The sequence below is a fragment of the Pezoporus wallicus genome, unplaced genomic scaffold (genome assembly GCF_028554395.1).
Source record: "Pezoporus wallicus isolate ANWC-B61680 ecotype Strahan unplaced genomic scaffold, APGP_CSIRO_Pwel_v1 contig_2871, whole genome shotgun sequence".
Taxonomy (NCBI): Eukaryota; Metazoa; Chordata; class Aves; order Psittaciformes; family Psittacidae; genus Pezoporus; species Pezoporus wallicus.
The window spans coordinates 359,053-474,218 of record NW_026640775.1 but is presented as its reverse complement, the minus strand read 5'-3'; the positions used below and the strand labels follow the sequence as shown (position 1 = coordinate 474,218).

At 53.3% G+C, this 115,166-nt stretch overlaps 7 protein-coding genes across 11 annotated transcripts; 4 read left to right on the top strand and 3 right to left on the bottom strand.

The window, feature by feature from the left end:
* Nucleotides 1-16,539: 16,539 nt before the first annotated feature.
* Nucleotides 16,540-31,102, bottom strand: MFNG (MFNG O-fucosylpeptide 3-beta-N-acetylglucosaminyltransferase). Of its 2 annotated transcripts, none has more exons than XM_057420597.1 (8): nucleotides 30,439-31,102; nucleotides 25,375-25,423; nucleotides 24,779-24,881; nucleotides 24,542-24,695; nucleotides 23,989-24,074; nucleotides 22,518-22,683; nucleotides 21,907-21,992; nucleotides 16,540-21,069 (listed from the first exon to the last, which is right to left on the bottom strand). In XM_057420597.1, exons 1-8 carry the CDS (start codon nucleotides 30,775-30,777, stop codon nucleotides 21,000-21,002), a joined length of 1,053 nt encoding a protein of 350 aa, XP_057276580.1. In that variant the 5' UTR covers nucleotides 30,778-31,102; the 3' UTR covers nucleotides 16,540-20,999. The 2 variants fall into 2 exon arrangements, with proteins under 2 accessions (XP_057276580.1, XP_057276581.1); XM_057420598.1 differs by having other exon boundaries at nucleotides 16,540-21,066.
* Nucleotides 31,103-35,396: 4,294 nt separating this feature from the next.
* Nucleotides 35,397-51,665, bottom strand: CARD10 (caspase recruitment domain family member 10). Its single transcript, XM_057420599.1, has 21 exons — nucleotides 51,570-51,665; nucleotides 49,457-49,675; nucleotides 48,947-49,084; nucleotides 47,948-48,273; nucleotides 46,341-46,523; nucleotides 45,819-45,974; nucleotides 45,567-45,692; nucleotides 45,200-45,394; nucleotides 44,965-45,102; nucleotides 44,096-44,211; nucleotides 43,846-43,886; nucleotides 43,040-43,160; nucleotides 42,426-42,606; nucleotides 41,457-41,580; nucleotides 40,862-41,102; nucleotides 40,506-40,575; nucleotides 40,063-40,162; nucleotides 39,453-39,611; nucleotides 37,224-37,339; nucleotides 36,481-36,596; nucleotides 35,397-36,232 (listed from the first exon to the last, which is right to left on the bottom strand). The coding sequence occupies exons 1-21, from the start codon at nucleotides 51,574-51,576 to the stop codon at nucleotides 36,025-36,027; spliced, it is 3,081 nt and encodes a 1,026-aa protein (XP_057276582.1). The 5' UTR covers nucleotides 51,577-51,665; the 3' UTR covers nucleotides 35,397-36,024.
* A 13,769-nt stretch (nucleotides 51,666-65,434) lies between these two features.
* Nucleotides 65,435-72,828, top strand: CDC42EP1 (CDC42 effector protein 1). The gene is made up of 3 exons (XM_057420709.1): nucleotides 65,435-65,738; nucleotides 68,624-69,483; nucleotides 70,481-72,828. The coding sequence occupies exons 2-3, from the start codon at nucleotides 69,045-69,047 to the stop codon at nucleotides 71,266-71,268; spliced, it is 1,227 nt and encodes a 408-aa protein (XP_057276692.1). The 5' UTR covers nucleotides 65,435-65,738; nucleotides 68,624-69,044; the 3' UTR covers nucleotides 71,269-72,828.
* Nucleotides 72,829-74,103: 1,275 nt separating this feature from the next.
* Nucleotides 74,104-84,504, bottom strand: LGALS2 (galectin 2). 3 transcript variants are annotated; one of them, XM_057420717.1, is made up of 6 exons: nucleotides 84,357-84,504; nucleotides 83,402-83,542; nucleotides 79,510-79,743; nucleotides 76,604-76,686; nucleotides 76,164-76,323; nucleotides 74,104-74,310 (listed from the first exon to the last, which is right to left on the bottom strand). In XM_057420717.1, exons 3-6 carry the CDS (start codon nucleotides 79,564-79,566, stop codon nucleotides 74,164-74,166), a joined length of 447 nt encoding a protein of 148 aa, XP_057276700.1. In that variant the 5' UTR covers nucleotides 79,567-79,743; nucleotides 83,402-83,542; nucleotides 84,357-84,504; the 3' UTR covers nucleotides 74,104-74,163. The 3 variants fall into 3 exon arrangements, with proteins under 3 accessions (XP_057276700.1, XP_057276701.1, XP_057276703.1); XM_057420718.1 differs by lacking the exons at nucleotides 83,402-83,542; nucleotides 84,357-84,504 and adding an exon at nucleotides 81,154-81,449; XM_057420720.1 differs by lacking the exons at nucleotides 79,510-79,743; nucleotides 83,402-83,542; nucleotides 84,357-84,504 and adding an exon at nucleotides 77,153-77,260.
* Nucleotides 84,505-90,818: 6,314 nt separating this feature from the next.
* On the top strand, nucleotides 90,819-101,224 carry GGA1 (golgi associated, gamma adaptin ear containing, ARF binding protein 1). Its single transcript, XM_057420700.1, has 17 exons — nucleotides 90,819-91,002; nucleotides 91,307-91,391; nucleotides 91,677-91,752; nucleotides 92,335-92,433; nucleotides 93,684-93,807; nucleotides 94,283-94,383; nucleotides 95,288-95,368; nucleotides 95,818-95,955; nucleotides 96,089-96,170; nucleotides 96,528-96,635; nucleotides 96,913-97,068; nucleotides 97,823-97,887; nucleotides 98,036-98,214; nucleotides 98,316-98,599; nucleotides 98,816-98,985; nucleotides 99,226-99,336; nucleotides 99,507-101,224. The coding sequence occupies exons 1-17, from the start codon at nucleotides 90,972-90,974 to the stop codon at nucleotides 99,615-99,617; spliced, it is 2,001 nt and encodes a 666-aa protein (XP_057276683.1). The 5' UTR covers nucleotides 90,819-90,971; the 3' UTR covers nucleotides 99,618-101,224.
* An 802-nt stretch (nucleotides 101,225-102,026) lies between these two features.
* On the top strand, nucleotides 102,027-111,757 carry SH3BP1 (SH3 domain binding protein 1). Of its 2 annotated transcripts, XM_057420697.1 has the most exons (19): nucleotides 102,027-102,085; nucleotides 103,117-103,186; nucleotides 104,850-104,892; nucleotides 105,265-105,369; nucleotides 105,842-105,918; nucleotides 106,177-106,288; nucleotides 106,386-106,462; nucleotides 106,891-107,026; nucleotides 107,662-107,730; nucleotides 108,123-108,213; nucleotides 108,471-108,613; nucleotides 108,702-108,813; nucleotides 108,908-108,989; nucleotides 109,668-109,748; nucleotides 109,847-109,963; nucleotides 110,354-110,451; nucleotides 110,642-110,771; nucleotides 110,888-110,994; nucleotides 111,423-111,757. In XM_057420697.1, the coding sequence occupies exons 1-19, from the start codon at nucleotides 102,040-102,042 to the stop codon at nucleotides 111,755-111,757; spliced, it is 2,031 nt and encodes a 676-aa protein (XP_057276680.1). In that variant the 5' UTR covers nucleotides 102,027-102,039. The 2 variants fall into 2 exon arrangements, with proteins under 2 accessions (XP_057276680.1, XP_057276682.1); XM_057420699.1 differs by lacking the exon at nucleotides 102,027-102,085 and having other exon boundaries at nucleotides 102,579-103,186.
* A 240-nt stretch (nucleotides 111,758-111,997) lies between these two features.
* Nucleotides 111,998-114,538, top strand: PDXP (pyridoxal phosphatase). The gene is made up of 3 exons (XM_057420479.1): nucleotides 111,998-112,033; nucleotides 112,230-112,794; nucleotides 113,020-114,538. Exons 1-3 carry the CDS (start codon nucleotides 111,998-112,000, stop codon nucleotides 113,343-113,345), a joined length of 927 nt encoding a protein of 308 aa, XP_057276462.1. The 3' UTR covers nucleotides 113,346-114,538.
* The last annotated feature ends 628 nt before the right edge of the window (nucleotides 114,539-115,166 follow it).

Genomic DNA, 115,166 nt, shown 5'->3' with positions numbered 1-115,166 from the left:
TATCTTGGCAACTCCAGACTCCGTTTTCTTGCCTTTATCACTTTGGGGGTTATGACTGTAGGGTTTTTCCTCCAAGCTCTTTTGAAGCTAAAAGCTAAAGGAACAGAGACTTGTTTCCATCTTTCTCTACCTCCTCCAAGGACAAACATGATCTAATCTTGGAGGGTGTTGAAGTAGGAGAAAAGGTTTCCAACTCCAAATGAATGCAGGATTTTCTCCTGCTTGAGTTCCTCCAGGATCATCTTGCAGTCTGTTCAGGATGAGTCTCCTAGAGGCTCTCCTGCTGGCATAGATCGATTCTGGACTGAGAATTGATGGGGCAGGATCTTTGTGCTGCCAGTCCCCATGGGGGTCAGGCAGTACTTGCTCATACTCCCACTAATGTAGGAACAACACTTAGATCCAGCAGAACAGAACTGCTCCAAGAGACAAGCAGAAGCAAGCACCACATCCCCGGCGGTGTGGGACATTTGGGTCCTCAATCTCATTCAAAGACAGAACCCCTGCTGCTTACTTATCCCCTTGCAAATGATCATTCAGAGGATACTGATGCTCACCCTCATGTTTACGTTGCAGATGCTCTGACCTTGTCAAAAGCGCTGGAAAGACTCTGTTGTTTGTTACTTCAGAAGTGAAAAAAAAACCTTAACCAAGAAAAAAAAAAGCTTCCTAAGGACGTCACAGATACTTTAAGTCAGCTGCAGAGGTACCTCATTCCCGATGTCCAAGCCTACAGAAGAATAAGCACCTCCTAATTCTTTTGTGCCAGCATCTTGGAGACCACCACCCTCCAGCCAGGCCTGACCTCTCTGCCCCCTTAATGGGGATGGGAACAGCCCCAAGAACTGCTTTGGTTTACACCTTTGTTCTCAGCTGCTGCTCTGTTAGGCTGCTACATCCTCTTAAGACTGGAGATGCTGTTAGGGGTGAACAAGGGAACTGAATTTATTAGACTGATTACCTAGTGTTATTGCAATATACGCCAGGGAGCTGTTAAGCCCTGGAATAGCCCAGAATCTGGGAGTCACAAAGGTGATGATAAACACGATTTTTAAACCTCTGTGCACAGGCTGAGGAATACTGAAGGTAATGTTCAATGTGGATGGCACCTCTAGGAGAAAGAGTAGTGCAGACAGCCATTCCCCCTCTCCCCTCCATGACTTGGCCCTTGTGCCATTTGCCTGCACGAGGAGGGGAGAGTCAGGCAAGGAAGGCAGTCACGCAGTCTGCCTGCGCTGCCTTCGGTGTGTGCTGCCAGAGAAGGGAGTCTCGCTGGGAGCGTTTCCAGCTCATGGAGCCGGCAGATCAGCCCTTCTCCCTCTCTTCCCTTGCCCATCTGCCACCTCCCCCAGGGGTACCACCGGGACCCTCGGCTGGGGCCCCGGGAGAAGGCTGGGCTCTGCCCTCGCTGCAGTCAGAATCTCTCCACTGATCTATACTGCGGTGAGCAGTGACAGATTGATTTTACAGCTCTGCTTGGAGCCGGCCGCTGGCCCTGGGCTGTGGATGAATCAGCTTTCTCTGGGCCTTGGCTTTTATTTCATTATTTTACTGCAGCCTCCCTCACAGGCAGCTAAAGAGAGAGCGAGAGGAGGAAAGGCGAAGTTGGCAGATTTTCTTCCTTGCTCGTGTGCTCCCAGCCTCACAGCTTGGCTTTGAGACTCCAGGAGGAGGGAGGGAAGAGACTGTTTTCCAGGGACTGACAGCTGTCAAGAATAAAGACGAGGCACCTTCTACATCAGTAGCTGCACATTGCAATGGCTGTGTGCACTACAACGGCAAGTAGTGCGTAAGCGCTACGTGGCATGAACGGTAATGTTATGCCGATGCCTCGTTCTTTGCCAAATGGAGGAAAGCCCATTTTTCATTACACGGGGCAGTGCATTTGGAAATCACATCCCATAAGCGCATTGGGCATTAACCTGCCTACAGAATCCAGGTTGGGAGTGCTTCCAGGTCCTCCCCTAACAGCTGTGGACCTAGGGAAGGGGCAAGAGCTGTATGCTGCTGTCTCCATCAGGCTGAGAGGTCTCTGAGCATACCGCAGCTAGGAGATTCTCCTGGGGTGAAGAAACACCTCCAGGTATGGAATCAGCCTTCTTCCCTCTCCTGGCTGTTATGGATATTGTAGACGTTACCTGAGGGGAGACAGGCTCGGTCCTAACTCTGTTGTTTATTGTGCCGTTGAGAAGAGCAATTGTGAAATCAAACAAGGAAGGAATGGCAAAATCAAAGGGCAGAAAAGTGTTGGGTTTTCCAGCCCTGTTCTGGAACTACAGTGAGACAGTTCAAGCCCCATTAGCAGAAGGCAGTCTGGAGCAATTGTTTTTCTGTGGAAGGGCAGAGAACAGAGGGACCAGCCCAAAGTGCAACAAACATTCCTCTCCACACCCCCAATAACTCAGGGGTAAACAGAGCAAATCTCTGCTCTGTCAGACTTGCTGCTGAAAAATCCCTTTGTCAGCTCTAAGATCTACTGTGGGGTCCCTCACCTGCCCTACAAGAGGAGTAATAACCAAAGGAACCCACAACCAGTTGGATCTGCTCCAGCCTTCTTCCTACACACTCATCCCCCAAGAGGCGCTTCACATCACCATGGGTGTTACCTTCATTGCAATGGGTTCAAGATGCCTTGAAGCATTTCTTTGCCTTGTCACAGAACTCTCTACCAATATAGGCTGCCTGGGGAAGCAGGGTCCCTCAGAGGAGAAATGCTACAGTTACTGAAGATGGACAGCTAGGACATTATGTCAGTGGCTCCCCCAAGCTCACACCTATCCTTTCACTCTCCACCTGCCCGTGAGCAAGGATCAGAGAGCAGCCTTGAAGATGGACAGAATGGCTCAAACCATCAGAAGGCAAGGGCTGTTTGATCTGCAGAGATCAAGGAGTGGAAGAGGAGAGAAGATGGGAAAAGCAGGAGAGAGAAAGGCTTCTCAGAGGTCTGTCCCTGCAAGAGGGAGGGACGGAGACAGCAAAGTTCATCTCATCCACTTCATATAATCTTTTAATCTCTTGGGTTTTAATCTTTCTCATCATGAATGAGACACATCATTAAGAGTGGAAGAAATCCCAGCTGAAATGGAGATGGTGGTAGTGACAGAGATAAAAAGGTCTCTTATTTCTAGGCCTTCTGCCTTGCTCCCTTTTTCTGTGTCTCTCTCCCACTCTTCCTTTTTTCCTCTCTGCTTATAAGCAATAACACGGGTAGCGACCTGACAGACACAGAAACACATTGTGAGCCTCAGCATCTGGAGAAAGGGCAGTGCCATAGCCTCTGCATGATGCAGGTTGAGCCCTCCCATGGTGACAGTTTATGGTGGCACAGAGGCACAAGGGTCAGTGCCTCAACTAGTCTTGAAAAGGCTTTTCCAGAGCCAAACAGCAACCATTGGCAGCAAGGTCTCTTCTTGTCAGAAACAGGGTGGCCCAAAGAAGCCATGTCACCCCTCACTGGGAGAGGAGACACGAGTGTATGGAGGGCAGGGGATTGCCTCTTCCTACAGCCTCAGGCTGGGCGTTCTACATCCCAGCTTCCCCCATCTGTCCAATTCTGTGGATAACAGTTCCAGCCTCAGAGGGTGATTGCAAGAGGTTAATGAATTAACATTCGTAAAAGCTTTAGATAAAGGGCTAAGGATTATGACTGTTGTTATACATGGAAACAGCTCCAAACAGAGTATTTCCCACCTCCTTTCTCATTTGAGCCTGGGGGATCATCTGACACAGATCCTGCCGCACAGAAGCTCCCCCAGAGATGGTATTACAGGAGAGTAACAGAGAGGGCTGCGGGCTGCCAGCGACACTAATCAGGGGACGATAAACTGGGGACAGTCCATCAACCAGCAACCCATGCTGGGCTGTGGGGCCAAGAGCCCTGCACTCACTCGCTAAGCACAGGTGAGAGGTTCATCACACTCCCATTAAAGTTCAGCAGAAAACAGTGGCTGATTTCTGACCATGGCAAACCTGCCCCTCCTCTCACCGTTTCAAGGCTGTTGACTTACCTGAGACGGTTGCTCAGGACATATTTGCTTTAAAGAGAGCTTAATCCCCAAAGGAAACATCTGTGCTGCTGGTCTGGGGCAAGATTCAGAAGAATAAAATCACACAGGCTCTCCCTTCTTAGCCCTAGGAAGAGGCTGGATGGGATCTGATTTTGGTGTCTTAAATCTTGTGCAAAATGTTTTCCAGGCTGGGGATGGGAACTAATTCAAAGCAGGAGTCTTAACATCATACACCTCTTCCACATACACAAGCATAACCTTTAGAGAGAAAAGCCCTCCCTAGCTCGCCTACTATAAATACACCAAACCACTTAAATAGCTACGTTAAAAGAGAGCTGGTAATTTGATAGTGGTCTCCACTTAATTAGATTAGGCCCTTCTTGAACTCAAGGGCTGCAAGCAGCTGATTCTCCTTTCTTCTTCAGTATTATCCTGTCAGCTGCCAAGCTGCCATGACCATCCGTGCTCGGTCCTCATGGGATGCTGACAGCAAAACCCTGGGGGACCAAGAGCTGTTGTCAGGCAGTGACCCAGCAGAGCATTTAAGTATGTGCCCCTAACCTACACAGAAGTGTGCCCGTTTGATGGAGCAGAGATAAACTGGTCTCTCAGTGAGGGTGAAGCTTTGGTGCCGACTCTGCAGCCAGAGTCCCGGGGATGCAGCTGGGACAAGCTTTCTGCTCTTATTCCCTGGTCAAGCAATGCTCTTCCTGACATTCCTTGCCATGTTCACATGCCTTTTGACTTCACTTTCCATGTGTATCCAAGGCAAGAAAAAATATGAACTGGAGTACAGCTATGAGTATGAAAGTAACAAGGAGGCAGAGCCAAATGTTGACCAAGGTAACTGGCTGAGGACCTTTAAATAACCACACGTGAATGCACGTTTCCACAACATCCCATATTAATGAAGAAGGAATGGATGGATTAACGACAATCATGTCATTCACGGAGATGAAATCATGGTGCTCACCCATGTTCTGGGCAGCTGGATCACCAATCCCGTCATGGACAATGTCTGTGCCTTACAGTGCAGAGCCGCAAATCCCAGAGCAGAGTGGCTGCTCTCATACAGTGACCTGCCTGGGCTGCTTAGCACTGCTGAAAATAAACCGTGCTGTGCACAGTTGGTGACAGAGCGTTTGAGGCACATCTGGGGTAAAAATCAGCCTCTACACTGCAATGTGTGGGAATTGGCCCTTGAGCTAAAGACACGGGAAGCAGCACCGCCAGTCTCCCTTGCAGAGAGAGACCAGGGGACAGCACCACCTTGGTCTTCTCCTCAGGAGACCAGACCAGATGTTAATAAACCATAACATAACCAGAAGCTTTTTCTAAATGTCTTGTTTTTCTGATTTCTCACTTGGAAGGAAGTAAGTGGCCTGTTTGTAGGGCTTACTGGGGCTGGCTGGCAGAGCCTGTAGCCTGAACATCACTCATAATAATTCAGCAAGTCACCTGGAAGGGAGAGATGAAGTTCTGCTCTTAGAGCAGGGAATGGACTTGATCAATGCTTGAGGGCCTTGTCAAGCTTCCCTAGCAATGCAGCCATTCAGTCAGTACCTTTTCCATGAGTCCAGGTGCTAGTCTCCCTGGAGTCTGATTCAGCTCTCACCCACACCCAGGCTAATTGCAGTGCTGCTCTGAAACGTCTGGATTGGACTGGTACCTGTCCTACCCAGATCCTTCAACCTCTGCTCAGTGAACTTCATTCCGTCCCTAGCAGGGCTGTGCTCTGCACAAGTTCTCTGCTCCACGAAACAGCCCCAGCTTTGGAGAATCAAAATACTTAGACCTCTTGCCCTCCATCAACAACGGAGGAAGTTGGCTGTAACGACAGACAATTTGATATTCAATGTGTTCTTAATTAATACTGAAATCTCTGTCAGGTTGTTTTGTTGTGGCTTTGTGGGTTTTTTTCAAATCCTCTACCTCTTCGTTATTTATTCAGTTTGATTTTTTATTTTACCTTGTTAATGTAGCGGTGATTTAGATGCAGTTTCCTCTCCCTGCTGCACTTAATGAGTCGTCAGCTTTATTCACTCTCGCCCGCATCCTCATGGGAGCATGCTTTGATTTTCTAGTGGGTGCATGAAAACACAGATTAAAGCAATTAGACAGAAATAATCTTAGGGAAAGGGGAGAGAGATCCAGAGCGCCTAATTATACCATTTTAATCAAGATACAATTATGCAGAGACTTTTATAGATTATAAATTAACCAAACTCCAAAGGCAGAAAAAAAAAATATCATTTTAAATATGGTTCATTATGCTTGTTGTTTCTGCCTTGTGATGTCTCCCAGACTGGACCTCAGCGTTCATTTAGAAAAAGTTCTGGATGGGGCTTTGCAGAAATGGAGGAGAAATAGACTCAGGAGACCCTGCTTGCTAGGAGCAGGGTTTGGAAATGGCCCCTGGGAGAAGGTAGGGAACTACAGCTGTATTTCTTGCTGATCTCACCAGTCTTTTCCCAATGAACTAAGTGCAGCTCATGACAGGCCAGGTTTGCCCTAAGACCTCCAGCTGCCTGCATGGTTCAGGCAAGGAAAGACCCATTCAGAGATCTGGGTTTTACTCTGCCTTAACAGGCTATGCTGAGCTGCCAGCGAAGGACTGTGGGTACTGTAGTCTAAGAAGCAATTTCCTAAGCTACAAACATTCCAATTAGAAGCACAGTGAGTGGGCAAACAAAACACATCAGGCTGGATGTGTTTTCTTCTGAACCCTGGAGGAACTTAAGCCAGCTGTTCCAGATTTATAGCTGCTCCAGATTTATTGCAGCAAAACCACAAGGCTCTCAGGCTCTCAGAGCACGTAGGAAGGTGCTCTGCTCCTGCTGTCTCTGCAGAGAAGCCAGGGAGACCCCCCTCTTCCCCAAGAACTCCAGGAAATCCTGGTTTCCCATGTAGCTGTCATACTGCTTTATGATGTGGAAGGAGCCCTGACCTCAGGTTGAGAACAGGGAGGCCAGTTTAGGCACCTCTGATTTTGTGGCTGTGGCCCTGCGATGTCTGTGCTCTTTTGCTGTGAGCGCAGCACTAGCGATCCCTCCTGCACTGGGTGTGCAGCACTCCTTGAGCTGTTTGCAAGGAGCTTCAGGTGTTAGGGAGACAAGAGAGTGATCCTTAGCTTCCTGCAAGGTTTGCCAGCGAGCATCCTGAAAGGTTTTGCTGTGCAAAACTCTTCTCCAAAAGAGGCTGCTGTCAGGCACCTCTCACAAGGATGTCTCAACCCATCAGGGCTGCACCAGGCCCTTCCCCATTGCCATGGCCACCCTGTGTCATGAGCACCAGTGCTGAAATGGCTGCTGTCCTCTTGATTAAGAGTAATCCTCTCACCTACCAAAGGACCAGCCTCAACCATCTTCCCTCTGTAAGCCCCGGTGACACTCATGCAGGCTGTCTGCAAGGTGGGGATGGCTGGTATATGCCCAGAGCTTGTATATCCAAGTGACAGGTGCACCATCAGGGTAGGCAGCTGGGGAAGGGAACTGATGGGTCCTGCTATTGAGTCCACCCAAGGTGTGAAAAGCAATACCTTCCCTCAGGTGCCCTGTGCCAGAGTCATGCTGCACCCATTGCCTCAGAGTGGAAAACCTTTGGCACTATGCATTCTATCCACCATCTGTGTCCAAGCGGTGGGACTGCTGTAAGATGATGGAGGCAGACGTGGCTGGCAGGGAGATTCCTGGGACATCTCTCCCTTGCAGCCTCCTCACTCATTTTCCCCTTCCCACAGGGAAAAAAAAAGCACTGCTGCAGGCTGCTGCCCTTGATCCCTGCTTTCCCCTACAGCCAGGGCAAAGCCGAGGAGGGCTGAAGGACTTTGGGGGTTGCCCTGCTCCCCATCTGAGGGCTCAGTACGGTGGGTGAGCGGTGGTATCGGAGTGCCCTCTGCTGGCCCCGGTTCTGGACTCTTTGGACCATCCAAACCTTGCACACCCCCAGTACCCCTGGAAAGTTGGGTCTCGTCTTGCCCCCTGACACCCCTGCTACGGTGGGCACTGCTCCAGCAGCAATACAAGCCAGCACACAAGCCCCCTGGAGTCCTGTCAGTGCTGGCTCACGCCCCAGAGGAGCCAGCGTGATGGGGAAGCCAGGACAGAAATGACTGAAAGTCAGCTTTTGGCTCTGCATATGTGGGTGAGGGTGCGTGAGGCATCACTCTCATGCTTACCGACTGCTATTTCAGAGATGTGGTGGGGACTCCCAGGGGCTTGCTGCATATGTTCCCAATTCTATGGCAGGAAAAGTCCATCCCCTGCTCCTTCGCTCCAAGAGGCAAGAAAATCAGAGGTGTGGTGAAGGAGGCTGAGAAGAAGCAGACTCTCCCTTTAGGCTTGGTGCTGGTTGACTAGGCTTGGTTGACCCTCTGATGGGAGAGGGCCACTTTGAATGAGTCTTCAGAGAGCTGGGGCAAAACAGCTCTGCAGCATCCTGGCCATTCATCTGCTCTGGGTCACTGGAAGCCTCCATCCCACTGGGATGTGCATTCCTTTATTCTTCACCTTAATTTCTCTCCAGAACCACCCTAGATATCTCCCTAGTGTTTTGACTATCTCAGTATGGTGAAACTGTCAAGGAAGGTTGGAATCATTGTGCCTGGATCCAGGACAGCTGTGTTCAGACCTACCAGTGGGTTCCCAGGTTGTGCTAAGCAATGCACAGTGTGGACACTGAGGGGGGGGGGGGGGGGGGGGGGGGCTGCAGTCCCTGTGGATCCATGCTCATTTACACCAGCAGAAAACCTGACACACTGTCTCCAGGCTCCAGAATTACAGAGGTGACCTTCTATTGCTATCAGCAGAGGAGAGAAGGAAAGAGCAAGATTACAGTCTGAGGAGTTCAGGTCCTTCTGCGGAGCTGGTCATTTTGTGCTTTATTATCTATGTCATTCAAGCAGGCATAACACTGATCTGACAGATAAGATTTGAACTAATTAGCAGTGCTCTCTTCGAGCTCCTTCCAAGCTCAAGTGATGCAGAAATGAGTATAGCAGGTCCTGTTACTGTTCAGGCCAATTGTTAGCTGGAAAGAGGCAATGGAAACTGGATTAGCCAGGGAGATGGCTTGGATTTAAGACTGGGGTGCTATTTTGAGGTATTTGAGGGAGAGATGCAGTGAGGTGCTGGACATGCCAATACCAGGGGGCCTGATGGAGCAGAGGAGAATCCCAGATGAGCCCTGAAGGAGAATCCCTGAGGAGAAACTTCCTCCCACATGTCATAGGTAGGCAGCTGAGCTCTGTGAGCACTTCCCTCAGGAACTGCCTTTTATAAATATTACAAAACAGTAACAGCAAAAAAGAACCCAAAACAAACAAACAAACAAACAGAATTCCCCAAACATAACCAGGTGGAGTTTTTTGTTTTGTCTTTCTTTTAAAGAAGCAAACAAAGGTGTCCTGAAACCTCAGCAAGTGGAACAGTGCTGCATCCTGCACTGGCAGAAGACATTGAAATTGCTTAGACATGCAGGCCATCAAAAGACTTCAGCATGGGACTAACACATAGAACACACAGTGTAGTCACCCTCCCTGGCACTGTGTATAGTATCACAGTATCACAGTATGTTAGAGATTGGAAGGGACCTCGAAAGGTCATCTAGTCCAATCCCCCTGCCGGAGCAGGAACACCTAGATAATGTTACACAGGAATGCGTCCAGGCGGGTTTTGAATGTCTCCAGGGAAGGAGACTCCACAACCTCCCTGGGCAGCCTGTTCCAGTGTTCCGTCACCCTCACTGAGAAGAAGTTTCTTCTCAAGTTTAAGTGGAACCTCTTGTGTTCCAGTTTGTACCCATTACCCCTTGTCCTATCATTGTTTGCCACTGAGTAGAGCCTGGCTCCGTCCTCGTGACACTCCCCCTTTATATATTTATAGACACTTATAAGGTCACCCCTCAGTCTCCTCTTCTCCAAACTATAGAGACCCAGCTCCCTCAGTCTTTCCTCATAAGGGAGATGTTCCACTCCCCTAATCATCTTCGTTGCCCTGCGCTGGACTCTCTCCAGCAGGTCCCTGTCCTTCTTGAACTGAGGGGCCCAGAACTGGACACAATACTCCAGATGCGGTCTCACCAGGGCAGAGTAGAGGGGAAGGAGGACCTCTCTCGACCTACTAACCACCGCCCTTCTAATACACCCTAGGATGCCATTGGCCTTCTTAGCCACAAGGGCACAGTGTTGGCTCATGGTCATCCTGTTGTCCACTAGGACCCCCAGGTCCCTCTCCCCTACACGGCTCTCTAACAGGTCGTTCCCCAACCTATACTGGAACCTGGGGTTGTTCCTGCCCAGATGCAGGACTCTACACTTTCCCTTGTTATATTTCATCAAGTTACTCCCTGCCCAACTCTCCAGCCTGTCCAGGTCTCGCTGGATGGCAGCACAGCCTTCTGGGGTGTCAGCCACTCCTCCCAGCTTAGTGTCATCAGCAAACTTGCTGATAGTACACTCAATTCCCTCATCTAAATCATTGATGAATATATTAAATAATACCGGTCCCAGTACTGACCCTTGAGGCACTCCACTGGTTACAGGCCTCCAACTAGACTCAGCCCCATAGACTACAACTCTCTGGCTTCTCTCCTTCAGCCAGTTCGCAGTCCACCTCACTACCTGATCATCCAGTCCACACTTCCTCATTTTAGCCGTGAGGATGCTATGGGAGACTGTGTCAAATGCTTTGCTGAAGTCAAGGTAGACCACATCCACCGCTCTGCCATCATCCATCCACCGTGTTATTTCCTCATAAAAGGCTAAGAGATTGGTCAAACATGATTTCCCCCTGGTGAAGCCATGTTGACTGCCCCTCATAACCTTCTTATCCTTGATATGCCTTAAGATGGTACCAAGGATAAGGTGTTCCATCACTTTCCCAGGGATGGAGGTGAGGCTGACCGGTCTATAGTTACCCAGGTCCTCCTTCTTGCCCTTTTTGAAGACTGGAGTGACATTTGCTTTCCTCCAGTCCTCAGGCACCTCTCCCGTTTCCCAAGACTTGGTAAAGATGATGGAGAGTGGTCTAGCAATGACTTCCGCCAGTCTTGAAATGCTGTGGCATGGCAGCTCTCTGCCAAGAGGAAGCTATGAGTGGATATCACTCTTCCTTGGCCTTCATTAGAGTCATGTAAAAGGTAGGCTGATTGCATCCAAGGTGGAGTAAAAACTTCCCTTTTTTTCCTCTCAGCTTTTCATTGCGCACTGCTGAAGCCACCGCTCTCTCTCCCCCTCTGACACATGTCTAAATGTCGAGCCACAGACAATGCGGAGCCAGCCTCTGCTCCTATTAACCTGAAGTGCTGGAAAAAATGCAGGCCAGAAAAACTTCAGTAAAAATGTGAACGTCACTTAACAGGGGACAGCTCCAGCTTGACAGAAAATCCATTGCCTTTTCCAAACAGTTTTCAGGCTCTTTGGGATTCCATGCTGTGACTTGTTGAGCAGGCAAGGTGGGGTACAACCACTATTTTTCCATACCCATCTACTCAATCTCTGGTTGCTGCAGTCTGTTTACCTGTGAATGGGCCTCTGGGTCACTGCCACAACGGCTCCCATTTTAGAAGGCACCAAAAAATATGAAAAGGAACCAAGGCCTCCTTCATTTCTCCTCATTACTCAAATCCAGATGCCTACGGTGTCAGCATGGATCCCATTCTCCATGGTCCCATAACTAAATCCCAGCCACAGTGGCATCAGGTTTGGAGTTCCCCAGTCTCCTGTAAATGAAAATTATTTTATGAAACTGAAACCCCGTTATCCCAAACTGGATCACTTCCAAGGAGCAATGAAGCCCTCAGCCTATTCTCTTGCCCGCTAGATTCCAGCTCCTACCAAGTAAGACAATGCACATTACTAGTGTCCTGCAGCAGTATTGAAAACCTGTTTCAGGGACATTGCAGGGGTTGTAGAGCTCCCAGGGGAAAGCCAGGGATGATTCCTGTGCCACCCAGACTGGACTCTGAGAAGAAGAGCAGAGAGACAGAAATTCACACTGGATTCAACAAGGCTTGACTACAACTCTCTGTAAACTTCTTTCACTTCAGGTTTCTATAGCTTTCTGTCCCATTCCTAGGCTGGTGGTTCTGTGTGGGCACAAACCGTGAAGGAAACAAATACCAGAGCTCTTCTGAGAAATGGGAAATATTTTTTATCTGAGCCATACACAACCCTCCCATCCATCAGCCAGTGACTCCAACTGTCTCTCAGACTGCCTGTAGCTTTAATTCTTTCTCTGTGATTGCTTTCTGTCTCCACCACCCTGTAAGTTCCTTATCAGAGCAGTTGGAAGGTAAGGGGCAGTATATAAAAAAGTTAAGTCCCCTGCAGAGGATATCAAGCTCCGTCAGTTGTAGTAGCATCCCAAAAACCAAAGCACGTGCTAGGTATTTCCACCTGATCTCAACATGCAGAACTCCAGGGCAGAGAAGGCTCTCTGGTAAGATGACATTGCTGTGGAAATGACCACAGAGAAACAACCAGGAAAGGGAGTGAGAAAAAGCGATACAAAAAGAAAAGCAGTAAAATACATAAATTTGAGGGCAGCAGAAGAGTACTGTGGAGATGCAAAGCAGCAGAAAGTGAGCAGATGAAATGACATTCGGGGGCTGGCTATAGGGAAAGAAAAGGGGAGGGAGGCATATAGAGGGAATAGCACAGATACAAGAAAAGAGAACACAGGGCAGGAAAGAGAAGAGAGAAATCAGAAAGGGAGAAAGAGAGGGATCTGGAGGGATTGCCTGATGTCAAATCTGATAGAAAAGAGGATTTATCTGTAAAAAATAACCCAGATCTAAGCTACAGCTTCAGAGCAGCTGCGTACAGAACCACAGTGCTGTGTATTTGCTCTTAAGCAAGAGCAAAAGAGCGGCTGGTGCAGGCTGCAAGCCAAAACGGGGTCGTGCCATACCAGGAGGCTGCCCGCCAGCCTGGAACAAGATGAAGGCAAGGAAAGGCAAGAGAAGGAAAGAGAAGGAGAGGAAAGATAAGGCAAGGAAAGGGAAGGAAAGACAAGGCAAGTCAGGGAAGGCAAAACAAGGCCAGGCCCTGTCCATGGTGCTGACCAGAGCCAGCCGCAAGCCAGCCCCAGGCCCCGCAGCCTCTCTCTGCTGGCCCCTGCACATAGAGCAGAGGCCATTCCTGGGACTTCAGACAGTTCTTCAGAAGCAGCGTGCTTCCTGGAGTGGGCTGAGCAAGGGAACAAGAAAGCACACAGTCAAATAGATGTAAAAGATATTTTTTCCCTTCCTCTTTCCTGCCATTAATTTCAGCAGGACGCTCTAAGGGCAGGGCTGGATGGTAGTGAAGTGTGTGCCCATGGCTGGGGAGCTGAATGAACATGAGGCAACTCTGGAGCTGCATTTCTAACCTGTTAGGATAGATCACTGTAAGGACCAGCCATCCTCTTCGCCTCTCTGTAAAGGACAGACCTCACTCCTCCTCAGGCTGACCTCCTCTCCCCTCAGCTCCAGTACGTGTTTCTGCCGCTTTCTAAGCATGTCCTGGCCTTATCATGTCATTTTTGTTCCAGAGAATGCCACATTAGCTGCCCCACAGAGGAGAAAGCCATGCGCAAGAGCCTGAGAGAGTTGCTTTATGGACATCTACAAATCACTGTTGGTGCAGAGTTGTAGAATAAACCTGTCTTTCTGAGATCAACCTAGTAACCAATGCTTTGTTACTAGCAAACTGGTTTTCCAATCTGACATCAATAGTCTGACCAGAACAACATGTTTTAAGGGTCAGTTGGAAAAACATCTGACAGCAGGGCTGTAAGGTGGCTGGACCTGCTGTAGGACTAGATAACCTCCCAATAACACCACCTACTTAACTCCCTATGATACTAATATGTGACCAAGCCCAAGTGCAAACTCTCCAATCACACAGACTCTTGTGTAACCAGACTAACAACAATACAAACATTTCTTTCCTACACTGAACTCTTGCTCACGCTTAACATGCAACAAGAACCTATAGTGATTCCTGCCACAACCATATAACAGCAAGCACAACTTCATAATCACCGTTCTCCAGGTCACCATGGAAGGCAAAATGCCCTTCAGGGATGCAGATGTGGGGCATCAGCTGGGTCCCAACATTCCTGTCAGCAGAGCAAATCAGGGAGCCCTTAATCAAGTGGGTCCACATTCCATGGGGATGTGTTGCCTGCCAGCAAGCTGTTCCCATTTTTTGGAATGATTGAAGCAAGTGAAATATACCAGGAAGAATCAGAGCAGCACAGTCCTAGGCATGAACTACCTGCCTTGGGGCATCTCCCCAGTTCTGCTCTCCTTGTGCTGTTCCCAGCAGCTGGCTAGCTGCATAGCCGTCCCCCTCCTCCGGGCCAGTGCCACGTGTCTAAGTTGGAACATTATTCTCCAGTTCTAGGAAATTGGATTAAGGGTCAGAGAATACCGACTGTTATTTACCTTTGATTAAAACCAGCCCTCCTCCCTCCCAGACCGGAGAGGCCAATGTTGCTGTTATTTACTCTGCTGCCAAACCTAGAGTTCAATCCTGCCCTGCAGCACTCAATAAAAGCCAACACTGGGTGGGGGGGTTGTACAGGAGGCAAGCAGGCAGGGCTGTGAGTGGAAGGGGAGGGATTATCCATGCCACTAAGCCCAGTTTTTGCTTTTGCAGCCAGGCTCTGGCTCAGCAAGGACAAGGCTGCTGGAAGTGCCTGCCCCTGCAGCTCACAGCCAGGGACCCAGCCAGGGTGATCCCAAGCAAGCCCTGTTTAGTCCCGTGCCGGTCTCTGGTCCTCTTCCCTCACCACATCCCTGCTTTCACTCAGCTCCCCTTTTACTTTATGTTCTTCCCTCCCTCCCTCAGCCTCCACCTTCATCCTCCTCTCCCCTCCATGACCTTCCTGTCTCCCTTTTTTGCATCTTCCTCTCTTCTGCTCCCTCTCCTTCCATCCTCTCCCCCCACCTCCGTTTCTCATTCCCTTCATTCTCCTCCTTCCCTCTCCCCCCACCCTTCAAGCAGCTATTCCAGGACAATAGAGCAGATGGCAGGCTGTTTGTTTTATATGTCCCTTTGGAAAATCAGCTCAGCTGTTGAATCTGCGACTTTTGCTAAAAACAGACACCGTCCAACACTAGCTGAATGCTGGGGGAAAAGGAGGGGGGTATGGAGGACTCTGCTCTTCCTACCAGCTGCACCAAGCCCTTGTCTGTCTGCACCCCATACCATGCCTTTGGGAAACAGGACCGTTCAAGAGCCCAGACAGAAGTATTCCCCCTTGCACAGCAGAAGAAACACCATCACAAATGGAGAGAGCTTGACCAGCCTCTGCATTCAGCCTTGATCCAGCCAAAGCTGATGGTGAAGATAGCTCAGTGAGGAAGGGGCAGAGACTTCTCAGCATATGCATCCTGCTCACTGCCCCAGTCTGCTGCTTCTCTGAGTGCTCATTAAAGCCAAATTACATGCAGCCCCCACACACAGAAGACACACAGGACAGAGTAAAGTTTGATGCTCTTTCCAAGCCCCACATCTCCTCCATGGCTGCTGGGGTAGCATTGAGTGTGTGGGTAGGGGAAGATAATCCTTGCCTTTTTCTTTCCAGCTTTCCCCTCTTTCTGTTAAACCCCTAAACCCCAAGGTACCAGTCAGGGACAGCATTCATCAGCTGCCAACACAGCCATGAAGAGGATGTAGATTTTGAACTGGTTCTTTCTCTTATCCAAACCACATTCTTCTTCCCTCACCTTTCCCTTCTCATGTGCTTGTATCAGCCATCTTTCAGCTAAATTGCTTCGTGATATTTCTGGATGAAGAAGGATCTTTTCTCCTGAACCCTATCCCTTCCTGTCCCAAAGACCATCTTGTTCCCCCTGCTTAGATGTGACAATACTGCCTCATTGTTCCTGTAAGCCCTCCCTCCCTTCCCCAGCCTGTCTCTGCTTGTAAGTGCACAGGAGTAGGCACCGTTTTCCTCTATCCAGCACCAAACACAAGCTGGCCTTGGCTCACAACTGGGGCTGCTGGATTCTCTGCTGGTGCAAATGCTGGGTGTTTCATGGCATATCCTCCACCTGATACACTGTGCCTAAAGGCATGAGCTGCAGATCTCCCCATGGACTACTTGTTGGGGGGAGCAGGGCTTTTGGAATAGCAGCATCTCCCTCATCCATTGCCCTCGATAGTTGCACTTCTTTTTCCTATGTGGCTAAGACCAACGCTGCCTTCTTCTCAAGCAGCAACAGAAGGGTTAGGACCAGAAAATCCATATATAAAGCACTCAGTTTAATGTGTTCCCAAAGTTCACTGTGAATCAGATGCAGCTCCCAGCAAAACCAAGGGAGGCTTGACCAAGGCACAGTCAGATGTAACATCTAAAGAGGCTCCTTAGCCTTGCAAAATTGCTTGGAAAGCAATTTAAACATGAAAGATAGGCAAGCAGCCCATTCTTGGGATCTGTAATTAATCACATACAGTTCAAACTGGGAGAGGGATGAGTTCCCAGCTTTCTTGGAGTCCAAACTGGATCAAAGAGGGAGCAACAAAAATCTCAGGCGATAAAGAAGCAACACCAGCTGAGAAACAGTAGCTCAGTCTTGCACTCATTTAACCTCCCAGGTAATTGGGCAGAAAGTTTAGAGGAAAGATTCCTGCATCAGCTGGTGAGAACTGAGAGAGTTATTTATACATTTGTGATGCTGCTCTTTTTTTCTGGTCTTCCTTATGGTCCATGGTAACACTCACATCCTTTTCAGTGGAGCCATAAACTGAGCAGTATTTGGGACAGAAGAAAGTCCCAGTTAGTATAAGACCCCACCCCTTCCACCAGCTGCTAGCAGGTGCCTCGAGGAAGAACATAAGGATGGTCTGCTCCTCTCTGTGCCCTCGCTGTTACAGAATGGAGCAGCCACCCACCCTCCTTCACTTTCACATTTGCCCCACAAGCACACTCAGCTGTGTAGAGCCCTGGTTACCTGCAGTGCAAAAGGGCAAGCCAGATGTCTTGTAGGGTTCTTCAGGAGTTAAAGACAAGAGAAATTAAATGAATGAAAAGAGCTGCTGATCCCATCCCTGGACTGTCTGAAGAGCCTGCCTTGTAAGCAAGGGCAGAGACAGTATCAAGAGGCCAAATCTGCTGTCAGGAATTGTGTAGAACTGTCAGAGGAAAAGACATCAACTTATCTAGAGCGTTATTTAGAAATATTAAAAAAGAAAAGAAGTTTGGAGCCAACCAACCCGATCCCACTTCTTCCAAGATGAACTCTGACTCACAGGCTGGCATCCTCTGTGGCACTGGTGAGCTGCAATTGTCCTGATCACAAAAACATCCAGAGCTGGAGGTCCAGGAAACACCCATTTCCCATAAAAGCTCCCAAACAGCACTTTCAATGCACAGCTGATAGTCCCATGCTCTTCTCCAAGGCCCCACATGGTGGTTTCCTTCCTGTTCCTATTTCTCACCTTTTGGCTTCTGTCTAATAAACTGCTCATCTTTTAAAGGCTGTATCTTCAGGAAGAGGCCTGGGGAGAGAGCTGGAGCCTGCAATCCAGGTATGAGTAGGGTAAATCCCACAGTGGCTTAGAAATCTGTTTTTCTTCAGCAGCAGTGCTTTTAAAAGGAGTTGGCACCAGAAACAGAAGCATTGTCTAGCACTATTCTTCTATTCTTCTCTCTCCCCTTCAAACCTTTAGCACCAACTGCAGTTTCCCACCTATTTTAACTAATTTCTCTTTTCCCCTAAAGAAAGGATAGTCATTAGCATTTTTTTTTTTGCACTGTCAAATAGGGGTTTCCTTATAAAAATTCTTCACAGCTAAGGGGGAAATGAAGAAAGGGTATTGTTAACATGAAAGCCTCACTTAATACTTTACATTTCAAATACTGTAACTGCTTTTTTTCCCCTCCTCTTTTTTCTAAGTCTTCACTATACAGCTTAAACATCATTAATAGTGCTGGTTGCTATGGTGCCATGGGCAGGCAGAGGTCTCTGTACTTGAAACCTTGTACTACACTTAATGCTGTAAAACAGCAGGGTCATGCCAACACCTTTGACTTTGACCCTCTTTTCCCAGTAAAATATAAAGATCACGTCTCCATCACTTTTTCATTCTTGGGAGAGGGTGGGTTTTTTCCCTGCAATAAGAAAAGGGAGCATGAGATAGAGAGAGATAAAAAAAAGAAGAAGAGAAAGACCCAGTGGAACCTTTCCAAAACCTCCATTGTTACAACAGAAAATCATGAAGGAGAATTAAAACAGACAGACCCCTGAAAAGTTTCATGTGAGATTGTTTCTCATTCTCCCTAAACAGCTAAACATTTTAATAAACTAGGGAAATGAGGCTGTAAAACCACAACATCTGACAGCAAGCCCCAGGGGCAGGAATAGTTCCTGAGACTAATTTTAACACAGGTTTTAACATTGATCAGATTTCATGTGGTGAATGTCCCCTTAAGCTATCTCTCTCTTCTTAGAGAAAATCTGGTTTCTTTTGTCGACTCCAAGAAGCTATTTTCTTTCCAGTGCATTGTCGTCACAGGCGTAACGGGACTTTTCTGTCATTCATTGCTCTACAGCCCAGGAGATGCCCTGTCCCAGACATCTTCTTGTCTGTTCTCAGTTTCCTTATGAGACAAGAAATTTGTCGCAGAAGTGGCACTTAACTGCTCCAGCAATGAAGCCCAGTCTTAAAAAAGTTCCTATGCAGCCACTCAAGGGCTCAACCCATGTAATATCTGATCTTCAGCTGGGCAAAAGGCACCAGGTCAATTCAGACCACCTGCATCAGCCAGAATCCAAAGCAGGCTTCCAGTTTCTCTGCTTTGCTTTTCCCCAGGGAAGTGAAGCTGCTGTACCAGTTTCCTCTCCTTCCCTGGGCACAGGAACCACATTTTGTTTTGACTGTCACCAGGACATCTCCAGATAGGGCTGGCTTTTTAACTCAAAGTGTCCATTAACAACAGCTGAAAGTTTGAATGGTGGAAAAACAAGATATCAGAGTAGTGTAGATTTCTCTTGAAGGATCTTATTTCTTCTCACAGAAGTATCTCTCATCTTCATGTTGAGTTCAAACCAAACCATTTGCCCAGTGGGGAGGACTTCTTCATGCTGCACTTGCTTTCTAATAGTTGGGTGTCTTTGTTTAGAGCCACATGGTTCCTAGGTTCATGTAGCTGTATGAGCCAAGAGCTTCACACGACCCAAGTTATAGGCACTGGCAACAGCTAGCTCCTGTCACCCTTAGGATGAACTTCCAGGTCAAAGGCATTTTGTGCAGGAGAAGAAAGCAGGGTGTTCTGCTGCTTCACAGAGTGGTTAAATGATGGTAAGAAGGACCAGGCTGGAAAACAGCTGTACGGGCTCCTGCTGTCTGCTTCTCCAGAAATTAAAGTGCTCATTCATTCTAGATGCTCCTTTGCAGAGGTGAAAGGTCTTTCTGACGCCTTCCCTTTAAACTCGTGTGTGCTGTGTAGGAGATGCTTTGGGACAGGGTGGCCAGTTTTCAGAATGGTAGCGGCACAGTGATAGTCAGCCTTGGCTCTTCCAGCCCACCAGCCACAGGCTTAGTCACAACAGCAGCGTCAAAGCTGAGCAGCTCTTTGGAGAAAGGGCATCTGTCCTTTCATCTGGAGATTACAGGAATCTTTCACAGATCCCAGCAGCGTGTTTGGAAATGTTCCTGAAAGGGAAATACCTGTTTGTGCTACCACCTGCCATTTAAAACAGCCCTTTTGCTTCCCAGCTTTCCCTGCTATGCTGTACCCCAGCCATTTAACCATGTGTACAAGGACAAAACGGTGCCGAAGTTCATTCCCCAGCAAGCAGAATTGCCCAGCTTTCATGCCAGGCTCTGAGAAAAGGACTCTCCACAAACATGCCAGAAAGCCTGTAACCTATTTGGGCCTGCTCCTTTCCTCTGTTGCACTCAGCAGGGACAACAGGAAGGCAGAAAGCCGATCTAAGCACCTGGAGGAAAGAAATGCAGAGATAAAAACCGCTTTGCCTTGCTGTTTCCATTCCTTCATGACTTTTTTTTTTGTCAGGGCACAGAGAAGATTATAAAGCTGTAACCTCTAATCAGCTCCTGAGCGCTCCTTCTCCATCTCTTCCTTTCTCCTCTCTTTCAGCCAGTTCTAATCCTTTATGTCTCCTCTCTCACAGATAGGAGTTGGAGCCTAATCTCAGACGACAGGTTGGTAATTAGAGCAAGAGATTATCCTGACCCCAAATCAAGAAGGTAAAAAGAGAAGGATAATGCAGGGGCATACAAGATCAAGGCTCCAATGTTCAGTGCAAGAAGCATCCTCATTGCGGTCAGTCTCCTCCTGGCGCCCCGCCCCTCTGTGCCAGCAGAGCGGGGAATTCCTGATTCTTTGTACTTCCTGCCCATCTTCCTCTGCTGAGCAAGGACTACACTTTTCCAGCACTCATTCAGCACAGAAACGGTCACATTTTCCATTTCTATAGACCTTGACTAAGCAGACACTCAAGAAAAAGTCTGTGGCAGAGAAGTGTGGGAGGTGGGGAAAGCACGAGCAGATACGGAGGAATAAGGCTTGTTCACAGAAGCTGGAGCCATGACACACTACCAGCCATCCTCAGCTGGGCACTGGTTACCCATACCCAGGGCCTTTGCAGTGCAGCAAGATGAATCCACAGCAACGAGCAGCAGCAGGTCCCCACCTCTACCCAAATGCCCAGCAGTCACTACCCGGTCCCTGATCTGCTCAGGAAGGCATATTGCTCCCATCCCTTTCATGTATCCCTGCACAGATGGGAAGCTCATCTATGTGTCCAGCCCATGTTATCCATCACTGAGACAGATCTTGTCTCTTGTCCTGTGTCACTGGTATACAGGAAGGATCAAAAAAAAACCATCACACAGCCCCAAAACCACCATAGAAAAGGGGAAATTGGGAGCACCGAGCATATTCAGTGTCCCAGCCCCTGCATGCATGGGGTGAATGGATGTGTCACCAGGACCCACGGATGCCACCAGGACCCACTGTAGCTGAGGCTCATGCATCACCAGCCAGCAGCCTGCAGGCACCAAGAGGTATCAGGATAGAGATGGCAGTGGAGTGATCGAAACCTGCTGGGGAGAGAGCAAAGGAAGGTCAGGTAACAGTTTTTACACCAGCACACAGAGAATAGAAGACCTCTCCCTCATGACCCATCCTACATCAGGTGCCCACCCTGCGCTACAGGGTGCCCACAGAACTCCAGGACTGGTTGTTCACCTTAAGATGTCTTTTCTCAGCAAAGGTAGGCAACCAAGCCTCCCTCCGACACCTGAATCCAGCTCTGGCCCATGTAGCCCAAGCCCGTGGCTCACCCTGATCACAAACAGTGGGATGGACACTGCAGCAGCCCGTCGCTACATAATTCTGTTGATCTTTCCATCGCCTACTTGCTTCCCACCCCTGCTATCTCCAGCCAGGAGCTTCCTACCCATGCTCTGCAAATAACAACTTTAGGTTTGTTCACTCAAAGCAGAGCAGGCAAATCAAAGAACACTTTGTTTGCAGTCAAAGTGAACCTTTTTCTTTCTTCCTTTCAGGTTTCTCAGCAAAACAAAAAATGAAAAAGCGGGCAGAATTTCCTTTCCTGAGTTTAAAAGAACGTATCTGTTCCTACCCTGGAGGTAAAAGGTTAGCTTGATCAGTCTCAAAATGTGAAATAAATGGCAATGCTTTTGGCTCAGAAATTGTCTGAACTGAATGTTTTGATACTCCTTTTCCACCCACTCATCCAAAAAGATTTGCAAAGTTTGTAAATGTTCCCAAACACCTTAATGCTGCTGTGCCCCTCATCCAACAGGCCAAGTGATTGCAAGGTTTCCATCCCTCACCTTCTGCACCCCATTTGGCTGCCTCCCCCTCCCAGCCTGTTGTCACACCACAGCAACACCCGGAGCACTCATGCCCTGTACCTTGAGGGGTCCTTTTGGGGTGAGAAAGGGCCACTGAGTTCAATAACATTGAGCTTGTTCTCAAAGACACCGTAGCTGAGGGTGACCTGCAAAGGGGGGTGGTGAGAAGGAGCAGAGAGGATAAGGTGAGTTCAGGAGCAAGGAACTTGCTTTGAGCAACAGAAACTCTCATTCTGGTTCCTTCTCTACTGGCTTGGCTTCTGCCTTCCATGTTTTCTTTCCCATGATGGCCCACTGTGCTAGTCTTTTGCCTCTCCAAGCCCCCTACACCCCTTGTTATTTCCCCACACAGGGCAGACATGGTGCCATGTCAGAGCCCCTTCCCCAGTCAATCATTTCTGCTTGTCTTTGTGCCCCATTCCCCCAGGGATGCCCTCAATCCTCCCATCACTCCGCATCCATGTGCTCCCTACCACTGACCCCAGGGGTACTGTGACTGGCATCTGTGCTGCAGGCAACATCTGCTCCTTGTTTCAAAGAAGCATTTGTCAGGAAAGCCTCCCCAAAAGAGCAGGCGATTGATTCAACCCATGCTGAGCAATGTGCCTATGCACTCCCCTCCACTTCTCCTTCCTCACATGCTTCCCTCTGGGTCCATTTCCCCTCCTCACCTGCTGCGTGAGCTGAGAAGAGGGGATGAGCTGCAGGTTCTCCAGGTGGGAATGGAAGAGTACATTGGGCATCAGATGCCCACCAACTTTGCACTCAACGATGTAACCCACAGTGCAGTCATCCGGCAGGCGGATCAGCTCAGAAGTGCGCAGGAAGTTCCTGCCACTGGAAGAAAGGAGGGCTGCGTGCGTTAGGAAAGGAGTCGGGGGGGGAAACAGGCATCCATTTGGGTGGGAGATAAGTGAAGGATTTAACTGAAAACCAGAGTAAATCTTGGATCTAGGCAAGAAATCCCTGAGTTCCACCTGCAAAGGTTTGGGAATGTGTTTGATCCTTCACTGCTCCCAGCCATCCTGTCCCATCAATTGCTCGGTGCTGCCCCTGATACATATCCAACTGATAAAGAGCTGGCAGACCTTGCCAAGTCACTTTTCCAACTGTTTAGTGAGCTGCACTGAGTCCCTGAGGGACCAGCTAGCAGCGGGACCACATGGCCAGGACCAGGAGGAAGAAGAAACAGGACATTTTCATGCAGCTTGAATAAGCCATCCATGGTTCGGCTGTAACTACATATTCCTACATGCTTGGCCATCCTCTGATGACAGGCTAAACTAAGTTTTACAGCTCCTGTAAGTGAAAGCAGCCACACAACGTGAAGCAGCATTTAGGCATTTTAACACAGTATTGGCAGACTTTATGCCAGGTTAGGCTTTAACCATCCGTTCCACTTCCATTTTACACTAGATCACAGATTATCCTCCTGTCTGGGTTTGCCATAAAATACATCTCATGGGCTTCAGCTACACCAGCCACCTGGCATGGACTGGATCTGTCTTTCTGGGTATGCACAGATCTGGTTAAGGCTGGCACAGCCATTGCCTATCACTGTGTGTATATAGCCTGTGATATAACCTACTGCATCATGGAAAACATCATCTTGTTGTAGACTGGGCTAACAACACAAGATCCCAGGACCTACCTCTGTTCTCTGAGGAAATGAGAAAGGCCACTGTAAGGAGCTGAAGAGGGTTTGGTGTGGGGGAATGGGAAATTAACTCAGGAGGGAGGGTCAGGAGGTTGGAAAGAGGCAGATTAAGGAGAGAGGAGATAGGCAGACAGGGAAAACACTCAGGAGAAGAGTCAGAGGAAGCTGAAAAGGGTGGGAAGGAATGTGAGGGAATAATCAAGAGCTGAAAGGAGCTGGCAAGAGGTGGTATATCTTCCCATGATCATGTCTGCCAACGTGCCTGCTCTCGTTTCTTTTTAATCAGGTGGCAGAGCCATCCACTGCATCCTTCCTCCAGCCCCATGTGCTTGCAGATGTGTAGCCTGTGGCACTGTGCACCCTTGCAAACATCCTTACAAACACCACATACACACATCCAGATCTGCCACTGCAAGGAATTACTGCGTGGCCGTGCTCCTCATCCATCCCCAGTGGCTCCCATACTCACCAGCAGCACAGCTCACCTGGCCCACGGCACCATCTTGCTCGCCAGCTTACGGCTGATGCAGAACCCAGCTCCTCCCGTGGCAAACCAGAAGCGTACAGGTTTCTGGAGAGAAACAGCAGAGAAAATCCATGGCAGAGGCTCAGACGATGCCATACTCCCTGAGATGGGAATGCTGGAAACCCAGCTTTGGTGCCAGAACAAAAGCAGCCCTATTGTCACCGTAAACCCTTGACTGCTGCCCAGAAGAGGGACTTGCCAACAGTACAGCATGGATTTTGACCTTATATTTGGAGCAGCCAAGTTCCTGCTGGCAGCAGCAAGCAAGCTGCCCAAGGCAGCCTTATCTCCTGGCAGGCAGGTACCCAAAGGCTCAGCAGCAAGGTGGGACTCTTCCCCAACATAGAACAGATCGAGTCAACACTTACAACCATGTTCAGACAAGACTGATGAGTTTTCAGCTCTTGCCTGCTCCTCCTAGGACCTGTCTCTTGTTGGGGCAAGTCTACAGCAAATAAACCAGAGCACTAAAAACACCCCATTTGCCCCTGCATCACCACCATGGGTTGTACCGTCTGGTTGTTTGGCAGCATTTCGGAGGCCCGGATGGGTCGGTTCAGGCTGGGTTTCCCCAAGTAAATGTCCCGATTAGAAGAGTAGGAGGACAAGAGCTTCAGGAGGGCCTGAGGGTTCAGGTAGTTGTCATCATCCAAATGGCAAAACCAGCTGCAGAAACAAAGGCACAAGAGGTTTGGGGTAAGGAGGGTGCCCCTTTCTCCCAGGGGACCCCTGCGTCAGCCCTGCCTCACCTCTGAGTGCTGGCCAGGAAGGCATCAAACTCAGCAGCCATCTTGCAGGAGAGGGCCGGGTGGCTGTGCTCAGCAGAGCAGTTGGTGAAGATCGCGTGGTCACCTGCCAGGACAGAGAAAGCTGTGGCCAACCCCCTTCACGTGGGCACAGGGAGGACCTCTGGGCAGAAGGGAAGGGGCTTTGTTCACAGACAACCTCCTCATCACCCCCCAAACAGGCAATCAAGCCTGCGATGACATGGGCTCCATCCTGCCCTCCACCAGGAGATGGAATCTGGGGAAAGCCAAGCATCTTGGCCAAGACTAGGACACCCATCAACTACACTCCCACCCTGCCCACTGATAGCCAGGGTGGGGGCTGAAGGGCTCTCTTATGGGCTGTTTCCACCCATGGATGCTTTAAGGCAGCTGGCTGCATGCCCTGGGGTACACCAACTAAACCAAACCATCACTGCTGGAGCTTGGGGTGCTGTCACATGCCATGGAAAGGGGTGTGCTTCAGAAGGCAACACTAGCACAAGACAGCCAGTTTTCATGCTGGGCCCATCCCAGAGGCTGAAAGTGAAGGGATGCGGTGTTACAGGACAGGACATTACCCATTCTCCTTTTCAGGGCATCATCTTCTTCGTCGGTGAAGACGTAGGTCTGGGGAAACAAGAACAGGAGGTTATTCTCAGGGTTGGAGCTGGTGCTGCTCCTGGCCACCCATCCCCTTTTTCACACAGGTGGACATGGTCAGCATGGTCACCCCACTCCATCCTCTGCTGCCCCTCTTCCAGGCAGCAGCTGAGCCAGAGACGGATGGCTAAGCTCCCCCTTCCCACATGGCACAAGAGTCAGTACTTGTGTGGCTTCATTTCCTTCCACCCCACACTCCCCAGCCACCTTGGGGACAGAGAGAAGAGGACCCGTGACACCAAGTGAGGAGGGGAGGTATTAGGTGTTGGTGGTAGAAAAGCAAAAGCACTGTGGCTGAATGATGTTCAGGTTAAAAGGAGAACATCTGCTTGTGTGTTAAATGTGCACAGCCCCCTGCTGCTTCTCACCTCCTCCTTCTCTTTCTCCACCCCCAGACCTCTCTAATCCCCCTCGATGCCATTATGTGGCACATCTCCCCCTCTTCAGGGCCTGGCAGGGATCAGGGCTGGTGAAGAAAAGCTTTCCTCAGGCAGAAAATGAGCTTTCACTAAACCAAAAAGGAGTCGCGAGCCATAAACAGTCGCTCCACCAGCTGCCCACAGCCTGGTTAAACACAGCACCTGGGCAAGGACAAAAGGGACAAGGCAGCCTGACAACTGCTCCAGGAGCATCTCTATGCCTCCCCACACTCAGCCAGCGTTTGGGACATATGTCCCCATCAGAGCCACATGGCAAGGGAAATGTGCCACACATGACAAGAAGGCAATGACCTGTCTCAAGCAGGGACAGCAGGATGGTTTCATGTATGTGCTACAGTGACTTGGCAAATAACCCTCTAACAGTTAAGCTGCAGCAACAGGTCACACACACATTCCTACCTCACTCCACTGGTAAAACCTTTTAGTTAAAACCACTTTCAATGTGATCACGGGACAAGAAACTATTAGCTAAGTCTCAGGTAAAGGAGTCACTCTGGGTCAGGGGACCATATCACAACCCTCAGGCAAGGCAGGGGTTGCCAGTGGCACGGGATTTCCCTTGCCAGCGCATCAGAGCCAGAAATTTCCACTATGACAAATATTTAATCAAGAAAAAAACAACATCTGAAACTGTTGAAATTTTCTGACATTTTCAAAGAAAAAAAACCAGAAATGTTGTTGCTGGAAGTGACTTGTTTACAGATACAACTCTGACTAGAAATCGTGTGTCTAATAAACATCATATCTGATTGACTTAAAATAGGGATCTGCATCTTTTACCAGATTTCCTACTTGTGAAAATATTCTGAGGTTCCCACTTTTCCTCTTGATGCAGGGTGGCAAATAGACTTTTGGAGACACCCAATGTGTTTCTGTGGGAACCCAAGGATGAATGAACATTGCCACCACGGGGAACACCAGACTGTGCAAAATAACTGGAAAAGAAAGGTTACGAATGTGGGGACTAGGCAAATCTGATTCCTCTGGCTCTCCCAAACTCTGATGTCCATGGCATATGTGGCTACAGCACTCCGGAGATGCTGGAGTGTGTTCCCTGGCTCTGTCCCGAAGGAAACCACAACAGCACAAGCAGCTGCCTGCATCCTCATCTCTCCATCCCTCACATCCCTGAGAATGGGCAACCAGCAGCTGCTGCCAGCATCCCAGTGACCACTGCCATGTGTCCCTCAACAAAGCTACACATGACGGATGGGATGGAGGAGACAGGTCTTTCTCAAGGAGACACCAGCCACTGTTATCCATACTAAGGGAGTCTGGAAGAGATTCAGAAAGTCTCTCTGGCCATGCCAGACCTATTCTACCTGCTGGAGAATACCTGCTGTCCCTTGTGGCTCTGCAGGCAAATGGGGTAGACAGAAGCAGCTTCCCCACCATATTCCCCCTCCTGTTCTCCACCAGACCATCTGTGGGGTCATGCAGGATCTCCCATTGTGGTGCCTCAGCACACTGAGACTGGGCCAGGATGCTAATGTGGAGCAGTTGATCTGGGCCTGAGGACAGATGCAGTATGGAAAGCATCCCTCCATTCTGGAGTGGAGAAGATGGCTGGGTGGGAAAGGATGTCTGCTGGATGGCAGTGCAAGCAGTGACATGGAGCCACTAGTGTCGAACAGCTTTGTGTGGCAGCTCTCCATGAACATAAAAGCCCATGAAATGGATAAATACGAGACTTTGAGACCTCCCCACCCCAAACTGGGAAAGTAGCCTAGCAAGGAGAAACTAGGAAAAGGGAATAAAGATGTGGAACCTGACAATCCAGAGCCACGCTCTTCTCCCAGACTCCCAGGGCATTCCTCCTCCAAGAAGAAACCCCCTCCAAAATGGGAACACCTCAACAGGATCATGGTTGCGTCCTGCCTGGAGAGCAGATTCAAAAGCTGCAGCGCGTTCACAACACTGAAATGTGAAAGCCTGTTCAGGGTGGGCCATTCAAAGGTTTAATTCCAATTGTTTGGATGTCTGGGTTTCTGAAAGGAGGGGAGGTTCTAAAATTAGTTTACGTTAGCCAACAAATTGCCATTTCAGACCTGAAAATTAGACTTCTCCCTGCTGGGGCCAAGAATGTAAGCCACTCCAAGATGCCTAAACAAGCTTAAACAACTATCAAAACCAACAACTCTGTTTAGATGAAACCTTTGCTGAGGACCTTTTGCTGAAATGACCTCCACATCAAGCCCAGTGGGAAGTTTGTTGTGGATCCATTCTCAAGAGGCAGAGCATGATCCAGAGAAGAGAGTCCACCTTGCACTTCCCCTTCCCCATCTCCCACCAGCTGCATATCTGCTATTTAAAGAGTGCAATTTCAGGGGAAACATCTAATTTATTGTCTACCCTGACAGAGTCCAACATAGAGGACTTTTAATTTGGCTCCCATACAGTTTATCCTGGTCATAAAAACCCCATCTGTTCCTGCCTCCTGTTACAGCCACCTAAGCCTGACCTGTGAAGTCTGGGTTGCCTCCTCTGGGAGGACACCATGCAAGTAATCAGCTCTGAAACCAGGCTTAGCATCAGCAACATCACCATCTGCAGAGAAGGATCTACTGGACCAGTCTCCAGCAATGAGTAAGAGCAAGTGAGACAGCAAGATGCTGGCTCTGCCCTAGGAGGAGGCAGCCTCTGCATATCAGGGCTTCTGAGACCTAGGTCTCTCCAATACTGGCACTTAAAGCCTGCACTTCTCCATAAGGACTCAATAACAGGAAATCTGGTGATCTATCCCTGGTCCCACAATGAAATGTCCTTTGCCATGGAAAGCACTCTTTCTTTTTTTGCTAAGTAAGGTTTCTATATCATCGGTTTTTCAAAACTAAAACCCCTCCAGAAGCAGTATAATTAATAAAACAAAAAGGCTCTTAACATTCCTGTACTTCTCCTTACCCCCCTTCCTGCCTCCACTCCCCCGCCCTCAATGTCATTTAGCAAAAAAAGCAGAAGAAAAACATGGAAAATCGAGGAGGGGTGATGAAAACACTGAGCTTGCAACAGAAATGGATAACAACGTAAAAACACTTTTAACATGACTGATGCTCCCACTCTACCCTTCCTTCCTATTCTCCTGCTCAGTCTGTGAAGCTTTCCTAGAGGCTGGCAACAGCATGGAAAATTCAACACCTCTTCCCAGGTTTGGACATCATTTGCCAAACAGAGAGGGTCAGATGACTCTGGGGAGCTAGTGTTTGACTCCTGTCATATGCAGAATGACCAGATGCCTGTTCGTCAAACACGCAAGCTGAGCTTCTCCGTAAAACCCACTCCAAACTCCTCAGTTACGGTATCTTCATGCCAGTGTGGCCGTGTGGATGGGTTTGGTGTCTCTAAAGAGCTGCTGGGCTGAGGTGAGGCAGAGAGGAGAAGTACATCTGGAGGAGGAAGCAGGGCATCACGATGGAGAGAGGGACATGCGACAGGATAGGAAGCGTGCTCAAAATAGGACATGGCTTCCTGTGACGCCCGCCGCAGACCAGACAGTTGCAGCACCACGAAGTGGAAAACCTCCCTTACCCAGCAAACCCTGCACTGCTTCAAGCCCTCTCCTACACTGTACCTCCACCCCCATCCCCCTTCCTCGCTGAGGCCTGAATTTGCCTTCTAGGTGCCCATTACACACAGGCAGAGGCAAGAAAACACAGCCCTTGGGGGCAGCCACGGGATTTCTTCTTTCTTGAGGAGCAGCTCTGCGAGGGAGGGAGAGAAGTGCCTGGGCTCTGGGGAGTACTTCTGCCCACCACTGAGCCAGTGTGCACAGAGCCGCCAATGTGATGCCCCACGTCAGTTCCTCTAACAGGAAGGAAACCCTCTGAACTCTGCTTTAGCAAAGGGTGGAAACATCAGACACCAGTTAAAAATAAATAAATATGTTTAAAAGATCAAACACGCACCCACGTCACTTCAAGATGATGCATGTGAGGGGATCTGCCCAAGAAAGAAAGGCATGGACTGCACTGATGTGCTGGCATTGAACAGGGCTGCAAGCACCCCTCCTGCACTCTATGAAGCCCTTCAGGTCCTCCTGCCTCACCCTCCTGCCCGCTGCACCACACCGTCTTGGGGTAAAGGGTGCCCAGGCAGCCTGATGGAGAGCCAAGGAGCCACTCAGCTTGAAACCTCGCTAACTCATGGCACTTGGAGATAGAAAACCACCGTTTCACACATGCCCAGTACAGTCTGTGCTCATGGTCTCTTGTGGCACAGGAAGTCTGCAGCCCTTGGTGTTACTAGTTAGTAAAAGGGAATTAAGTCCTTTCCGCCTCAAGCTGAAAGTCGGACCTAGGTTAGGTGTGATGCCTGCTAAGAGCATTTGTCCTCCCAGACTTCATAGGAAGAGTCCACACAAGCTCTTCATTCTCTCTTCCTCAAAGTAGCTACCAAAGCAGAGACATAGATGGTAGCATGCCCCTTCAAGTGAACAGAAGTAAGAATTGGGGAAAACTAGGCAAATTACTGGGTGGGACTGCAGTGCCCTTTATCCCCCCTACCCCATTATCAAACACCCCCTCTGCAGTCTGAATCCACACTCACCTGCTCTCTGGCTCGGGATATCCATGTGTCGAGGAGCAGCTCCATCCTGCTTTGGTGAAATCTCTTGGTTGTCTTCACAGCTATAAAAATGTCCTCAAGAGTCAGGCTTCCCTCAGTCCTGTATTCCTCTGGCCGATGGACTCGCAGGTCCTTCTGCCTCCTGCCACCTCCTCCCTCTGGGCTCGCTTTGCTCCATTGCTCTGTCTTCAGCGACATGCCCTCCCTGAGCCCTGGGTACCGAGCTGCTTCCCGAGCCCCACGGTGCCGCACAGAGAGGAGAGCCACGCTGACGAGGAAGACTGCGGCTCCAGAGAGACCATGGATGAGCCTACGGCCCATAGCTCCCAGTTTATTCCTGTCACAGCCAGTATCTTATTGAACTAAGACAACCACTGCGGGTACCTCCATGTGAAGCCATCCACTCTTCTTGAAGCCTCCAAATGGGCAGAATCAGCCATGAGCAAGGTCTGAACAGGATGTGGCCAAGGAATAGGGTGGGTGAAGACCAGAAAGGAGGGCACCAGTAAAGCAGGGGGAATTGTTCACAGACTCAGATGGCTCAATGACCCGGCGAGGCAGGGACCCGCGATGGGAAAGCACTCCGAGGCGGCCGGCAGGTGGCTGGCACAGCCTTCCCGAGGGAAAGCGAGCATCCCGAGGGTCCCCGGGGGGCATGCATGTGGCAGCGCTGCCTCTCCACCTGCTCCCTCCCTACTGCTCGCTTTGGCTCCAAGCCGGCACCGGCCCCGGTCCCGCCTCCGGGTATGGGGCGGAGCGCCAGCCCCGGGGGAGGAAGAGGGTGGAGGGGGGAGGATGGGGACGGGGGAGCCCCTGGTCTGACAGTGGCATTAACACGCTGGGAACTTCGGAGCTGATTTGGGTGGCCAAACCTGTTGCTTGACTGTTGCCCCCTCTCCGCTATGACAGCGCTGTGCTCCTGCGGGAGGAGGAGAGGGTGGCAGGGATGTGCGCTCTGGTGGAATTAAAGTGCAGGGTACTCCATTGTCCTTGCGAAGAGCTATGCCTCACCAGGAACTGCCCCAGATGGTTCCTGAATTTATCTTTAACATCACCCTGCCTCTCCAAAGCAGGACTGTGTGTCCACTGCTGCCCCCCCCCCCCCCCCCCCATTTCCCCACATGCCCCACGGTCTCTAAGGAGGGTTTGACCCCCACTTCTGGCAACCATCTCCCCAGACTACATCCCAGACCCTCCCTACTCGTGAAGGTCCCTTTCTCTCTGCAACCATCTCACATCCTCACCAGGGATGCCCCACCATCTGCTGCCCAAGTGACTGCAGAGCAGGTGACACTCACACCAGCACCAGAGAGTGCAGGGGAGGGCCTGGCACCTTCCTTTCAATGTCTGTGGTCACCACTGAGTCTGTATCTGGCCTTTGCCCCCTGCAGCAGGGCTGAGCTCAGCAATTTGTTCCTTGCAGCTCTTGTGCTGTCCAAGATGATGCTTCCTTTTCCCCTTCCCCAGGGAAGGAAGGGGGTGAGCTCTTCCTCTGTGGAGTACACCAGAGAGTCCTGCAGGCACAGCAGAAAAATAGCATCTCCAGCTCCTTCCTCCCAACACTGTTGGGCATGGCTGTGTTTCTCCCCTGTGCCACCTTCACCACCAAGGCCAATGAGACCAAGGAGGGCATTCTGGGGCCACAGCACAGAATATGCTGAGCATAGCTGAGCAAATCCTTCACGGAGGAAGCTTTCCCTAGGGACAGGGATATCAGAATCCTCAAAAGGTGTCAGAGCCCCTCCTGAGCTGAAGAACACCACGGACAGGAAATTTTGGGTCAGCACCATGGATTGCTGCACAATATTCCTGGTTCAGTTGGATATGGGATAGATGACCATGAAGATCCCCTTTATGCTATCTGTAGGCCACTTCACAGAGCAGTCAGGACGGTACAGGGAGGCAACCAGCTATCCGGTATCACCCAGGAGGGAGATGACAGTGCACCCCCAGCTTCCCTGTGCACCAAGTATGGGTATAGCAGGATGGCATTGCTCCACATAAGCTGCTGAAATCAGAGCACCTCCTCAGGGAGCTGCAAACTGTGGGCATTCAATCAGCATCCCACAAAATAAAAATAAGAAGTAATAAGATGGGGACCCAGGGGAAATGTGTGGGGACACAGCTCCATGTGGCAAAGGACCCCCCCATGCACGTCAGAACATAGGACTTTAGAAAAGGGGTCAAGGAAGGGGTCAAGGTCTCTCTGTTCCACACTCCCACCATGTGTCCGGACACAGACACGTTCCAGGCACACACTCCCTGCAGGGCTAAAGCCATGTACTCAGTTCCCCCAAGCTTCACATGTACATTTTCACCCCAGCCCTGTCCACAACTTCTTTCTTTCGTAAGAAAGAAACCACCAAATCCACTTCTCTGCCCTCCTCCCATGTAGCTCTCCAAGTCTCCACGAGTCCTAGCCCTCTCCTGAAGCATGGACATCTCCAGAGCATCTCCTATATCCCTTTGGAGAGTCCCTGCAGGTTTCATTTTTAGATCCCTTTGAATAGCAATGCTTTCTTACACTGATTTGGGGCAAGGGGGGGAGTCATTCACCTTCAGGCCTTACATTACTGCAGGGATGTGAAGCTGGCATGACTGATCCACTGCCTCATGCTCAATACTGGGATCACTCCCGTGGCTACCCGCTGCTCCCAAACCAGAAATGAACCTCTCCAAGTGCTCCAGCCACATGCCAGGCAGCTGTAAATGCAGCTTCCATGGCTCCCAGACATCCTGCAGCACCTCCCAGCCCTGGGAGGGAAAGGGGGACAGGGGCAGAGGATCCTTAATGATGTCCCCAAAATACATACAAACATGACACAAAGCTACCTTGTACAGAGCATGGTGCTGGGATGCAGAAGAGGTCACATCCAACCATGGACAAACCAGAACATGCCTGATGCTAGAGGTGAGCACAGCCTGCTTCTTGCACTGAGACACTTTCTTCTTGGGTGCCAATGATGGGGGGATAGCATCAGGTGCCCAATTCTGCCCCGGGGTTGGGGGGTACATGGGACATACGCCCCATAATGCTGCAGCTCTTCTGGGTCATGGGGGACAGCATAGAAAAGGCTGATGCCTTCCCAGAACAACATACACACTGCCTTGCTGTTCCTTGCTCTGGAGGGAGAAACCTTGCTCTGGGTGACTGTTACAGGGCTTGCATAAGGTTGCTACAGCTGGTAATTAGTGCCCAGGGCTGCTAATTGCATTCTGTTACCTAACCCGTGACTCATTCCTGGGAGCAGGCAGCACCCCCCCCAGAGGCACAAAGAAGGTGGGATGAGGTGTGTGGGACAGCAGGAGGTCATTTAGGTTTGCCCTGGAGCCCTCTGCTTCTCACCCGTGTCCAGAACGGGTTGAGGCTGGATTTTGAAAGCCTCAGGGCAGACAAGAAGGAGTAAGAGGGGGGCCTGGAGGAAGCCTAGGAGCGGGCAAGGCAATGGTGCCTGCTGCCAGCTTGCCTCCCAGAAACACTCTGTTGCTTTCCTTTCCCTCAGGCTGACAATACTGATGGCCCAGGGAGGGTAGTAAGCACCAAGCTGGGAGTCTGGACTACCCAAAAGGGGGGTTTGCTCTTAACCATCCTCAGCCTAGGCTATAAGATATAGGGGATGGTTCCCAGTGCCAGCAGGGACACTGAGGTGTCGAGCCCTTCATCAAGCGCCTCACACAGTGCTCTCCCTGGGTACTCAAGCACTACTTTTTTCCCCTGCAAAGATGCAAACTCTAATGTTCAAATCCATGCCAGGGTGGATGGGAGCTTGCTTTGGGACCCGTCTTCTCATCAGCTCGACAAGAGTCCCAGTTTGTCTGCCTGCAGGGCAAGCACCCTCGAAGGAACCTGTGCTGGGATGTTCAAGCTGCATCCCCTGGACTGGGTACCATTTGGGAGCTTTCATCCGGAGCCATGTGTTAGAGCATTTCCCCCTTCCCTGGGAGGAGAGCTGCATTGCTCCAGGGCAGAGCTAGGACTCTGCTCTACATTTTAGGGACTGCAGGTTAAAATCTCTTCATTTTCTTCCCTCCTCCCTTCACTCTTGTCCTCATAAAAGACACAGACAACTGGTTTAGAGCCTGAAATAACACCACACAGGGGACCCATGAAGATCAGCAAGTTAATCTTTGCTCAGAGATTCAAAACACATGGCACTAGCGGTACCCTCATCGCAGGGGAAAGGAGGACACAGAGAGGACTTTGGTGCTGACTGCCCATCTTCTCCCATTGACCACAGGACCAGTGGGCTCAGCCCTCTGCCTAGTCTTGTGCCCCACAGAGCCTCCCAGAATCATACACTTTATTTTCCTCTTGTATGCCCCGGGAAAGACCATCTACTACCACAAACACTAAGTATCCTAGCATCCCTTTCCCATATCAAACCTGATAATGGCAATTGGTTACGAGCCAGGACCATGTTTGAGTGGGTGAGCATGGCTGCTTGCTACCCCAACCCTTCCTCTTCCCTCTGCCAGAGCCTGAACCCACACTCGCCCCATCTCAGGGTGAGAACAGCCCCCATGAGAGGGGCACTGTGCCCACTCTCCTGGCAGCGTGGCTGGGCTAAAGTCTCACTGTTGTCACCCAGGAGGGCGAGGTAGCTGGCTCCTCATGTCATGATAACCAGGGCACGGAGGCATGCAAAGCTCTAGGGATCTCAGCCAGACACATCAAATTAGCTTTTTCCCTGGCTTTCCTAAAGCCCCGTAACCACTAGGGAATGAGGCAAGGGACTGAAAAACAAAGGGCAAGTAGAAATTGGAGCAGGCTTGGTCTGTGGCACACTCAGCATGCTCTCTCCCCACAACAGCAAAAACAGCACTCCCTCCTTCTCCTGGAGGGCTGGGCAGTTGGGTCTCAGCTGAAGGAGGAGGAAAATACCCTGTCATGCAGCAGGCAAACCTTCCCAGTAACACACATGCTCACAGCCTGCCACCCATTCCCATTATGAATGGTATTTAATTCTCCTTTACATGCGCTCTGCCAATAAAAGGCTCCGTTAATAATTTACAAGCAATAAAGAGTACAGCTCCTATAAAACGAGTGTTTGTTGCAAGCTTAGTGTCACTCCAGCCATGACAGGGCACTGGCACACAAGCCATGCTCCCTGCACCACGGGGCCGGGGGCGAGGTAGACAGGGGAAGAGGGGACCCAGAGCACACAGTGCCACAGGGCAGAGTAGACAGAGATGATGGAAAAAGGGCTTCAAACATGTGTGAGATATGCTTCTACACAGCCTGATCCCACACAGTACCCCTGCATTCCCCATCTGGCAATCTGACCATGTACCAGAGACAAGAGCAGCCCAAGGTGACGGGGAACAGCCCACGGGGGTGGTTTCCCACCATGATGGTGGAAGACGTCTCTCCACTAAGCCACAGAAAGCTCAGACAGGGGAGGAAGCACATGTTACTCCCCGACTCTTGAGGGCCTCAAGGGGACCAGAAAGGCTACTCCTGATGGCCTTTGCTGCCAGCATCCCCTCGGTGAGGAAGGACACGCTGCCTGTTCTCCTGCCCAAGAACAGCTCCCGGGGACAGAAGCTGGTAGCTCTGCTACCCCCAGCTCAGTCGTCGCCCTCCTCAATCCATATGGGCCGGGTTTGCTCCTGGAAGATGCAGCCACGAACCACCTTGGGCAGCTCCTCAGCATGGCTCCAGGCATGGGGCTCCACACGGGCCCAGGAGCAGGGCAGAGTGTGAAGACCCTGCTCCGCAGCGCGGCACATCTTCAGCACCTCTGAGTCCCGCTGGCCCACCTTCCCCAGCAAGCTCCTGTGGAAAACACAGAGAAAAGCATTACCCTTGGTGTAAAGGGATGGGGTGGCAAAACTACCCAGGAACAACCTCACACGTACATAAAAACACTTTTCCTGCCCTTTTTCCCCTCTCATTGACCAACCACAACACACAGAGCAAGTGCTCTCACCCCAATCCCTGTCCCTCTGAATAGACACAAGGGTTTCTCTCTCTTGCATCCCTCCTGCAACACCCTTCATCCATGCCACTCCGTCTTGTCTTACCTGAGTCCTCTTATGTTCTTCTCCGTGACCTCGACATGGATAACTATGGGGTATATCTCACTTTTAATTAGATCCCTCACACTCTGAACTCCCAGCTCTAGCAGGCAGTGTTTATTCTGGAAGGGAAATTGAATAGATTTACTGATATAAATGGAGAAAAAAATAACCCCAGCCCCTGACAGTCACATTAAATCAAACCCCATACTGTGCAATATCATTGCTTTTCCAATAGTAATTCCATTAAATGTGGGATTTATGGACAGTGCCAAGAAAGAAGGGAAGAATTACAAAGCAGAGTCACCCACTCAATCAGTGTCAACCCAAGCAAAGAGCCCACTGGACTCCTTGCTCAGCCACAGACCATCTTCACATCCCCTTTGTCATCATTGTCACCCACAGCCCCACATTTCTGCATCTGCCCCGAGCAGAGCTGCTGCTGCTTTGGCAAAGATGAGGAATGTGAGAGCAGGGAGGTTACTCCTGCATATGGCATTTCCCACTGCCTCCCCATGAACCCTCAGCTGCCATTTATTTCACCCTAGTTCAATAGACTCAGGGAAAAGTCCATATCTGCTGAACCACAACCCCTGGACCTAAAACACACTCCAAACTACACAGCCCTCAAGCAAGCAGCTTCTTCTCTATCGGCTGCACCACCCTCCTTCCTACCCCTCTCAGCTGTCCCGTCCTCTCCTCCAGTACGAACACGGTGACATCTCCCCCAACACTAAAGAGCTCAGCACCTTGTCCATTGCCTCCTGGATCATGCGGATTCGCCCACTCTCCCTCCGGTCCTGGGGGCCAGTTCTAGACACGGGGTGAGTGTGAGTTGTGCTGGGATCCCCTTCTGCCAGCTTCTCTGCAAGCCAAGAGGAGATATGGAAAGGGAGAAGTCAGGCCTTTCTCCCTCTTGCACATACTTTCTACCCCAGATCCCATACATTTGCTGCTGCGCTGATGCTTATCAAGCTCAGTGTTTACAGATTCTGGAGAGCAAGCCTAATTATACAACATTATACTTTGGCATGGATCTCCTGCAGCTTCCTGCATACAGAACAAGCACGATATCATAGCCGAAGACACCTTGCAGTGCAAAAGCAGCACTTGTGTTACTGTACTACAGCAGCCTAAGACAGCTCACAGCCATTCCCCACTGCCCAACCCACTCCGTGATAGAGTATGGCAGAAAAATAATTGCTTTATTTTGCCAGGTTGGTTTCCTGCAGGGTTTGTGAGCTACATGGGCTCACAGATGGCTCCAGTGAGCAGCAGGGCTGGGAAAGCAAGAGGAGCGAGCACCTTGGCATGGGAGAGTGGGAGAAAGACGGGGGCAAGCTGAGCCTCCTTGTGTTGGTGGCAGCCTGCTCAGAAGCAGAAGGACAGCACGCAGCAGCCAAGCCAGCACCAGGCAGGACAGCAGCAGAGAGGTGATGCTGAGATAGTAAACTGGGGGCTGAGCCAGCAGGACAGTGAGGTCTGGCATGGTCACAGCAATGATTGCCAGCTGCCCCTCATAGCTCCCAGCAGAAGATGATACAACACACACAGAAACCTCACTTGGGAGCCGCAGGCTTCACAACCCAGTGTGGCTGAAGTAGGCACCAGGCTTTACCTGCTGACCATACTGCTCACACAGCCACCAAAACGTGAGCAGGGAACCTAATAAGGCTTTTAGGAGCTGCCCACCCTGAAGGTAGAAATAACGGAATGCGTTTAGGTGAAGGCATGTCTGGGACTGGGTCCAGAGCACGTTCCAGCTCTCCCAAGCCCCAGGCTGGCTGGGCATCCTCTGCTGCCTCTGCCTGGTGGCACAGGTACTTTCTTAGTAGAGCTGGATCTGCAAAGCCATCTATTTGGCATTTCCTTCAGCAGGAAGCAGGCTCCTGTGGAAGATCATCTGGCTTATACCAACTCTACACCAGCTGAAGAGTTCTCCAAAGGAGAACTGGGGTGTCTTGAACACCACCGGATCAGCTTCCTTCCCTCACAACAGGCAAAACTGACCGGGGAGAAGGGAGTGGGATTTTTCCCCTCAGTGTAAATTCCCAGACGTGGTAATAGCTTCGAAGCATGTTCCCATGCAATGCGAGCGGGACCCTGCAGAGGGCTCAGTAGGACAGGATATACGGCCAAGTCGCTCAGTTACAAGGCCCGAACAGCCAAAATCTGCAGAGCCATCCTTCCTCAGCACCCAGAGAGTTTTCACTACCTCCATCTCCTACCTCCCCCTCAAAAAAAAATATACAGACTCGTTTCTCAGTACTGCACTTGGGAAAGGGAGAACTCTAAACACGGGGAAAGGAGAGAGATGGAGAAGGGAGGAGGAAGGAGGAAAGGAGGTGTCCTCTGTGAAAATTCCCTATGGGAGTAAAGCCCTTTCCCCAGCAGCCTTTGAAGCAGTGCATCATCCTTGTGCTGCTGGCAGAAGGAAGAGGCCAACATTCCTGGGAGGAAGAGCTGGTATGAAGTTAGCCTGCGGATCCCACCTCAGCCACGGGCTTCATCTCTGGGAAGAGGCACACAGAGCGGCAAGGCATGCCACCACAACTCAAGGGAATAGAGGATGCCATGCCCCAGGAGACCAGAAGAAAGGGTGGCTTCTCTGTGGGCCAAAGGGATAGGACACTGCTAGAAACAGGAGGGAATGTCTTACAGACACTCAGCCCACAAAGCTGACCTGTTAACAGGTATTGTCTGGGAAGACTGAGAGACCTTGTGTTTTTTACAAGAGTCCCATGAGACCACATCTCATACTTTCAAGACTAAGGGTATCTCTTCCCAACTGGGCTAACCAAGACTCTACAGAAGTGACCCCTCTGAGCAACATCTTAACTTCCCACTGTAGGCTAAGAAGCAGCAAGAGGTAAAAGGGGAAAGCAGCCTTTGGAAGCAGGAGACTTGCATATTTTACCTCACTTGGCCACAGGCTCCTAAACCAGCCCCAGACATGTCAACCACTTATTGCTGCCTACCTGCTGGGCACACATGGAAGTCCAAGCGAGAGGTGGGCAAGTCCAGCAGGTTCCTGATGAGCCGTGGTGCAATGCAGTCAGGTGAAAGCACTACAGGACGGGGGGTCTTGACCACCACAGGACGCACCAGGCTGTAAGGCTTCAGGCTCATGTCTGGGTCTGAAAGCCAGGAATGAAGAAAAGAAAGGCAAAGGTGAGAACATGGGAGATCAGCCTGTCACTGGCCCAAATGATCATCCCATTCTTCCTGTGCCATCCCTTCATCCTGACTCATGGAGGCACCTACCAATCATCCTATGTCTCAGGATACTCACTGCAGATACCTTTGCTGTAGACCCCCTTGCCCACTTCCTTTGAGCTACACACCAGTTTATTCTCCATAAAAGTTGTGATGACCCCAAGAACCACAGAAGCAATGGAAAGCCCCAGAAAATCAGGGAAAAGAGCAGGGGATTTAAATATGCACAGGTTTCCCCAAATCCCGTTAGAGTTGCAAGAGGGATCCTGAGCAGAAAGACTGAGGCATCCCAGATGTCAATGACCCATCAGTGCCCACAGGGGATGACTATGTCTCCAAGGGTGATGGGAAGGTGCAGGGCTAACAGCTCACCTGAGCAGGGGTCCATCCACAACTGCCGAGGAGGCTGTTCTGGGCTCCTCTGTGGCTTGGATTTCATCAGGCGCAGCTGGTCCAAGGCCCGTTTCTTTAGCTGAGGAGAAAGTGAGGGCATTAAGGCTGAGAGCATAAACCACTTCACACACACACACAGAGCTGGCTGCAGAACACCCGCTGGCAAAAAGGATGGAGTGTACATACACAAAGCATGGGACCAGGTCTGCCACCCATCAGGTTTAGTCTGGGAAGGGAGCAGGAAAGCAGCCTTAGAGCAGGAATACTGCCTGGTTTATAAGCCCCTGCTCTGCTTGCTAACCCAGCTGCCACCTCTATATAAGCTGGTTTATCAACAGAGTGGGGCAGACTGAGTGCTGAGGTGGTGGGCTGGCCATAGGCACACACACATGCGGATCTCACTGCTGGCTTCTTTCGCTTACATTATTTCTGTGGCCCCTCTGCTGCACAGGCATCTGGCCCTTCTCCTGGATCTTCAAAAGCTGGTGAGCCCTAAAAAGACAGAGAGCTTGCACTCAGTCAGCTCTAGAGCCCCCATAGCCTGCTGAGATCCTCTGCACCAAACCCCACCGACCTGCTAAAGCACAGGCATACCAAAGCCCTCACTCAGCCTCCCAGTCTGTCAGGACCACCCAAACACGACTGCAGTGGTCCATCATAAAAGGCTTGGGCAGCCCACACTATCAAGAGTCCTGAGGGGCTATAGGGGATGCTCACCACAGATAAATGGGCAGGTACTCTATGTACCCCCCCTTGCCTTCCTCCTCTCCCTGATTACCTGCTGTAGTTAGGCACTGTTCCCTTGTCCAGGTCCCGCATGGTCAAGGGGTCGACGCGGGAGCAGTACCACTCCAGCCGCCCTTTGTGCATGGTGTCTGTGACATGGAGGATCTCCCGACACTTCACGCACAGTGCATAAGGGTCTGACGGCTCCAGGAGGGACAGGTTGGTGCGTACATAGAAGGAGTCTCCAGAAAACTTCTTCCCTTCTTCCAGGGCGTCCCGCAGAGGCTGGTATCCTGGAGCAGGAGATACAGGTCACCACGGGCAGGGAGACAGGAGAAAACCATCACCGATAAGATAGCCAAGGCCCCAGCACAGCTGTGATGCTATGGATTGGGGTGGGGGGGGGTGCAGAGGAGGCAAACAGACAGAAGGTCTGTACCTCCATCCTGTAACTCAGAGGATGCACAAGTCACACCAGACAGGGAAAGCTACCGGAGCTACGGCCAACCCCTGTGTCAGATGGTGGCCTAGGACCAAACAGGAGAGGAGAGAGAGTAACTGAGATTTACCTCCAGGGTTGGGTGGAGGGTCTGGAAAGGGGGACAGAGAGCTCAAGCTCAAAAGAGATCCAGCTGCCAGGGCCTTACCTTCCAGGTCCAACTGAAAGATGAGGCTGGAGGGCTCATCCCAGTGCAACAGGCTCAGGAAGGCAACCTCCCGCGTGCAGTTCTCCAGGGAAAGCACCTCTTCCTTCAACGACGGCACCCTCAGCTAGCAAGGACCCAATGCCATTAGACCCAAGGACTAGAAGAGCAGGCTCCCCTCCAGCTCCCTCACCCATCAGGGTTATGCAAGAGATGTTACAGAGTGAGGCAGGCCCAGGGAAACCTCTGCCTGAGGACAAAGCATCCTCAGTCTGCCTCTGGCTCCTTCTTATGCCTCTGAAATACATGCTGCCAGTCACCACCCGATGCGGATGCTGGACTGCTGCGAAAGCAAATGTGTGTGCATGAATGCGTGTGGGAGTGGGGCAGGAGAGATGGTTTATTTTCGGTTACAGGTGGGATACTAACTCAAGTAGCGTAGCTGTATATTTCTAGTGGTGTCATGCTTGTCAAAACAAATACCCTTCCCTCCCTCCCTCCAGCAGCTTTCTTCAGAGCAATTATTCTGTATAGCTCAAGAGGGTCACAAAGGGCAGAGAAATCTTGCTCCAGAATTGATTGCTTTGCAATGGGCATATGCAGGATGCAAACTGCTCTGATATACTACAAGGTGACAGCCAAGCCCAGCGCCATATAGCCATATTGCTATCTTAACTGTGTGACCTCTTTTCTTTCTCCCCTCCCACAGCTGAAGGAAGTGTTTCGGAAGGTCTCAGCATTTTTACATGCACAGCTACACTCAAATACAACGAGACCTGGATGGGTGTTTGTGCTCCATAAAGCTCTAGGCAGGAAGCACTCTGGGATACAAGAGAAATGGAGGTGAGCTTCAAGCTGTGAGGAGGTGAGCTTCAAGCTGGGTAGAGGTGATCTTGCACTGGGGACCACTCAACACTACCTGCATCATCCCATACGCCTTACAAACCCAAAAGAGCTCTTTCCCAGACTCACCTCAACAAGCCGGCACCCTTCCCTAAGTCCTGCATCCTCAACCTGTGAGCCTGGCTTGACCCACTGGACATAAATCCCTGTTCTGTTCCCTCCAAGGATGGAAATGTCTGCTCCAAGCCTCTTCTCCTGGGGTGAAGGGTTGCTGGGGTGACTCATGCTAGAGAGCTGTACCACCAGTGACCTGGCAAGAAGAAACACTAAGTCCAGCAACTGAAGTTTGCTACCTTTTCTAATAACTGCTCCCTCATGCCCTGTGTCCAGCTACAGGGTGCTTATTGTACTGAGCGCTGCAGTACAGAGCTCATGATTTATGGCCATCATACACAGAACCCGTGCAGCCCCTTTCATCCCACCAGCCACAACACCGAAGCCAAGCTGGGCTCCCACAGACCTGTCCCTATCTAATCAGATGTGTGCCCAGGCCAGGGCAACATCCCCACCCTGCCATAACACATGGGACAACACAAAAAACTGAAGTCCTGCTAGGAAGCAATGATTATTGTAGGATCTGCATTTCTCTCCTCTCCCACTAGCAACAAAGAGCTCAAGGAGAGAGGCAGAAAGGGTCCGTCAGCACCACAAACCAAGCAGCCAGCTCAGAGAGCAGTAGTCACCTCCTGGTGACCTCCTCACGGCTGGGAAGCGTGGACAAGCAAATCTCCGACTTCACCCTGGTGTAGGTGCTGCTGGAAGAAGAGGAGAAGGCCCCAAGCGAGGTGCTAGCAAAACCACTACCTAGGAAAGAGAGCAAGAGGGAGAGATGGAGCATGTCACCTCTCCGAGTGCTGCTGGGACCTCACGTTCTTAGAGTGGCAAAGGTCTGTCACCCCCTCCTGGGCATTTTCTAGCATCTGACTGGGAAAGTGAGGCTGCAGCAAGCCTTTGAACAGTTGCCTTCCTGGAAAGGGTTTCCCAGGCCTCCTGGGAACAAGCAAACCTTTGCTCCCTTCATCAGCAGTCTGATCAGAAGGCAACAGCAGCCAGGGCCACTTGGATGTGCTCAGAGTTCAGCCACCAGCACCCACCACAGTACTCAGCACCAGGAGCTCCACTCCAGGACATTTACAACCCATCACCCCAGGAGTAGCAGATAAAGGGAATATCTTGGTAACAGCCCAGGGCAAAGGCATTTCTCTCCTCTCTTAGCTAATCCCCCAATCCCATCAAGTTCTCCATCAACACAGCTCTCCATGAGTTAAACAGAGCTGATGTAAATAGCTACTGCTTTGTAGAGGAAAAGACAGCTTTTCCAGCTGCTGTGCCTGGGGAATGCGTGGGTCCATAGCACCCTGCTAGGGGTGCAGAGCTCTTGCAGCTGTACACACCTCAAGCATGGGGAGGCTCAGTTCTCCAACCCCTCTCCCCATGGCCACCACTTCTATTTAGCTAGACCCTCTGGGGAAAGCCCCCAGCCTGGTACCTGTTGCATCTTCAATGCTGCTGAAGGAGCCACAGGACAAGCTACAAAGGAAACACAAAGGGGAGCTGTGAGGCAACAGCTTTTCCAAAACCTGTTTGCATCCCATTCTGAGCTCCATCCCCACCCAAGAAGCAACCCCCCAGCCAGCACCCAGCTCCCAACTGGCCTCCCCACTCCAGTTTGCCTTCTCTCCCTGGGCCCCACAAGCCCCACAGAGGAGACACAGACTCAAGCAGCCCCCAGCAATCACCTTTTGTAGGTCATGCACCTTTCTTCCCGCTGCCGACGGAGGATGGAGCCAATGCAAGGTGGGAAGGGGAAGGTGGAAAGGCGGTTGATATCCTTCTCACTGTCAGGAGTCACCTCCTTGGGAAGAGTGAAAGAGAGATGCCTGATAACACCAACACCCAGCATCACCTATCTCCTCCCTTCAGGCCAGGCTGCAAACAGCTCCTTGGCTAACACATGCCTCTTCAAGGACCATCCACATCCCTCCAAACACCCAGGGGCACCTTGTTTTCCCAAGTAGAACATACAGATGGAGATACATGACACTGCATCCCCATCCTTTTGCAATATACAAGCTGTGGGAGCAGTAGCAGCTTTAGGGAATATCGAGATTTGTCAGTATGTCTCATTTCTAGCCACTGTGAACCCAGAGGAGTAACCCGTGGGACTGCCCATTTAAGGGTGCTCTAGGATAAGAGTTCAAAAGAGTCAAAGGAAATAACTTGACTCCCTCAAAAACAACAACACATTTCTGCTACAGGGCTGGAAATTGCTAGGATTTCTCCTGCAGCATATGTAGATTGAACAGCTTTTGGGGGAGGATAACATCTTACATGAGGCTGTTGATTTCTAGGGTGTCATATGGGATGAAGAGAGTTTCACTCCTCCTTCTTTCCCAACCAGTGAGCACTGCACACCTTGGCCAGTTTGTCAGAGAACACAGCACTGTGTCTGCGATCTGCTCCCACCTTATACGCTGCCCCATGCCCAGTCTTTCACCAAGCCACAGCCCTGCAATGAACCTGCTCCAATGCTCATATTCCCTTCCTGAACAGTGTGGTTTCCCACTGCCCTCAGCTGAGGGTCAGCCTCTCCTGGTCAAGCACTCACCATGCTCTGAATAGCCGAATCCCCTGGGAAAGGGATAACAGAAACCCCCAGTACATCCACAGGTCCTGTCGTAGGGTTGTCTACAAGGCTCCAGGTGCTGCTGAGGTTGGAGCAGAGCGAGTAGGAAGAGCTGCACATCTGGGAGAGCAGAGACTCCATCAACCCACTGCATCCCCCAGAGATCAGTCCTGATCCCTCTGCCTTCTCTATTCCCCCTTCTTTCCAGCCCCCTCACCTTGCCCAGGCTGCGGCTGCCTTGGCACCGCTGCAGCTGCGCCTCCAGTGTGCTGTTCAGCCCTTCGGCCTGGCTCAGCTTGCTTAGGAGCTCATCCCGCTCCTCCTCCAGGGTGCGTACGCGTTTGCGGTACTGGTCCTTCTCGATCAGGCTCTGGGAGTATTGTAGCTGCACTCCATCACGGCTCTGGATTGCCTGCAAGGAGCCAGGCTGAGAGTGAGAGGGGGCACAGAACTGCACTACTAACCTCTGCCTCCCACCCTGGCATGGATGGAGAAGATCCACTGGGAAAGGAGGGGACATCCAGAGCAGAGGCAAAAGCTCTGGTCCTTCTGGGAAGTGGAGAGCCTGGGGAACAGCAGTTTACCTGGTCCCGCTCTTTTTCAATCTCCTCCAGCTGCAGCAGCACTGTGTTCATACGATGCTTGTAGAGATCACAGTCCTTCTGCAGTGTCCGGTACTTCAGCTGCAGATCTTCAACCTCCTGGAGGTACTGGCAACAGTGAGCAGTGAGCATTAGGCTCCCTGGAAAAGCTGCTGTGTCTTCCCAGCCCCCTCCCTGCCCTCTTTTCCAGGCTTGCTTGGTGTGTGGGGATGGGGGCGGTGATGGATGCTCTACCTTATCCCGCAGCTCTTCGGCCCACTGCAGCTCATTCTGCAGGGAGTTGAGTTTCTGGCAGAGATCCTGCCGGTCATCTTGGGCTTCCTTCCAGTCGTGCTCCAGGATGTCCAGCAGGATCTGCTCAGAGCCTGGCACTGGGCCTTCGCCAGGTGTCTAGGAGGTGAGAGGGTCCCATCACTGCACCACAAGCACCGAGGGAGAACCAGACCGCAGCAGTGACAGACAGCCTGGCACAGCTGTCATCAACACTCCTGCACTAATCTACTGTGCACTCCAAGGCACAAAATCACCCTTATGACCACATCCAAGAGCAGGAAGCAAGGACCCGTCACCACCCACATCCAGAAGCAATGGCAGCCACCACAGATACATGGTGTGATACAAGAGATGTAAGTGATACGCTCAGAGGAAGAGACCGACCAGCCCAGTGATTTCCCTCATCTCTCCAGTGCCCATGTCACCAGCACTGGGAGCGCCCAATGAAAGGTGTCCGGACACCTCCTCTGCCCCCCCAGGTACCTGCAGCATGCCCTGCAGCTCCTGCAGTGACGCTGTGAGCCGCTGGTTCTCAGCCCGCAGCTCGGACACAGTGTCGGGGTGTCCCCGCTCCTCTGCCTCCTGCTGGGGTAGCGCAGATGCCTGCTTCCGCAGCAGGCTGCACTCCTCCTCTAGGCTGGCCACTTTGCATTTCAGCTGGTCCACCTGCAACCAGGGGAGAAAACACAGCCTGACACACGGCCCTGCACCTCTGCCTTAGTGGGGAGTGAAGCAGAGAGGATGCTGGACAGAAAAAGGGGCTGGAGGTGAGGGAATTGAGGGCTGCGCAACCACGCGAAGGAGCATCCTGCAGCTGGGCCAAGCACAGCTGCATGCAAAAGCTTTTCCCTGCAGGGCAAAGAAGGAAGATGCACTTGCGTAAGCATACTCAGTCTCAGGATTCTCTCCCAGTGCACGAACTTTCATGCTACCTTAGGGCATCCCCAGTGCATCTGTCCTTGACTGTGGGTGAACCAGGGAACTCTGGTGCACTGCCAGGGCCAGCAGCTGTGAGACCTCAAAGGCTTCCCAGCCCCTAGCACTGGAGACAGGGGAGGTCCTCACAGACCTGTAACAGCTGATAAGGTTCATCAGAGAACCAGTTTCACAGCCAGGCAAGGCTATGACAGCAAACGGGACAGGGGAAACCTACCAAAGCCATCGAGCACCAAGCAACACTGCCAAAATTGCCAAGGAGGAGCTCAGGAACTGGATGACTTCTGTAAAATCTACCCAAAAGACCTAGGATGACCCGCAGGGACTGGTCACTTCTGGACCCTGGAGTCAGGAGGGGAAGGCACACTGGGACCTGGGGGTTGACCCTGCTTGCAAGGGGATTTCTTCACCCCACAGCCACACACCAGGAATTTGCCTCCCTGCTCACAGGAGGCGCAGGGAGCTGGTTTTAGCAGGAATACCAGATAAAACGCAGGGGAGGATCCTAGCATTGGCAGAGCAGAATGAGGAATGAAGGGTAAACACAGGGCTGTGTGGGAGATCCAGGTCCAGACTGGTAGGGGGAATGCCAGGAGACAGCAGAGCACTGGGGAAAATAAGTTATTAATAGGCTCAAGGTAGGGCTGTCCTTGCCCAGGCAGGAAATGGGTGCGTTTGCTGGAGGTGAGAGCTTGGCAGCTGGAGTGCGGTGTCACAAATTCCTTCAGGTATGCAGGGCATGAGTCTCCCAAACGTCATGAGAGAGAAAAGGAGGTGGTGGGGATGGAGTCTGTGCCAGAACACTCCTGTGAGCTGCAGGACGGGCTGGGCAGCTCTGGACAGCATGCAATCACCCAGCACCCCATGTGCGGCTGGCTGCCCAGCCACCACTCTCACTAGAGGGGAAAATGCAAGCCCTTTCCTGGGGAAAAGTGAATACAAGCACCATTGCTCCCCAGGGCAGCAATGAGCCTCCTATGCTGTGCCCATCACTAAGGCGCATTCCCTTCAAGAGCAGGAGCATTTGCCCTGACACACATCCCACCCACCATCAGCTTCATGCTCATGGGCCACCATGCATAGTGTGCGCCCCTCTTGGCCATCAGACCCCTGCAGCCTCCCACCACCAACCCTCTTGCTCCCCGGGGCCATACCACCAGCTGCAAGTCCCTGCTTCGCAGCACAGCCATGTTCTTCTCCTCGCAGAGCTGCGCATAGCGCATGGCCATCATGTAGTTCTCGTCCTTCAGCCTCAGCAGCTCCACACTGTTGGTGTCCCACTCCTCTCTCAGTCGCTGGCAACGCTCCTGCACCTTCAGGAGCTCCTGCAGCTGCTTCTCCAGCCGGGCCTGCTCTTGCTCCAATGCCTGGTTTTTCACCTGGAGCTGGTGTTCCTTCAGCAGGAGCTCTTTCCGCTGGGCCCTCACCTTCTTCACCTCCATCATCAGGAACTGAGTTAGACCCTCAGGGCCTTCCTCATCTGGGGGAAACAAAGGAGAATCTGGTCCTGGCTGCTAAGACATGGGTAACCCCAGGAAAACTGCCTGCAGATTTGCCCAATGCTCTGTTTCCTTCAAGGGATAGCAAGCTCTCCCATGGGTTTGCAGCCCTTCTTGCCTCAGGTTTAAGGCACCACAGTCCATCACCCATGTACATTTCACTGAATCATAGAACCACAGAACGGTTTGGGTTGGAAGGGACCTTAAAGCTCATCCAGTTCCAACCCCCTGGCACAGGCAGGGACACCTTCCACTAGAGCAGGTTGCTCCAAGCCCCATCCAACCTGGCCTTGAGCACTGTCAGGGACAGGGCAGCCACAGCTTCTCTGGGCAACCTGTGCCAGTGCCTCAGCACCCCCACAGGGAAGAGCTTCTTCCCAATATCTAATCCAAGTCTCCACTCTGCCAGTTCAAAGCCATTCCCCTGTCCTATCTTCACCTCGTAAGAAGTCCCTCTCCAGATTTCTTGGCTGCTTCCCCATTGGAAGGCTGCTATAAGACCTATATTTTTTAAAGCTATATCTGGCCCCCTCAATGCCAGATCCAGAGCACAGAGCTGTCATGGTAGCATGAAACAGGTTGTATGCATGTACATGCACAGATTTCTAGCCTTTCCCATGCAAGCAGCAGCTGAAGAGAGGCCGAAGCACCTACCCAGGATCATAGAACAGCGCTGTGCTGGCTCCCTCCCTGTTAGTCGTGTGTAGTGCTCGGGGTAGTAAAACTCTAAGGATTCCAGGAAGGCTTCATAGCCTCGCTTCCCACGGCGCCGGAGGATGTCCATCAGGTAACCTGGGAGAAGGAACAAAAAGCTAGGATAAAGTTCCTGCAAACCAGAGAGAAAAGAGCATAGCCCAGCTTTGTGATGTGAAGTAGCATCTCCATCATTTCCAGTTCCATCCACAGGAATGGGAATGGCTAGAAGAGGGATTGTGGTGGGAGCACTTGCCCTCATCTGTGTGCACCCAGAGGGAGGTCCACAGAGGATGAGAGGGAGATCTGGCTGCAGAGCATCTCAGAGAACAACAAAGCTGAGGTAGCAGTGCAGTGGAAGGACCCAGGAGGCCACGCCACCCTATGCTGTGTAGCACTCGCTGCATGTCAAAACCAGGTTGTCCCCCAGAAAGCAGGCCCATCCAAGTGTGAGTCTGTGCTTTCTCCCACCTGTCTGGTTGCTTTTGCAGGGGAATCGGCATGAATTCAGCACCTCCTCCTCATCCTGCTCATCTATCACACGGCACTGGCGCAGGTATGGGGTGAGTTTCGCTGGGTTTAGGGAGCGGGTTAGCTGGTGCCGGGCACTCTCAATCTTCTCCCAGACAGCATCTTCTTCCTCCTCCTGCTCCGAGAGGCTGTGGGCTTGGAGAGGAGCATTCTCCAGGGCTGTGAGGATAAAAGGAAAGAGAAGGTCTGAGGAATGATGGAGGAGCACAGGGTAAAAGGCATGAGTAGACATGGGAGAACATGAGTAGAGGTACGAGCATGCAAATGACTAGTTGTCTTGCAAATGGAACTCAGATACATCACAAGCCATTTTACATACAAATTGGTCCAGCGGGATCTTGAGTGTCCACCTAGTGCCTTAGATATGCAGAAAACAAGGGGTGCATAAGGGAGTTAGGAGTATATACAGTAGGAAGTCTAGAGAAGGTGCCATCTTCATTCCTGAAGCATTCTTAAATCCCCCCCCACGTCACACATCTTCACTTTTTCTCCATCCCTGAGAACAGGAAACTCCCTGGACCAAGCCTTTTCAGAGCCTGGGACATACTTTCTCATACTGTGGCTGGAGAGGAGGGTTTCCCTGGGGATTCATTTGCCCTGTGCATGCCCCAGGCATCGGTGGCCAAACTGGAGTTCCTGAGGGCACCATCCCATGGAGCACTTTTGCCTGCAGTACCTGTAGCCAAAGGTGAATTTCATAAGAGTATCTCCCATGTATCTTCCACACATCAGTGTGAAAACATGTAGTAACAAGGCAATCCCACTGTCAATCAAATAAAGCAAGAGGGATCCCCTGAAGTCAATGGACCAAAAACCTTTAGAGCAGTGGTCTAAATGAAAACTGCTCCATGAAGTCCTACAAGCCATGAAGGAGCAGGTATGTGCAATGAGCTCTCTTCCCAGCTATGTATCAACTCAACCTACACTTAAGAAATAATACCTGCTTCACAGGCCAGCACACTTCCTTTTAGTTGCTGAGACAAAGCCCAGCAAAGATATCCTGAGACCTAGATGCCATCTCTCCTACCCAGTGTGCACCGTTACCTGCTGGTTGGTGCTGGCATGAAGTCCAGCTTTCCTACCCCAGCCACACAACATCCCGAGGGGCAGTGTAGACATCCATGTTGCATGGAGGCAGAGGGAAGGAAGGGAAATCTCACAGTCTATTTTATTTGGGTTTGTTGTTTTTTTTTCTTTCTTTCTTGTGATGAGAATGATATCATCCTATTTCAGACAGCCAACTACCACAGCAAGGGGGATGACTGAGTGAGCTACGTAGAAGTTAATCCTCCAAGTAAAAATACGGGAGGTTCAGTGCCTCCCAGATGAAGGATAAGAAGAAAACAGAATTGCTGAATCCACAAAAGACACTCGAGTGTCCAATTTCCAGCACCAAAGCACTTTGACACCTAAATACCAATACAGCTCTGGACCGTCCTAGGCTGAATAAAGACAACAAACTGTGCTTCTCGCAGAAACTTCTCTCTTTCATTTGGGACAGCCTCACTTGCCACAGAGACACCAGAATGCAGGAGGAGGATGCAACAGCAGGTCACAGAAGTTGTGCTGTTTTGAGGAGTTGATTTATGCCTTCATAACGAAATGTTTCTCCTGGAAAAGCAAGCCAGCTCTGCAAGCAGCGACCAGCTCCTCGGCAGGCAAGGCTCAGCAGAGAGCAGGAGAGGTCGGAGGGGTCTGGGAGCCGTTACCCCTCCTCCCGCCCGGGATGGGTACCCCTCCAGGCCGGGGCAAGGCAGCGCTTCCCTTTTCGGCCACCGCGAAGGCGCTATTCAAGGAATGCTGAGCCGGAGGCCAGCCCTGAGGAGGTGGCTGGCAAAGAGGAGGAAAAGAGGAACAAACACCCCGCACAGCCCGCGGGAAACCCATGCCCCAGCCGCCCCGGGGCCACCCCGACGGGCGCGGCAGCAGCCCCTGCGAGGAGGAAGAGGGGGACACAGCGGGGCTGCGGCAGCCCTGAAAGCTGCGCAAGTATCGGGGAGAAGCTCCCGTTCCCATTCCCGTCCCCCTCCCCCGGCCGGGGATCGCCCCTTACCTGCCATCCCCCGCTCCGCACCGCTCCGCTCCGCCGTCCGCAGTCCCAGCAGGTGTGTCTGAAGCGCTCTCACCACCCCGCTGCACCTTCCTTCCTTCCTTCTTTCCCTCCCTCCCTCCCTCCCCTGTTCCCTCCTCCAGCCGGCTGGGAGGGAACCGCAACCCCTGAGCAATGGAGAGCCCAGCCCAGCGCTGCCCTGCCCGCCCCCGAAGGTATCTCATCTTCCCCCCAGCCTCTCCCGGGTTCTGAGCCCCTCCTCCGGCTGCTCCTCACCTGGGCGGTCCAGGGAAGAGGGTTTCTCTTGCCCGCTCCCTCCGCAGCCCCGGCATGGAGCTGCTCTCCGGAAGGATACGGCTCTCCCGCGACTTCGCTTCCGAAAGGCAAATTTGAGTTCACCTCCCTATAAATCGTCGCGGCAAGGGGATTCCGGCTATGGACTCACAGGTCTCTCCCGGCAAGGCGCAGCCCCCCCTCGGCTCAGCCTGCAGAGAAGAGGCGCATCAGGAGAGGTTTTGGTTCACGGGCTCCAGAGCTTGCAGCCCGGCCACCCCACGTGTAGGGCTGGCTCTGGATGAGGGGGTCAAGCAAGGCAAGAAAATGAGAGTGATGGAAAGAATCCCGATAAAGGCTTAATTTTAGCCCCCAGTCCTCAGTATTGTCTGTGGGTGGAGCTGAGCTCGGGGGCAGCATGACTGAGCTTTACTCCAGGGCATACAGGGGCTCATACCAGCCATCCTGACCACACACTGAGTCCCCAGGGCCAGAGGCAAAAGCCTGCAAACTTTCCTCCTCCCTCAGTCCAGAAATCCCAGAGTGGATCTATGTGTCCACACAGCATCCCAAAGAGCCTACACAAGATAACCTGCACCCCTGCCACATACCTAATTGCCCAAACCTGTGCTTAACAGTGGGACTAGGAGGGGTCTGGGAGAGATGGAGTTGGGCACTGTGATTTGGACCAGCATCATATGCCTCCCCTTCCAAGGCTAAGGTGTTTTTAATTTTCTCTAGCAACTCTGTTTCATCCCAACTGTGTCAAACCTCAGACCTCAATGGCCAGGATAAGACAGTGCAGGCTCTGTGCAAGAGATTCCCAGTGCAGTATCAAGGTGATAAAAAATGGGAGTTCACCTGATTCCCCCCACCCTCGGCGTCAGCCCACAGGATAGCCCAGAGTAGTGCTGTGCATCCCTCCAGAGCTTTGGACACAACATGAAGGAGCCCTAGCAACACCTTCCCAAAAGGGAGATGTCCTCATCATCCCACTGCTACAGCTTCTAGACCCCACCTCTGCATGGAAACCTTTCTCTCCTTCCTCAGATAAGAAATCAAGGTGGGTAGAGTATGAAATATCTTCAGGTGTGAACTCTGCCCTAAAGAAATCCCACTGTACCCACAATTAAAATCTTCATTTGTTTCTCATGCAGGGCTGACAGCAGGCACATCCCCTCTGGTCCCAACAGGGTTCCTGCACCAGCTTCAGCAAGGTGGTTTGAGGGAAGGGAGGCTTTAGCAAGACTTTTCCCATGCTGCTATGTTCTTTTCAAGATCAAGTACAACCACTCTCTGTGAATTAAGGTTGTATCTGTCTTATCCACAGAGCATCATATGGATACACAGCATTTTTGCTGCAAAACATACCCAGGTACTAAGCAAACACCAGTCACATGCGCGCACGCAGGGCTCTCAGCACACACCACCTCCTCTTGGATGGCATCCATCCCAACAGGGTGACATCCTCAGTGAATGAATTCACTGCTGACTCACCCTCCCAGCAAAGGGTCCCAGGCGCTGCCTTCCCCTCCCTTGCAAGCCCAGCACTGCACAGCTCACAGAGCTGCACAGCTCACAGTGCTGCACTCCTCCCACCCAAAGGGATGATGCTGACCCCGGACCACCAGCAGCAGGGCACAGCTCTGGTCTCCAGCACTTACGTCCCACCAGAGGCATCCAGTTGAGTGATCAAAAGCAAGTACAAGCAAGGCTGCCTGCACAGAACCCACTCTGACTCAGGCAGTGTCAATTTTTGCCTGCTAGTTACTCTGGAAAACAACCCCCAGTCTGTCTCTCTCTGTCTCTCTAGTGAAAAGATTTCCTGAGCAGGATATTATGTGGTGGCAGAAGATAAGATCTTCACAGTCATGATAAGAGCCCCAAAACAAGGGGTGGTTTCTCTCATTCATGCAGAGACACCTGAACTCCAGGCTGATGTCAAGGAAACCTCTCTCTCCACCCATCCTGACCCCAAAGGTAATGGCTTTAGTGCTTTGTGACTCAGAGCACACAGACATCAGACAGAGCAGGTCCCATATCAAGCACCATCAGCTGCTCTCTTTCATGAAGGGTCTCTGAGGTCAGCAGGTACCCCAGGACCAAGCAGACCACCCTTCAAGGCTCTGGGCTGGGCATCTGATCCCAACAGATCAGACAGGCAGCTCCTGAGAGGAAGAGTATGTGCCATCCCTGTGATTTGGCCAGGGTTTGGGGGCACAGAGATGGAGAGCTCACCCTTCGGGGGATGCTGCTGTTGTACAAGTCACCCCCAGTTCATCTGAGATGTGTGGTCCCACCAGCCTGCAGGTGCTCACAGTCAGGTATTACGTTTCCAAAACAGCTTTACTCACAACAGCTACTCTTGTGCTGGCACGCTTGAGTTCACGCTAGGAATGACACCGGGGTGTTCGGGTTGGTTCTTTTGTGTTGGGTTGTTGGCTGGGTTTTGGGTTGTTTTCCAATCCCAGCCGAAACAGTTGTACTGGTAAAACTTTCCAGTCCACACCGGCTCGCACAGGAAACCTATGACAAGCCAGCTAATGCTGAGCCACGTGTTGTTTCCACCACCAGCGGAAGGGCTTAACACATGGCCGCAGAGCATGACAGGCAACTGTGTCCTCTGCTGTGTGGGTCTGACCGTCAGACCATGTTAAGAGGTTTGGTGGGACCCCTCAGAGCAGGGGGTGCCACAGCTCAGCATAGTTTGCCCCATCCTAGAAACAGCCTTAGGAACATGTGAGGCAGGGAAGGAATTCATTACATTCCTGGTTTCGTGGCTAAAACACCGCCGGTCTAAAGCTCAAGCTGTGGTTACAGATGGTGAGCTTAGATGCTTCATAAAGCCCTGCCCTATGGTTTGGGAAGCACAGTATCTTTATAAACCTGCCCTGAAACCACCTACCTGTGCAGTGTCTGTAATGTGAGCTGGTCAGAACATCTTCAATAATATATCTCTTTCTTGGTCCTTTAGTTCTTTCAATCAAAACATGTTATTCTTCTTGCAGCCTGGTGATTTGCAAAGACAGCTTCCAGTGAAGTTGTAGGGGGGAGGCTTGCTACGGTCCAGAATGGTCTCCATAGTCAGGCTGAGGAAGAGAGTTTGGAATAAGCTCCCTGATAAAAACATCCACCCTAAAATATCTGTCCCAACACTATTTGGTGTAGTGAAATAAAAACAACTCTCCGCAGTTTTTGTTCCTGTATGGCACAAAAACAAGTGCTGAAAACACAAAAGAGGTTGTGAAACAGAATTATCAACTCCAGCCTGATCTAATGGCTCACACATTAGTTCACACTGGATTAGTTAACACAGAGAAGAAAACCCAACACATTTATTGTCCTAATGACACTCATCAAACTCAGTGTTTCTATTAACAGCCTTTACAGGGACTTTGACTACCTGCTCGTATCCCCAACACTTTTGATTGCAGGTATAAGACTGTCCCAGCACACTGAATTTAGTTTGTTCTCTTTGTGTGGTGACTGCAGAAGGGGAGGAGGAACAAGCCTCCTCCCCCCCAAAAAAGGGATGATTAGCCTTTATGGCAGGAAGGAAATGCATGTATCTGTGTATGGAGATAGCAAAACAAGCAGATATTTCCTTCAGCATTCCTCCCCCTCACAAACACACCCATTGCCTGGAGCTACAAAAGGCAAACTGTGTGGGAGCCTTCGGTGAGGCATTGGCAACACATCTCCATCCTCATTATGGCATCGAGGTGTGCAGGCTGGAAAAGAAGACCAGCATTAGAGCAGGATGACAGGATTCGAGTCACTGGGATGAGCTTCCCCACTCCAAAGCTGCTCAACTGCCCCTGGCAAAAGGGCTCCAGCTCAGCAGGAGCCTGGAAATCTCCTCATGCTTGGCTTCACTTCAGCCTTCCTCACAGCTGCCTTTTGGGCAGAAAAGCGGCTGTCCAAGAGGCAAGGCAATGGATGGAGCCCAGGGAAGGAACAAACCCAACTGCAATTTAACTGCAGCCCACAACAGCTCTCCAAACCCACCCTCTTTTCCTTAGTGGTTTCCTTGCACGCTAGGGCTGCAGCCACCAGAGGTCAATGTGACCACATCAACCTCAACTAGCTGTGGTGCACAGAGCCCCTTTGAACCTGGGACGAACACAAATATAGAGTAGGTGGTGTTTTCCACCTCTCAGGACATAACTTTGGGGTGGATTTGTATGCAAACCAACATCCAAAGCATCGATCACAATGCGACCTCAGCACTATCCTGGAAAAAAGGGCTTGAGAGTAACAATATCCTCAACTAGCATCCTGCAACCACTCTGAACTGAGACCTTGTTACTTGCCTGCGGTCCTACAGGACCCCAAAATGTTCCCATCACTTCAGGGATGTTTCATCCTGGTAGTTTCAGTGTCACTCGGGTGTTCTCACCAGTCCCACGCCTGCCTTGTTAGCAATATATGGAAATGGGCTCTCTGTCCTCCCCTAAGAGCCGGTTCTGCTCCCTGAGGTGCAAGGTCTGTCACAGTGAATGAGGTCTGCCACAGACCCAGGCTGGCTGAACAAAACAAATAGCTGACCTGCAGCCAGAGGAAGGCAAATGGGTTAAATAAGCAGGGTCATCAATCTGGATCAGAAGCCAGACAGGAAAGAAGAGGCTGTGCAGAACAGAAATCACGTCTAGGTAGCTTTGTAACAGCCAGCAGCTCCTCTGCACTCCTGTGTGTACCAGCTACCTTCTCTCCACCTCACCTACGTCTTCCCCTAGGCCTCCTCAGTCACCGAGAAGTCCTTTCCATCCTTTCCTCCCAGCCCTTTTATCGTCTGTGTGGACAGCCACCTCGTCAGAGCGAATGAATCACTCATATTCCCCCTCCATCAGAGCTCCAGCCTCCTCTCCAGCCTTGTGGGATGTCAGGTTTCCCTAGATGAGAGCTGTGTCCTTCAAGAAGACCCCACTGGACTACAGAATCATCAGTGGATGTGCTATATCACAGAAGGGGCCAGGGTTCATGTGCTGGGGGAGGAAGATGCCACTCTTTCAGACCTACCAGCAAATTTGCTCCATAAAGCAACAGACTACATAATTAAGTGCTTTAGAACTCCCTTCTGCTATAATAGTTGAATGTTTGAGAACATGGGTTGGCAATGTACATGGGAAGGCATGTTGGCTTTTCAGCCTGCAACCAGTTAAAGCTCCAGCAGCAACCATCAGAGAACAGATTCCGGTTCACCTGGCCTTGCAATTCATGGTTTGGGCAACAAGCCCCAGCTTGGTGAGTTTCTAAGCCCAGGAATACCTAACTGCCATAGTCAAGGCAATGCAACTGCAAGAGAGGGAGGCTTTGCTGGGTCAGGACCAGGCCAGGACCTTTTCCTCTTGGCTTGGGAGCAAACCTATCCAGGACACAGAGTGGGAAAAAGCTGAGCTCATGCTAATAGAAGCAAAGTCTCTCTGGAGAGGTCAAAGAACAGCACGTGTAACACTGCTCCAGAGCCATAGGGTGGCACCACCCCACTGTCCAACCTCTTGGGGAAGGAGGTGGCTGGGCAAAGCCCAAAAGCTTTAGGTTCGCGTGGCCTAATGCTGGAGCTCTTGCAAAGGGAAGGATGTGGGGTGCCAAGGGCTGTGCCTGTTTCTACCACACAGCCCTGCCAGGGCTCCTTGCTGCTGACTGCTGCGGTCCTTCCCAAGCCTTTCCACTGTGGAGATGCCAGACCCACACCAAAGTGCACTCACACCCCACTGCTGCTCTCTTACACTGGGCACAGCTATTCTCATCCTGCAGGAGAGCAGAGATTGCTGCTGCACTGAGCCAGGACCAGGCTTTCCTGTGGGACAGCAAAGGGGCAGCATCCCCCTTCTGCTCCCATTGCCTAACAGGGTGTGCTCCAGGGCATCTGTCAGAGGTGGGTCTGCACAGAGCACCTCTCAACCTACGTTCAGCATGGGCCAAGGACTGCAAACCAAAGCTGAGACATGACAAACTCGGTACAGATGTGACCTAACCACAGCGTGCCAGAGGTGAAGACGAGAGCACAACATCTTGGACTTCATTTCCTCCTCCACATACCACCGTGGCCACACCAGATGCCCTACAGGATGTGACCTTAGATAACATGGGAGGTCCTGCATCGCTTCTTTCTGCTGCACAGGATTTGTGCTGGAGCCATTATGACTGAAAGTAGTGTGATTGTAACCTTCTCCTAATCACTCCTCCATGCCTGGGGTTTCCAGAGCTTCCCATTCCTGCATCCCAAAGCCAGTATATATACCCAGTTACCTCTCTGTCTTGGCCTGAGTGTCTCTGCATCCTTCAGACCATCCCACAGAGACCAGCATCAGCCAAAGCCAGAGACAGCCACGGCAGGAATCAAAGTCTGGGGTGCAGGAGCCATGCCTCACTTCCCAGGAAGTCATCTGCAGCCTCCCTGCTAGACCAGCTCTTCACAAGCCCCAGGAACATAACCCCAGCCCCTCTGGCTGCTGGATGCCCATTTCCCCTGGGAGGGAGTCATGCCCTGCCCCAGGGATGCAATCCCAGGCCTGAGAGCCATAGACAGATGCTAGCTGGAGCCTGCCCAAGAGCAGCGAGCTCTCCAAGTCCTTTCCCTTTCATGGGGGTCTGGTAGTCACATAAACAGGAAAAGCCTGGCCCTCTCCCGCTCCCTTCCATGGCTCTGCCTCCCTCCTCTCCTCGCTGCAGTGATGCAAGCCCCAGCGCTGGGCTGCTTGGCCCCCACGGGAGGAGCTGCCGCCTGGCCCCTGACCTCCAGGCTCCGCATTTCCTGTGGCAGCCGAGGAGGGAGACAAGGCCCCTTCTTCCAGACGCTGGGGCTGGGAGTAAAGGGGCCTCTGCGGGACAGCCCGGCACGGGGAGGAGACGCTGCGGTGGTCCTCTGCCAGCAGCACGAGGTCAGAGGAGGCAAAGATGCCAGTGGGAGCATCACTGGGACAGGGAGCCTTGGGCTGAAATGAGAGGGCGAGGTCCACGCGCCCGCCCCAGCCCTGATGCCTGCTCTCCAAACCCTTCTTTATCTCCTGGCGCTTATTTTCTGTGGCCCTCCTTCCTAAAACCAAAGGCGGCCACAGCAGGAGGGACCAGAGCCCATGGCTGCAGAGAAGGGTGCAGTTTTTACTCCAGCTCACCCAGCACAGCTTTGTTAACCCTCAGTGAGTGAAGCCCAGCCTCAGGAGTAGGTGCACATCCTAACATGAAAAAGCTGGGGCTGCTTCTTCATGTTACCTCTTTTCCGCAGGGAGGACTAAGCTAAAGCAGGCATCCCCTGCCCCTCTGCACATCCGCCATGGGTCAGCACAAAGAGCAGGGCTGAGATGTCTGGAGGGGAGCAAGGGGAAGAACTGAGCTTTGCTGAAGGCATTCAGCTTGAGAGGCAGATCTCCACCCCTGGGGTCCCAGCCCGTGCTTGGGCTCTATGCCAGCCCTGGCTTGTAAAAGGCCAGGATGCTGGCCAGATGTGAAGCCCAAGAGGCTGGCCAGATGTGATGCCCGCTCTTCGGAGGTGCCGGCTGCCCGGGGAGAAGGGGGAGGAAGGATGGCATCCCGGATGAGAACCTCTGGCATGCCTCTGCTCCGATCTCCACTCTGCCCTGGAATGCGCCTGCCAGCAGCATGTGGGAAAGTGGAGTCAGCAGAGACCTTGGATGTGTCAGCTCCCCGGCTGAGTAAACAAGAGGAGCCCTGGCAAGCATTCAGCCCCAAGCATCCAAGACCTTGAAAAAAAGGGGGCTGGAGATGGGGAGGTTCTTCTGTCCCCTCCTTGTTCAATCCCTGCAAAACACCTCCTAACCTCTCCCCTACCTCAGGTGATAACATCACCTCCGCTCACCCCTACCACGTCTGGAGAGGTGTGGGGGGAGACTCTCCCCCAGGCGTTTCCAGCACCTGCCTGTCAGATCTAACATCTGGGAGAGACACTGCCGCAAAAGGAGGGTCTGGAGAAGAAAGAGGTGGGATAAAGGAATTTATCACCCATCCGTGCTGCTTGGCCATCTCCCAGACAGCAGGGTGCACCACCATGGAGTGCCGACACTACTGGCACTGCCGCGGTGAGCACAGTGATGGCTGGGGCAGAGGCATGCTACAGCTCCTAGATAAATACCTGCCAGCCCCAGCTGGGGACATTCCCACCAGGAAGTGCCAGCTCCAGCCACCCTGCCTGCAGGTTTCACCGGCTCAAGGAGAGCTGCCAAACAACAGGTTTCCCCAGTGCCACTTGGAGACATGCTCCCACTGCTCTTTGGGTTGCTGGCGTTGCCTCCCTCATCTCCTCCAGAAAGCATGCCCATGCCCAGCAGCTCCTCATCACTGGGATGCGAGTTAAAGGGATGGGCTGGGGAAGGTCCCCCTGCGTCCCACCAGTGCACCCCATCATCTCCCGGGGGGCGAGCTCCTATGGCGGTGGGGCAGGGCAGCCGTGCTCGCCTCCTGGCCACTGTCCCATGTCCCCTATCGCTGCTCGGCAGGCGCGGGCTCCCAGAGAATGAGCCATTGTTCCCCGGCCCTGCGGCCTCTTCCTGTCCCCGTAGGGCTGCGAGACAAACAAAAGCAGAGCCAGACGCAGTTGGGGAGGAGGCTGGCCCTGCTCCCCTCCTCCAGATCCCGCAGCCACCCCGCAGGCAGCAGGCAGACGAATGCCCGCCTTGGGGGAATGGGCAGGGACACCCCTATTTTTAGCTGCCTCTGCATCCCCACCCCCTTCCTTCCGTGCGCCCAAAATACATGGGCTGGATGGACAGGCAAAATCATTATGATATAAAAAGAGTCATCCAGGCCTTGTATCCAACCACTCCCCTGGCTTTCACCTCTTCCCTTTGGCCAGGACGGGTTCCTTGTGCATGGACTCTCTCTCGTGCCACGGATGACCTCTCTTCATCCCCATCCCTTATTCCTTAATACCCACATCCTCTCTCCACTCATTGCATCGTTCCTCATCCCCACATCTCACTCCCTGTCTGCTCCATGGGTGCATCCCCCTTCCCTTGACAGTCCCCTCTCCCACGCCGTGCCAACCATGGGGACCTTCTCTTGAACCCCCCCAGCTCCTCCTTTCCCCAAAGCACCTTCCCCACCTCCTCAGGCAATGAATCTCCAAAAGGCTCTTTCCTCCCAGAGCCTCCCAGTTTCCTGCTCCTCACCCCTATCCCCCATGCATCCCGCACCACCTCCCCTTTCCTCACCCTAGCAGCATTCATCCCAGCTCCCTCCAGCATGTATGGGCTTTAAACTCCCTGCTTATCCTGCCAAAGGAACATATTCATATCGGGGGGGAGGGGGGGGAAAGGGGGGGGGGGGCGGCAAATAGACCCCCAAATGTCCCCCAGCACAGAGTGGCTTCTCCAATAGCAGATGGATACCTGAGCCCCTTCAACTCCTAAACATCTAGGAAAAGGAACCGGAGAATCAAGTGGCGGGGGGGGGGGGGGGGGGGGGGGGCATTGTTCTGAGGAGATGCAATATACATACATGAATATATGCATATATATGTATATATTTACATCTCCTTTCCCAGTGCCTGGAATCACAGAGGTGTTTCCAGGCCACAGGCAGCTATTCCTAGATTGCTTTTGGTTTATGCAACATCCTCCCTCCCCTCTCAGCCATGTCCCAAACCCCTCTTCCCTTTTGTCTGTGCCTTGGAGAAAGTTGGAGGGAAAGAGCACAGAGGAGGGTCTGTGCCAGGATCTGCCCCTCCATCCTTCCTCCCACAACACCCCCAACACCCCTATAGCACCCCACATCCCCAGACAGCAAACAGGAGGAAGCTGGGGAGGGTAGGAGGAGGAAGAAGGATGAAAACATTCAGGATAGGAGAAGATGGGCAGAGGGCAGGAGGCAGCCCGCCAGCAAGCCTGGGAACTCATCCGTACCTCCTCCTGGGCTTTGGCAAGCCTGGAGGCTTTGAGTTCCCAGCCCAGCTCCCAGGGGAACATCCCCCCACACACACACATCGGGACATGGTCAATCCCATTCCTTCAGCATCCTGCTGCTCCAGGGGAAGGGAGCTGGAGGAAAAGGGGGGAATTGGAAATAGGCTTTTACAGAGGCTGATCCACCCCCTTGTAACATGAGTGCATCTAACTTAATGCTGTCGCCTGCCTGGCGGTGCTCACCACAACCCACCCTGGTGCAGCACAAGGATACTGGGAACTGCACTGATCTGATCCCTCTGCCTGATTATCACAAAGGCTACGGGCACAGTGTGGGGAATGCACATCCCCGGGGGTGCTGCCAGAGCAGAAATCATGGCAGTGAACAAACTGGGGGGCAGGAGGGATCCAGTGCCCACAAAGCCATTGCGGCATCGGACCAGGGATGCTCTCAGCAGGACACTGATGGGTGTCTCACACCTATGGCTTGCCCCAGGCTTGCTCACCCTAAAACCGGCTCTGCCTCCAGCTCATCCCTAGGGCAGCGAGTCGCAGGCTGGAGGCAGCACCAAGGGCCATGGGCTGGGAGGAGTGACCTGGCAGCACCAGATTGATGGGGAGAAGGATGAGGCCACACCAGGATGTGTAGTGTGGCAGAGAGCCCTATGGATCCCCCTCCCCATCATGGCAGGGGTCTGTCCCCCACCCCACGGCTGGCAGTAATTCCCATACCCATGTGGTATGTGCCCTCACAGCCACTGTGAGGAGAATGGAAACATCTGGAAGTCACCCGCAAACAAGCGGTGCTCCCAGTTAATGAGGAAATACGAGCCGGAGACCCTGGGCAGCAACAGGATATCTGCTTCTTGTGTGCTGAGTGAGGAACCCCCTTCCCACTGAGCCTCCCGCCTGCCCTCCTTCCCCAGGAAATTTCCAGGGATGGGGCTCCGGGAGGGCAGGCGGGAAGGCAGGAAACAGAAATGGCAAGGAATAGAAACCCAGAGGCGTGTGCCCTGTCCACAAGCTGGGATGCCCCATCACCTTCCCTCTGCTTTCCCCAGGCACCAGTGAAAGGCAAAAAGGGTTTTTTCTTCTCCAGAGGGGTTTTCTGCATAAGCCTCCTTTGAGCATAGGGTCTGTGAGCAGCAGGGGTGCAGAGTGAGGTGGGAGGAAGGATTGAGCGCCTGGAAGTGTGGGGCAGAGACCTTAGACCCACTCAGCATCCCTCCATCCCTCTCTCCATCCCCATTGTACTCAGCCACCTATAAGACCTCGGCCCCATGCCGGAGGGATGAGCCCCGCGCCAGGGGGATGAGAAGAGGGGATGCAATTTGTGCAGGCCAGTCTTTGATGTTGTGGAAATCAAAGCAAATCCTACAGCCGGGAAAGCTGCGGGGCCACTTGTCTGATCCCATGATAAGCCCAATGGCGGGTCTGTCTGTGATGGTGAGACTGGTACTGCTGCCTGGGGCAAAGGGCTGCAGATGGGATGAAAGGTTGGAGCGACTGAAGGTAAATGAGGTAGCCCGGCTGGGAGGGGTCCAGGCATTACCTCCTGCCCAGGGCAGCCATGGGTGGTACAGTGGCTCTACAGCACCATCCAGCCCCATAGCCACCTCTCATTCATCAGCTGAGGTGCATAAACAGGCTGGGAGGGGGGACACACACAGGGTTGTGTATGCGCTCACTTTGCAGGCAGCTGTATATGAAAGAAGGGGGTATTGCGAGGGTGCAAGGAGCGGTACCATGTCTGCTCGTACCCAGGCAGGCAGAGGCCAGGATGGGTTCCAGCTATTGGAGCTCGCACACACCCTGGAGGTCCCCAGAGCACTTCAGCGCCAGCTTCAGCAGGACAGAAGTCACAGCCCAGCTGGCGTGGCTGCAAGACCACAGAGTTTGGGGAGGCATGCTGAACAGGGGGGATTTCCAGCCGCCTTCCTGGAAGCAGAGTCCATCCTGTCCTGGAGTGCAGAGATGCTTGGAGCAGGGCTGAGGAGGAGGAGGCAGCGCTGGGCCGGCTCCACAAGGAGCAGAACGTGGCCCCTGTCCCATCTGGAAGAGATTTGTTCTGCATTCCCCGGCGGAGGCGGCTGCCGTCACCCGGGCTCCGCTCCCTGCCGCAGCCCCGCTGCAGGGCACAGCAATGGGGGTGAGGGGACTGAGGGGGAGCCCCCTCGGGCTGGGATGGGGGGATATGCTCTGGCAGGCCATGCAGAGGGAGGAAACCCAAAGAAAGGGTCTTTTCCTGACTCTCCCAACACCTCCATTGGCTTTCTCTAAGAAGAACATGGGGGAAGAGATGCTTACCATACCTCTGGCAAGCAGGGAGGATACAGGTTATGATTTCTGGTCCTTTTCCTGCTAGTGGTACAGCTTAGCCCATCCAGACCTGCTCTCCCATCTCCCTCCAAGACACAGACCAACTTGGAAGGATCACCAAAATGCACAGTGCTTCTGCTCCTCATTTATAATGGAGAAGACCTCCACAGAAGGTCTGGACAACTGTCCCATTTCACAGAGGAGAAGTCTGAGGCCAAGAATGGTGCCAAAACCCCAGTGCTGCTTAGCAAACCTCTGAGCAACAAGGTTCTCCTGCCTGGGCATCCCAGCACAAGCTGCCTAAGCCTAGCGAGAAGCCAGGCTCCATTTTGACATCTCTGCAGACATCTTGTCATCCTTTCAGCCAGGCCCTGCTTAACCCCAACAAGTCTTGTCTCGCCTTTCCCAGCACAGACACCTCCCTTCTCCTCTGCAGGGCCCTGAACGGGTGCCTGTGCCTGGCCAAGTGCTCCCTAGCAGAGCCACTTGAGGCCATGAGGGTCATCAGTGGCACTGGTGATGCCATGACCACCAGCAGGTTGCCCCTCATTAGCACCGATAGGGTCTTCTGTCCTGTAACCACCAAGGAACAAAGCAACAAAGCACGGTTCCAGAGGGATATGGTGTCCCATGTGTGGGCAGAACCTCCCCCGGTGCCACCAAGGAGCACCTCCTTGAACTTAACCACCTCCACCCCCTTACCCCGGTATGAGACACTACCGGTGGTATGACGCTTGTCCTGAGCCCGTTATGAATGACCAAATGGCCCACGCAGCATTTAGGCAGCCTGTTATCCTGCTAAAACTCAACCCAGTGCTACCCACAGGTCCTGGTATGACCACCCACCCCCATAGAATCACGGAATAGTGTAGGTTGAAAAAGACCTTAAGATCATCCAGTTCCAACCCCCTGCCATGGGCAGGGACCCCTCACACTAGTCCATGTCATCCAAGGCTCTGTCCAGCCTGGCCTTGAAGACTGCCAAGGATGGAGCACTTACCACTTCTTTGGGCAACCCATCCCAGTGCCTCACCACCATCACAGTAAAGAACGTCTTCCTTATATCTAACCTGAACTTCCCCTGTTTAAGTTTGAAACCATACCCCATTCTGGCTGCCAGCACTACACCACAGGCACTAGGACTTCCCATCCAACATGGGATAGGATGACCCCATGCAATATCCACACACAGGGGGCAAACTCCTTTCCTTTGCTCCCTGGCCAGGCTCCCCTAACCAGGTTATAGCCAGCAATCTGGGCTCCCCCTTCCCCCAGATCCATTGAAGCGGGTGCATCAGGAGGCCGGGATGCCAGAGGACGGGAAATGGCCGTGGGGAAGCGGGGAGGAGCGGGGGGGGACAGAGGAGTTCCTGAAGTTTTCTGTCCTGGATAGTTGGAATAAATCTCATTTTCTCTGGTCTCCTGCCGAGGCGAGGATTGGCTCAGCGGTGCTGCAGCCCGCCCTCCTCCTTCCCACGTCCCCTCCCCGACAGCTTCGCTCCCTCTCTCCGGTGGCATTGGGGCGTCAGCCTGGGAGAGCCAAGCCTTGGGGGGACAGCTGTGGGAAAACGGAGGGGGGCATGCCTCCCCTTTGTGCCCCCATCCGCTCCGGGATGCGGCAGCAGTAACCCTCGGAGCAAGTGAGGGGCCAGCGGGAAGTGTCTCCCAACTTTTCGTCCAGAGGACAGAGAGGAAAAATAAGAACCCTGGTTTGGAAGAGGTAAATCCTGAAAGTTTTGATTCCTCAGTTTGTAGAGCTGGAGGGTGGAAGAGGGGTGTTAGGGGCAAAAGGAAAAGGGTGGAGAGGGTGGCGGGAGAAGGGCAAAGTGGGAGGGGTGGCAAAGCAATGGGGATGGGAAGGATGGTGAAAGAGAAAGGGAGAAGGCAGGAATGCAACAGGAAACCGGGAGGAAGGAAAGTGGGAGTGAGGAGAGGGGAGACAGGAGGTGGGGGGGACAAGGAGAGAAAGGGGGTGAAGTGGGGTCCCATCATGGGGAACATTCTGCTTCCCACCCCTTGCTCTGGATACCCCTCAGAGCCCTTGTTGGCACCTCAATTTTGGGGGCTTGGGGGAAGAAACAGAGCGCTTTGGGACAAGGGGGCAGGGAGAGGATGCCTGGAAACTGCCCACCTCTGAAGCACCGGCTCCGTGTCCCAGTGTATCTGCTTGGAAAAACACTCTTGTTATACAGAGAGATATAACTATATGTATATATATATAGCAGCCAGCAGTACAGGAGTTGGACTCAGGCTTCACTGCCTACTGCCCGGCGCTGCTCCAGGGGAGCTGGAAGAGGCCCAGCCTGGCTAACTGAGCTGTTTTTCCCCTTCCCCAAAAGCGTGTCCCTGCTGGCTTTCCTTCCTGGTTTCCGCTCTTCCCAGCAAGCAGAACAGCTCTGGCCATTCCTGGCTAGTGGAAAACCAGTGGTAACCAGCTGAACTCGGGGGGAAACCGGGGGAGGCCAGGCTGGGAGGAGGAGGAGGAGATGCCGGTGGTTGGTCTTTGAGGGCAGGGGGCTTCCCGGAGGAGGTGAGCAGGGATCCAGGGAGAGGATGCTGGGGAACGGGAGGTCAGGATGAGCTGGAAGCAGTGTCTGGACAGACGGGTGGCCAGGCAGCAGGGTCTCTTGCACAGTGGAGGTAAGGAGAGTGCATGGGTTGCCCTTTGCCCATAGAATCACGAGTCTGCTTGGGCGCAGGGGAGGGCTCACAGGGGCACAGCAGGCAGGGAGATGCACAGTGGGCAGAGCAAAGGAGGAGAAAGGGGGAGACTGGAGGGAGGAAAAGCGTGCCAGGAACCTGCCATCCAGGTAGGGTTGAGCACCAGCTCTCTCCCTCCTCTCCCAGCACCTGCTGCTGCCAACAGGCAGGGAGAGCCAGGGGTGCTGGCTTGCATCCCTGTGGTGGCCAAGGGACAAGGAAGGATAAACTCTCCACCTCCCAGCTCCTCACTCAGCACTTCTGCAGGCAGGGAGCAAGGGGATGCTCTCCTGCATCCTGCTATCCCTCATATCCCCACGATGGCAACCCCAGTCCCATGCAGGGCAGGTCTGCTATGCAGGGGACCCGAGGTGGGCTGGGGGAGTACATCTCATAGAGTAACCCTGCACTCACTTTGGGTTTCTCAAGGGCTTCAATGAGCAGAGGGAAGGGGAAACTCAAGGGCTACAACTTGCCTAATACCCTCCACTAGGACCATGAGTGTTCCTGGGGGATCCAAAACGACAGGTCAAACAAAACCAGGGCTGCATCTCTCTCCCTAGGGTGCTGAGATGCCCATTGTGCTGCAGGGACCACCCCAGTGGTTTCCTTGCACTCCTGACCCAGTGGCTATGGGTGGGCTTCTGCCAGAGGGAGGAAATTGCTCCTGGGCCATGCTCCCACCCCAAGCCTGATGTGTGCCTGCCCTGTCCCAGCCATGATGAAGCACTTCATGACCTCCGTGAGCAGGAGCTGCGTGAGCCAAGGAGCTGGGGCCAACCTGCCACTGTCCCCACTGCCACCCGGGAGGCAGCCAATGGTGCTGGAGCTGCCAGGGGAGGTTTGTTTTCCCTTCCCCAGGCATTAACCCCTGGCAGATAAGAGGGGCCCCGGGTGAGCAAACAGGGCCAGGGCAAGGCGAAAACATGTGCAGCCAGCCAGGAAAGCAGCTTCATGCCCAGGGCTCCCCCTTGCCAGAGGTTCTGCCACCCTGGCATCGCCTGAGTGCTCCGAGGTGACAAAGGGACAGGCAGGGGAGGCAGGCGAAGCAACGCAGGGATGGGGGTACCCACACAGGGATGGAGTGATGCAAGGCTCCTGCATTGCCTCTTGCCATGTTGCCCTCCAGGGCTGGTCCTGCTGAAAGGACCCAGCTCTGTCCTGTTCTCCAGGCCCCTAAGTGGGGATTGAGCCCAGGGAGGGCCCTTTCCCGAGGAGGGCATCTGGCCCACTGATGTTCTGAGGTGTCCCAGGTCCCGAATCCTCTCCTTTCCCCATCTTTTCCTGTTCCTCTTGCCACACACAGCAATGGGGGATCTGGTGATCTGAGTGTCCTCCCTGCTGACTGAGGACATCATCTCTCTACCATCATATGCCTGGCTGCTACTTTCCAGTACCTCTTGGCCCAAGCTGAGTGCAGGGACCCATCCCACCTTCCCTCCCACCCTCAGTCAATCACCTCCCTTGCCCTGCCTCAGTTTCCCCTGCCTGCAGAGCAGCTGCCCTCCCTCCTCACTGCTGCTCCAAGGTGCTCCAGCACCTGAGGGCCTAGCCAGAGTTCAACAAACAAACCAATATACAAATAGTGCATTTCCCTCCCCGCCACCCCTCCTCCCCGAGAAGCACACCGTCCCCAGGCCTCACCCTCTGCCCAAGGGCTCATCTGAATAGCAAAAAGAAGGGAGAGGTTTCTTACCCCGGGAGCCTGGGCCCTGGGAGGAGGTGCTGCCTGGGAGGGAAATCCTCAGCCTGTGTCACGGCATGGGTCCGGCAAAGCTGCTTTGCAGGGTGGGGAAACTGAGGCACAGCAAGAGAGGTCAGAGAAGCCAGTCCTGATGTGCAGCTGAGGTGGTTGGGAAGATCCCCTCCAAGCTCTTCACCATTCATTCCTCTTGTCTTGCCTAGGTGGCCACCGGCACTGAGGCGCTTGCCCACCCCAAGCTCCGGCCCCCCGCTGCCCCGTCTGTGACCTGCTCCCCTTACCCGACAGCAGCAGCGCAGTGGATTAACCCCTAAGCCTGCAGCCAGACACAGCCTCCAGCAGCCCCCGCAGCACCTGGGGTGACCCCAGACACCCTCTGGGGACCCCTCTGCCTGCCACCCGCTGCAGGTGGCTTCATGAGCACGGCATAGAGCAGGAAAGCAGGGGACAGGCGCCCTTGCCACCTGCGGAAAGCCAAGGTGACGTGAGCCATCCCACCAGGAGCACCGGAGCAGGAGCAATGGGGAGGCCAGGGATGTGACAGGCCACTCCAGTGCTGGAAGCCCAGCGAGGGCCAGTTTTGGAGGTGTTTTTCAAAGACAAGGGCAAGGTGAGGGGTTCATCATGAGCTTGGGGAAGCTGCCGGTGCTCAGCTGGGTGTCAGGCTCCCACGGGAAGCGGCGGCTGAAGTCGGAGCTGACGCCGGACATGATCAGCCCACCGCTGGGGGACTTTCGGCACACCATGCACGTGGGGCGCGGCGGGGACGTCTTCGGAGACACCTCCTTCCTCAGCAACCACGGTGGAGCCGACACCACCAAAGCCAACAACTTCTTTGCGCGGACGCTGAGGCACGTCCGCCGGACGCCGCTGAGGAGCCGCGGCAGTGGGAGCCAGGCATCGCCGGCACCCCCAGCCATCTCGCCCATCATCAAGAATGCCATCTCACTGCCACAGCTCAACGAGGGCATGTACGATGGCGGCGGCAGCAGCCGGGGCTTGACCAGCAAGTTCTCCTTCAAGAGCACCTCCAACAGCTTCTCCAAAACACACCAGACCTACGGTGAGTGAAGCACGGGGCAGAGGCTGGTGCCCAGGCGCAGCGTGTCCCCTGCAGCCCTTCTCCATCGCTCCATGCCTCGGTTTCCCCACTGAGGGACTTCAGCCTCTCAGCAGAGACAGGACATTTAGGAGTCCCCAGTCCTGGCAAATCTATGCAAGGAGATAATCTATCCTTGCTTTCAATTGCAGTCCTTGCTCCTGCCCTTGGCGGGTCTCCCCCAGAGTGGGATATGGATGGTTTCTCCTCCTCTCACACGGCTGGCAGTCCATGTAGAGTCGCTGTAAGGGGGTGCCCTCCATCTCCCCCCAGCCCTACACCTTCTCTATGAGCCGCCTCCCCAGGAGGGTGTTGGGGCAGTGGGGCAATGCCCATACCAAGGTTGCGAGGTCAAGGGGACCTACGGCACAGCCTTCCCTCCCTCCACATGCAGATGCTCTATCCCTGTCCCTAGCTGTGCAACCTGCCCCATACCCATGTCCTCCTGAAGGGACTCCATCCCCTCCTTCCCCATTGTGCCACATCCTGCCATGCCGGTTGGGGTCCAGGATGGACGTTTGGGAAGGACGGGAAGGGACAGCAGGGTAGCTCTTCTCTGGCCTCACAGCACTGGGCTATGGCTCAGCTTTTCCCCAGGGAGGGAGGTCTGGAGCAGAGGATCTGGGGCGGGGGGGATCTGGGGGTCCTGCAGCAGCGGGGGGAGACGGCTGGGCTCATAGGGAAAGGCAAGCTGAGGCAATGCTGCCATCTCCTGGTCCTACCTGCCTGGCTCAGCGGCCACCAGCATCCTCCCAGGCCCAGAGCCCACCTGGAGACCCTCTGCTGTAACTCGGGCCTTTGGAGATGTCCACGCGGACACCAGCTTGCCCTTTAGAGGCCAGCGCCAACGATGGGAGCATGCCATTTCGGTGTCAGTATCCCTTGTCCCCCGCAGATGTCAGGCAAGCTTCCTCCCACCTCACCATCCTCTGACTCACCAGCCATCATTTCTACATTGCAGGGCTGGAGTCCGGGTTTTGCACCATCCCTCGCGTCCCTCGCTTGGAAAAGGCCCAAGAGAGCTCCTTCCCTGGGGAAACAGAGCTGACACGCTCAGACTCCCTGCTCTCCTTCCGTCTGGACCTGGGGCCCTCGCTTATGAGCGAGCTCCTCCAGGTCATGAGCTTCTCCGAAACCAATGGGAGCCAAATGGGGGAGAATGGCACAGGTCTCCTGTGCGGTGAGGGGACCAGGGATGGTGTCCCTCCAGCACTAGGAGAGGACAAGGCAAGGTCCAGCTTCTGGGACCGCTCTGGGCAGAGCAGCCTGTCACGGGCCAGCTCACTGCCAGGACTGTCGGTCCGTGCCAATGGAGATGCACATGCCATCGAGAGCATCGGAGAGGACCCTGCCTGGGCCTCGGGGCTGGGGACATCACCCAGAGGGACTCCATGGCAGGGCCATTGGAACGACTGCACCATCGAGGCGGGAGAGTTTGACCGGGCAACACAGGTCCTGGCACGTCACTATGGTGGGACCAGCACCCCGCGGAGCTCGCAGAAGGGTGAGGGTGCCCGGCAGGCCCAGACACAGACCCTATGGGAGAGCCCCAGCAGCAGCTTGTGGCGGTCACAAGTGACAGGGGAGAGCCGATCCCCTGAGACCACCTGGAACCAAGGAGATGAGGAGGAGGAGGAGGAAGAGGCCACATTCGCCAGCCTGCAGGAGGGGTACGCTGGTGCCCGGGGGAGGCGCAGCAACTCCTTCGAGTACGCCGATGAGGAGGAGGACGATGAAGTCAAGGTGTGAACTGCCATCACGGCCCCCGTCAGAAGCACTGGTGCTGGGGTCTTTGCCCTCCTCCCTGTCCCCCGCCTGCAGGCACCAGCATCACCAGCAGACCCAGCAAGCAACCTCCCTGCCAAGCTGGGAACACTGGGGAGGCTGGAGGGGGGCAGGAGGAAAGCCCATCTCTGAAGAGGCTCCCTGAAGCTGGGCCTGGCTGCTGTAGGGGGCTGATGGGGGCTGTGCATCGCAGCACCAGGCACTGTGGCCCTTAGACTGCCATTAGACACCAAAGGGACATTCCAGTGTGCCAAAGAAACCCCAAGCCCCTTCTTATCCCATCCAGTTCCTCCTAGCACCCTCTCTCACATCCCTCAGCCTGCCCCTGCCAGCATGTATGGGGATGTGCTCCATTCTCCCACCAAAGCCTCCAACTGCCCTCTCCCTCTGCGCTGGCACCAGTGCCTTTGCAGAGATAGTCTCACCAATAGCGCTGGCACATAGGGGATGGCGGTCTCCCCAGCGCCAGCTGGTGCAAGACCTTCTATATAGCACATATGTCTACCAGGGGAGGTCAGCTGGGGGCTCAAGGCTAACCCTTGAGCTGAGCTTTCTCTTTTTCCCTCCCCTCCCACCAATAAAGCTGTGAGTTCAGTGTTCAGGAGGTGAGAGCACTCGCAGAGATAACCAAAAGGGTCTTTCCGCTTGCCTCCTGCTGCTAAGCATCACTTCGGACAGCTCCTTTTCTGACCTCCACCTCCCTGCAGCAGGGAAGGGAGAAACTTCTTGTCTGGCTGGAGGCAGAGGCCAGGTTGTCAGGTCACCACATTCTGCAGTTCAGGCCCTAAAAACCCATTCCATTCCCCTCCACTTCAGAACAAGGAGACTCCCACTCTGCAGCCGCTCGGTCTGTGCCATCCTCACCTCCTCTTCCCCCTTCCCTACACATACATCCCTATTTCCAGGGTGCCCCTTCCCAGGGGTATGCATGGAGGATGGCTAATGGTTAATGCCACTTGCCAAGCAACGTGGCCACCCTGGAATGAGCTGTCCCCCACGCTGCCCCAGTGCAAACTGGCCCTTACAGAAGCTCCTTTGTGCCGTGGCATGGAGCCGAGATTCTCGGGGGCTGAGGTCACTGGAGGGACCCTCACAGGACACCCCTTGTTCTCGGGGACAGGAGGGGGGAGATGCTGGGCCATGGTGCAAGGCTCACCCACCGCTCCTGGCAGGGAGCTCTGCAGGGCAAAACACAGGGCTCTGGTGTGCACGTGTGTTCTACATGGAAGTGCCATTTGCAGTCTGGCCACCAAGGCTACGGGCAAGCCAGGGCAGGCAGCAGCTTCAAGGAGTCCCCAGCTCTGGCCATGGCACCCAGGAGCATCAGCTGTATCACTGCTGATGATACTGTTGATGAGAGCCCTGCACCCTGTGGCTCTCAGGATGAGTTCCTCCCACCCTCTGCTTCCCAGATCATAACACAAGCCCCAGACCAAAGACCCATATCTGTGGAATATCCTTTCTGCCTCTGCTCTGTATCCCATGCACTTATTATTGTCCTTATTAAAATACTTTTGATACTAACTTCTCCTCTGGTGCCTCCCCTCAGCTGCAGCAACCTTATCTTCCTTGCTAAGTCTGATGGTGTCCTGGCCACAAAATCCCATCTTCTCCACTCTCAACAGGATTTGTGAGCACCTGTGGGATCCCTGGGTTACTAGCCTGGTACTTTGTCACCCACCGTGACTAACACACAAAGCAACTTCCTATCCACCCAGCCCCACATGGCATGCAGGGGGCTGCAAAGCTTCCTCTCCAGCCCCGCAACAGTTCATTTGCAGCCTGAAGCAGATCAGTACCCTTCCCAAAGCTGGCTTGGCTACAGCACTTCCAGCCTGTCAGACATCCTGATGCACTCAGGCAGCAGCAAGTCCCACGGGCTGGGCAGCAAGAAGTAGAGAGTGAGGGCAGGGGCACTGTTACATCGTCTTCAACTGGGATATCTGTAAGATGCTTTTCTACTCTGCTGCCCTCCCATCCTGCCTAAAGTGTCCCAGTGTTTTCTGTCACACATTGGTCTCATTTAAGGCTGGTGAGACACTTCACTAATTGGAGCAGCAGCGTCTGGTAACCAACGCTAATTGCCTGTAGTCCAGTGCAAGGGACACAGATTGGGAGATGCTGAGCTGCATAACCCAGCCCAAACCCTGTCCTCGCTCCCCACTGCCTTTTCTGCCTCACTTTCTCTGGATAGGGTTCCATGGGGAAATATCAGAGTAATGGGTAACTTGGCTGGAATGTGCCAGCAGATAAGTGAGGTGAGATAAGGGGAAAAGTTGGAGGAGACACTTCCTTATCAATAGCAGGAATGCTGGTTCAGGGGCACACCTGCACTGCCTTCACCATGCCACCGCTTCACATGGTACCGCTCCTGGGGGAGGGCAAAGCACCTCTTCCTCCTGCCCAGAGGAACCTGTTAAACCCATGCCCTGAGGTTCCCAAGCCTAACATTTACCTAGGTGCTTTTGTGGCACCAAATGCCACGTGGAATGTCCCATCTCTCACTTTTCTACCTCTTCCTCCCTCCCTCCCTCCCAAAAACTCAGGTGCATGAAGAAGTGCATTGTGAAGAGATTGCACAACCATTCCCTGAGCAGTAACATAGAGTCTTCCTCTTCCTGAATACCACCTATAAACTGCTTTGCCCTACCTACTATCCCTTCAACCCCACATCCTGGTCTGACCTGGAAAAGTACCTGGCATTATCTGGGAGCTGTTTCCATCCAACAAGTAAAAAACTTGGGCTCTGTTGGTGTCTCACACAGAGCCACAGAGCCAGGGATGTCACAGAAGCCAAAGTACTGGAGCAAGCAGTCTCCCACTGCTTGGGTTTTTATTAGAGCCAGGAAGCTGCACCCATCAGTCCAGCTTGAAGGAGGTGACCCTGAAGCCTCCCTTGACACTCATGTAGCTGATCTTGTTGTAGCAGTGCCGGTTGGGGAACTCCACTTCATGCCCATCTGGTAGTTTCACTTGGAATTTGTCTTCCAGCATTTCAATAACGATCTGGGAGAAGGAAGGGGAGGAAGGGCAGCAATTGGGGACAAGGGGGAGATTAGGAGCCGAGCATCCAGGCAATAGGCCTCAGTGTTACAGGGTTAGACCTGGTTCTCACAGCCTTAAACAAGGTGTGGGGGCTTGAGCTGAGAAGGATGCAGGAAATGAGCAGTTAACATCAAGGGTCTGAGCTGGTATCTAGACTATGACCTGGGGACAGAATCTATCCTGGGGCTGTTTCAGCTACTCAGACTGTAAACTCAGAGCAGTTGAACACAAGTGTATCTTTATTACACCATATGGCTTAGATCTGCTCTGAACAGGGCAGAATAAACCTAACACCCCAATGCCCTCAGCAGCTCACCGGGCCCAGAAAAAGGAGCTTCACTGATAAACACACAAGCAGACGGGATGAGAACAAATCACTGATCATTGCAAACTGATGAGGCCAATGGCTGCAGCCAGTGGTATGAGGCTCAACAAGACAAAGTGCCAGGACCTGCCCCATGCAATGCTCCAGGCTTGGGGAAGAGCGGCTGGAAAGCTGTCATGGAAAAGAGCCTGGGAGTGCTGATTCACAGAACTGAACATGAGCAGCTTGTGCCCAAGTGGCCAAGAAGGCCAACAGCATCCTGGCCTGTACCAGCAATAGTGTGGCAGCAGAGCCAGGGCAGTGATCATCCCCCTGTGCTGGGCACTGGTGAGGCCGCACCTCAAATCCTGTGTTCAGTTCTGGGCTCCTCACTACAGGAGAGACATTGAGGTGTTGGAGCAGGTCCAGAGAAGGGCAATGGAGCTGTGGAGGGTCTGGAGCACAAGTGTGATGGGGAACAGCTGAGGGACCGGGGGGGCTTTGTCTGGAGAAGGCTCAGGGGGGACCTGATCGTTCTCTACAACTGCCTGAAAGGAGGATGGAGAGAGGTGGGGTCAGCCTCTTCTCCCAAGTAATGAGTGACAGGACAAGAGGAAACGGCCTCAAGCTGCACCAGGGGAGGTTTAAACTGGATTTCTTAGGAACAATTGGAACAATAGGAACAATCTCTTTACCGAAAGGGTGCTCAGGCATTGAAACAGGCTGCCCAGGGAAGGAGTCACTGTCCCTGGAAGTGTTCACAAACCATGCAGATGAGGCCCTCCGCAACATGGTTTAATGCTGGACTTGCCAGTCCTGGGGTAAAGGTTGATGATATAAAAGGTCTTTTCCAACCTAGTTGATCCTATGATTCTAGAAGGATTGTTCCCCAAAGCTGTTACCTTGACACTCCTTCCCCAAGAGCCAGCCATGACTAAGGAAACAAGCTTCCTCTGCACAGCAATAGGAATAGGACTGCTCCTAAATGCAGCATTGTTATGTCTGGAGACATCAGATGGGGTGAGACAGCAACTAGGACAGCATTCTAGCAGGAGGAGAGAGCACAGATTGGTAGCGTGGATGCAGGAGTAAAAGAGCTGAGGAAGAGGTTTTTGGACATTGCTCCAAATTCTGGTGCCCAATTTTGCACAGGACAGAATCAGGGAGAGAAATAAAGCAGAGAACAGCAAGATCCTGCTTCTTGGAGACCCCCTTCACAACTTCATACGTGCCCCTGGTGCACTCACCTGCTGAGCAAGTACAGGGGCCAGGAAACACAAAGCCTGAGACGCACAGGGCTCACATGAAGTTCTCAAAGGAAGCATCAGGGTTTTAAAGGAGGAGTGGAAATGGCAATTAGGACCAAAATCCCAGAGAATGAAGGGCTGTTGGGAGGGAGCAGGAGACATCGAGTGCGACTGGGAGCTCCAGGGTGAGGGAATCTACTAACCAGGGGCTTTGCCCCACTACACAGCCCCCCCATAACCCCATGCCAGCACAGGTCCCTCACCTTTATAGAGGAGCCCCTGGAGAAACAGAGGTGGTCATCGCGATGCTCTGCCTCCCAGGCATTGGAGCACTTGGAGTTGCAGACGATGACAGACTCATTGAACCGGGGATTGAAGTGAAATGCCAGATCTGAGGACCTGCAGCCGAGATTGATGCTGAAGCTGTGGGAGAACAGGAAGAAGGTCAGCCACGCAGGCAGGACAAGGTCTTGGAAGACCCGAGATCCAACACGCGGCTCTGCGCTCAATTCCTCCATCAGCATTGCAGGTGCTTAATGCCTCCTGTTTGTTCATTCTGCTCAGGAACTGGAGGAGTTTGAATAGTGGTGGCTTAGGGGCTCCCCTAACACTGAGCTTCTTGTACCTGGCAACCTTGGAAAACCACCTCCCTCTACAGCCCACCGTCAGTCCTGGCAAGTCGAGGTGGTTCCTTTGTACTTACTTATCGGTATCATCGGATATCTTGCCCTTGATCTTCAGGCTGTGCCCAGTCTTCAAACCCAGGTTGAAGATTTCAAATTTTTCCTAAGGTAGAGACAAACAATTGTCTGCAGGATTCCTTCAGCTATTCCTCCCCTGCCACTGCAAGCAAGAGGGTGATGCTAGAAGAAGGTGCCCCAGCCAGGAGAACATCTACTGCTCTTAGCTGATGTTCCTCCCGTGGCCAAAAACCCTCCATGTGGAGGACTTGCCTGGGTTTCTTAGTGATGAAAGAGTGGGCTGAGTGAAGCCAGCAAGCAAGGAAAGACATCAGAGAGAGAGGAGATGAAAACAGGCTTGTCTTCAGCAGAAGGAGAGCATGAACACAGAGGTACAAAGAGGGTTGAAGCAGAGGGGCACAACCCAGTGTTTGGTGGGCAGCATCGCATGCTGCCCGAGAAATAACATGCAAGTGGTAAGAGCAGAGGTGGCTGTGGGTTGGCTGATCCCTCACTCAGCCCTGCAGAGCTGAGGACCCTGGGTAACAGAGGACAGGAGCAGCAGCCCTTACAGACATCTTCCTCAGAGAGCAGAGTAACCAGGTAGGGAGCCACCAGCAGTTTAACTCAGAAATGCTTCACACTGAGGACCTTAGACCATCCTTAGACTTCCTTGTGGCTTACACATTAACTGCACCCCTGCCTCTGCAAGGCCCCACCAATTACTATTAAGCCACTAGACTTTGATCCAAAGAAATAGCTTCCCAACACTTCCTGTTGTTAGGGACTTCAGGAGATTAAACCAATTCCCAGCCTCCTTGGTGGGCTCCCAGTGGAGAGACCACCACACACACACCATAGGGGTCTTAATCTAGCCAATGCATAGGACAAGCTTTTTCCCAGTTGGCCATGGAGGTTTAACCACCATATTCACTGCTTTTCTGTGTGTAACAGCTCAGCCAAAAGCAGCATCCCAGATCCTTCCTTTTGTGGCAGGGGGCAGCCCCGAAAACCAACACCAGCATACCAAAACTGTTCAACCATCCCTCCCACAGTGCTCCAATCCACTTGGAGGACAGGGCAGCCAACACATCCCCTCTAGATGACATAAGTTATGGACAGTCCCTTGCTGGAGTGACATGAGTGGTACCCCAGCTCTTTCCCTTCTCATGGCTCTAGACTCAGCCCCAGCTGTGTGGATTGCACTGGCAATATGTGGGAGCTCTCTGCAACCTCCCACCCAAGCTCCACTGAGATGCAATTCTTTTGGCATGAGGAGCCATGCACATCAGGTTCAATAGCACCATCCTCCCCAACCCTGAGACATGGGAAGGTTGTCCTCACAGGGGAGCATCACACGAGCATCACATGTGCGGTCTGCTTCCCAGGTAAGAGCTGTCAATACACAGTGACCCAGGTTTGGCTGAACAAATGGGTGGTGTTTTGCTGGACTCCAGAAGTCAGTGGGAAAGTGAGAGGGAGGAGGAGGCCAAGACCCAGAAGACCAGCATCCCCTCATCCTCCTCTCAAGCCCTGCAGAGAGCAGTTGAGTGCAGTCATGCTGCTTGCTGCACAGCCAGCTGGGAGACAGCTTCTGCCCTTCCCCAAAACGTCCTGAAGAGAGCAGAGGTAAGTGCTGATAAGCACTCCTTCCCCGGAGGTGCTTCCTGTTAGCTGGGGGTCATAAAGCCAACAGACTGGGAACATCTGTTTGCTGTTGAGGTCACTTGAAGCTGCTGGTGAAACCTCCCTGTGCTGAGCATAGAAGCAGTGTTGGGGATGGTGGGTTCTGGCATTGGGTCTGTTTCCCAGCATGCTGCTGCGTTGCATGTGCACACAGTTCCATGTCACCCTGCTCCCCTGCAGCCATCCCAGGGACAACACAGAGTCCACCTCTCAAAATATCAGAGTATCCCACTGGCTCTTTCCAGCAATTTACATTCCCCTTTGCAGGGACAAGGGCAGTACAAAGACACTGTTCACATAGCCACCATCAAGGTTAGTTATCTGAACTCACTTTAAGCCATCAGGGAGGAACAAACACTTCCAGGGCTCAAGAGATTACATCCCAAGACAGACCTTAAACTTGGTCCTACATGGCTAGCCAAGGTGACACAGGAATGTTGTAACACAGACAAGACCCAGGTCCCAGGCTAGCAATGTAGAGGAGGCTTCCCACACAGACCAGTCAGAAACATCACTCTCACAGGGATTTATCCATCTGTCTCACTGGCAGAGCACGAGGCTGCCCAGCGTGTGTGTGAGGATAGGGAGAACTGCCTGAGCACAGTTATGTGCAGAGCTGCAAGTACCACGGATGTGAGAATACACAGAGATGGAGACAGGCAGGAAAGAGGCACGAGCTGCTCAGAGAGGGGCCATGAGATTTGATCGAGATAACACTAACCCCCCTCCTACAATGCTCAGCAGGGGCGTTCACCCCCCTTTTATTTGCCACTGGGAACAATAGTGGGAAACCAGAGAGCACCTCTGGCAGTGCTGGCGACTTCCTTCGTCTGCAGAGCTGAGCCTCTGCGTGGTCAGACACCAGCCCTGTGCAGATGGCCTCCCTCATGTAGGGGTGCGCGCTCTCCACATAGGAAGGGGCTGAGACATTAGGAACCGCAGAAGAGCCAAAATTCTCCGGTGCAATTGGAGGTGGCAACTGGGATGATGAAAGGAGGGTGAAGGGGGCAGGCTGATACTTCCCTACAGACACTGCAAAGCAGAAAGCCTGGGGAAACAGTGGTATGATGGGAACATAAATCCCAAAGAAAGAGGAAATCCAGCTAAAGGGCATCTGTAAAGGAGGTGGAGGGTCTGTGCAGTGAGGAAAGTTACAAGCAATGGTTGTGGAAGCTGGCAGCCACTGGTGCAAGGGATCCAGGAACAGTTCATCTCCAAGATAAATGATCTTATAAAAGGGTACCTGTCTGGGAGCAGCTCTCCAGGTCCCATACAGATGTTCATCCTGGCCAGGGGGCATCTGGCCTGTACTGGTATGGGACACCCATCTTCACACTGCTGGCAGCGGAGGAAGCTTTGCTGCATTCTCAGAGCATGCCTTGGGACAGCAGAGACCCAAGAAGCAGTCACTGGTGCAAGGGTGGGGGCCATGCCCAACCCAAAGGCAAGGCGAGCTTCCAACAGAGAGTAGGCAGGCCTGCAATTTTGCATGGAGAAAAAAACAGAAAAATCATATTTTAAGGAGGAAAAAGGCCAGTGCAACCACATCAGCTTTCAGCCAGAAGGGCAGGTCCTCTGCAGAGTGCTTTCACCCCATGAAATGCAGCAGCTCCATTTGAAGAGGCCCCATAAGGTAGGTTTTAGGGTTAAAAGTCCTTCCCAGCCTTTCTTCTCATCTGAGGGAGATTTCAAGGCCACCAGGAGTACCCATGGGGTGGCTCCAGATAGCAGCACCTCATGTACCATAGCCTAGAGCTGCCACTTCTACCACAGGGCACCCACACATACTGAATGCCACCCTCTACAGCAGGCTGCCAAGATCCTCAGCAGCATCACTGCTGGCAGCAGTATTTTTGTTTCCTTACTCGGGCAGGAGATAAGCCAGACAGGTATGAAGCCCTGAGGAAAACCACAGGCTTCCCTACTTCCTAGCCAAGGTAGCCCAACCACCCCAGCTGCGAGAGGTTTCTCGGGGCCTTCTGCGGCATCCACACCAAAATGGTCCACACTATCCCTCACAACAGTGCTATGACGAAGGTCTCCAAACATCAAACCAAGCTCTGCAAGAAGCAGTGAAAGATCCCTTCAACACCCTCACAGAAAGCTGAGGTTTCAGCTCGGCACCAATTAAAACACCAAAGAAGCAGCACCAGAGGAGGACGCTGCAGAGGGCAAAAGGCACAAGTCCCCTTTTGCACTCAAGGCACCAGGGAGCCTGTGCTGCAAACCAGGCATAAGCATCCACTCAAGGCAAAGGGAGCGGGAGAGCCTAACCATGCATTCTTTCTCGGGGTAGCAGCTGCTCACTCTGCTATTATTTCCTACTGCTTCATATAATTTGTGCTCCACAGCAAGCTATTGTCCCTTTCCACTGGCTATTTATTTCCTTGAATAGCCTCTGGGGAAGGATTTCAGTGAGGGAGAAAAGAGAAAAACTCCACACAATAAATATTGAACAGTGACCTGATTTAAACTGTGTTCTCTGACCTTATCTGGGCCCTGGCTGAGGTTCTTCCCTGCAGGTGTGATAAAGCCACGTTTCTGCCTTGGTTTCCCCCTTTTATGAAGCCTAGGGGGGAATGACCCCAGCCTTAGAGGGCTGTGGGGCGCATTTCAAGAAGCTGAATCCTGGATTTTCAGGGGCCACAGCTTAGGACATGACTGAAAAGAGGTTTCTGCCACATCCTGATGGAGATGATCAGTCCTCCACCTAATAGTCCCAGAAATTCCCAGAGAGGTTGGACAGGACTGGTTTCCCCTGTGGTGGAGAGGTGCTGGTTTGCCTCTCAGCAGGTAGTGCTGCAAACTTTCACCCAGCCGATCCCTGAGCTCTGAAAGTCAGCCAGCTTTCTAATGGAGGAGGATTGAGAGAACAGAATGTACTTACCTCAGCCAAGCACTGAGGTAAGCCCAAGACTGGATAAGCAGGTCTGTAGATCTTGAGGGTGTGTACAGGAGAGGATTTTCCAGGAGACACAGGAGAAGCCAAGGCAGTGATGAGCACAAGGACACTAGGACCCATGAGCACTAATTTCCTGCCTAAGAGGTTAAGCAGTGTGGGATGGCTCCCCTGTGGAAGGCACTGGTCTCTGCATTCAGATCAACTAAAATGGGAAGGAATAAAGGACTGGAGGTAAACCTCCTGCTACCCCTCATGCCTCAGCTCTCTGACAGTGCATCATCCAGATCCCCTCTGGGAAGCAGAATTCATGCTCTGAAACTGGTGGCAAGGGATTAGAGGCCACCAGCATCCGGTAGGTTCGACACCAGCATTACTCCCCTTAAGCTGTAGGGTGCCATTTTTCTTTCTTAGGATGTGGGGGATAAGCAGGAAGGACAATGCTAGCTGAGCAGCCAAACTGTGGGAAAGAAACCCAACACATTCTTTCAGAACTAGGGGCAGTAGTGAAGGAGGCAACTTGAACCAAGCAGTGGGATGGGTGTAGCCTCAGACTCACTCCATCTCACAGCTCTATGAGAAAGGCAGTGGTGCCACAGCGACTGACATCTCCTATCTCCATGGGGAGCTCAAACACGCTGTGGCGGATGGTTTCCAACCCCATGGCCAAGTTATGTCCTTATACCTTTGCAGAGGACATCTCTCTTGGGCAGCTCTAGAAGTCTGTGGCAACATTTTTGTGTGGTACAAGTTGTGCATGGGGAAGAGAGGAAGGTGGCTCCCACGCAAGGAAGCTTGCTCATGAGGCATCAAGGGCCATTTCATCAACCCAAGCCGTATCTTACAGGTGCCCATCTTGCCAGAGGGGCAGAAGAACGAACTGAACCAGCAGAGAATAGGGAAGGGAGGTCAGAGGAGTGATTGCATGCCACCCTGTTCCGTTTCCAGCCTTCATTTCTCTGATTCTTTCCCTTGTGGGGGCATGCCAGGAATGTGGGTTGTGGGAAAGGCTTTCAAAAACACGCCCGGAGATAAAAACACACTTGTGTTGAAAGCCTCCCTACTGACAAGGAGAAGATGCATAGAAGGCTCATGTCTTCCCTTCCTCCTAAACTTCTGTAATCTCCCAGCTTTACCCAGACTTGCTGGGTGAGCTATTATTAGCTTAGTAGGAAACAGATCTTCCAAAGAGCCCTCCATAAAGGATCAGTTTCATGAGGTTTTATGTTCCACTTGCATCTTGCATCAGAAGATTATTATCTCCAACAGCTTTATCTTGCCATTAAGATGGCAGCTCCCTCATCTTGCACACCATTGGGGAAATTGAGGCACAGACACCCAAGTTCACATCCAAAACAATTCTTCCTGTTTGATTTTCATCTTAAAGTTTCGATGGCCAGATTAAAAAATTATAAATAATGAAATCAACCTAGCTTTGCAAACCTGTGCAAGAAGCTAAAAGGAAGCTGTGCTCCCCTGGCTAATGCAGCTAGAGTATCAGAGATGCTGATCTCTCACCACACCACCTCCTATCAGTAGGAGAGACTGAGGCATTCAGTGCCTCTGAAAAACATTAGCCCTTGGGTGGGTGCAATTAAGTCTGAGGCATTCAATTGAACTGACAACAGTGGAAGCCAAGGAACTTCCGAGATGCCCCAAGCCCAATTCCCCTGACTTCAAGGGGACCACTTCCCACAACAAAGACAGCGTGAGGCCAGATGGCTGGAACCCGAATAAGCTAAAAAGAAACACAACATTGCGCCATACACAAAAGCTCCATGGGGACCTCCCTCCATTGAGCTCAGAGCAGCCATCCCGATTCCATCCCACAGGGCACGCAGCAAGAGTGACTGCCACGTCCCTGCACACAGCGGTCCATCCGCACAGGGAGAACAGTGCTGGCACTGCACAACCCACTCTGAGTGTGTTTCTCACAGGCTCCAGCCTGAGCCAAGGCAGGTTGGACAACTCTGAGGATTTGCAGGAATCCTTCAGACGAGCAGAATCCATCTGAGTCACATGCATGAGGCGCGATGCCAAGGGTGGCTCATCCACTGGAAATAAAAAAGAGAAATAAATGCTAAGGGAGAAATAGCAAGTTTTGAAAAGCCACAAGAATTAACAGCTCACGGGCTGGAAAAAAGGGGAGTGAAAATCAAAAGGGTCTGCTCTCCCATGCTCACGTCACTAAAGTCAAGTACTCCTCATCCCCGTTGGCAAGTAGCACCCACCTTACCACAAATCAGCTTTGAGAGGGTCCACAGAGGTGACCCACCATGGATCTAAGACTATGGCCGAGGTCTGCAGAGGAAGGGGTTGTCAAGTCAAAACTATCTGTTGCTCAAAAATCAACTTGAACAAACTCCCTTTGATGGCCCTGCAAAATGAAACAGTAAAAACCAAACCAGATGGAGATGGGAAAGAAGAGCTGCCAAAAAAAAGGGAATCCAAATCCCAAAATGAGTGACTTGGTGCGGTAAATGGGCATCTAAAGAGGAAACAGCAGGCATCTGAAGGAGACCTAAGAAAAGACCAGGCCCACACAACTGACTCTCCCTGTTCCTCTCCTCCCCCTTTCCAGGGGGAAGGGCACCAAAAATACATGAACCCATGGACCTTCAGAATGAGCCACAGGGAAAGGAGCCTGACCTGCCACAGGAGCTCCAAGGACAAGCAGGGTAGGTCCCAACTCTTACCAGCATGATTGCTGAATTACTTTTTCCCAGTTTCCTAGGAAGGAGCTACAGCCACAGCCTTGTGAAGGAGCTTCTGAAGCCAGCACCTGAGCCTCCTGGGTCATGGAACTGCCCAGATGCTTCATCTCCACAAGGTACTGAAGGGAGCTGGTCTGCATTCCTGGGACACCTCATCTCCCTTCCCAGCACTATACTGGACACTAAGGGACACACCATGTATTTGAGGACACCCTCTTTTGCTGACCAGTCCCCTATGGGCATCCTGTCCTTCCTCTGGACAGTTCCTGTGAGCCTCTACTCCTGTGAGCCTCTACTCCTGTTTCTGACCCATGCCATATATTGAGTAGTACATAAGCCCTCACTCAACCACAGTGGATGTTTATTTTGCATTCCCAGCAGTCATGCTGCACTATTTGTTCTCTCTCTGGCTATTTTCCTTCCCTCCAGTTTGTGCCTCCTCCTGCTGCCCCTCTTTCCCCGCCACCAGCAACACACCGAAGCCAGAACCTGGCTGTGTTTCTCTGGCTGCCCTAGGTTTCTCCATAGTCCTCCTTCTGGAAGTCCCCCAGCAATGAAGCAGACACACAGATTTAACTGCAGTCAGATCCCTGGATGGAGAATGGTTCCTCCTGAGAGGGGAAAAGGGTATTACAAACTAAATGCTTTCAACACCAGACAAATCTTACCATATCCCAGGCTGAATAGCCCCAAACACGTGTCCATTCTCTATGACAGACTGACTTGCCAAGCCAGGAGACCTGATAAGAACAATGCGACCGGGTGGCTGCAACTGCCAGGCAAGTTCCCATCTGCACACAGATAGCTTATCTCCTCTGTCAAGATGGGACATGCATCAACGTCTGCTGCACAACAGCAGGGAAATGCTAGCGGAGACCTGCTCTCTGGTCCTGAACATGCACGTAGCACTCCTTACAACACCGTCCCTCAGGAACATCTCTATTACTCACTCAGTCTCATTAGGAAAGGGGTGGGAATCCTTCCTGAACAGCTCCAGCACAGAAGCAGCTCCCCAGAGACCCAGCTCAGGATGAGCTGAAGAATGCTTAGCGCCAGCTCTGGACGCCAACAAGTGGCTGGCTGCTGCAGGACCAGCACAGCAGCTAGAGAAAGCTGGAGGGAAGAGGTCTCATAGCCCACTCTGCCAGTTGCGACAGTGCTTTTAGCCCCATCAGCTCCCAGCATGCACTCTCCTCCTGAAATTCAGCCAGAGCGCAGCTAAGGGGAGGTGAGCTGCTCAAGATGCAAAGCTACCCTCTGCAAGGAAGGAGGTGAAAAGAGAAGCAGCCTCTGCTGGAAGCATCCCCTTCTGCAAATGAGGATGGCAGAAAGAGGATATGCTTCCAGCAGAGGCAATGTGCAAATGCAGCGTGGTTGCAGCAAGAGCTAGAAAGTGGACACTGCCTTCAAAACGCACACTGGGCTGAGAGGAACAACAGTGTGCAGCCCCTCCCAGGCAGAGGCTGCTTGGATACCCCCAGAGTTGTGGACCTGAGTCTCCCCCTGGCTGGAGGACTTGTCTCAGCAGCACATAAAATGGAGATACATGAGCTCTGCCCCTGTTCTGCTCCCCAAGTGAGTTCCCAAACCTGATGTAGTTTGGGGTGGTGGGGGAAACAGGACACAGGCTGCAGAATCGTGTGTTCTGTGGGCAATATAGTGGGCTCCTTGTTCTGCCTGCCCAAGGCAGAAAAGCCAGAGGTGCAAATTTAGCATGCCTGTGCACCCAGTCCAGTCCGATTCCCTGCACCCAGGAGCTGGCCCCCACACCCCCATGACCTCATGTGCTTGGGCAACATTTCCTCATAGCATCTCCCTCACCCCACCAGGCAGGAGGTAAGACGTGGTCAGTGATACATAGCATAGCGTGTAGAACACTGAGTCACAACCCTGTTTCAGCCACGGCTAGCAGACAGTGTTTCCCAGTTTCAGTCTGGCGCACACACTCCCACCCCACACACTCACTTACAACCTGTTGAGTGACATTTCTGCATCTTTGGAGAGAGGAAAAAATGGAAAATTAAGGGGTAAATATGGAGGCTGCAGGGGACTGCACTTCAACAGGCTGCCTTCAGAGGGACCTGGCCTTACAGAGTGCAGCTGTTTCAGCTCCAGAAGCAAAGACCAAGGCACTGCTCCCAGCTATGGCAGTGTTCAAGGCCAGGTTGGACATGGCCTTGTGCAACCTGGTCTAGTGGGAAGTGTCCCTGCCCACAGCAGGGGGGGTTACAACCAGATGATCTTAAGGTCCCTTCCAATCCAAACCATTCTGTGATTCTATGGGGTTAAATGTTTAGTGACACCAAAGCTCTGCTGGGAACAGTCCCCAGGGCACCCTGGCCCCCAGCTGTGCCTGGCTGCTGCAGCATTGCTAGCTAAAACAGCTCTAACCCGTGCCAGGGAAGGTGCTAACAACCACACAGTACGAGACATCATCCCACAGCAGCACTCAGGCCTGGCCCTGCTCCTGTTGCATTTACCAAGACAGATGAAGCCAGAGGGACCAGAAAGCCGCCTATGAAAGGCCAGGTCCACCCTCAGCAAATCTGCACACACAGAGACTCTGTGTCTCCCTCCTCCAGCTCCTTCTCGGTCACAGTTTTCTTTCTGTTCCTAACCCCACGTCTGCCATTCACCAGCCCTGGGTTCACTCCGCTCTGCTGCTTCTCAGTGGGGCTGAAGCTCATTGTGCTGGCAAGCATATGCTTGAGCAGCCAGGCTGGAGGGGAATGCTGCCAGACTGCCTCCTCCTGCCATTCCACAGCCCAGGCTTAAACCAGCACTGAAGTTTCCTACAGGGAACCTGAGGCAGCTGCAGCCAAAGCGGGATTGCTGGCAATGGGGGATTTTCAAGCCCAGGCCAAAACCCATCTCTTGAAGCTCCCCAGCTGCCAAACGTGAGCCAGCTGCACAGCAGAGAGCACATGCATCCTCTGCCGGGGCACCCCGCAGCGGGAATGCCTCCTCCCTGTGCCATGCTATAAAAGAGAGGCTGCACACGGCTGCGCCTGAGCTCCCCTCAACATCCCTGGCAAACGTCACACTTCATTGTCGCCGCAATGCAGGCATTTATTCATCATCCAGGCTCGGGGATTTGCTCCAGGACGCCTGGTCTCGTGTCACCAATCTCCGCTCAGATCATGCTTGGATGCCCATGAAAAATGCCTGTGCAAGAGGATTTTTCTCCTTCTCCCTCCTGCTGTTCTTCAGAGCTAAACTGTAACTTGGCAAAATCCTGCCTCTTAAACCATTTTTCTCACCAATAGTTGTGCTTTCTAATGACACCCCTTCCATCTGCTAGTGATAACACAGCAAGAATGGGTGAATCTGCTCACGTTTTCAAGTGCCCCTCTCGACACCTGAATCCCAAATGCACTGTATCAGTAGCAGATCGTTTCCCATCTGGAGCTGATCTCATCAGCAGTGCAGTGAATGACTTCATCCGGGCTCCCCCTTGCGGGCTCCGGGCCTTCGATGCTCACTTCAGCCCCATAAATTGAAGCAGCTCTGGCAGGTCGTCTTCTCCCTGGTCTGGTTTTGGCTCACCCAGATACATAACCTATCAGCCCCCAAGCCATGGCTATGACTAGGGCTTCTGTCCTATCAGTTTTCTTCCATCTTTGCCTGCTGCCAATGCTGTTCCTCAGCAGCAACAGCATTCCCATGTTTGCAGAGCATGTCCTGTACTCTCATGGGAAGAAGCTATCGGCAACAGCAAACCCATCTGAGCCTTCCTCAGGGATTACAAGGGACTGCTACTCCGCACCAGTCAGGAGGGCGCTGCTGCCTGCTCAGTCAAGGGATCAAGACAGTGCCCAGTCTGGAAGTGGCGCTTGAACAGGAGGAAGAAGCACAGCTCACCTCTAACTGGTATTTGCCCCTCTCTCTTGCTTGTCTCGTTGAGCCAGTTGCTCTAATGACAGAACCAACATGGAAAGGAAATTTAGTATACAGAGGTCAGGGCAATTCCCTAAAGGAAGCTAGTGCAATTATCCCCACGCTAGCGACCAGGGAAACTGAGGCAGTGAGAAGAGCTTGTGCATTTCCTCGAGTCTTGCTCCGAGACATGCTTAATTGCAGAGATGTAGCCAGCTAGTTTTCTGATCCCTTATCCAGCATCCTGTTTCCTCATTCTGCCCCTGTAGTTTAGAAAGATGCCTTTGATCACCAGGGACAGGTCTTCCTACAGCAAAAAGGGAAACACTGAAAGAAATGGAATGGAGCAATCCTGGATGACTGCATACCACAAGAAAGTGCTGCATATGAAAGGGAAGGAGATATTTCCTATTAGATTAAAGGAATTCAAACCTGCTCTCTCCCTCTAGAGAAGTATGCAACCCTATACTTGCCTCTCTAATTGCAACCCTCCGCTGGGAAAGGTGCTTAGAAGTATTGCAAAAGAAAGGAGATTAGCCAAGGTCAGGGAATAGCAGGGCTGCAAATCCAGGGGATTGCGTAAGGGGTGCATGGTCCGAGGTGATGTCAGAGAAGTGCCACCAGCCCTATTCCAAGAGAAAGCAGCAAAGGTAAAACTGAGCCAAAACCCCAGGAACTGGCTTCTGCAGTCAGCCAGGGGAGGGAGACAAGAAAAGGGAACAGAAGACTGCAGTACTGAGCTTCAGGAAAGTGAAAGGTCTCCGGGGCAGAATGCCTTGCCAAGGCAAGAGGAACGCGACAGGGGAAAGGGAGCCTCACGTCATGGGCCAGAGCTGACGACCCGGCAGGAAGCGCACCAAAGCTCTCGCTGCTGCACAGAAGCACATCTGAAAAACATCGCAGGGTTCACATAAACACACAAGACAGAGAAACCAAACAAACGCTGGGACAGGGCGAGGGCGACAGCGCCGTTCTGGCTGTCTGAAGACGACCTGGTGGGCGGAAAACCCCTGTCCCAGGCCACCCAGCCGCTCCTGCAAGGCCGCCTGCCCTTCCCGACCGAGCGGCACCGTGCTTTTTTTACGGTTCACCTCGACACATCAAGGCTGCAGCCGCTGAGCCCACGTCTGTCAGGCAGGAGCTCTCCTGCCTGCTGCTGCCCTCTGCGGGACAGCCTGCTGCGGGACCTGGCCGACGTGGGATCCAGCACCAGCTGCCCTGACACCAGCATGCCAACTACCCATGCCTCTCTAATCACTTTCCTCTTCAACTGGCTACGAGCTAATTATAGCTGCAGTACTTTCATTCGGTGTGGTGTTAATTACAACACAGTGTCTCACTCCAGCCAAACCTAGTTTGGGATTCCAGCTGTCAGTAAAAAATAAATCGAGGGACAGGAATCCCAGACTGGTTTGTGTTGGAAGGGACCTTAAAGCTCCTCCAGTTCCAACCCCCTGCCACGGGCAGGGACACCTTCCACTAGACTAGGTTGCCCCAAGCCCTGTCCAACCTGGCCTTGAACACTGCCAGGGATGGGGCAGCCACAGCTTATCTGGGCAACTTGTGCCAATGTCTCACCACCCTCTCAAGGAAGAATTTCTTCCTAATATCTAATCTAAATCTACCCTCTGCCAGTTTAAATCCATTCCCCTTTGGTCCTGTCCCTACCTGCCCTTGTAAAAAGTCTCTCTCCATATTTCCTGTTGGCCCCTTTAGGCACTGGAAGCTGCTCTAAGGTTTCCCTAAAGCTTTCTCTTGTCCAGGCTGAACAAGCCCAGCTCTCTCAGCCTGCCTCCATAGTAGAGGTGTTCCAGCCCTCGGAGCATCTCCATTGCCTCCTCTGGACCGCGCAGCAGGTCCATATTGCTCTTGTGTTCGGGGCCCCAGAGGAGACAGGTTTTTTCCTCACATGTCACCCAGCCACTCTTACAGGGAGCAAAATTCAGACTTGGGTCTCTTTTTACTGCACTTAAAGTCCTCATTATATAGAGAGCAGATATAACTAAAGTGGAAAGAGACTCCTGAATCTATAAGAACTAAAAGCAAGGTTTGAAAGGCCACTGCTGCTACAGCTTTTAGGCATGAGCTCACTTGCCATTGTTTGCAACCAGCTGAAAAGAGGTGCAGCCTTCCATTCCCCTCAGCCTTGCTAACCACTGGGTGTTGCCAAAGAGAGGCAAACAAACTTGAGACTCAGACAGACCGAAACCTGCGCAAAAGGGGGCTGTGAAACACTAGACTGCAAAACCACTCCTTCAGAGGCACCGCTTTGTGGGCTGCAGAGGAGATGCATGCCTGCTGCGCACAGCATACGTGACCTAGAAGAGCAGTATCTAGGCCTCGGTCTCCTAAAGATGACTTGATTCTCAGGAAAATCAAAGAGGTAGTAGTGACAGGCAAAGCTGACTCATAAAACAACCCATGTAAAACGTGCCTGAGCACAGCAGAGGGAAGGATGTGACCATTTTCTAAGGAAAGCACTTAAAAAAGGCTTTGTGATGCAAATCAGCAACAGCTAAAAAAAGAACTACAGTCAAGAGCCAGAAAGTACTTCTTAATGGCCAAAAAATCCACCTCCAAACAATGGCTATCCATACGGAAAAGACATTAGGCGTGACCTCAGGGCAGCTCCCTCGGCTGTCATCTGCGGGATTAGCTCTGTAAATGAGTAACTCCACACAGGACAGCTCTGACTCAGACGTCTATTTTCCGGATTAGATGCTTTAAAGCTGAATAGGCTGTATCACACTCTTATCGTGCTCTCATCGCGGAGGCTCCGGCAGGGCAAGCTCTGGAGCACCGATGCCCACATGATGCACCGAGGACTCTGTAAGCAGGAGGGCTGTGCTTCCCAAACGTATTTGAATCGGCACCTTTCACCAGTGTTAAGAAGAAAAGCAAACAACAAAAGCAATAACACATCACAGGGAGAAGGCGCTCAGACGCTCTGTTCCAAGACCACTGGAGCATGGAAAAAACAAGAGGTATTAAGTGTCGCGCTTAGGGCTGGCCTGGGGATGGTTTGCACTGAAAGGCTCACCTTAAACCCCTGCCATTCAGGGGGCGCCCTGCCCCACTTCCGGCGCTCTATGGTGAGGCCGCGGCGTCGCCGCTGTACAGCGTTGGGTGCGCTCCCGATGGCCCCGCGGCGCCGCGGTGGGCGGGCGCACGGGCCCCGCTGAGGAGCCGGCGGGAGGGTGGCCGGGGCCCTCCAACATGGAGCCCGAGACGCTGGAGGCGCGCATCAGTGAGTGCGGCTGCGAGCAGACCTCTCGCTCCCTTTGATACGGCGCGGCCCGGCCCGGCCCAGCCCGGGAGCGGTGGTTGGCGAAGGGGGGGCACCGGGGTGTGAGGGAAAGGCGGCGCTCACGGTGGGGTCGCAGCTAGCGGTGTGTCAGGGCGGGCCTGGTGCTGTGTAGAGGGGACGGCCTGGGGCAGACAGGGGTGTTGGGGCCGCGGGTATTGAGGTGTCTTGGAGGGAGCGGGGGCAGTATTGACCCTCACTTCCCCACGGGGAGATCTTGCTCACCATCCCCTTCTCCCACCCTTAGACAAAGCAACAAACCCCCTGAACAAGGACCTGGACTGGGATGGTATCGATGCTTTCTGTGAGCAACTCAATAAGGAGCTAGAGGGGTAAGTGCTGTGTCCTTTCCACAGTGTGCTCTAGGTCACAGGCCTGGGTTGTGAATCCACCTGGTAAAATTCAGTGTGGCTGTTCTGAGAGCTGAATAGGCACAGAGCGCCCCAAAGTGGGGGTGGGTCCTGGTCCTCTGACAGAAGTTTCCCACAGGGTTTTGAGATGTCTTGATGCCTTAAACTTGCAACATGCTTTTCAACCCTGGATTCACAGATAATAACACAGGCGCCAGGCTTTCCATCAGTAACCAGCTAGTCTTTTTTTCCCTTCACTCCGTCCAGTCCTCCGCTTGCTACCAGACTTCTTGCCCACAAGATCCAGTCTCCGCAGGAATGGGAAGCTATCCAGGCCCTCACGGTAAGGGCATCTGCAGGCTGGTAGAACTGGATGGAGGGCCAGCATGTGGGGCTGCTCCAGTTTGGCTGGAGGGACACCAGGAGCTTTGAATTCTCTCTGAGAAAACCCTGTAGCACCTGGCCCCTTGGGTGGGAGAAGGGAGAAGATGGTTCTACAAGACTGGAGAGATGACTGGTAGGAAACGTCTTGTTCCTAGGAAGGATCAGAGCCTGTTGGAGTTGATAGCTTATTTTTTTTTCTTGTGGTGGATTTGGCAGTATTAATAGTTGGACCCTATGATCTTTTCCAACCTAAATGATTGACTCTTAATTGTTTTATGGATCCACAGTGTGAAACCTCACCAGTGTTTGTGAGCTCTCTAACAGAGCCTTCCATGGGTTATTGAGCCACCTCTGCAGACACTGACCCCAAGGAGGAAACTCTTCTTGCTTCCCTTTGGGAGGGTGCCTGGCCACCTGGGAGGGAAAGGGGATGTCCTCTGCTGTGAGGATAGCCACAGCCCCGGTGCCTGGCACAGGGGGGGTCTGGCTTCTGAAGCTGCTGCAGGCCCCATGCTGAGGCTCACCTGGCCCCTCTCCCCAGGTGCTGGAGTCCTGCATGAAGAGCTGTGGCAAACGTTTCCACGATGAGGTGGGCAAGTTCCGCTTCCTCAATGAGCTCATCAAAGTGGTGTCACCCAAGGTGGGTCTCAGAGCATTGTGCTGGATGGAGGGGACTGGAGCCTGGTGGCAGGAGGGCTGTGGGAAGAAGTAGTGTCTGAGCAGAAAAGTCAGACACCCATTGAGATGAGGGGGAAACAGGGCACTGCTAGTAGGAAGTTTAGTCCTTGTTCCTGGTGAATTTTCTGATGTGAAGGTGAGCTTTCAGCCTTTTGCTCCATGCAGATTCTTGATGCAGGAAGCTGAAGGCCAGCCAGACATGATGCAACCAGTGCTTGTGAGACTACTGGGTTTATGTGCGTGCCTGGAGTTGCCTTCCCTGTGGGCTCTGTTTGTGCTCAGGAACGTCCCCCAGCTTTGACATTGTGACCATGTCTCTGGGGTGTCCCAGTCTGGTTGAGACACTGTCAGAGGGCAAGCCCAGGCCTGGTCAGTGGTGCTCTGGCAAGTCCATCTGAAGGCTCAAGTCAGAGAGGTGCTGATGCTGCTGTTCCTGCAGCAGAACAAGCTGTGCATGCTCTCCTATTCAGTCAAGACAGTTAAGACCAGCAAATGTAGAGTTAAGGGAACACAGACTAAATATGACTAAGGAAGACCTTCATCTGTCAGTCACAGCTTGTGATGATGAATAGCCAGGGACAGTGACAGCAGCATCCTAAAGTCCTCTTGTTAGGCACCCTGGAGAATGTTCTCTACCTTAAGCCACTGGCCCCAGGTGACATATGCAGTGTTTGTAGCACCAGTGCCTCCAGGAGACCCATGGGAGAATCGTGAAGGATGAGTGCATGGCAAGGGGAGAGCTGTAATGTTTGGACATCTCACAACTGGGTGCTGGTCATCTGGGGCTCACCAGGTTCTAAAAGGTGCCACACAGTTGTGCTGGAGAGTGAGGCTGGGCCCTGCTCCAGGGACCATTACCCACAGTCCTTCCCTTCCCAGCCCTGCTGTTTTCTCATTCCCAAAGCACTCCCTTGCTGAGCAGCCTCTGTTAGCGATATCCTTTCCTTCACAAGGTGACAGAGACTTGCCTGAGTCTTCCCACTTGTCCCTGCATGTCACTGAGGGGTTTCCACCTCTGTGTTTCCTGTGGAGGAAACCAAGCACAGCACAGGACATGTTGCAAGGGTCTCGTGAGCTTTCCTGCTTGCTTCCTCTTTCCTCCTCCTTGTGCCGTTGGGAACGGTCTCACTTTTGGGGGAGGGGAGGAGAGGAACAGACCAGGCTTGCAACGGCTCAGATCAGCTTCAAGCCACGTCTTCTCTCTTCCTCTAGTATCTTGGCAGCCGGACATCAGAAAAAGTGAAGTCAAAGATCCTGGAGCTGATGTACAGCTGGACATTGGGGCTGCCTCACGAGGTGAAGATCTCAGAAGCCTACCAGATGCTCAAGAAACAAGGTGAGAGGCACAGTCTGGAAGGGGAAGGTGGAAGGATGGTTTGGACAGAATCTAAACCACTCTCCCTTTCCTGTGCCTACACCCAGCACATCCCTCAGTCTGGCTCAGCACCAGAGGCAGGTGCCTTGAGGCTCCTAGCTTTGCAGAGGGAGTTGCTGGTGGTCTTTGTTGCTTGATGGGTCAGAGGGGACATAGCTTGCTCTTACAAGGGTGGGGCACTGGGAAAGTCAGAGGCTGAAGGGCTGTGACTGCTTTTGCAGTTGATGCTGGCTTTTTCTAAGAGGATATTTGTGGGAAGTAGAGGGCAGTTCTTCCATGAAAACACAGTCTTGGATCATGGGTAGTAGGAGCAAACCTACACACCCTGAGTCCCAGCTGGGTTTGGTGGGCTATTAGGGAAGAAAAGGCCTAAGTGGCAGTGCCATCCCCCAGTGGGTGAGTCCTCCTGACCTCTCTCCATTGGTGTCTACTGCAGGGATTGTGAAGTGCGACCCAAAGCTGCCTGATGATGCTCCTTTTCCACCTCCTCCCCCTCGGCCCAAGAACATCATCTTTGATGATGAAGAGAAATCCAAGGTAAGGGCTCTGTACAAGGAGAATGTGAGCAGGCATCATCTTCCTTGCCCCAGCATCTTCTGTCCACTGAGGTGGAGATCCAGAAAGAGTCAGAGCCCCTCTTCCACATGCTGTCCTTCGGAAAACACATCACAGGAATGCTGAGGGCCCACTCCAAAATCATGACAAAGGAAACAGCCAGAGGTGGGGCATGTTGGCTCAGTTTGACCTTTGGAGCACGTAGCAGCAAGATGGTGCAAAGGGTGAAGTACTGATGTTAGCCAAGCAGGTTCTGGGAGGTTTGCTGCTGTGTGCTCTCCAGGCTTCTGAGCTATCTGGTCAGGAGGTTTAAATCCCAGCCCCAGATGCTGTTGCTGTTATCTCTTCCCCAACCCCAGCATTGCAGTCTTCTTATTGCCCAACTACTTAGCCCCTCCTTGACCCATTCTACAGTGTTTCCATCAGAATTTTGTCACCCCTCAGACAAGCCTCTGCACTATCAGTGCTGATACATTTAAGTAAGTATTGTCCTCCTCTGGGTGTAGTTCTGCAGCAGAGGTGTGCCCTGCAGCAAACTGGCATCACATGTGCAGGCTTTCTCTCTTCTTCAGTACTAGTGCTCCTGTGCTCCAGGGTTTCCATGGTGCATGATGGGCAGGCAGGAGCCAGGAGCAGGCTTTAAATGCAGGGGATCTTCAGGGAAAGACCACAGCCACAATGGGAAAAGGAAGTGCAGTTGTACTACTTCTCTCTCTGGTCTCTAACAACCCACAAGCTCTTGTGGCTGGGCTTGCAAAGGGCGGGCAGTGTCAGCTCCCTCTGTCATATACAGGTTTAGGGCAGGGGTAACTGGCTTTAGTGTTTCAAGAGTGCCCCTGGCTGCCACTTCTCAGCTTGGGCTCAGTAGTGTCTTCTCTGTTTGCAGATCCTGGCTCGTCTCCTGAAAAGTTCCCATCCTGAGGATCTCCGGGCTGCCAACAAGCTCATCAAGGAGATGGTTCAGGAGGTGCGGCTGGGGAAAACGGGAGCTGGGGACTCGTGGTCTGCATGGCAATGATTGACACCAAGGGAGCAGTAGCTCTGTCCTTATGCAGGTGTACAGAGCTTCTGCCCCAAATCTCGCAGCAGCAGCAGCTGCTAAAGAGTCCTTATGTGATTTTTTTTTTTTTTTGTGTGTGATTTTTCTTTTTTTTTTTTTTGCCATCCTTTGGCTACTTGGAGGAACGGCTCTGGGCACCTTCTGTGTCCCAAGCTCCACTGCAGCCCTAGTTCTGTGGTAATTCCATTCTTGTTTGGCAAGTGCTGGCCCAGAGATGATCTGGAGCAGGAGCTGTTTTGAGGGTAGTGTTGCTGTGCCTTAGTCCAGGGAGTTGGTGTGTTTGCGGGGCCAGCCGTCTTCCATTCTAAGTTGCAGACAAGAGCAAGGACATTATTCCCTATGTGCTTCCCCTCTAGGACCAGAAGCGCATGGAGAAGATCTCCAAGAGGGTGAATGCCATTGAGGAGGTGAACAACAACGTGAAACTACTGACAGAGATGGTGACAAGCTACAGCAAGGGGGAGACAACAGAAAGCAATGAGGACTTAATGAAGGTGAGGAAAGGCCATCCCAGCATTCTCCCTGGGCTGAGGTGACCCTTATCTGCTGAAGTTCCTCCTGCCCGTTTTGCACCCCCAAATGAGTATCCTGCTTCTCATCTCAGAATCCCTTTGTCTCTCCCCTCAGGAGCTGTATCAGCGCTGCGAGCGCATGAGGCCCATGCTTTTCCGGCTCGCCAGTGACACAGAAGACAATGATGAAGCTCTGGGTAAGCATATCTGGCCCTTCTTGTTCTGTCCCCCTCTCCCTCCATCTTCTTTCAGGGAGCCTGTCCTTGGCAGCTGCCAGTCTGTTTGGAATGTCTGCTTGCTGTAGGTTAAGTCTGTGGCTTGGCACTAATCATGAGGACATGGCAGCAATTGGCAGTGTAACAGGCTTTCTCCACTTCACTGTAGCATGTCCTGCTGTGTCAGTATACCCTGTGCAGCAACAACTGTGAAAATGCTGTCTGCAGTGCGCTGTATCAGTTCCTCAGGCCTTGTTTTGAAGGAATAGACAGAGCTGGAGTATAAAAGGCACTCTTGTTTCATCACAACTTTCAAACTTCCCACCTATTCAATTTCAGCGGAGATCCTGCAAGCCAATGACAATCTGACACAGGTGATCAATCTCTATAAGCAGCTTGTACGGGGAGAAGAGATCAATGGGGAGACAGTGGCCGGTTCCATTCGAGGTGAGGAGACTTGGGGAACGGGGACAGGAAGGTTAAGCAGAGGAACCCTACTACTGGTTTCCTGCAGTGTAAGAGACGATTGAGAGAAGTGAAAAGGTGAAACCTGCAGGAGGTCTGAGTGGGGCTGGTGAGATGAGGAAATGGCTTGTAGAGATGACTGATGCACAAAGTGAGGGAATTGAAAGGGAGAGCAGAAGGAGAGTTTCCTCTCCCAGGGGTGAGGAAGGATAGCACACTGGAGAAGGTTTCTGTCTCTCAGCTTGTTCCTTCTTTGCAGGCAGCACCTCAGCTCTGCTGGATCTGTCAGGCCTGGATCTCCCAGCAACAGGCCCTTCCTACCCAGCCTTGCCCACCCTATCAGGTGGCTCAGCAGTCCCCATGCCTGACCAAGGTGGCTCTGTCTCCTTGCTGGATGATGAACTCATGTCTTTAGGTGAGAAATCTAGAGCAAAAGCTCTTTTATTCTCTCCTTGACTCTGGACAGTCTGCATGGATGGTTTTCCTTGTGGCAGGAACATGAATAAGGGAGAGTTCTGGGAGAGATGAATAATGAAAGACCCAAGAAGTGTCCTTAGTATGAAGGAGAAGGAGGGAAAGACCCTGCTATGATTCTGAATTTCAGTCCGATGGTCTTTCCTGCCTAGTCAGAGCCTGCAGGATGTGCCCTGATTTGCTCTGGGAGAACTGACCTGGCAGGTAAATCAAGAGTGATGCAATGGCCATCCCCAGATGGGATCACAAGGGTGGATCCCCCCCCAGCTCCTCGTGTTTACTCCTTGCAGCTGAACTCAGATGCATGGGACTTCCAGAACTATTCACACGGAATTCTTGTGATGTGCCAGTCCTAGGAGGCTCTAGAGTCCTTCTTTTCCCAGCCAAGTATATGTTTCCAAAGACAGGTGGTTTGAGTACAACAGCATGGAGTAGACAATGTGGTCAGTTGGGCTTGTCAGCACAGTGGTATTCACTTCGCTGTCAACTGAAGTGAGAATTGGATTGTAACTGAGGATCCCCGGGCAGAAAAAACACTGTCACCCTCCTGACTCTCCCCCATGCAAAGATAGGAGCCAGAGATGGAGACCAGATTGGTGGCTCTGCCCTGCTGCTTCTGTGTCTTACTCAGGCCACATTTAATGCTCTTAAACCACTTGGTAGCTAAGCATCATGTTTGCTTTTATCCCTGGCAGGCCTGAATGACCCAGCACCTCATCCTGCCCAGGCTGGTGACAGCAGTGGCTGGAACAGCTTCCAGGTAACATGCCGGGAGCCAGGGCAGAAGGTGGGGGCAGGGGGGTGGGGAAAGCAACAGAGGGAGTAGGTAGGGAAATGTCCCACATCTGTTGGTTGGTGCTGATGTGCAACCCTGCTTGGGGGGGTCTCCTGTGCACTCTTTTTTACAGTCATCAGATAGCAATGAGCTCAACATCACCCCTATCACAGCAGCACCACCAGTCAAAGCAGATGCTGGCTCATCCTCCCCCAAACCTTCTCCTTCCACCAGTGGCCTGGATGACCTGGACCTCCTGGGCAAGACTCTGCTGCAACAGTCTTTGCCTCCAGAGTCTCAGCAAATGCGATGGTAAGCAGGGGTAGTGTGATCTCTCATCGTGTCCATTTCTGGGGTGCTTAAGGTGCCACTTCAGTGCCCTGTTCCACTCCTTGCTCTCTCTCTCCCTACAGGGAGAAGCAGCAGCCACCCCCCCGGCTCACCCTGAGGGATCTCCAGAACAGGAGCAGCTCTGGCACCACAGCCCACAGTCCCAGCACTCTGCCCATGCTCCAGAGTGTTTCCCCTAATCCCACGCTGCCCCTGGCCTCGGAGCTGCCTGCCCCTGCTGCACTCCCAAAAGCTGCTATCACACCAGTTGGAAGTTCTGCAGTCCCACCACAGCCTCCTGCCACCACGCTGCCCCAGGAGATCTCATTGGCCAACATCACTGTGCCTCTGGAGTCAATCAAACCCAGTGAGCCAGGGAGGAAGAAGGGAGCAAGCTTGGGGGGAACAAACCATGTGCACTTGGAAGGGAAGAGTGTGAGGAAACTTCTTGCTGGTTGGATTTTGTGGAGGTTGAGGGGGAGTAGTGTCTCTGTCACTTGTAGGGAGTCTGGGTGATGGGCAGAGGTTGCTGCAGGACCAATTCCCTCTTGCTGACTGCTGCCTGTCCCTCCCTTTCCCACAGGCAGCATCCTTCCTGTGACGGTTTATGATCAGCACGGCTTCCGTGTCCTCTTCCACTTTGCTAAGGATGCTCTGCCTGAGAGGCCCGATGTGCTTGTGGTGGTGATTTCTATGCTTAGCACAGCCCCACAGCCCATCCGCAACATTGTCTTTCAGTCTGCTGTCCCCAAGGTAAGGCAGCTGATGGGGCTGAGGTCCCCAGACCTCACCAAAGTGCGATTCTGCTTCTGCAGGAAGGGCGGGCTGGGTGGAGGGAGCTCTGTGGGGCTGAGAATGAGTTGTGCTGCTTTCAGATTAGCAGGAGCCAGCACAATACTCTTTGACTAAACTGTGGAGGCTCTCCAAATACAGGAGCACGGCCTCTGGCTGCCATGTCCCTTTTGGGAATGTGGGCTGCTCCTCTCTCCATAGGTGATGAAGGTGAAGCTGCAGCCTCCCTCAGGCACGGAGCTCCCGGCATTCAACCCCATTGTCCACCCCAGTGCCATCACACAAGTCCTGCTGCTTGCTAACCCACAGAAGGTAACAGCACTGTTGCTGGGGCATGAGCAGGGGCTGCTCTTGCTTCCTGAGCAAAACCTTCCTACCCCATCCCTGTTTGGTCTCCTTGGCTTCCAAGAGACCTGCAGGGTTTGTGCCTCATGCCTTTCTTTAACCCTCTTCTGACTTTATTCTTTCTCCCCCATCTACAGGAGAAAGTGAGGCTACGGTACAAGCTGATCTTCACTATGGGAGAGCAAACCTACAATGAAATGGGGGATGTGGACCAGTTTCCCCCACCGGAGTCCTGGGGAAACCTCTAGGGCTGCACGTTGCAGGCACTACACTGCAGAGTCCTTGGGAAGCCAGCCCTCAGGGGCTGGAGTAGCCCGAGGAGATGGGGAGGGTGGGTGGGGGACTGCTGCTCACGCTCTATTCGCCAGATGGCCGGGCGAGGGCCAGAGGGAGCGTGCCTCGAGGAGGAAAGCAAAGACACCGGGAGATGTTCACCCCACCAGACGTGGAGAGCCTCGTGTGTGTGAGCAGTTGCCTTCCCTGCTCTTCCGAAGGCGACACTCCCTCCCCAGTCTGTCCAGCTTCTGTTCTAATCCTGCTTTCCCCCTCTAGGGGCAGTGGGGAACAAGGAAGGGGAGCTTTAACAGCCTCAGCCTGGGGCAAGGCCTAGCAAAGGAAGATCCTTTTCCTTGTCTGTCCCCTCTGCGCTTCCCAGCCCTTCAGCTGCTTCGTGCTGTGTGGTGCTTGTCCCCCTTGCCCCCTCTTTGGAACTGGGCCCTGGTGGTACCCTGTCTGATGGGATCCCACTGGAGCTGCTGTGGAGCGAGGCTGGATGGAGACTTCATGTCTCCAGCACTCTCCAAGCAGGCAGCTGTCCTTGCTTTGAGGGGGTCAGGAGGAGTCATCTCCCCATATCTCCGTCCTTCCAGCTGAATATGGAACTGTTACTGGGAGGTGGGACCCCAGGGGCTGGGCAGGGCTTGTTCTGTGCCTTCCCATCCTCTTCACCTAGGCACTGAGTCCCCATAGCAAGGAAGACCACACAGTCCCCATGTGCTTTATCTGCCACAGCGAGCTTTGGGGACTTTGTCCTGCATGCCACCCCCAAGGGCGGTGTGCTGGGAGAAGTGGGGGTGAGTCTCCCTGCAGCCTCCTGCCAGACAGAGAGGAAACAGCACAATCTTCCTCCCTCCTGGCTGGGCTGGAGGGCTTGGTGGGGCAGGGGAGCTTTCTCAGTGTCTCCTCGCAGTGGGGTGGGTGATGGACTGGGAGTCATGGAGAGGCTGGAGGGCCACCCATCACCAGGGGCCACCACTAGGCTCTGCTCTGGGGGGGGGGGGGTTCAGCTGTGCCTTGTGCACCTTTGCCTGGCTCCCTGCGCGGGGAGGGGGCCCACACAGCCGCCTGATCACTGTGACACTAGAGGGGGGATCTGCAGGCACGGAGGGGACCGGCGGGTGACATGTCCCCATGGGACTTGTGACTGCAGGAGCCGCTTCCCATCCCTTAACTGGTTTTAAGAGGGCCTGATCTTGAAAAGTAGGAACAAGCTGCGCCCTGCAATAGGCTTGCCAGAGGTAGAAGGAGGCCTGGGCAAGATGGAGGTGAGTGGAGTGCCTCGTGCTCATGGCTTGGGAGGCAGCAAAGGTGAGGTGTTGGAGCTGGGTGCAGCGAGTGGTAGAGGAGAGGGGGAAGCAAGGTCTTTATGCTGGGGTTCTGCTGTGTCTTACTTCCCATTCTGGTCTCTTTTTAGGGTTTTGTATGGGGTTTTTCTTTGCAGATCTTGTTTGGTTGAACAGACATGTATATATTTTCAGTGCAAAATTCTGTAAATGGAAGAAAACAAACATTGAAAACAAAACGCCCGGCGCGAACAGTCTGCTGTATTTATGGGAAATAAATAGTTCTTTCCTGATCCTGTCCCTGCCTTTTGACTGAAGGAATGCCTTTTCCCCTCCCCTTCCCTGACTTCCACCCCACAAGGCATCATTTCCAGCTCATCCTGCCCCTGCAATCATCTAAGTCATCCCCCAGTCACCTGGGGCCTTGCCACCATGGTTTCCCCACTCCCATGACCAGGGAGAGAAGTTGGTGGAAGTCCCCCAGCTGCTCTCAATTCCTTTTTGAGAGGTTGGAAGCTGTGTGCTGCCTGCTTCCCTCTCTCCCTAGGGAGAGGCTGTGGGCAAGGGTCAGTGCCCTGCATCACGTAAGGAGCAGGGCTTGCCCTCACTCCTGTGCCCCACACGACTGTAGCTTCACCACTGCTTGTAGCAGCTCTTCCTCCTCTTGCCCAGGGCAGTTTTAGTGCAGGGGGGGAAGAGAGAGATCTGCTCTGACAAGGGTCTTGGGGGGGGCTTTTTAGCCTCTGGAAGAGATGCTTTGAACCCCTTAGACTTGATGCCCTTCAGTAACTACACTGCCTGCTGGGAGCACCCCCAGGGCTCATGGCTGGGGTATCAGACATACTTGAGCCACAGGTTTAGAGCAACCTGGCGTTTCAGGCAGGGCTTCCTTGCTCCATCCCAGCTGCCTGCACTGCTTTGCTATGCCCTCACTGGAGCCTTTGCCCTCCACTACAGAGCAGAGTCCAGCACCCCCCTAACTGTAGCCCTTGAGGCCTGGGGGCACAGGTGGAATGTCCCTTCCGCCTCTTCTTCCTTTGCTGCTTGTCTCTGCCCACAAGCTGACCACTTCCTGCCTGTGCTCGTGCTCGTTCCTTTGCCGAAGTTAATGCAGCCGAGAGCAAACTGCAGATGGAGGAAAGCCCCAGCTGCAGGTAGCCAGAAGCAAGGCAAGGTTTACATCTCTCAGCGCCAGGAGCAAAGGAGGTGGTGCTGGTGTGAAGGGGATGCTTCGACACAAACACAGAGAGGCTGAGCACTGGAGCAGCTCTGCAGCGAGCGGGCAGCACCCGAGCCTGGGAACGGGGAGTTTGTGGTTCCTGTGTGACTGCATGCGGGTGCTGCTGTGCTGTGCTCAGCCCCGAGGAGCTCTGCCAGCAGTGGGAGAACAGGGAGGAAGGGGCCTCCCCAGGGCACAGGGCAGCAGCTCTGTTGTTCTAGAGAGCGCTGGTGATGGGAAGTGGGGTGGGGGGCACAGAAGGGGCTGCAGGAGTGGCTTTGCTGCTCGACCTCCTGCATTTGCTACGACAAGAGGGATATGTGGCAGAGGGAAGAGAGTGGAGTTGTACCCATGAGCACGGAGCAGAGTTTGGGTGACCAGGCAGGGCAGGATGTACATCAGAAAGAAACTCCGTGTGTGCTGCACAGCTAGCCGGCATGGACATGAGCTAGTGGTGGGCAAGGCAAGAGGGGGAAAAACAGCAGCCGAGTTGAGACAGAGCAAGAAACAGAGCGTGGGCCCTTGCTTGGGCTTGGCAGCACATGTGCTTGTCCTGCCTTGTTATGTGTTTGCTGTAATATTTCCCCTTTAAGGCTGGGCTGAAGTTATTTATACTTGCGGGGTGGTGACAGGAACACAGAGTGGAGCAGGAGCCCTGAGCTGCTCTTACCTGCTCTGCAGCGCAAGGGCAGACGGAGAGGAAGGAAGCTCAGAAGAGAGGGAGCCAGAGAAGGGAGTCCAAGGGAGGGGAAGAGAAAGAAGGCAGGGCGTCCCCTGGGAGGGATGAGGGAGGGGGCCAGCCAGACAAACAGAAAGGGGGAACAGGGGAAGGAGAGGTCCTCAGGGAAAAGCAAGGGGAGAACAGCTCTGGGGAGCTGAGGGGCCACCAGCGTCTGATGCCAAGCATTGCCAAAGGGTGCTGAGTGGGTACAGACAAGTGGAGCAGCTCTTGCGGTTCCCTCCCAGCACTCAAGATGATGAAAAAGCAGATCAATTGGATGCGGCAGCAGCTGTCCCATCCCAACATCACCGGCCGGTAAGGACTTCTGCACTACCTGCTATGGAGGGGATGGGAGGGAGCGGGATGTGGGTCCTGGAGGGCTTGCACTGGGGCTGGACTGATCTTCCATGGCCAGGGAAAAGGGGAAGAGGGAATGACCCTGGGTTTAGAGCATCTTCAGCATAAGCTGAGGAGCTGTGGCTTCCTGGTGCTCGCAGGACAATGGGAAGGCTGCACTGGTGCTGCTCAACAGTGATAGGATCCCCAAGACCAGCTACTACCAGATGCTACGTCCACCTGGAAAGAGGCCTTTCCCAAGCTTGGCTTCCTCAGGATGTGAGGGCAACAGGGAAGGACCTTCTAGCAAAATTCCCTTGGCTGTGTAGTGACCAGGAGGGTGTTAGGAACTGGGACCTGCCTTCCCTGCTGAATCCTCACAGGCACTGAATGCTCTGCACAGTTCTAGCAAGCCTGGCAGCATGGGCTTCCTGGCATGCCCTTTGAGGAGAGGGCCGGGGATCTTACAGCTTCACACAAATCCCTCTGGCCCCATCCTACCTCTGCCTCTTCCTTATTTTTCTCTTTGCCTTTCCAAAGCTCTCCCCTTGCAAAACCCAGAACTGAAATTACAGGGCTGGGCCCTCCCTTCCCAGCCCCCTCACTGCTCCTTTCCTACAGCCATCTCCACAGGCTCCCCAGCGCTGGGAGGCTGAGCGGGACCAACCATGTCCCCTGCACCACTGCACTGGTCCTTCAGCCAGCCCAGCAGACCAGCCACAGGGAAGCAGCTTCTACATCCTGGTGGCCTCTTGCTCTTCTTTCATTTCCCATAGGGGACCATGATCCCCTTTCCCATCCCTCCTCGCTCAAGGTGTCTCATCTCCATGTTAGATGCACCTCCGTTTCACTAGTGCCAGGCAGGTCTCAAGCAGCCTATCCTGTCCTAAAGCAAGTTCTTCACCTGCCGCAGAGCCTCTTCTTTGCAGGCTGCGGTCTCACGTGATTTTGCTTGCCTTTAACCAAGCCACCCCCGTTTCCTGCAGCTCCACAGCCTCGTCCCCCATCGGGTGGTAAAAAGAGAGAAACGTGAACTGGGGAAAACAGCAGCAGAGCGAAAGCAAACAGGCTTCCTGGGGCACGGCAATGGCAGCAGGCCGTGAAGTGAGGTTTCCTCTACAGGGAGGTTTGGTGGTGATGGCAGCTGGTGGGATGTGAATCTGGTTTTGAGCAGAATTTGCTGCAAACCAGAAATTTCACCTCCTGATACCTGCTGCAAAACCAAGCAGAAAGCCAGTTTCATGTAGGCGTTTCTGGAGGGGCTTGTGTTGGTCTCAGGCCACAGCTTGGTCATCAAATACATGTGCAGGCTCTAGAGCACTGCCCTGGATTTGGCTTCAGGGGAGTGGTCAGGGGTAGAAGACTTTACCATCAAACATCCCACCCCCACCATGGCCCCACTACCCCTGTCTCCATCTGGACATTTTGACTATGGTGCTCTGACGTGGAAGCTGTGTCTGATGGGTGTCCACCAGCCAGGAAGGTTGGCTGCCTTGCCCTGTTCCGGCTCCATCCCCCTGGGTTCATTCCACCCATAGCCTTGTGTAAGATGGTCCAGGCCATAGCCAGTATCTCCTGCTCCCAAAGAGTGACGGAAGAAGGTCACCCCATCTGCTGATGGCTCTTTCTGCTTCCCCGGCAGAGCCCAAGAAGCGACGGAGCTGCTGCCAACAGATCTGCTGCAGGTGAGGTGCGGCAGGGCCGGCAGGCGTGTGCCTGCTTGTGCATGGGTGTGGGACCTGCCCCGCTCCTGCCTGCGGTTTGTCCTGCCAGCACGTCCAAGTCGTGGGGCTGGGATCTGCCCATGTGCTGGAGAGCAGCTCCAGGACCACAGCAGGCTCCTGCTATGGGAAAGGGCTTCTCCGGCCACTCACAGAGGGATGAATCCCGACCAGGAGCTGTCCTCCCTTTTTGCTGGACCAGGGATGATCTGCGCTGCAGCAGGATGCTGTGTGGGCCACTCACGCCAGAGCTGGGTGTTGGGGAAGAGATGGCGTTGGGAAGCCCAGCCCACGGTTGGCAAAAGAGCCTCCCCATTCCCACCTTTCTGCCCTCAGATCGAGCAGAGGATTGAGCCAGCCAAGAGAGCAGCTCACAGCGTGTCCAAGAGGCTGCAAGCCTGCCTGCAAGGGCAGTGCGGCTCCGAGATGGACAAGCGAGTGGTGAGTAGCATCCTCCACCTCAGCCCACACTTTCCTTAGCTCTCCCGTGATTCCGTGAGCTCCACTTTTCTTGGCAACCTGACAAGCCCCAGCTTGGCTTAATTATTCTTGACGATGAAACCGCTTCGTACATTTGAAGCCATGGCGGAGTGGGCTGTGCTTGGTGAGGGCCTCCATCAGTGTCACAGTTTTCTACATGGGTCTATTTGAGAGAAGGCTGGAGGTTTTCTAACCAACTATAAAGCTTTGATGCATTGTTCAGCTAACTGGATCCTGGCTTTGGATGAAGGAACATCCAAAGGGCCCCTCCTCAGGCCCCAGGGCCAGTGGGGATGGGTGGGCCAGGGGAAGATGTGAGCATCCAGTGAAGGGTTCGGCCACTTGCTGTCATGCCATGGTGGCATGCTTCATGGGGAGGGAGCTGCCACATGCCAGGTCACCATCCCTTTCCCAAAACTTTGTCTCTGTGCAGAAGAAGCTGCCCTTGATGGCTCTATCCATGACGATGGCTGAGAGCTTCAAGGAACTGGACACAGAGTCCAGCCTTGGGTAAGTGCCAATGGGAGAAAGTGCCAGGTGTGACCCCAAAACATACTGTCAGTGCCACTGTTTTGATTCAGGGGCTCCCATGGCCAAGCTGAGCTGTCAAACCCTGTCCTCAGAGAAAATACTGGCACTGGAGTGGAAGAGGGGACAGACAGCACCTTCAGCCGGGGGCTGGCTCAGGGTCCCACAGAAGTACTGGTATGGAGAGGGGTGTTGAGTCAGAGAGTGTCACGGTTCCAGCCCACAGTCTTTCCTATGCAGGAAAGCCCTGGAGATGGGCTGCTGTATAGAAAGCTCACTGGCCAAAATCCTGGCTGAGTTTGAGATCACCCTGGAGCGCAATGTGCTGCAGCCACTCAACAGGCTCAGTGAGGTAGGCCTGGATGCCCTCCTGGCTCCGTTCTCCCATCCCATCACCCCTTCCCACATCCCCAAGCCTTCCCCACTCACTCTGGGCCCTCTCTCCCCAGGAGGAGCTTCCTATTATCCTGAAGCGCAAGAAGACCCTCCAGAAGCTGATTTCTGACTGGAACACAATCAAGAGCCGGTATGGGGCACACTGTGGCCAGGGGGCTAGGGCATCCAGGCACCCAGGATGAGAGACAACGCTCTGGGAAACGAATTTCCAAGTGCCATGCCAGGTTTCTCTGGAAGAGCAGCACAGCCATGGGTCATTTCCACATCATGAGTCATGATGGCTCATCTCAGGAATGAGGCTTGGGAAGGGTCCTGCAGGCCCTGGGTGTTTCAGTCAGCCTTGCTGAATGCCCCCCAACCTAACCAGGTCACACCCATTTGTGCAGCACCATCTTCTGGGTGAGGGAAATGAGAGGTACTGGCCTAGGGAAAGCACTGCAGGGCAGTACCTGGACTTGCTGTCCTCCTCATGATCCCCATACCCCTTCTGCACACCCATCCCACCCCATGTCCCTGGCACTGATGCTGTAGGTGTGACTCTTCTCTCCCACTCCAAAGGCTGAACCAAGCTGCCAAGAGCTCCGGTAACAGTGCTGGCACTGGTGCTGGCCCAGGGGCATCTTCTGCTGCCAACAAACTGGAGATCTTGAAGGAGGAGGAGGAGGAGGTGAAGAAGAAGGTGGAGCAGTGCAAGGTGAGACCTTGCTTGCTCTCCCTCGTGGGGCACCTCCAGGGCTGCAGACTTGTTCCCCTTCACGGATTCCCTCCAAAGTGACCCTATACTGAGATAGATGCCGCCAGCCAGTATGTCCTGCCCTCCACAAGCAAACCAGTCCCTCAAGGAGCAGAAACAGGGGAATGCCCCAAGCTCAGGGAAGAAGAGGAATTAAGGGTTCAAAGCACAAGCTTCTGCAGAGAGGAAGCTCCAGGGGCTACAGCAGAGAGCTTATGGTGTCCCCTTGGGCTAGGAACCAGCTGAGCTGGGATCTGTGCTGAGTGGCCGGGGACCTCCACATCAACTTACTCCATGTTTCTCTGAAAAGCCCAGTGCCTTGCCTGGCAGAGCCATGGGCTCATTAGAGCTGGAGGTGCAGGCACCTCTTGTCCTGAGACACTTGTGTGAGCACCCTCATTGCAGGAGAGGTCACTGCCACTATAGAAATGCAAGCAATGAAGGCAAGGAGAAATGCCCCCACGGTCCCAGCCTGCCTCCCCACTGCACCCGGAAACCCTCTGTGGAGAACTCACAGCCTGGATGAGAGGGTTTTGTGAAGGTGTCCCCTCTTCCTCAGGTGGAAGATTGCTCTTCTCTCTTGTCTCCCCTCCCAGGATGAGTACATGGCTGACCTGTACCACTTCTCCACCAAAGAGGACAGCTATGCCAGCTACTTCATCAAAGTAAGTCCTCTCTCACACTCATCCTCAGCATGTGAATGTCTCTTGGAGTATGTCTGAGCCATGCCTTGTCCCCATCTACACTAAGCCCTCCGCTTAGGACAAGGGACACCAGCAAGAGGTGCAAGAGGCACCAGCAAATGCCTAAAGTTATCCTTGCTCCATGCACTGCAGGTTAATGCCATCACTAGCACCAACTACTTGTCCTGATGACCCTCCCTCTCCAATTTGCCCTCTACCCACCACTACAGACATGGTCCAATGACCACAAGGGGGTTCCCCTTGCAGCTTCCCCTTTGCCCTGTCTGTATGTGGGCACAATTCCTGCTGGGGGGGTCTCTCTGAGAGAGGCTGATGCCAAAAGAAGCACTGTTTGCCTGTCCCATGTCTGGCAGCTGCTGGAAATCCAAGCTCAGTATCACCGGCAGTCCCTCGGATCTCTGGATTCGGCTCTGGCAGAGCTGAAGGAAAGCCACAGCCAGACAGGTACCCAATGGCTCTCCATGCAGCCCAGGGAGGACTGCAGCTGAGCCTAGGGGGATGCAAATGTGCCTTGTGAGGCTGGGAAAGCCAGGTTTTCCCTCACTGTGCCTGCTGCTGCCTCCTACGTCGGGTTGGTGGGTTGGGACCCACACCATGGGGATGCTGCCTCTGCTCTTGGTCAGAGCGAGATGTCACTGTGGCTGGATGCCAGATGACCCCAGAGGCCACCATCCCTCCTGACATTGACCTCTCTCTTCCAGAGCCCTCCTTCACTGCAGACACCCCAGTGGTGGGGTACTACGGTGTGCCCCTAGAGACACACCTCAAAAGCTTGGGCCGGGAGATCGCACTGCCCATCGAAGCCTGTGTCATGATGCTGCTGGCCTCTGGCATGAGGGAGGAGGTAGGCAGCACTCCTGACCTCCCACCACCCTCCCTCCTTCCCCGAATGCAGTCCCCCCACATCCCTTCCCTCTTCACCTCATCTCCAGGGACTCTTCCGGCTGGCAGCTGGTGCCTCAGTGCTGAGGAAGCTGAAGAGCAGCCTGGCCAGTGGCTCCAATGCGCTGGAAGAGTTTTACTCAGACCCCCACGCCGTGGCCGGTGGGTGCCGGTGATGCAGCATAGGGGGACATGACCGGGCAGTCCCTGCTGTCCCCCAGCACCATCACCCCCATTGCTCCTCCTCCTCTCTCAGGTGCACTGAAGTCCTACCTGCGGGAGCTGCCCCAGCCTTTGATGACCTTTGAGCTCTATGACGAGTGGCTCCAAGTGGCCAGGTAGGTGCAGGCTTTGGGGCAGAAAAGCCTGGCAGGGGTCAAATAAACCCAACTCACCCCCCTCCATCCCTCCTAGCACTCAGAGCAGGGCTGCTTGGCCTTGTTTGCCATGTAGGGAGAGACACAGCACCTGGTCTGTCCCATGCTCAGCAGAAATCCGAATAGCCCAAAATCTTGGGGAACAGCAATAAAAAACAAATCAGCGGAAGGAGAAAGGCTGCAACCTTTTATATTGTAGAAACAGTATATTGTGTGAAGACCCACTTGACCTCAACAGTGTGAGCCCCATGGCTAGTGCCCAGTTTGGCCTCTTGCTTTTGCGATGGAAGGGGTGGTGAAGGGAACACGGCAAAAAGCCGTGGAAAAGGGGAGAGTATCTTTCTGAAGGGATCAGCTCCATGCCAATGAGCCCCATAGTCACAGTGAAATAGGGTGCTCACCCCTGGGCCCACCCAGAAGCTGCATTTGTATCATATGAAACCCTCTGAGCCTTTGGGGTGTGATTTTGTCCTCTCTGGATGCCTGCTTAGCTGCCCAGTAAAGGCGGCAGCAGGGCATCCCCAACCCCAGGGCCACGGCTCACACAGGGTGGCTAACACTGACCGTCTTCCCTTGCACGCTGTCCCTCTCTGCCATAGGGAGCAGGCTGAGCTCCCCACTCCTCCTTCTCTCTTGCAGCTTAAAGGACGATGAGAGCCGCATACAGAGCCTGCGGGACACCTGCAGTCACCTGCCCCATGAGAGCTACAACAACCTGAGGTGTTTTGTGAGGACAGGGCTCCTTCAGCAACCACTGGGGCAGCTCTTCCTTCCCCAAACCCACACATACCGCCCGCCTGACCTCCTTTTACCCACAGGTATCTGATCAAGTTCTTAGCTAAGCTGGCTGAACACCAGGAGGTGAACAAAATGACCCCCAGCAATATCGCCATTGTGCTGGGCCCCAACCTGCTGTGGTCACAGCAGAGCACAGGGTAAGACCTTGCGTGGAGGGTGGGAGGCAGTGCCCCAGCCCCAGCTGGGGTGCCTGGAGAGCAAATACCATGGGAAAGGCTGATCCAGCAGCCTTCAGGCTGGTCTAAAGCACCTCCATCCTCAAATACTGTCCCTTGTCCCCACGGTCCATGACTGGCACATCCCTTCACCAAGCACATGTCCTCTTGGCCACTCTGCAAAGTAGCATAGGGAGTGGCTGAGACCTGGAGAACCTATGACATGGATGGCCTCCAACACCAATTCCAGGGATTCCAGGACAGGGAACATGGCCCACCTACTGCCCTCCCACACCCCTCAGGAATGAACACCAGAAGGGTTAATGGCCCAAGATACATTTTCTGATGCCTCCTCCCACCTTTGTCTCTCAGAGACCCAGTGCAACTGGACTTGGCCTCGGTCTCCTCCATCCAGGTGGTCAGTGTGGTTGAAGCCCTCATCCAGCACGCAGATACCCTCTTCCCTGGAGGTAGGGCCAGGGCCTCACCTGGGGGGTGACAGCCCAGGGTGAAGGGAGGAGGAAGAAAAGGGGACATTTCTCCTTCCCCAGGGGGAGGGAAGCAGGGGTGGCTGCACCAGTCCCCTGCCATGGGGTCATCGGGGGAAGCTCTGGGCAGTAAGCCTCTCCTCATGGCATCTCCTCCTTTCTGTACACCCAGAGGTAGATTTCAATGTCTCAGGCATGTTCATGCCACCTGCAAACAGCAGATTTAGCGACACCACCCCAGTGGAAGAGCTGACCCTTGATGTCCCTCCAGCCAGCACCCCCACTCTCCTGGATGGAGAGGTGTAAGTCTGGTGGGAGCTGGGGGCTCTCCCAGCTCTCCCCATGTCCTCCCTCATCCCACCCCACACCAGGCTCCCCGTGCCTAGCCAAAGCCTGACTTACCCCATTCTCTGTGCAGCACCTCGAGGGATCTTGAGCCCAGGTCATCCCCAGCAGTAACCAGTCCATCTCCTGAAGCTGCAGGGCCACCAGCTCCAACGTTGACTGACGACACTGCGCGCAAAGGTTAGGGTGCCCCTGCTGGCACAGTGCTTGGGAAATGACACCCTGCAATGCCACCTCCTCTGCTTTGCCTTCATCCCGCATGAGAGGGTGCTGGGGATGTCACTGCCACCGAAGGAGAGTAAGGGCATCTGGCTGGGATCACGGTCAGGGTCCAGCCTCTCACTGTGTGCTCCAGCCCCAGACAAGGTGGGACTGTGGGATGGGCATGGTAAGTCCTCCAGTGTCCCATGTAAGAGAGGTCAAAGCTCATAGCCTCTTGTGAAGAAAAGAGGATGGAAAAAGCCCTCAAAAGCTGTTGGGTCTCCAGTATGGGGATGGGCAAGGGGCAGTTTGTCCCTCTGCAACCCACATCTGACACCACAGCCCCCCCTGCCCCAGAGAGAGACCCCAGCAGAGAATACCCCATCCCACCTCAGCTTTCTTTCCAGGCAAGCGCCCGGCTCCAGCCCGACCCATGATGGCTCCACCACCTGTGGCCCAGCCCCGCAGCACAGCCCCTGCCCTGGCAGCCCCCAAGCATGCAGCCAGCCCCAAAGCCCTGCCGCGACGGATGGCCGGGGCGCTCAGCCGAGCCCCCAGCGTCCCACCACCGCTCCCGCCACAGCCAGCACACCGTCACAGCCACGATGCCCCATCGCCGTCCCCCAGGTCCCCGGCCAGTGAGGCCGATGCAGTGATTACCACGGACTGTGCCCCCGGAACCGTGGATGAGGGGCAGCCACTGCCTGAGGCTGGGAGCCCGCTGGCCACATCGCCCATCTGAGCAGTGAGTGGGATGGGGTGCAGTGCGCCCCTGGGCCCAGCACGCACTGTGAAAACACCAGGGTGGCCTGAGGGATGGCATGCCTCTCCAGCTCCTCCATCTTGCCTATCGCCCGCCTCCCCTTACTCTCCCGTCTCCACAGCCTCCTTTGCTGCACCACCATGTCCCTGCTGGGCCCAGCCATTGCTGAGGGACCCAGGGTCCCGTTCAGGTCTCCATGGGGACCTGGGAGAACAGGAGATGGATGGCAGGGAGGCATTTCTGGGGCTGGCGTGGGCAAGTTCTTCTGCAGGTACACAGCACTCATTACAGCCCCTTCTGCCCCACTGTGCCATAAAACGTGTTGCCTCAGGAACACACAGAAAAATGTGTATTTTGCAACGAGGTTATTTAGGAAGCCGGTGTCACAAGTCACAGGCAGGTATGAACAGGGCTCAGCCCTGCGAGGTGCTGGAGGCTGTGCACCCGCAAGCTGCAGACGGGAGGGGGGCTGCGGGAGGTGCTGGGCCCGGCGCAGGGGCTACTCTTCGACTGCGACGGCGTGCTGTGGGCGGGCGAGCGCGCCGTGCCCGGCGCCCCGGAACTGCTGGAGCGGCTGCGGCACAGCGGCAAGGCCGCCCTCTTCGTCAGCAACAACAGCCGCCGCTCCGTGGCCGAGCTGGAGCGGCGCTTCAGCCGCCTCGGCTTCCGCGGCGTCCGCGCCGAGCACGTCTTCAGCTCTGCGCTCTGCTCCGCTCTCTTCCTCCGCCAGCGCCTCCTCGGCGGCGGCGTGGGGAGCGGGGACTCGGGCGGCCGCGTCTTCGTGCTGGGCGGAGAAGGGTTGCGCGGCGAGGTGCGCGACGCCGGCCTGCGCCTGGCGGGAGAGGGCGAGGCGGCGTCCGCCGAGCCGGTGCGGGCCGTGCTGGTGGGCTACGACGACCAGTTCACCTTCGCCAAGCTGGCGCAGGCCTGCGGCTACCTGCGCGACCCGCAGTGCCTCCTGGTGGCCACCGACCCCGACCCCTGGCACCCGCTCAGCGACGGGCAGCGCACCCCCGGTGAGCCCGCGGGCCCCTCTCCCTCCCTTGCTGCCCCGGGGGGGGCGGGGTTGGTCTGGGTTGGGGTTCACCGTCCCAGGCACGGGCGAGGAGGTTCCCTGAGCATCAGGATGCTCACATCCATCCCTGTCAGCATCCCAGTCCGCTTGTGGGACCCTCAGTGCTGAGCTTCCCGCAGCCGAGTAGCCCGTGGCTACGTCTTTTTCTCCTCCCTCTTCTCTCCAGGGACTGGCAGCCTCACAGCCGCGGTGGAAACGGCTTCAGGCCGCAAGGCACTAGTGGTGGGGAAACCGAACACGTACATGTTTGATTGCATCGTGGAGCGTTTCGGCGTCGACCCGTCCCGCACCCTCATGGTGGGAGACCGTCTGGAGACAGATATCCTCTTTGGCAAGAACTGCGGCCTCTCCACCATCCTCACCCTGACAGGTGTCTCCCGCCTGGAAGAGGCGCAGGCCTACATGGCCAGTGACAGCGCCGCTGCCAAGGATATGGTGCCCAATTACTATGTGGACAGCATTGCAGACTTGATACCAGGTCTGGATGAGTAGCAGTCTGTATATGTGGGGGCAGACGGGTCAGGTTCTGCATCCCAGATCTCCAACTGTTCCCATTTCTCTCTCACTGCCCTATTTCCTCAATTCCTGGTTTCTTCACATTCCAGTGCCCTTCTCTGGGGGCAAAATGGGGGGGGGTTGGCAGGAGGGACCAGGGTTCAAGTTGTCTTCTTTCTGCTGAGAGCTGTCCATGACGCTTCCTCTCCCTTATATGCCAGCTGCCAGTGTCTCTGGGAGAGAGCTGGAGGCCTTGAGCTCCAACGTGGGGGTCACATCAGTGTGTATGTGCGGCCTCACCCCCTGCAGGAGTTAGGGACTGGGTGTCTTATTGTCTTATTTTCTCTTAGGTAACCAGTGGCGGCCTTTTACTGCTGTCCCTTTGGTCATAACTCTTTAACTTCTGAGCTGCATCCTTGAGGTCCTTGTAGTAAGCCCCTCCTGCCCAGGGATGTCACCCACCAGGTCTCTTTCAGTGCCAGGGCATGTGGAAGGAGTATGCTGGAGCAATGAATGAGAGCATCTGTGCTTCCCATGAGTGAAAGGGAGCATTGCCTCATCTCTTCTCTCCCCCGTTCTTTAGAGATATTTCCTTCGTTGTCCCCCTGCCCCAACTCAGTTAATAACTGTGCCAGTGTCTGAGGGACTATGGGAAGGGAAGAGACTAGTTGAGAGGTTTTTTTGTGCCAAACTGACAAGCTGTGATTGCATACAGCGGGGCTGCAGTTGTACCTTGTTTTCAAGCACCTTTACTGAAGGGGCTTCTGAAGGAGAGAGGGCTCCTAGACCACAACAGCACAGAAATATTGGACTGTACCCAGTGCCCTCTCTCCTCAGTTGGATTTTGCTGTAGTACAGTGAGAGAAAAGGGCTGCTGGGGGTCTGTGCTGCAGCTGCTGGTGTGCAGGTGAGATGGTGGTGGTATTGTCACTGCTGTGGGTGTGTCACAGCCCTCATCCATTCCTTGCTGCTTTGTCTTTTTACCTTTTTTTTTTATTTTTTGATCTTATTTATTAAACTTATTTATTGTTCAAATATTGTATTATTTGTATAAAGTATGCTGACTGGTTGCACCAAGGAGACAGGAGGCAGTGCCTTTAGGCCTCCCTTACTGTCCACATCCCATGTTGATGTTCTTACACTCACTGTGTCTCTGTATATAATAAAGTGTGAGCGTGGGCTGGAAATAATCTCCTGTATTCGCTTGTGGTATCTTTGAGCTCTCGAAAATGAGGATGTGGCAAGACTCAAGGGGGTGCTGCTGAGTAGGCAAGAGAGAGCTGGACCATGTCTTCTGGACAGCATCTTCAAGCTGCTGTTTGCTGCTGTCTCTTACTGGGGTCTGGAACTGGAGGAGAGGGTGGAGGTGGCTAGTGGGGCTATGGGGTAGGACATGGGGTCTGGTCAGGCGAATTGGAGCAGTGAGTGAGGCTATCTTTGCCACCCAATTCACAGCATGGGTGATTGCTTGCTGGGGAATGGTGAGTTCTTGTGCTGTGCCTCAAGTCTGCCCACTGCTAGTCAGGAGGACCCTATGTGGCCATGCACAGTGGTGTCCAGCTCTGCTAGAGCAGGGGTGAGGTGCCACCTCTGTCATGTAGCTTGCAGAAAGCTGAGAACTGTCCAAATCGGGTCTTGCTGTGGCCCTTCTCAAGTACACTAAGCTTTGAGAGAAGGAGATATGAGTATTGCTGTACCCCTGCAGGTGACCTTTACTGGGCTGTAGCTTGCCATCCTTTGTGTCCTCTCCCTGGGTTTGGCTGTGATGCCAGGCAGGAAGGAGAAAACAGCTTGGGAACGTATTTTGCCTCCCTTCCT

What these genes read in the sequence shown, in the direction of transcription:
- MFNG (XM_057420597.1), bottom strand. Translation starts at nt 30,777, where the DNA reads ATGGGCCGTAGGCTCATCCATGGTCTCTCTGGAGCCGCAGTCTTCCTC. An exon ending in TGCTGCCAAACAACCAGACG is followed by an intron (nt 24,075 to 24,541) that starts GTACAACCCATG and finishes GTTTCTCTCCAG; the next exon opens with AAACCTGTACGCTTCTGGTT. An exon ending in AAGATGGTGCCGTGGGCCAG is followed by an intron (nt 22,684 to 23,988) that starts GTGAGCTGTGCT and finishes CCTTTCTTCCAG; the next exon opens with TGGCAGGAACTTCCTGCGCA.
- CARD10 (XM_057420599.1), bottom strand. An exon ending in AGCTGCAGGGCATGCTGCAG is followed by an intron (nt 45,975 to 46,340) that starts GTACCTGGGGGG and finishes CTCACCTCCTAG; the next exon opens with ACACCTGGCGAAGGCCCAGT. An exon ending in CCGAAGAGCTGCGGGATAAG is followed by an intron (nt 45,693 to 45,818) that starts GTAGAGCATCCA and finishes CACTGTTGCCAG; the next exon opens with TACCTCCAGGAGGTTGAAGA.
- CDC42EP1 (XM_057420709.1), top strand. Translation starts at nt 69,045, where the DNA reads ATGAGCTTGGGGAAGCTGCCGGTGCTCAGCTGGGTGTCAGGCTCCCAC. An exon ending in CAAAACACACCAGACCTACG is followed by an intron (nt 69,484 to 70,480) that starts GTGAGTGAAGCA and finishes TCTACATTGCAG; the next exon opens with GGCTGGAGTCCGGGTTTTGC.
- LGALS2 (XM_057420717.1), bottom strand. Translation starts at nt 79,566, where the DNA reads ATGCCCCCTGGCCAGGATGAACATCTGTATGGGACCTGGAGAGCTGCT. An exon ending in ATATCCGATGATACCGATAA is followed by an intron (nt 76,324 to 76,603) that starts GTAAGTACAAAG and finishes GTTCTCCCACAG; the next exon opens with CTTCAGCATCAATCTCGGCT. An exon ending in CCAGGGGCTCCTCTATAAAG is followed by an intron (nt 74,311 to 76,163) that starts GTGAGGGACCTG and finishes TCCTTCTCCCAG; the next exon opens with ATCGTTATTGAAATGCTGGA.
- GGA1 (XM_057420700.1), top strand. Translation starts at nt 90,972, where the DNA reads ATGGAGCCCGAGACGCTGGAGGCGCGCATCA. An exon ending in CCAGATGCTCAAGAAACAAG is followed by an intron (nt 93,808 to 94,282) that starts GTGAGAGGCACA and finishes TGTCTACTGCAG; the next exon opens with GGATTGTGAAGTGCGACCCA. An exon ending in GCAATGAGGACTTAATGAAG is followed by an intron (nt 95,956 to 96,088) that starts GTGAGGAAAGGC and finishes CTCTCCCCTCAG; the next exon opens with GAGCTGTATCAGCGCTGCGA.
- SH3BP1 (XM_057420697.1), top strand. Translation starts at nt 102,040, where the DNA reads ATGCAGCCGAGAGCAAACTGCAGATGGAGGAAAGCCCCAGCTGCAG. An exon ending in CATCCCAACATCACCGGCCG is followed by an intron (nt 103,187 to 104,849) that starts GTAAGGACTTCT and finishes CTTCCCCGGCAG; the next exon opens with AGCCCAAGAAGCGACGGAGC. An exon ending in CCTCTGGCATGAGGGAGGAG is followed by an intron (nt 108,614 to 108,701) that starts GTAGGCAGCACT and finishes CCTCATCTCCAG; the next exon opens with GGACTCTTCCGGCTGGCAGC.
- PDXP (XM_057420479.1), top strand. Translation starts at nt 111,998, where the DNA reads ATGGATGGCAGGGAGGCATTTCTGGGGCTGGCGTGG. An exon ending in CATTTCTGGGGCTGGCGTGG is followed by an intron (nt 112,034 to 112,229) that starts GCAAGTTCTTCT and finishes TGCACCCGCAAG; the next exon opens with CTGCAGACGGGAGGGGGGCT. An exon ending in CGACGGGCAGCGCACCCCCG is followed by an intron (nt 112,795 to 113,019) that starts GTGAGCCCGCGG and finishes TCTTCTCTCCAG; the next exon opens with GGACTGGCAGCCTCACAGCC.